This window comes from Hippoglossus hippoglossus, chromosome 8 (assembly GCF_009819705.1).
Source record: "Hippoglossus hippoglossus isolate fHipHip1 chromosome 8, fHipHip1.pri, whole genome shotgun sequence".
NCBI classification, from domain to species: domain Eukaryota; kingdom Metazoa; phylum Chordata; class Actinopteri; order Pleuronectiformes; family Pleuronectidae; genus Hippoglossus; species Hippoglossus hippoglossus.
Genome location: NC_047158.1, coordinates 18,523,147 through 18,667,325, shown reverse-complemented (window position 1 = coordinate 18,667,325; position 144,179 = coordinate 18,523,147). Strand labels below are relative to the sequence as shown.

At 42.4% G+C, this 144,179-nt stretch overlaps 8 protein-coding genes across 18 annotated transcripts in view; 4 read left to right on the top strand and 4 right to left on the bottom strand.

Moving 5' to 3' along the window:
* LOC117765891 (protein kinase C beta type-like) overlaps positions 1-29,441 on the bottom strand; it is a 72,454-nt gene extending 43,013 nt beyond the window's left edge. For all 3 annotated transcript variants that reach the window (XR_004614639.1, XM_034592478.1, XM_034592477.1), the window contains exons 1-3: positions 28,946-29,441; positions 26,973-27,004; positions 7,093-7,175 (exon numbers count right to left, since the gene is read on the bottom strand). Coding sequence is in view for 2 of the 3 variants with exons in the window: in XM_034592478.1 (XP_034448369.1) it covers positions 7,093-7,175; positions 26,973-27,004; positions 28,946-29,130 (300 nt within the window). In the remaining variant the exon portion in view is untranslated. The remainder of the gene's footprint in view (positions 1-7,092; positions 7,176-26,972; positions 27,005-28,945) is intronic.
* Positions 29,442-46,387: 16,946 nt separating this feature from the next.
* Positions 46,388-48,694, top strand: socs1a (suppressor of cytokine signaling 1a). The gene is made up of 2 exons (XM_034592488.1): positions 46,388-46,618; positions 47,585-48,694. Exon 2 carries the CDS (start codon positions 47,642-47,644, stop codon positions 48,341-48,343), a length of 702 nt encoding a protein of 233 aa, XP_034448379.1. The 5' UTR covers positions 46,388-46,618; positions 47,585-47,641; the 3' UTR covers positions 48,344-48,694.
* A 6,329-nt stretch (positions 48,695-55,023) lies between these two features.
* On the bottom strand, positions 55,024-79,410 carry clec16a (C-type lectin domain containing 16A). 5 transcript variants are annotated; one of them, XM_034592476.1, is made up of 24 exons: positions 79,109-79,410; positions 78,167-78,295; positions 76,950-77,083; positions 76,423-76,571; positions 74,263-74,368; positions 72,127-72,132; positions 70,772-70,895; positions 70,324-70,498; positions 69,715-69,765; positions 69,509-69,625; positions 66,005-66,311; positions 64,690-64,801; positions 64,484-64,584; positions 63,610-63,729; positions 63,411-63,520; positions 62,715-62,759; positions 61,702-61,752; positions 61,435-61,563; positions 60,892-61,012; positions 59,892-60,043; positions 59,201-59,405; positions 57,810-57,980; positions 57,282-57,419; positions 55,024-55,878 (listed from the first exon to the last, which is right to left on the bottom strand). In XM_034592476.1, the coding sequence occupies exons 1-24, from the start codon at positions 79,180-79,182 to the stop codon at positions 55,415-55,417; spliced, it is 3,291 nt and encodes a 1,096-aa protein (XP_034448367.1). In that variant the 5' UTR covers positions 79,183-79,410; the 3' UTR covers positions 55,024-55,414. The 5 variants fall into 5 exon arrangements, with proteins under 5 accessions (XP_034448367.1, XP_034448362.1, XP_034448364.1 ...); XM_034592471.1 differs by having other exon boundaries at positions 55,024-55,983; positions 79,109-79,409; XM_034592473.1 differs by having other exon boundaries at positions 55,024-55,983; positions 66,071-66,311; positions 79,109-79,407.
* Positions 79,411-79,543: 133 nt separating this feature from the next.
* On the top strand, positions 79,544-82,938 carry dexi (Dexi homolog (mouse)). 3 transcript variants are annotated; one of them, XM_034592493.1, is made up of 3 exons: positions 79,544-79,666; positions 79,878-80,431; positions 80,769-82,938. In XM_034592493.1, exon 2 carries the CDS (start codon positions 80,006-80,008, stop codon positions 80,273-80,275), a length of 270 nt encoding a protein of 89 aa, XP_034448384.1. In that variant the 5' UTR covers positions 79,544-79,666; positions 79,878-80,005; the 3' UTR covers positions 80,276-80,431; positions 80,769-82,938. The 3 variants fall into 3 exon arrangements, with proteins under 3 accessions (XP_034448384.1, XP_034448383.1, XP_034448381.1); XM_034592492.1 differs by having other exon boundaries at positions 79,557-79,941; positions 79,972-80,431; XM_034592490.1 differs by having other exon boundaries at positions 79,561-80,431.
* A 134-nt stretch (positions 82,939-83,072) lies between these two features.
* Positions 83,073-96,117, bottom strand: ciita (class II, major histocompatibility complex, transactivator). Its single transcript, XM_034592470.1, is given in 22 exon segments — positions 83,073-83,902; positions 84,020-84,103; positions 84,718-84,801; positions 84,897-84,980; positions 85,128-85,211; positions 85,304-85,384; positions 85,501-85,572; positions 85,655-85,834; positions 86,174-86,695; positions 86,806-88,123; positions 88,126-88,174; positions 88,312-88,529; positions 88,612-88,671; positions 88,765-88,872; positions 88,981-89,031; positions 89,331-89,537; positions 89,756-89,824; positions 89,930-90,034; positions 90,756-90,812; positions 90,897-90,935; positions 91,691-91,744; positions 95,520-96,117. Coding segments are annotated over 22 exon segments (4,164 nt in total). The 5' UTR covers positions 96,082-96,117; the 3' UTR covers positions 83,073-83,826.
* Positions 96,118-97,023: 906 nt separating this feature from the next.
* Positions 97,024-103,928, bottom strand: nubp1 (nucleotide binding protein 1 (MinD homolog, E. coli)). Its single transcript, XM_034592482.1, has 10 exons — positions 103,881-103,928; positions 102,609-102,713; positions 102,318-102,451; positions 102,024-102,092; positions 101,903-101,935; positions 101,335-101,425; positions 100,983-101,137; positions 99,309-99,419; positions 98,762-98,948; positions 97,024-98,207 (listed from the first exon to the last, which is right to left on the bottom strand). The coding sequence occupies exons 1-10, from the start codon at positions 103,909-103,911 to the stop codon at positions 98,155-98,157; spliced, it is 969 nt and encodes a 322-aa protein (XP_034448373.1). The 5' UTR covers positions 103,912-103,928; the 3' UTR covers positions 97,024-98,154.
* Positions 103,929-117,128: 13,200 nt separating this feature from the next.
* emp2 (epithelial membrane protein 2) lies at positions 117,129-131,131 on the top strand. Its single transcript, XM_034592489.1, has 5 exons — positions 117,129-117,316; positions 127,130-127,363; positions 127,445-127,553; positions 127,643-127,783; positions 128,118-131,131. The coding sequence occupies exons 2-5, from the start codon at positions 127,286-127,288 to the stop codon at positions 128,285-128,287; spliced, it is 498 nt and encodes a 165-aa protein (XP_034448380.1). The 5' UTR covers positions 117,129-117,316; positions 127,130-127,285; the 3' UTR covers positions 128,288-131,131.
* A 490-nt stretch (positions 131,132-131,621) lies between these two features.
* On the top strand, positions 131,622-136,970 carry atf7ip2 (activating transcription factor 7 interacting protein 2). Of its 3 annotated transcripts, none has more exons than XM_034592481.1 (13): positions 131,622-131,705; positions 132,733-132,974; positions 133,355-133,427; positions 133,534-133,665; positions 134,035-134,103; positions 134,204-134,241; positions 134,332-134,372; positions 134,466-134,515; positions 134,806-134,851; positions 134,934-134,986; positions 135,192-135,320; positions 135,408-135,595; positions 136,308-136,970. In XM_034592481.1, the coding sequence occupies exons 2-13, from the start codon at positions 132,739-132,741 to the stop codon at positions 136,516-136,518; spliced, it is 1,266 nt and encodes a 421-aa protein (XP_034448372.1). In that variant the 5' UTR covers positions 131,622-131,705; positions 132,733-132,738; the 3' UTR covers positions 136,519-136,970. The 3 variants fall into 3 exon arrangements, with proteins under 3 accessions (XP_034448372.1, XP_034448371.1, XP_034448370.1); XM_034592480.1 differs by lacking the exon at positions 131,622-131,705 and adding an exon at positions 132,565-132,672 and having other exon boundaries at positions 132,718-132,974; XM_034592479.1 differs by lacking the exon at positions 131,622-131,705 and having other exon boundaries at positions 132,706-132,974.
* Positions 136,971-144,179: the final 7,209 nt, after the last annotated feature.

Below are 144,179 nucleotides of genomic sequence, written 5' to 3'. Positions count from 1 at the left end.
GTGTGTGCATCTGCGTTTGTTTGTTTCTCTGCTGGTTATCGTCTTTTTCAAGGACAGGACCGCCTCCTGCTCGTTTTACTGCTCCTCTTAAAAACAAGGGAACATTTTGCTACTGAAGCTCCGGCGATGAGCAACAGCAGGGAGGGCCGACGAGAACACTAATAATTAAATACGTCCGCCTTGAAAACTCAAAGATCGATCAGGAACGAAAACCTTGACTTTTACTGCTTCCTCTTCTCTGTGACGGTTGCTCGATCAAATCACAAGAAAGATAATCAATTAAAAGTATCACAAATAGGCCGGAAGGTTTAAAATAATTCAATAATTTACTATAAAATCTGCGGGTCCAGTTTGAACCGTTTTCCAACCAATCAACTTGTCCAGGAACAAAGATTAAAAGTTTGTTTTTAATCGATAACAAAAATCCATTTTGAAGCCGCTTCACTGACTGTAATTATTTCCCAGACATACAAACCGTCACACTCTTGTTTTTCTTTAACTCCACTCACTGAGAGCCCACACGCAGATGAATGTTGTTGTATGTTAAGTCTCCTGCGCTGCGTATGTCATGTTGTCTCAACTGAAAACCCACAGCTAACATCGGCACAGGACGCCAGAACAATGAGTGCCCATTAGTCAGCGCTGTTGTGACTGTTTTCTTGTCACCGTGCTTTGTCTCACTCTCTGCTCGTCTTTTGTTGTGGTTTAAAACCCTGTTGTCCATTATTTACCACGCCAACGTCTTCAGTCAAGTCCCCACGCACAAAGACACACGCATGCCGTCGTGTCGGTCATCACACTGCGTGACAGACTCCGTTCTTCTGCCGCACAGAAACAAGGCGTCGGAAATCCACTGCGTCTCAAGTCCCCACCAGACAGTTGTGGTCTGGATTGTTTGTATTTTTCCTTCTTATTTCAACCTCAGTTCTCATATTCAAATATTTCTAGGGCTATAACCAAAGCTTATATCAAAATAAACATTTTCATATCAATCTATACTGATTGGGGCGGCTGTGGCTGACGGATAGAGCGGTCGTCCACCAACCTGAAGGTCGGCAGTTCGATCCCAGTCTTCCACATCTACATGCCAAAGTGTCCTTGGGCAAGATGCTGAACCCCGAATGGCCCCCCCCATAGGAAAAAGTGCTGCCCATAGATGCAATGTATGAATGTGTGTGTGAAAGGGTGAATGGCAAACTGTGCTGTCGGGCACTTTGAGTGGTCATCAATATATAAATACAGACCAATAACCATTTATCAATAATTATCATGATAAATGTCACATTATCATATCTTTTAAGTTTAAAGAGTGATATTTTCTCCTGGGTGAAAGTTTTAATTTTGAACAATTCTTTCTGAACAAAACATGACAAACACTTGATTGCAAATGAGGTAGATACATTTTGTGTGCCTCCTCACTGTGTTCAAACAATACATAAGAAATGTATGTATATAATATAATCATTAGTGTGATAACAGACAAACTTATTTGTGTGATTTGTGCACTTTTGGCTTTTCAGTGTGGTCCACTGACATGGAGGAGGCAGAGTTTATGACCTAAATTGCAGCCACCAGGTGGCGATAGAGGTGCTTTGGCTTCACTTTGGGGAGCAGACATGTCGTCCATCTTTATAAAAAGTCTATCGTCTAATTTCAACACACTTTAACATCCAAACAGCACAAGTGTGAAAGATATAAATATATTTCCAGGCTACAATAAAAAATCAAGTTGCAGAGAAGCCAAGAACCAAACAGCTGTATTCCTCTTCCTTTCCTACAATTACAGGGTCAAAGTCTTAAAACCCTTCTGGCAGGTTAACCCTTTCACTGACTAAACCTTGAGCAATAACAGATTTAAATATTCAAATGTATATTTAGTTTACGTGATGATTATGTGATACAAGCAGCACATCAGCAGACTAGATAATGGATGCTGATAACTCACAATCACGCTCTTCACATTGAAGTTATAAAAAGTCAGTGTGTTTCCTTAAAGTAAACCGAGCAAACGTTATTTCCCAGTTATATTTAACGTGTTCTCCTCCCACACTGATTCAATAACAGACTGCACACTCACTTTCCTACAGGAGAGACTGCAGCTGCTGCTTTTTTTGTCCTCATCAATAAAACAAATGCAGTGCCATTGTGTTTATCCCCCTCAGGCTCACAATCCCTCCTCTGGGAGTGTTTAAGTGTTTGTGAGCCAGAGACTGTTTGAAGCGTTTCTTGTTGATTGAAGGAGCCATGCAGAGCAATCGCTTTTGGATAAAGGAGAGGAGCACAGAGGAATGAAAGAGGGATAAAAATAGGAGGGAAGAACCGAGTGAAGAAGAGAGAGGGTGACTCCCTCTTCACACCCTGAGAGGAATCCCTCTCCTTCTCCCCTCCCTCCATATGCTGATCACCATGTCGTCAAAGGTTGCCTTGTGGTTTTAGTGCCGTTCTTTAACCATCTGGTCAAAACACTTTTGGGCGACTTCATCTTCACACCCTGAGAGAAATTCCTCTCTTTCTTCCCTCCCTGAAAATATATATTTGCTCATATTTATGTTCTGTGTTGAGCTGTGTTGCTTCTGTCTGGAAAAAGACACATGCAGTCCAACCATTTCACCTTCATGAAAGAATAAGCTGTCGTTCTTCATCTGTTATCAGAATACGATTTTTTTAATCGTACAACGGAGTAAAAAGGCCACTCTGACATTTCGAGAAATACATCAAATCATAATATGACCAAAATAAAGTTGTTAAATGAGAACAATTTGAAAAAAAGGAAATGAGCAGCAAGAATAACCCGTGTTTCCTGGAGTTATTTGTGAAACTTCTACTGAAGCTTAACTTATCAAGATGTTCCACATCCGTCATTGTAACGTAGGCGACAGGCTGAGCTTCTGTTATTCCCCCTCTAAAAATACACTTAACCTAAAGTATGACTTTATTCTCATAATATTATGACTATATTCTAGAAATCTACTTATGACTGATTTGTTTCAATGAAAGATTCCCCAAAATGTTGAAGAAAATGAAAAAAGTCCTTGATGTGCACCCTTAATTGAAATTTAAAATACATGACATTGATGTATAAATAAACTTCCTTTTTAATATTATTTGTTAAATTAGTTGGGGAGCAGTGCCATCCTCCTTCATGTGCACAAACACATTGGACACACAAACACACAGTGGATTCTATAGCATCACTGGGCCTGAAATGTAGGTTTCATTAGAGGATCTCATCCCTCGACCTCTCCCACAGGGAACTCATTCTATTAACCCAGATCTATAATTGACTTCTTCTTTTAAACATACACAGCTGACAGAGAGAGGAGGGGCGCGGGGGGGCAGGAGGGAGGTGGAATGGGAGTGGTGGGTTGATTTATACAGACAGTTACACAATATTACTGATTGTAAAGAAGTTAAATGTCTTTCTGTTCACTCCTCCCTCCTCTGAAGTTTGACCTTATCCTCTGCTGCTCTGCTGCTGCTTCACCCACAGAGAAATCACAAACGTAATTTCATCCATGTTATTTTATCCTCGCATAGGAATAAGATAAAATAGACTTTATCAATCCCGAAGGAACATTTTGTGCCAGGTTACTCATACAATAGAATAAAACAATAGATTATTAAGAGAAAAAGCAGAGCCAATGCCTCATAGAAATAACAATTTACATGAGAAATTAAATTATACTTAAGTGGCAGTAAAAAGTAGTAATGGCACTGATAATAGGATTAAGTAATATGGAGGTAATATTCCACATGTTATGAAATAGTAATAATCTACAATATACGAGCTCTGAGATTTGGGTGCAACTACAAGATCATTAATTTGTCTGCTTCTTATTGTCTCATTGCTTTGTCAATTATTTTTTCATTTTTAAATAAATTGCAATTCATTACTTGGTCTACAAAATGTAATTAAGCAACACAGAAGCAGAAATGGTTTATTCATAAAATGAAGCCGCAACCTTTAAAAAAAAAAAGAAGTTATTTAATCATTGCTGTTGCTGATTCTATTTTAAGATTGACACGATTGGCTCCAGGAATCCTTTGAGTCTGTAAATATCTGGTCTCTATATTAGCAGAACATTACACCTGATCCATCCATCCACCTATCATCCATACCAGCACGGGTTACAGGGGAGGGTGGAGCTGGAGCCAATCACAGCTGACATTGGGCGAGGTCGCCACCACATCACAGGGCCAACACACAGACACAAACATCACACTCACACCGACTGACAGTTGAGAGTCTTCAGTTAACTTAACCACAATCTGTGTTTGTGTTTGGACTGTGGGAGGAAGAAGGAGAAAAGCCACAGAGACACGGGGAGAACATGAAATCTCCACACAGAACAACCACTGTCATGAGATTCAAACCAAGAACCTCCCTGCTGAGAGGTGACAGGGCAAAAGTGAAAATGTCTGACAAAGATGATTTGGGAAGATTTTGATAATATGTGATTCTGCTGCACCACTCGTTGTTGCACCAATCTGTCCCTGGCCCCTGAATGTGTTGCATGATCAAGCTGAAAATAACTGAACTCAGAGCTGATGACTGCTCGAAGTGCATCGCTCTCCGCGTTTCATGCTCAAAAAGCCACTTCAGTGCAGGCGTGTGTGGGAGAAAACAACGTGTCGAGCTGAACCCTACAAACCTGACAGCGCTATTAGCAAATCTTCATCCAGGTGTTCCACAGTGTTTCACGACAAAGACCGAGCACCTCTATGATCAAATAAGGACATTTAATCTGGATTTAAAAAGAGGCAAATATATAAATACCCGTGTTTAGTCCTGAGAATCAATGAGATTTCTGTCCTTGATATGTACATATTACATCATCACATGACTTTGAAACCCCTGGTGTTATAAACCTGTGCATTGAGACCTTCCTCCTCTTCTTTTCGTTCCTTGTATAATCATCTTGATGAGGCTACCTGTCTTCCCGTCTCCTATATTTAAATGCGAAGCCCGTTTGGAGCAGAGCTAGCCTACATTCCCACTGTGCAGGAACCAAGGTTGTAAGGCCACGAACTCATTAAGGAGATGACATGGTGGGGGTGGCGAGGCCCCCGTAATTAAGAGCAGCGCCCCCCCTGGGTGGAGTGGCATTTAAATAGAGGATGTACAGAATAAGAGGTGGATGTGGAGGGAGGGAGGGAGGGAGGGAGGGAGGGATGGTGGAGAGAGAGAGAGAGAGACAGAGAGAGAGAGAGAGAGAGAGAGAGAGAGAGAGAGAGAGAGAGAGAGAGAGAGAGATAGTAGAGGATAGATTCAGGGAGGGGAGAAACCGTGAAGAAATTCTAAAGCATATTTAATTGTCATGTTTATCAAAGCAAAAACATCTGAAAGTTCAAATGTGCAGCGAAGGAAAGGGACAGAAATCTGTTCCGGCTTTTGAAACCGAATCTGGTTGTAAAACACAATGAGAACAACCAGATCTTAGTTCTCTTTTTAATGACTTCTACCGTATTCACATCGATAAACATGCGCCTGTGGTTTGTTTTACCATTATCAACTCCAAGGCCGAATTTTTGTCTGAGGTTTTTATGTGCCCTTGTTTTGTTTGAGCATGTAGGCGATAAAACAGACACTTCTGCTGCCAACAAAGCAAAACATTTCTAACAACCTGCAGATATAAGAGGAGGACAAACTAATACAAATTATGATCCAGAAACCCCACCGTAGAAGCTATTTGTGAGAAAACAAGAAGGAAGCAGTCGGGGCAGGAGAAGATAAAAATTGAGAAAGATGTTTAAGTCGGCAGAAAAAGAATAAGATGAGCGTAGAGACTTTTCAGTTCTACAGAATACGCCTCAGGAAGACAAAGGACAAACACTGGGTTTCCTCTAGAGGCGGCTCTCTCCGTGCACTTGTCAGAGAGTAAGGGCACTCCAGAGGGAGGTAATGACGTAGCAAAGGAACTTAAAGACCCCGGGGTTTTTGAGAGGATGAAGGTAGAGTCCCGAGAGTGCTCTTAAAGGACAGATTAGAGAAAAAAGCTTGAATTTTAAGAATGTAAATCAACGATATTCTTCTCAGCTCCTCAAGAGGGTGGATACGATTGTCATCATTATTAGAGTAGCACTTAAAGGCACTTTATGTTGTCGGAGCAGGCGAGGAGATGAAAAGAACATTTAAAGAGTGTTAATAAAATAAGGTCAGGCACCTCAGAATGTGTGTAATAATGTGCATAGGGGGTGCAGAATATAAATGAAGCACTGCAACATGCAGCCATATAGAATACATGATTCTGGTGTGGTTGGAAGCATGATAATTAAAGATACTGAAGAGGAAATGAGGAGAACATCAGAGTTCAAGTCAGTGACAGGATTTAACCTGTGAGTGGGGAAATGAAAGTTGAGTTGTTTTCAGACACAAACTGTGAGAAAAGGTCCAGATGTTTTCCAGAGTTTGTTTTTTACATATGAAGAACGCTGAAGGAGATTTCCTGGGTCAGACATATACACAACAGGAGAATGTCGGGAACACGCAGGTGAGGGGTGTCGCAGCATTCAGGACATTACGTATTGAATATCGTTGTCTGTCCAAGTTGACATTTTCATGAGTCTTCTGGGCTTACTCCGACATTTTGTGGACTGGCAAGACAAGATCTGACTCAGACATTTGTGTTCTCACATACGACCTGTCCAGAAAATGTAAGGATAACTTCTGGGCTTCAATGCATTCAGCAGCCAGCCACCAGGGGGTGATCAAGACACCTGGCTTCACAGTCATGCTGTTCATCTTCATAAACAATCTTTAATCAAAGCTCAAAACACCTTAACTGATATTCTTCCATTCTCCGTCAACATGTGAGTTTCCCTGGTTGTTTTTAATTGTATTTGGCAGCGTCGTGTGTTTAAAATCTACGATATTGAGTCGATCAAAAGTAAATATCAGAGACTTTCTCGTGTGTGAAGATGAAATGTTACTGTCAAGACAAGAAAAGGAGAATGAGACGACAGATAAAAGATGGAGGCTGCTCAACCACAACACTGGTGGTGGTGGTGATAGATGAACTCTTGTTTCACCCGTCTCGTTCTCGCCGTCACACACAGCGTAAGAGTTAAAATGATGAATTCATTTGTACTCACATCTGAGTCAGGTCCTTTATCAGCTCCTGGACAGGAGAAGGTGACAAACTCATGGCAGCGCTTGTGGACCACGAAACAACACACTGTGGAGACAGGAGAGAGAATCAATCAACAGGTGCTTCAGTAAAAGAACAACACAAAATACAGTCTGTTGAATATAATCATCACCTCGGCCCAGTGACATGTATATAAGGGATTTGAGGTATTGCTTTGTGCATTCAACAGGAGGAGGCCTTAATCCTGACCTCGTTAGACTCAATCAACGATGTACTTGTGTCTGACCAAGTCCGTTGACCAGTCTGTCTTTATTCGCTGCGGCTCAATTACTGCAGGTCAAACACGCAGGTTTAGAATGGGCGCTGCACTAGTAAAGTGTAAATCAAATAGTGTAAATTAAATTTTTGCTAGCATTAGCCTTTCAATTAACTTTGCTCAACCACTCAGAGACTTCCCCCACCCCCTCTCTCGCTCTCTCTCTCTCTCTCTCTCACTAGCACTGCCTTGGCAACCTTGTGGCTTCGGGCATAACTGTGGTTGAAGCCAACGTCTCGAACTGATGTGGCTGGGGACCACCATGGTTCTCCACCACACTAATCATGCAGTGGGTGGAGTTGGGCTCAGGACCTCGGGATGAAGTTACACTTTAAGTAGAAGCAAAATTACAGATGGTTTTGAGGCCGAGTTATTCAACAGCCTCCTTAGACGCATGCATTTAATTGACCTATGAAAGGATTTAAAAGGTGGTAATTGTGCATAGGAATGCTGTGCTTCTCTCTTAAAACACCCACACACTCTTATTGTCGTTCCTGCAGCGTTGACTCACAGCGTTGAGCTGTTTCCAAATGTCTACAATCATGTAATGTAAAATGTAGCCTCATATATACAGTATGAACAAAAATCACTTCTTATTAACAGGATTTTGTGCATTTACAAAGTTCCTCAGGCACAGATTTGTTGAAAATAACAAATTTACACATCAGCGCGCGACAGATCGTACAAAACATATTCAGTCAGAATCTAAATGAGATGAAAAGCGTAACACGGCTCCACTTTCCAGGTTGGTAACAATCAGCGGTGCAGAAACATGTGGAAGCTCTGGTGCATGGTGGGCCTGTCATCTCCCTCCTGATCAATGTCAGCTCCACTGACAGGCGAGATGAGCAGAGGAGGCTAAAAATATCTCTCACACACACACACACACAAACAGTCCTTATGATTGTGCCCCTGAGTGTATTTACATAGTGTGTATGTCTGAGTGAGCGATGGAGAGGAGAGCTGTAAAAAGCACCAAACAACAGAGACGTTGATGAGAGCAGCAGCCGATACAGTTTATAGAACCACGACTGAAACTAGTGAAGCATATTTGAATCATCCATCTTCACTATGTATCGATACCGTGAATCCATTAAAGGAGAAAGGTACGGTGGCCCTGCAGTGCCAATCACCACAAATCACTTTACACTTTAATGGAAAATGTAGGTACCTGCTATCGGCAAGGCTCATCACTGATTGGATGGACACGCTGTCCATGTGTTTTGTGATTTGTTATCGTGTTTTCTTTTTTGCCGCTTCATTTCTGAGAAAACCAATTTCTTTTAAGTCATTTATCAAGGAAACAAATCGAACTCATGGTTCTTTTATGTAATGATTAGCTGGATTTTGGACAAAACAAGCAATTCAAAGACGTCATCTTAGACATTTTAATTTCTTCTGATATTTTATTGACCGACAAGTTTCTTTTATCACAATCTGCAGATCAAACAATGAGGAAAACCACCATATTTTGAAGTGTGATAACTGCACATGACGCCAAAGTGACAGTAAATACTGACCCACTGTCGGGCTCTGAAAATCATTTTAAGTTGGAATTGTGCCCACTGACCGAAACCTCGTCTCAGTTCAGTGCTCGGCCCGTTTATCACTTTATACTTTTCCTCCACAACATATCAGAGAGAAATACTGAACTTTAAACTCCACAAGTTAAATGAACGTTCTAACTATTTTGATGCCGAGGAGACCCTGTAATTTACAGCTGCCTAAATAATAAGTGTTTTAATAACTTAAGGAAAGTAAGGTCATATGACAGACTAGTTCCATAATAAGCATGTCGACACAGAATCCTCATATTGGATCATAAAATCAAACATTTACATGTTAGAACATCCAAAAACGTTAACATGGTATTTTCACTATTGGCGGCCTCATGCCCATATTTGAAGAAAAAGATATTCTATCATGTTCTGTTTAATTCTATTCTGCACTGTCAGAGGGGTTGTAACCAACACACACACAGACACACAAAAATCATGTGCACCTCAATGGTACTTCACTCCCACGCAATATCCTCTCTTTGGTCACACCACCCACTCACTGTGATGATATCACACACACACACACACACAAACACAAAGAGCACCCACGCATTCCAATGATATCACAGATTGAATTCAGAGTGAGGGTGGAGGGATGGAGGTATAGGGAAAGAAATGTTGAGATCTGTGTGCACATATTGCTTCAAGGCAACTGCTCTTTTGGAGTACTGCTACAGCCAAATCCCCAATCACACCACACACACACACACACAGATCTGTCTTTAAAATAAAATTATATGGTCTCTGACGATATGACCCTCGGGCCAAAACAATCAAAACCTTTGCACAAAAATGTACCTCCACAGAAATGAAGTGTGTCCTCCCTTTCTCTCTTTAAGCAAAGCACCACCACAGTTCCCACTTCTCCCTTTATACCTCCGTACATGGCGGCGATTCAAAAAGACAGAAGACATTATCTGAAGCCAGATCAACTCATCGAGATCATAGAGGACTGAGGAAGACCTGCTGCTGAATACCTGAGTTTGATTGGCAGCTGGATTAAAAAGGAGCGGCCTTGAGGAGGAGGCAGCTCAGGTTCCTTTTCTAGTCGAGCAGAGAAACATTTTACCAACGATTTTACACCGAAAGGTAAAAAAAAGATTGTTAAACTTTCCATGATGATTCTATACAGTACATAACAGTAGTGAGATCATAAATGATTTAACGATTTGACATGCTGTACAGCCCCAGTAGATGTTCAGCCTGAATCCTGGATCCTTTACAAATGTTGTTTGGTGCTTGCTGTTGACGTGGGTGGACAAATAAATTGCATATTTTACAGTTTACAGTGTTGTGTTGAATGTATTCAGATCCTGCAAAAGTAACATTAAGAAGTATTTTCAGTAAAATTTCAAATGCAAAATACTCTTGGCCTGTTGGTGTTTAGTTACTCTAATATCATGATGTTGTGTTTCAGTGGCATTTGGGCAAATGTACAAATACTGTAATTGTAACGTATAACCCCCCCTTTTATGTACAAGATACATTTGCATGACTACTATTAACTTAACAAAAAACACAAATTAGACGATATATATCGCAAGTTTGGGTCCTTTATTTAAAATCATACTTATGAAAGCAAAACCAAATTAGTACTAAATATGATTTTAACTATATGGGCCTTGAAGAATCATTGAAATGACAGATGTGACCTGTCATTTCAAAAAGTGAATTTCAATTTAGTCACATGAATGTAGTGGAGGACAAATTATATATTCCTCTGATATGCAGTGTCACTATTAGGTGGTAAAAAATAGAAACGCTTAAGTGAAGAGGAAGTGCCTCAAAATAAATAAACGGTACATTTAACATTCCACCACTGAGAAAGAAAATGTAGAGTTTCTGCTTCAGCAAAAAAAAAAAATGTTTTCATCGATCACCTCTGACATCCTGAGTGCGTTTGACCACCAGATCTTTTCAACAGAGATAATAAGTGATAATGAGCAGGACCACATCTCAAACACTTATCTATACACAGCTTCCTGGCTGCCAAGCATGCCTCTTTCTTTCTTTCTTTCTCTCTCTGTTGAACATGGTGCCCTCTGCGTACTGATCTCAATCTGACTTTAGCACAGCTGGCACTCTGCCTATGTGCCTTCATTATTTATTGTGCACGGAGAACACATACACACAGTTTAATAGAGGCTGCCACACATACACTGGTTTTTCAACATCTGTCACATTTCTCCCTTTTCATGTCTCTTCTCGTCTCGGTCTCTTCCTTGTGTGCGTGCGGCATCTACCTGTGACACCGGCTGAGCATGTTACCAGTAACACTACTGGCACCAGTGCTACAGCTAATCAAGCATTAACATGTTTGCCTGTTTTGACCAAATGCCCAAATGCAAATGTGCTCCATCAGCCTTTTTCCCCAGGAGAGGGCTTGTCCCTGCATGTCACTTCAGTTAATACTGTGAGATTAGTACTAAGTCGCTCAACTGACGGAAGTTTAAAATCGCAGCTACTGTGACAATCGTCGTATAATTTCTTGTGTTATGCAAAGATGTCTGGTTTTAGACTTTTCAATGTGAACATTTGCTGATTGTTTTCGAGAACCAGTGGAAGCTGGAAAATATCAATAAAATATAACGGCCGAATTTAAAGGCCAAACGGTTGTGTTGGATATTGAATTTAAAAGATTAAAGTGTCATGTGGTATTACACAAATATCAAAAACCTGTGATTTATGTAATCAATGTCAGGTGCAGTGGAGTCATTATACTTGTATTTGCATGTGGCTTCCATCTTAAAAATCACCACACTTCACTAGCACTAGATTACACACACACACACACACACACACACACACACACACACACACACACACACACACACACACACACACACACACACACACACACACACACACACACACACACACACACACACACACACACACACACACACACACACACACCTCGCTCTTTGAAGTGTCCCATGCTGCCTCGATCACTTCCCCAACAGTCACATGACATCATTATGTAAGAACTGGCTGTCAATCAATACCCCCCCCCCCCACCATCAGGCTCTCTGTGCATCAACACAGTGAGAAGAGAGGGACTCAAACTACCAAACGATCACATTACAGTTTAAATAGTTCTTATACTTGAAAGAAATGAAAATATTCAAAAAGCGATGAACTTCAAACGACTTCATCTTATTGTTTTACTAAATATTAGCTCGTGAACAAGGAGGATGGAGCAACGGTTTTCTGAAAATCTTTCATTCCATAATCCTTATTTCTCCCCCCCCTTTTTTTTTTCTCTCCTCACTTCAGTACATTCTTTTTATGAGATGTTGGCAGAACACTGATGTTGTACACAGCCTTTTCCTCTAATGAGCTGCCAGTGTGTGTGTGTGTGTGTGCAGGCGAGACGCAGTGACATGCTCTACACTGATGTCCCAGATTCAGCGGCCAGGTTCAATGCCACAACACTTGTTAGTCATATTTATTTATCTACGGTTGTCACTGCACATCACCTATAGGTGTAGTATCTCTCTCTCACACACACACACACACACACACACACACACACACACACACACACACACACACACACACACACACACACACACACACACACACACACACACACACACACACACACACACACACACACACACACACACACACACACACACACACACACACCAGGGTTTCCACTAAAGGCCAGGTGGTAAAACAACAACCTACAAACGGCAAAAAAAACCCGCAAAACTGCGAGCAAAACACTTCACTCATTAAAAACAATTAGAGAAATATTTCAGAGCATGAAAATAAGCCGTGTAACCTACGATCTTTGCAAAATGGAACATGATGAACACAGTGAGCGTGATGCTGCACTTTAACTTACTTGGCTCAGAGGAACACTTCTGCATGGCATCATAAAATGGAAATTTCCATATCAGTTGGCTGCCAGTAAAAGCGCCGCAGAAGAAGCCAAGGCAACAAGGTGACGTAATGAAACAGCTCGACTCATAACATCCAACAGTGGAAAACAATGTTTGGAAACGTTGTGTAAACACGGCACTTGTATTTGTTGGGGCAAGTAGTTTGACTCGTGAACCAGCTGAGGGCGCTCACTCTCAGCTTGACCTATTGCATGCCCTCTTGACCAGTCGTTGATTTGACGTTGCTTTGCTAAAAAAATGGAGGACGCCACCATGCAAAGCTTTCCTGAGCGGACAATCACACAACACCAAAGTATCTCAGAAGCAGTGTGTGGAAGTAGTTTTCCTTCTACATCATGGATGGCTAAATAACAAATAATCTGATTTTCACATTTACTTCTAGACATACATACTGACTGTCAGATTGATTGATTGATTGACGGGTTCACAGACTTGACTATAGCAATTCTCCCTGACTGGGGCCTATAGCAGACCTGGCACAGTGTTTAAACAACATGGAGAGAGGCCTGGGCGAGCCAGACTACTGATGTTGCTTCTATTTCTTGCTCTTCCTACTGCCCGAGTGAAGAGGAGATATCCTGATGAGCGAGGTGGAAGACACAGAGAAGATGCTGATGAAACGGGAGGAGCGCAAGAAGAAAAAGAGTAAGATGATAAAGGAGAAGAAGAAAGTCAATAATCTGAACAAAACACGGCATTCTCCTTGGGCACTTCCCCTTGCGTGTGCGTGTGTGAGTGTGTGTGTGTGAGTGTGTATACAAGGGCTTATATAAAGGGGCTGAACAGCCTACGCCAAAGTATAAATACCCACGATGCCACCAGTGAAGCAGGGAGAAGGGTCAGAGTGAGTCAGCACACCCATATCACTCCTCCTTCTCTCTCTCTCTCTCACTTCCATCAATCCATCCTTCTTTCAATTCTCCTCCTCTGTCTCTAAATCTATCGTTTACACTTTGCCCTTTCGTGGAAAAAACAGAGGATTTCACTTGGCAGGCAAACTGTGACCTCCGCTTGGTGATGATTGTAAGACCAGGAAACACTGTCAACAGCCCAAAACAATAGATTACACTTTCACTTGTCATATGAAGATGCTGCCAAACAGTTTCAGACACGTTCATTTATCAGTGGACAGTGTGTTGTCCCTTCCAATGATCAGATCTTCTATAAAAAAATAAAATTCTGTCTTGGGGGGGGGAGACAACAGTCTGGCTGGCTTCACTTTCAGTTTGATTTCAGTTTCAACTCTGTGCCAACACTGTGGAAAAAAGAAATCCTGGCACGAGATGATTTTACGTGGTCCAGCTAACACCTCCACCCTTTTTCCTCTCATTCACTCCATCGCTCTCATTCACTGCATACCTCTGACCGTCTTTCATTCACTCTGTCTTCTCCTCTCAATGTCTGTCCATCACATCGCTGCTGTCTCCCTGTCTTCTTCCTTCCCGAAACAAATCAATTTGAAGACGCGTCCTTTAGACCTCTTGACGTCTGGCTAGATGCAAAGGTTATAAATCATGATGTAACACATGAGAAGGATTTACATCCGACCTCCGCTCTACTGTTTGTCCTCTGGTAATCACCAACCACAATGTCAAGAGGTCTTAAGGTGGCATCTTCAACTTGAATTGTTTTGTCTGATCAACAAGGTGATGGACCCAAAAATAGTCAGCAGTCATTTGCTTTAAGAGCCAAAATGGCCCCTAACTCCAGGCCCTAATGCTAATCACACGATAAACAGTTGGATTACATTCTAGAAAGACAGATCTGGCTTCTCTGCTCGCAAGTTAAAAAAATCTTATTTGAACTTGACTGATACCAGACCTGACCTCTCTGGAATTAAATCGACAGAAATCCTTTGAAGTGATGGAGCGCTTTAATCGCCGGGTAGATTCAATTTACAGTGACTTATTTGAATATTTGCAATTGAATCTCTGTGTCCTCTCTTTTATTTCTCTGTGTGTGGGTACTTGTACTTATATACTTGTGAGGACCATTTGGAGCATAGTCCTCACAGAGTGACGCCATTTTTGGAAAGTGAGGACATTTTGGCCGGTCCTCACGTTTTCAAAAGCTTGTTCGAGGGTGAAGACTTAGGTTTAGGTTCGGGTTATTCATTTAGTTGAGGTGGTTAAGGTTATGGTTGAGGCGCTGGCAAATGCATTATGCCAATGAGTGTCCTCTCTAAGATTGTGTGTGTGTGTGTGTGTGTGTGTGTGTGTGTGTGTGTGTGTGTGTGTGTGTGTGTGTCTCAGGCAGAAGTACATCTACCTCCACAAGATGACCTGAGCAAGCAACTGCTGAACATGTACAGCCAACACACACAAACACAAACACACACAGTCATTTCCTCTTTCTGTACCAACTCCCCCGCAAACACTACCTGCTGTTTTGGGCCAGACGGCATGAAACTAACTGTGGGTGTAAGTATACGTTGAAGAAATATGAAAATTGAGCGTCTGTATTGTGTACATGAGCGTTGGCTGTTTGCTAAACTGCTGAAGAGCGGAGTCATCGTGCTCAATATGCACTTTTATCTAATCTAGTGATTTACTCATGAATCCGGAGAGAGGTGGCGTGAAGAGGATGAGAGTGTGGGAGAACGAGGACAGAGGGGTGAGAGTGGAGAGCTGCAGATATTAACAAGAGAGCGGATGAGATGAACAGGTTTCAAATAATGAATTAAATACGAGTTGTAAAGTTGCAGGGATCTGTTGCATGATGAGAAATCAGTGTTAGTACAATACTACACGACGAATTTCTATAACAGTGATAAAGCAGTTTAGTCCCAAAGTCAACGATATTCTATTTATAAACTGAGAAATACAAAGGAAACTAATGGGCAGTAAGTGTGTTAAGTGGAAGAGAGATGGAGAGGAGGAGGCGACAGATGGAAAAGCAAGAGGGGGAACGACACAAATGGAGAAAGTCAAATAAAGAAAGTCAAAAAGATGGAGAGAGAGAGACAGAAAAAAAAAAAAAGAGGTCTAAGATGACTGCACTCCTCTCGGCTTGTGTCCCTGTTGCTAGGTTACCATCTACGGAGGAATGGGTTAAAGGATCTCAGGAGCAACAGTGACATAGTTAGCTGGCGCACACACACACACACACACACACACACACACACACACACACACACACACACACACACACACACACACACACACACACACACACACACACACACACACACACACACACACACACACACACACACACACACACACACACACACACACACACACAACCATGTTTTCAAAGCATTTTGATTTTGTTGTTGAAGTAGGAAGATGTGCACAAAGACAGACACACACACACAGTAGATAAACATACCACCAGAGTCCGACAGTTTTTATTGATGTGAATTATAGGAGGTGCCCTTGTTTTAACCATTCATGCTTAATGAAACATCTGCACATGTGCATAGAGGTGTGCTGTTCATTACTGTCATTGTGTGCATGAAGCTTATTATTAACCATAGTTGAATTGTTAGTTGAACTCTAGTGGCCGTAGTAATTATGACGGGAGTGAAGGAAGAAGGTAGGTGACGTAGTGTAAAGAGGGACAATGTTAGGAGTAAGGTGGGCTTCTGAACGCTGTACTTTAAAGAGTACAGACCGAAGTACGTGGATACTGCCGAGTACCAATTTACATGAAATCAAACATTGCCCTAATTTCCATACTCTGAGAGAAATAGTAAAATAACATAGAGAGTGGGGGGGATTAATGTTGACCCCAGTAAAGCCACATGTGTGGTTAAACTTTTCAACGGTCAACCCAGATAACGCCCGCTTAAATATTTGTATTGCGATATGCAAACATATCCAGTGCAACATGAGGAAACACAGAAGCCACAGCGAACATTTGCATGTCAGCAGTCGATACCAAAGAAATGACACCATTAATTGGAGCACTGACAGCTTCAACAACTTCAGTAATGAGCTTGTTGAGTTACGTTTTTGTCTGACAGAGCCCTCTTGGCAAACAGTAGCAGTGATTTAATAAACTTGTCTGAATCCCAAATTCCTTGAAGCGTGATTGAACACAACAACATCACAGAAAGTGTTAAACTATAAGCTGTGGTTCAACCACAGGAACTGTCCTCTGGAACTAGGAACCAGTATAGTTAGGATGATCCAGTATCGTTATTCAGCCACCATTTAAAAAAAAATAGTTGTTTCTTTGCAACCGAAAAGCTATTTTGAGTAAAAAAAGATTTCTGGTCAAACAGTTCCAGTTGCAGCGGTTTTCAAAGAACTCTTTCAAACCCACAGCAGCAGCAGCATCTCTGCCCCAGCAGTTAGTAATCCAGGTGAGCCATCCCACCTACACACCATGATTCACATTTTTCGACATTTAGTTCATCTCATCGTCAATTTGCCCTGACAGCATCAGTTCAAACTGTAGATCCCCTTCATTACAAACAACAAATACAGAGCAGGGCAGAGGTCCAGTGGCAGCGAACATGGAGGAGACGAGTGCTGTGAAAGTGAAAGTGAATAATTAAAGGATGTTAGCGTGTGGAGAGCACTTCTGCCTTTGTTGCGAAAAAAAAGTTAGAAACACAACCTCTGACATTACTGAGACTGATTTACACAAACCCAGTGCCCTCTACTGCAGAGCTGATCTGCATTTAGATGATAAAATGCTAAATAATGCTCAATAATGCAAAGTAGCAGTATCACAATAAGGATCCTAAGATAAACGCACATTTCGATGGTGCAGCATTTGTCTAATAACTCATCTGTACAAAGCAAAGTGGCAATTTCTTAACAGAAGTTTGAAAAAAAGAAAGTTGTATTTAACCATGAACTTCACTTTCAGTTGACTTATCTTAATCTTGGCTATATTAAAAGTGATAAACCCTTATTTTGCTCATGTTAGTATGTTCACTAAAAACTAAGATGTGTTGAAAAGCTTTATACCAACCACTGGTCACCATCTAGTTCCATTAAATATTTACACATGCAACTCACACTGCAGCAAATTATATATAGTGTAAATATCAAGTATTAGCTCCCAGTAGAAGTCCTTGTTTTAATTAAACAGATTATTTTATCAGACCATTATGTATAATCACAGTAACTTTATTGAGTTATTGATACAACTCTCTGATTAAACACCAAATAAAGAAAAAACAGAATATTACTGGGTAAACTTTTACATCCTCCTGCTAACGAGCATTAATGATGTTTCCATTACCTGCCAGAGCAGCTGGTAGAGGTCACCAGTCTGCAGCCACAGGCTCATTGAACCACATCCGCTCTGCGCTGCAGGAAAGCAGCTATTGACACCGTTAAGTGTAGCCAATGACACTTGCTGGCACTGACACACATTCACAATGAGTTACCCCCAATTAACATGTTACAACCGGTGGTGTGCGATCATGCCAATAGCCGATATGATTGATAAAACTACAACTACTACTACTATTATGACTATTACTACTACTAAAACTAATACGAATACTTTTAGTAATTCATAATCTAATATATTAATGGGTAAATGAGAGGGCCGGTGCGGTGGTTAGTACTCTCACCTCCTAGGAAGAAGGTTTTTGGTTTAAATCTTGGTTCAGTCGGGGCCTTTTAGTGTAATGTTCTCCTTGTATTTACATAGTTTCTCTTCCAGGTTTCCTACCATGTGATAAATAAATCAGATAAATTTAGCGTATTTGTGAAAGTGAGAGTGAAGGGTTGGTTTGTTTCTGTATACAGACTCTGCAATACACTGGTGACTTGTATGCAGAGAGTGCACAGGGTGTGAGCCACCTTTTACCAGGGATTGGCTCCAGCAACTCCCTGCATCCCTTACAGAATAAGTGGATGGATCTTTTTTGTGAATCTGAGTTACCGGTATCTGGTGCCCAGGCATTTTATCTGTGTGTGTGTGTGTGGGCTGCGATGTCAAACGAGCTTGACCCACATTGGCTGTTTGATCCGTCCCGATATGTCTCCAAAGTGTCACCGTGGCAACGGGTGTACTGTTGGTGAAAATGGCAGCGGCAAGGACAACCAAGCCCTGAAGGAGATAGTCTGTCAGTGGCTGAAAGTGAGTACGAGCACGCGGACAAACAAACGACACCATCAGTGATCAGAGTCTTCAGATGTGTGAAAGTAGATCAGAGCGAAAGGAGCTGCTGGTCCTCACTGACAAGTAAAATTAGACCATCACACACACACACACTGAGCGACAAATACACACACATCAGCTAGCCCACCACTGATGTGCTGATAAACAGAGGTAGCGAGAAAGTGTATTTTAAAGTGTTTTAACATTGGTTGTTCTATATTCTCTAATGAGGTAAAGACCAAAATTAGACACACTTGTAAACATGTTCACACACACACACACACACACACACACACACACACACACACACACACACACACACACACACACACACACACACACACACACACACACACACACACACACACACACACACACACACACACACACACACACACCTCTTTTAACACCGACCACATTAAAGTGAGAAGAGGAAGCAGTTGGGGGAGGAAACACACACTGGGTGTTACTGTACAGCAACTGTCAGAGAAACCTACGACTGGAACCAAAGTCATAACAGAGTCTCAGTTTACAGGCTTGTTTACTTAAAATGAAGATCAGATAAAACCTAAAGAGCAACCTGTCGAATCTCGCATCATTATTCCTTCGAATTTCCACATTACTTCGGTGGCCGACTTCCCTGGTGTAATTTGATCAGCTTGTTTCGTTTCTTTTGTATTCTTCGGTTTGTTTCATCATCACTTGCAGATATTTTAACTCTGGTTGCGCTAATTAAACTCTACGCAACTCTGATGAATTCAATTTGGCATCACTGACTCTTACAGGTAATGATGTGAGCCTTCAAGAATCAGCTCATGCTCTAAACTGGAGATTCTAAGCGGGAGAAGGAAATTCAAAACCCATTTCAAAGAAACACTTGCAACGTCTCCTTCTCTAGTAATAATCAGAAGGAGCCGCCCCACTTTAAACATGGGATTCCCATTATGCTGTTGTGTGCCATGAGCACAAGTTTGTTGTGTCTGAAAAACAAGGGAAAAATCAATGCACTATAATGCTGCAATATTTTTGGCTCCATCAATAAGCCAAATGAGGATGTTGTTTTATGCACAACAGTATCCGGCATCAAAGACTTCACAATGCTGTTACATAACATGAAGTGTTGAAAATGCTGAAAATAAAGTTGTTTTCAGCAAAGTCACTTGCATTACTGACAGAAATTGTGGGACGGACTTAGAGAACTCACACAAAGCATAAAGGAATTTCTGCTACAGTGCAGATGATACACAAAGACAATGCTGAAACTGGGCCCCTTATGTGACCCAGATCCGATTGCTTAATGACCAGCACAAATCACATGGAAAATCTGATCTTTTTCAAATCAGGTTTGCGTCACTTTCATATTTGGTTCTAAATCAGATACAGACCAGTTTTGTTCTCTTTTGGAGAGGTGCTGACAGATGTGAAGGTGGCCCCTTCACATCCTGAAAGATTTACATGAAATCTGTTTCATTGAAGCCATTAACGTCACAATCATGGTTCCGACTCCACACACACACACCTGTGCAGAAGTAGCAGCTCCACAAAAATAATTACACTTTGATCTTCCTTTTCATCCATTTATCTTGCCCATCTCATTCTCTACCCGGACACCACACCACTCCGGATTTACTGGACACTATAAAAATCCGGCCTATGTGTTCCTGTGATTAACTACAGACCCTAAAGAGGCAGATGCGAAATGCTCAGCCCGGATTTTCACCTGCGGAAAAATGCTTCCAGAAATATTGAGAAATTGAGAAAGCAGAAAGTGCTTTTCTGACTTTATAATTTAAAAGCATATCCAAGTTGTTTTGTCATAAATTTGAAATTTTAATGTTGTCGTCTACGTTGTCGTGTAGTCCGAACCCACAGTTCCACATCTTTATTCTCCGATCATTGCCGTCTGATATCTCAATGCAGACATGTCGCATTATAATCCTTGCTTTTTTTCCTGATGCTTTCCAATGTTCTTCACACCTACACACTCTCCCTCCACTTGCATTCCCCACTCCAATCCCCCATCCATCTATCCATCCATCCCATTTGGTGCTACTCTCAGTGGAACACTTAGGCTATTTATAAAAGCATCAAAGCCCACAGTTTCCACCACAGAGACACTGGAGAGAAAGAGGGGCAGATTGAGCGAGAGATAGAGGGAGAGGTAGGAAGCTGAAGGAAACGCTGAAGGAGAGACAGGGAACAAGGAGGAGGGAGAGAAACAGACGGAGAAACGCAGAGGAGAGAGAGAGAGAGAATTCGGAAGGGAGAGAGGAGGGCATAGCGGGAAGAGAAAGCTGGAGAGGACAGAAAGAGAAAAACAGAAAAGAGAGAGAGAGCATGGGATAGACAGGCAGGTCAAAAGAAATTGGGAAAACAAACAGAACACAGAGCAAGTGGAAAAACAAAAGACTGGATGACAGAGACAGATATGTTTGTGTCCATGATTCTTTGCTCCAGGATCTCAATGATACACCTCAACACTGAGTGCGCTTTTATTTGAGTAATCTGTGTGTGTGTGTGTGTGTGTGTGTGTGTGTGTGTGTGTGTGTGTGTGTGTGTGTGTGTGTGTGTGTGTGTGTGTGTGTGTGTGTGTGTGTGTGTGTGTGTGTGTGTGTGTGTGTGTGTGTGTGTGTGTGAATAAGTGTGCTTGTGTGTGTAGGAGGCGGGTTTTTGGATCCGGAGACCTCTCGCCCACACAGGTTGCTGTTGCAGAGGCACCTGAGCTGCGTTCGGCACTGCCAACAGACTCCCGTGTTTGCAAATATTCACTAACTCATTTAGACCTGAATACGCTCCTGAAAAGGCGGAAAACGTATCGTATGAAATCCAGAGGAATGCAGGCACCGTGCCCAAGTGCATGCTTGACGGCTGCAGGTGAAAGAGAGAGATGACGCCCGATTGATGCCAAACACAAAAGATGCCATCAGTCAAAGAGAGGATTGAATGGCACTTTAAAAAAAATATATATAAATACAATTTTCTATCGGAAAAGGTGCCAATAGCTGCAGCAAGCAACTCATCTATGGCTCGTTTTAAGTGCAATCAACAGTGCGTGCCTACATCCATTTCATCTCTCTGGCTCTTCTTCTTCCTCCCTGTCCATTATCTCCTCTGCCCATGCAGGAAAAATCTCCCTCACCACCTCTCAGCTGGAGTGTCAGTCCTCTGCATACCTTTCTTACTCATTTTCAACCATCTGCCTGCTGGATTTTTTATTATTAGATTATAGAGGATGCTTTTAGAGCAGAGCACTCGATTTGCATACAATCCTCTGGATTCCAGAACTTAATTAAAATGGTTTGAATTTTACACAACATAAGCGGTTTGGTTTCGATGGCATCATCTGCAAAAGCATAACATGTTGCATTGTGCACAAGACATCGCATACGCTATAAAAGGATTTTATTTATGAGGCTAAACAGAGAATGGTAGATAGAATAAATTATGGAGAATTGTAGCATGCCTCTATTTCTGCCCTATATCCTTCCTCAATGTTCATCATTTATATCCTAGTATCTCTTCTCCATTTTCTCTACTGTACAGTATGTTCTCTACATGCTCACATTAAATTATTAGCATTGAAAGAGACTGCGGGGAACACTGCACTGTTTTTCTTATTGCCCCCGAAGACATGTAACACATCCTTCATCCCTCTGTTCATCCCTGTTCTGGCTGTGAGCTATTTTCATAGGAATTTTTTAGGGACATCACATGTAATCTTCGTCTCCTTCCTACTCACCTTCCCCTCTTTTCCTCTCCTCCCATCTCCTCCATGAATACCACCCCCTCTTTTCTACCTTCCTCTGCCTCCTCCACCCTTATCTCGCCATCCATCTTTTCCATCTCTTCTCAGTCTCCCGCTGCTATTTATGAATTTTCTTACACTCCCTGTCACCCAGCGCCACCCACCCTCCTCCTCCTCCTCCCCGAACCCTTTTCAAGCTCGCTAAAGGGATAATTTGTCCATTAAGTCTGGGAGCAGACAGTGGAGGACACAGAATAGCCTGTTACACGCTGAAACCCAACTCATTATTAACAAACTCATTTAGGAACGCGCGCACGCACGCGCACGCGCACACGCACACGCACACACACACACACACACACAAAACCAATCACGTGGAAGCTGCAGAGCACACATAGTTCTGCACAAGCAGCCATTAAGGAAATAAGCACTCACTGGGTCATTAAATGGAACACAGATCACGTGTTCGCTTAACTCCCGACATCAAGAAACAGGAAATATGTTCAAAACGCACTCTCTCACACACACACACTCTTCTTAGAAACACCACATTACATCATTCAGGCTGCTGCAAACTCTCTCTAAGGTTTGGGAACCTGAACAGCAGGATCCCACAGAGGCATTGCAGGTTATTGTTTATAGCAACGACACCGCGGTGGCAATGAGCCGCCCAAAATGTATATTACACAACATGCAAAACACAACCAACCTCGAGGCTGGAACAAGCCACCATTCAAACAGCCGGGTGTGTCCTTACTTTCTTTTTAGTCACTTGCAGTATGCTATAATTTTCGGATGGGCAGGTACATATTAGTGAGGGACGGCAATTTTCATACTTTTTCTCACACGTAAAAACAACAACTTTTTTTTTATCCAACAAACCTATAATCTATAAGCGGTTATTGAATCTACTTGAATCTAAGAGGACTTTTGGGCCTTGGCAGAGGAATACGCTCATGAAATGTGAGCAAAGCCAGTAGCGAAAAGTTCTAGACTGCAATAGCTCATATAAAAAAAAAAAAAGCAAAGACAATTGACAACTGATTATCTGATTTAATTACCAGAACTTAATCTAACTTCCCTTTGGCACTCATGACGAGGCAGAATGAAAACCAACAGGGAACAAATGTCAGTGTCAAATGCAGCAAATGAATCTCGGCTTCGTTGAAACCTATCTACAGCCACTGAGACGAGCAGCAGCAATAAGCCGGCGGTTATATTAATTACAGCTGTGGTTTAACAAGATGCCAAAGACAATCAACCTATTCTGGATCAGCGACGGTTAAAGCCAACTACACACTGAGGTCGAAGATCAGAGCTGCAGAACTCGAGGAGCAGTGAGAGGAAGAAGAAGGAGAAAATAATCCCACCGCAGTGTGATCGTGAAACAAGACGAGGGGGACACGACCTGATTCAGGTAATGAGAATACAATCAATCCACAAGACACCGTGTAAGACATTGATTAGTAGAGTCAGGTCTCAGAGTGCGACATCATGAATAATAATGAGAGCAAACAGCAGAGTAAACCCTCCTGCAGACACACGAACGCTCTGCATTTAGTTGTGAGACGACTGTGACACACGACTATCACACCCAAACTGTGTGTGTGTGTGTGTGTGTGTGTGTGTGTGTGTGTGTGTGTCAGAGAGACCTTGCCGAGGACTTCCCTTTCTCCCTGAGCTCTAGGGAAGTGACACCCTGCTCCCGATTTGACAAATGCGTCAAAGAGCCTCTCAGGACACGCAAACACACACCTGATAAACAAGGGTGAGTGTAATTGTTGCTAAGTGCCACTTATTCACACATGTACAAACTCAAATACACGTATTAGGCATTCGAGTTATTTTTGAGCATCAGCAGCAAGAGAGAGAGATCTGAAATCTTTGCGGTAAATCGCTTTTAGTCCTCAGTGCTCTGCCCTGTTATCAGAGTGTACAAGTGCCCTCACACACACACACACACACACACACACACACACACACACACACACACACACACACACACACACACACACACACACACACACACACACACACACACACACACACACACACACACACACACACACACACACACACACACACACACCTTCCTCTACAGAGGCGTGGGCGCCCCTATGGTGCAGCGGATGCATCTGTTAAAGGACACTATTGACATATTACATATCCACATCAGCTAATTACCAGCTAACCCACTGCTGTATTGAACAGCTCCTCTTTCCGTCCATCGGCATACAGACAATTGCATCTGAATGTTTCACTGTTGCTAGGAGACGTGAAAATCCTTGGACACATCGAGTCGGCTGTTCATAAAATTGAAAAAAAAAAAGAAAAAAAAAAAAAGAACACCACTGACTTCATGCAAATTGAAAACAGCAGAAAAACTCAGAGCAGCTCCACATTATTGTCGGCAACATATGTTTATTATCTGATAGTTTATGTTTGCAGTAGCTGTTTCTCAGTATCTGTCTCTACTGTAGGATGAAGCTCAAAATACAGCATAAGGATGGAATCTTTACCTCCCCTGATTTAACATTATTTGAGATTATCTCACAGCCACATAGTCTTTAATATATTTATATAATGCTATGGAGTTACATCATGCATTTTGAGTTTGAACAGGACATAAGTTTCAGCATACGATGCAAGACAATGCAAATGTCTCCGCGATTAGACCACCGAGAACCACTGAACTGATCTAATCTGATCAATTATGACATTTATCCTCCATTTCACCTCCAGCGTATTGAGCTTCATGACAGAACATTACTTGTTGTGTATACACAACAGGCCTTTTTCGCAGCACATATTTTGACGTGCCATTTGGCTGAATTCCAGTTAGCTGCCTCACTTTCGGAGTCCTTACCCTGCGTCACCCTGTAACGATTCACTGCGACCTGCACTGCACTCAACTATAGACATCTTTTCCGGTGGGGCTGTATGTGAAACTGCAAATGTGGTATGAGCCCATGTGAGGATACAGCACAAAAATTCACAGCGAGCGAAAGGTGGTGTTGATGACAGACGAGAAATAAGAAGAGAAAAGACGAGCCGTATACGTAGAAAACTCAGAAACATGTCAACTTGGAAAGACGACGACATTGGAGAGTTTTCAATAAGGGCAGACTCTTCCATTTACACATCATGTCCTGCCTCTTATATGCTCTGGCCAGATGCCACCCCTCATCTGAATGTTATGGACTTTTTCCTGTGGTTGTGCACATGTCTGACTTCATATTTGACAGACAAACTCCTGACAATGTTCAGAATCCAGAGTTTATATTTAAAAATGGCTTAACAGACTCCTGTTGTTAATATTAATGGAAACTGTCTTTTACCTTTGACAACACGAAATATCTAAAAAAAAAAAAGGTCTGAACATTATAAACCATTTACAAAATATATAAATGTTTGATGCTGAAGCTGAAAGTGTTTAATGCTCAGTCAATGAATCGACTGTGTAGGCAAAACAAATGGGATATTTATTTCCCGAGGCCCGGTCACCTTCCTACGATCTAAAACTAAACCAACACCCACAGAAAGCTTTATTTTTTGAGTCAAGCTCCAAAGTCCTGCCTCCACTTCCAGACTTGACTGCGTTGACCTGTAACGTTTCCCACTGATCTTTAAAGAAAGCTGAGCCATACAGTTGTATTGGTTTCACTCTATTTGTAGGAAACACTAAATTCACAGCTTCAACGCCTTCATCTCGAACAAAGATACAGAATAATTTATGGCCTTTTAATGATAGACCTGTCAAACATATGACGGCCCAATCTTTATTACCTGTCTGGAGTAAGGGTGAACATGTTGTGGTTATTTGTTCCAATCAAATCCTGAAATCTAAACTGTCTAATATAGAGTTTAAAGCATATCGCAGGTCCTGTGTTATTGAGAAATATGTTTATTAATTGGGGACGTTTGAATCAGAGACAAAGGCTCAGAACCTCAGTGTTCACTTGAGCACTCTGAAGAAAAGTAAGACGCGAGATGAAAGGAAGAAGATGAAAGCGAGATTGATAAGGTGAGTTAAAAAAGAAAAGACGAAAGTAAAGTGACAAAAGGTGAAGAAGAGAGCAGATAAAAAAAATCTAGAAAGCGAGCGACGAGGTATAACATTGATCTTGGAATCTGAACCTGAAAACCAAAGAAATGGGAAATGACAGCTCTCGTAATTAAGAGTGTGGAAAAACAAAAACAGAGAACAGTGAAAGAAAGTAGGCAATGGAGCATAAGTGTGTGTGACTGTGTGTATATTTGTGTGTGTGTGTCTTATCCACGTACCCTGACACTGGAATCCCTGCTTGCCAAACCCCCTGTGGAGAGAACATAAACACAAAACATGTTGAATATTGAACATTGTAAAGGCACAGACATGTGTACAGTACACACACACACACACACACACACACACAAACAAACACACGGAGGCAAATGTCAAACACTGTCTGCCATTTTTGTGCAGCTCTACAGATTTCAATCTAGAGAGCACAAATTAAACACACACACACAGATACACAATCAGTGTGGACATTTAATTATGTATGAAGAGTATAGTGTGTGTAGTGAGGGCCAATTAGATGCACACACACTGGCAATCACACACTCTCAAGACTGTTGTGTTTGGCAGGCTATACCCCAAGGCAAGAAGGTCAACCACACCTATTCAAAGATATGCTGGGATGCCTGAAGGGGCACGCACATGCACGCACACACATTCATACACATTCAGAAACACACTCAGCCCTCCTCATGCTCATAGTGTGGCTTCAAATAGATAATCTCACGGGGTGTGAAATCACTCAGCGCTCTCATTGTTCTTTTTCATTAGTCTTATTGACCTAGATGGAAAGATAGAAAGATAGACAGACAGATAGATAGAAAGATAGAAAGATGGATAGATAGATAGATAGATAGAAAGATAGAAAGATAGACAGATAGACAGACAGACAGACAATCGCATTAGATTCCCCTGAACACACGTACACAACCTTCTAGGTCAAACCATTTAGCCATTCACAAATTAAAAAGCCCGTCACAGGACTTAAACGATGGTTGTATTGGGAGTAGCGCAAAGCACCGATAATAATAAACGGGACAAATTAGGCCAACCTGGAGCCGGAAACTCATTTTATAACCCGACCACTGGGCCGTATCACTGTCTTGTAAACCCCCCCCCCCCCCAGTGGGCTGCAGGAAGACATGTCTGTACAGGTGATTGAGAGGAGAAAATGCAGAGGAAAAGAAGGAGGGGACCAGGCGGGAGGAGGTGGAAGTTGTGGGAGCAGCTGTGTCAGTGTTTGACCCGTGACAAACATGTTCATTATTCCCTCTGACTCTTCTTTTGCATGACATCTTTAATGTTATCGCACACCTGACACACACACAGCATCGACAACAAGAAGAATGAGGCTGCAGCTGATGTTTGAGAGAACTGTGCAATCCGTGTTGTTCCTGCTAGAAACTTCAGGATGTATAATACCATCAAACACTGAAGGCGAGAGCCATTCTGTCATCTCTATCTCAGGGTGGGCTGCACAGTGACTTGTCTGTACGTGTGATTAAGAAGTTTGGTGAGCAGCCACTTTGATATTATCGCACACTAGTCTGCCGCTGCTGGTTTTTGCTGGAGCTGCCCACATATCTCCCCGTGATCTGCTCTACCTGACACACACAGCATCGACAACAAGAAGAAGAAGGAGGCTGCAGCTGATGTTTGACAGAACTGTGCAATCAGCGGCAGTCCTCCCACTTCTACCTGTTCCCTGATAGAACTTAATGACATATACCTGGGGTAGGCTGCCCAGTGGCATGTCTGTACAGGTGATTGAGAGGAGATCATGTGGAGGAGGGGTTGGGGGGGGACAAGCAGAGGGAGGAAAAAGTTGTGTGAGCTGTTGTGTCAGTGTTTGACCCGTTTACATCAGAATTCTGCTGCTCGGTTATTCCTGCTGGATGCAGCCGTTATCAAACACCAGTCTGCCCACACATCTCCCTGCAGGTCTCTACCTGACACATTGATTGTTTTGAGGAGAAAATCAGTGCAGCCCCCCCACTTCTCCCTCATCCCTGCTACAACTTAATGATCCTATCAACACATGCAGGAGTCTACAGCCATTTTGTCAGGGTATCTTCTCCTTTCCCCTCACACACTTATTTATGCATCTACATCCAACATGTGACTGCCTCTCTGTGGCCTGTGGAGTGACGCGCATCAGTGCAGACATGACAGCGGGTGACCCGAGTGCGTCCCTCACCAGATGAAGTCCGTGCAGTGGCTGCAGAACGTGGGCTGCTTGAAGAAGCGCGCGATGAATTTGTGGTCCTTCACCTCGTGCACGTTCTTCTGGCGGAGGGCTCCCTGGCGCGCGAAGCCCCGCGGCTGCTGGGGTCCGTCCTCCCCGTCGCTGTTGGCCGCCGCCGCCGCCGCCGAGTCCGCCATCCTCCCGCTGACACCTGCCGGGCACCGGGCTGTGGTTCCTCTTCACTTTCAGCGAGCGACCGAGCGACCGACAGCAGGTGTCCGAGCCCGAGCCTTCGCGTGTCGTTGCTGTTGCTGCTCGCGCTGCTGCTCGTGCTGCTGTGGCTCGAGTGGAGCAGCTCAGAGTTCCGTGGGGTTTCTGCTTGTTTAGTTTCTCGGTGACTTCTCGTCGTGTTGCTCTTCCGCCGAGTGCACGAGCTGCTGCTGCTGCCGCTGCACTGCACTGCTCTCTCTCTCTCTGTGTCTCTCTCTCTCTCTGTGTCTCTCTCTTTGCCGCTTCCTCCTTTTCGCCACAGCGAGAGAGAGGGTGGGGGTGTGTCTGAGGAGAGAGAGATTGGTTTCTGAGTGAGAGAGAGAGAGAGAGAGAGAGAGAGGGGGTCAAAGTGAAAGAGTCAGAGAGAGAGAGAGAGAGAGAGAGAGAGAGAGAGAGAGAGAGAATCAAAGTGAGAGAGAGGGTCAAAGTGAAAGAGTCAGAGTGAGAGAGAGAGAGAGAGAGAGTGAGAGAGATAATCAGAGTGAGAGAGAGTCAAAGTGAGAAAGTCAGAGAGAGAGTCAGGAGGGAGTCAGAGTCAGAGAGAAAGAGTTAATTTGATTCTTTGTGCTTTGCCAACACATCACACGTCATAATGCCAATAAGCGCATTGAATTAAGAGAGAGAGAGAGAGAAAGAGAGAGAGCGAGAGAGAAAGAGAGAGAGCGAGAGAGAAAGAGAGAGAGAGAGAAAGAGAGAGAGCGAGAGAGAGAGAGAGAGAAAGAGAGAGAGCGAGAGAGATTTTCCTTGACATTTAAGTTATTTTGAGTCTGAACTGTAAAAGCTCTGATAATAAAGTGCAGTTTAATGAGTTGATCAAATGTGACTCCCATGCGACATCGATACAGTCACAGAGCTGATGGCTGCTTTGGCCTGTTGAATATTTTAGGAGGATTGTTGCAGGAATTTTTTTTTTTAATAACCTTTCCTAAAGAAATATCAACGTTGGGGGAAAGAAAGAAAACAAAAACACAGACGCTCATCACTTACAGTCTGAGAGCAAACTGAGTTACTGAGCTCTGACTCATCTTAAGATTCTTGCTCTCAAATGGATTTTGGAGAATCACCATCTGCAATTGTTGAATGAATTTTCATGTCATTAATTTTACCAGGATACATTTACGGTGTGAATGTAATGCCTGTGAAGCAGATTGTATATGTGCAGGTGTGAGTGACTGGACATCAACATAGGTCATACATCCTGGCTCCTCCATGTTAGTGGACGGGACATGGACCAAAATAACAAGTCACAGTAGACGTCACATACATTTTTCTCAAAGATGGTTTCTGTCATTTTTATCACACTGATGTACGTCTGATAAGTTTGGTTATAATCAGTTATTTGACGCTATAGAAACAGGGGGGGAATGTCTTGTTTGACAGCTGGGACTGACTCACGATTGGTCTCGTGCGTGTTGCTCGTGTGTATTGCTGAATTTCCAAGATGGCGGTGCTCGTATCTGAGTTATTTTGGCTTCATTACTGGACGGTGTGAGGAAGATGAGACACTGCGTCCCTCTTTTAAACTTTAAAGAAATGTCTAATGTGCGTCTGTGGCGCAAAGCAGGACATCAGTGCTCAGAACAATATTTATTCAAAACCGATATAGCAGTAGAATTGCTCTCCCCTCTGCTTTAAGGCCACAGAATCTAATTTTTCGTACAGTGACAACCATAGTCCCAACTGCCACACACACACACACACACAGGGGCTGTCAGCTGGCAGCCAATGACCTAGATGAGATTGATTTAGCCTGGAGACACGTAACCGTCTGTGCGGTTCACGCTGGTCTCATCAATCCTGGTTTGCTGTAGCCTCAGCCCACCAGCCTACGTTGACCTCATCCGTCTCTATTACCCTGCCCCTGACCTGCAGGGGCTCTCATACCTGCATCGCTACATAATCTGGCAGACTGTAAAATCATAAGAACACAATTTGCGACGGTAGCAGACATCAGGAGACGGTGGCAGTGATGCAAGCAGACCCTGTGTGTGTACCTGAATGGGCCTGTGTTTATGTATAGACTGTGACACAGTGACTCATCACTTGGTAAAGAAGACAAACCTCTTTCATTTTCCTCAATACACAGGATCTGAGAGTCGATGTGGACGTCCAATAAAATGTGGATTAGAGCGTTAGCATCACTAAAATCTTTTCAGTAACTGTCGCACCGATGAACACAGAGTAGGGGGGAGTTTATTGCAGACAGCCACCAGGGGGCAATCAAGACACTCTGGCTTCACTTTTGGGGAGCTATCTTGTTGTCGAACATAACTATGCAACTTTCAACATTCACCACTTTTCATTAACTTACTGCGATATTTGTCAATTCTAGAAACAGGTGAGGATCCAAATACAGATGCCACACGAGGAAAGTTCAGGTCAAGTTATTTGGACTTGCAGGTGTGGTGCACAGAGTCACACAGAGTCAAGGTCGAAAAACAAAACCTGGGAAAACTTGGAAAATGCTTGAACTCTGACAGAGAACCTGACGAGGCAAACTGAGGTGAAACGAGTTGGCACAGGTCAGGTTATCAAGGAAAGAGGGAAGTCTAGAGAGACACTCAAGGAAAGAAGTCTGAAAGGTAAACAGGAGATGATGAACTCGAGGTGCAGGTCGAAGACAAATCAGTTTCTTAAAAAGTAAGACACAGGGACAGAATCATGACAATATTACTGAAGGTAGAGCTCATTAGACTGACATGGCCTGCCATTGTTAAGTTCATTTGTTACCTTCCCTGCTGGGAGAAAGTTACATGGGAAATATTTGTACTCTACCGCTGTCCTCAATGAACCGCAATGCAATTTAGCCTGAAGACATATATGAAAGGTGGGGCCCACATGCTGTTCCAGGAAAAAGCACCTTTGTTTTGTATAGCGTGAAAATTCTCAAGTAATTCACAATTAATCACCTAATGCAGACAAACAGGCCTGTGCACTTCCAGGTACCTGGAATTGGCAAACCTAAGTGTCAATGCTTTTCAGTTATTACATAAACCTATCAATCAAATTTGGGTCATGACAACAATCTGACTTCATGCCTGGTTTCTGAAAAGCAATGTGGGAAATGTAGCGCAGGATGTTTAACAGCGAGGGTGGGGTTTTCTGTTATTCAACTAAATTTTGATCTGTAATAATATTGATATAATATTGAATGTGCATCCTTCCTTCCTCCTCTCTCATCAACATCCCTCTTTCACCTCTTTCCATCTGCTCATTTTCTGATCTTCCTGTCCAATCCCACGATCCCGTCTTCTCACCCTTTCTTTCAAAAAGGGGGAGGGAGTTGTTACATAAACCTGTTGCTTTCTTTGTCATTCACTGACCACAGAACAGTGCAGGAACCCTCACACGCTAAACATACTGTTTTAGGCTCATTATTGAGTTCACAGCAATCCTAAAATAATAATAAAAGAGATGGTAAAACACTTGTGAATATTATCACATGACATTGTTGTTTGTAAAGTACATTTTCATTAGCTGTGACTCGAGCTGGGTGTGAAATGAAGGTCTATTTGTAAGTGTAGAGACTTTTTCAAGTTGTGTTCACACCAGGTCTGCCCACTGCCTCCAGGAAATAGCCATATGCTCGCACCACGGACACAGTATCTCACTCTCTCCCACATACTAGGCTTTATTAATATGTCACCACAGCATCCGCGACCTTAGTTTATGTTTTACAGCACAATGTTGTGGATGAACTTGCCATTGGAAAGAGAAAGTGTTTTATTTAATACATTTCTCAGTGAAATGCACTGAATGAAGCTGATCTCTGTCACCGTATGTAAAAATACTATCAACCGAGCTGTGGTTAAATGCAGCTCAGGCATCATTGATCCGAAACCACAGAGAGCTCATTCTTCTGCTTTCACAGCTCATTTGCATAACTGCACTTTACCCCCTCTCTCTCACACACACTCACACAAACACACACACACACACACACACACACACACACACACACACACACACACACACACACACACACACACACACACACACACACACACACACACACACACACACTCTCTCGTCCTCCTCTTTGGCTGTGTGCTCGAGTGTGTATCCGTGTGCAGTTGCGTGAGTGTCTTTATTTTGCATGACGGTCCACATGTTTCTAGCTATGCGATTTTGTCTATGTCCGCAAGTTTTTGGACATCTAAAGAAGCCCAGGGACGGGTGGTGGTGGTGTGTGTGTGTGTGTGTGTGTGTGTGTGTGTGTGTGTTTGTATATGTTGTGGTCTGTGTAATCATGTAAAAGGCTGCAGTGGAACCGATTTTTTCCTGGATGTGACTTTGCAGCATCTTTCAGCCCCTTATTCTAAACCACAACTAGAAGCCTAATCCCTGAAAGCTAACCAAGTTCTAATCTTGAACCTAAAACCAAGTACTAACAGTTTGTCAGAAAGTGAAAGTGAAATGCTCAAACCTGAAGGACAAGGTATATATTTTTCACTTATCTTGTGTTTTAGCCACTGAAACATGCAAACTGAATGAAAGTGACTGTTATCAATTAAAGTGAGCAGGTTTGGCTTGTTGAAGTCATGAGTCATCATAAGAACTCTGCTTATACAACAGTTGTTTTTCTGAGGGTGAGATCGGCTGCTTTCAGCCGAACTGAGGGATCAATCTCAGGAGGGTAGTTTGTGTTTTAAAGTCCACAAAAAGGACTTTTTGTTAATTAAATCTATTTTAACTATAATTTACTTTTATTACAATAAGTACATTTCCAAGTATATAATATGTTACATACCATCAGTCAACAAAAATCTGATTCATCAAGACAGATACACAAATTCAGAAAGTTGAAATTTTCTGTCTGGAACAAGATGGCAATGGAGATTTTACAAGCTATACATGAAAAATAACATAATCAAATAAAATCATCAATAATTCAATCCGTGTGTATGTGTGGAGGTTCATGTATCCGCACACCTGGTGAAGCTAGAAGCACGCAACACTGTGTTTTGCTGGAGGATATCTCACATTTATTATTGTATTTTTCTGCATGTTTTTTCCCTTTTTTCTCCCCCACACTGGAGCTGCCAGTTCCCCTGCTCACTCCCACTGTCGGCCCGCGGAGGGTGTAAACAGTGTTCCTCCTCGGATGCACGTGGACTTCAGCCAACTGCTTTGTTTCACCTGTCGGAGAGAAGCTTCACCAGCAGGAAGAATTACCTGCACATATGGTTTCAGACGAACCCCCTCACAGCACAGGTTCTCCAACCACGGAGTAGGAGTTGTAAGAGGTCTGAGTGCAAAGACAAGAACATGATCCCTCACTAGCTTCCCACCTCCAACACTTCAAGTGGTGTTTGTTGGGATACTGACCTTTTCCCAGTAGGTAGATTATCAGGGTCTGTGATGACCCTGATCTGAACCATTCATCTGAAATACTATCACGTGGTGCACCACACATCCAGCAGAGTCCACCTAAAGCCTGTGGAAGACGAGATGGCACTTCTGTTCCTTTCCTTGTAGTTGGATCCAGTGATATAGACGTTTGGTGGTGACACAGTCCAAAATAACTTAAATTTAGTCTATGTTCAGTTCCTTTGCCCAATGAAAACGTTTTTTGGGACCGTTCAGACTTTCTGACCGATAGCAGGGAGGATTAAACAGTAGATGGGGAGAAAGAAGGAGAAGTGGCTCACAGTCTTCACCACAGAGGATATAAAGATTGAGCAGTGAGGATGTTCATTTGCTTTATTTGAATAAATGATGTGTGCTGCGGTTGATTTGACAGTGGCAGCCAACTTAATGAACCAGTGTATTCACATTTCATTCAAACCGAAAGTTGTCCAACAAATTGATGACGCAATTAGCCACAACCTACAAAGGGGTGATGACAGGACATTCTTTGGTGCATTCCTTCAATTGTAACGTGAAACCAACACTAACTGATCAAATGTAAACAACGAAAAACAAGGAAGCAAACTCTGGTTCGGACCTTGGTTTGGATTTTCATGTTTGTTATCTGCAAACAAAGCTTTTACAGTATCAACTCGATACGAAGCGACTTCTCTGCAGAGGTTAGTTAAACACGAGCTGCTCATTTTGCAGCTCGTATAGGACGAGGTTCGTGTGCAGGAGCAGAAAGCTAAAAGATCTTCCGTTGCATGCTCTGCCCACTCAAGAATATACATGTGCACGCTAACAATAATTGCTACACTGAAGAAATCCTTGATCCCTGCACATCAAACAGGCGATGAAAGACCTGGAAAGAAAAAGACTCATTACACGGCGTACAGCAGTGCTATTTATATGTGAGAGACTGGATCTCATGGGAGACAAGGGAGGGAGAGAGAAGTGTATGGGGGGGAGATACAGTGAGAGAAGGGGGGGGGGGGAAGCACTGGGAGAAAAGAGTGAGAAAATAGACTTTCTACCTCCAGCCTGGTGGCGATCTCCATCTCCCATCGAGCAAAACACACCCACACACCAGCACCTCATGGTGACCTCTGTGAGGCGCACTGGGAGTGAACCAAAGTGACAAGATGGCGCCCTCTAGTGGCTGCCAGTTGTAGTTCTTTTGTGGATTCGACCATGTATCTCAAAAACCTTAACTCTTTCTCTGGCACATTTTTACACTTTTGCTTTTCGATTTTATTTTCCAGTTTTTGTTTTTCATCTTTTATGCGTTATAACCGACAGATGGACACTCTTCTCCCTATCCCACTGTCTAAGTGCCCCTGAGCAAGGCACCTTACTCCCCTCTAACATCTGCTCCCCGGGCGCTTTTCCAATATATAGCTGCCCACTGCTCCGTTTGGTTGAATGTCCAAATTGCAAGCAGCACGATTGTGTGTGCAAGATTAATGTGCGACGACAGTAAAGGAAATCTTAGTGTTTTATCTTTTTGAGTGTTTTTAGGGGCAGGTGCAATATTCTACTCACTTTTATTCTGCACTATTATTCTGGGTCTTACACAATGTGTCCTTGTGGACTGTGTTTTGTGGTTTTGTTGCACAATGTACTGTTCTGCTGCTGCTGCAGCACTTCGGCCCAAGGGGACAATAAATCATATTGGGTTTGATTTATTATTTGAAAGGTGTCTAAATTCTTTTCAGCCACTAGAGGGAGGCAGATCTACGTTTTTATCCTTGACGGAGAACGATCACTGTCTGTGTAGCCGATCTGTTGAGTTGAATTTTCTCAGCCTTGAATCTGGAGCGTCACAGCTGTAATACATAATAAGCAGACTGGGTTAGAGGTGATGTGAAAGACTGGCATGTAGATATACATCTTTTTAATAACATGTTTTTACTGTTTCATTCCCATCTGGTGCGTGACAGCATGACAGCTCCATAAATGCAAGAGTACCAGACAAATCACCATGAGGTCACGAAATAATAAAATCTTAAATGAGTAATTTAATATTGACTGATTTTATGTTGTTGTCTATGTGATTAATTGCTACTTCAAAATAAGATCATTCAACGTCAGCATACGTTTACCAGTTTAAACAACTACACATCTTGTTTGAATGTCAGTGGTTTTTCCTGCTTCTCTATACCCAGAATCATATCTTATCTGCAACACCAGCAAAAACCCACATGCTTTCCAAACAGCTGCTCTGGTTCGTGAGTTATGATTTCCAATCTTTCAACCCTGAGTTCTCTGATGTGACTGATAGGAACAGGCGACACTCCCTCCAGGCTTGCGTGTTACTTTGAAACACCCAAATAAATACTGTTAAACCAGATCTGATTCTGTCGAAATAGGCCGATGTTTGTCTCTTCCTATTGTTTAAAATTGGGACGTCCAGCATTTCTCAGGAGTTCAGATTACACAAAGAAGAGATGTTTTGTTTATTATGGGTGTCACTGGGTGGATATGGTTTCCTTCAAACAACCAGAGCTTCTCACTGTGACTCACTGCAAGGGAGCAACTGTATTTATTGTCCTGGTGTTACTTGATGATGTTATAGGACATTTAACAATATTAAAGCAAATCCTGCTTCATATTTGGTCGAGTGTATTTGTACATGAAAGTCTTTTTAGTCCGGTTTCCAGCATGTTCACAGCAGCACAGTGTGTAAGGACAGTCTTGTACTGGACTCAAGTCCTGGACTCGGACCTGAGCCACTGGTCCTGACAACAGAATGGATAATTCCAGTGTAGAACTGGCTCAGCGGCTCCAGAAGCAGAAAGTACAGGAAGAACACCCTCTGCATCAGGGTTACTAGTAATTGAGGTCCTGTGATGGAGAGTTTCCTTGGAACTGGGATGGATTGTGGAGCATTCAAAACAAGAGGAGGATTCACATGAAGGGTGACGCACCATCCGGGTCTGGTGTCTTCCTTATTTTCCGATGCACATTTAACTTTGCAGCTCTGGCTTATAGGAAGTCTGTGGGGAGGGGTGATGATTGCAGGAGGTGCAGTTGGTTGTGTGATGTCCGAGATGGAGGGTGAGGGCTGTCATGGGTGTAGTTCTATCCAACTGATGGTAAAACCCATTTAAGTTATCAGCCCGTTGATGGGGGGTTCACGGTTCATGTGAAACACTTTGTGACTTGGTTTGGAAAATTTAAAATCTTTTTTACATTATTCTGTATCAAACCAATCCAGATTCCGATCTCTTGCAAAAAGGCCACCAGTGATTAATGAACTTCTCTGTCATCACGCTGTCTTTGCTTTTATCAAACTGGAATTTTTTATCAACTCAAAACCAAAACTACAAGCAAAACTGGACAAAAGCCTTCTTAGGAATTACTATCTCTAAGTTCCTGGTGTTTGTGTGTTTGTGTCGTACTTACTGTAAATTGTTTACATAGATCCTCTTCTTCTGAAATTCTTAATTGTTATAGAGAAGTCCCATTTCCTTCTTTTCGTGGCTTCATCGACCAACACAAGCTCAAACACACGTACGAACCAGCCTCACACCTCAAAGAGTCTCTGTTTTAGTAACTGAAACACTCCACATTCCCTTTTTTTTGGGGTTAAATGACCATCACCGTAATGCTAACTTCACTTTTCCTGAGTTACTGGGTAAATGAGATACCAGGAGGTCCCATTACTTCATAGAACTAGAAGTAGAGCAGTTCGTTGTTGTATGTGTGTGAGGATGTTGAGACACTGCACAGCTGCGTCAGCAACATGTCTCGGTCTACATGTTCATCCCCCCTGTACAGATACCATTTACTTTATTCTTTATCTGAAACGGGACAGAGAAGCAGCCAGCCGAGTTAGTTCCCTTTTCCAGATGTTGATTGGCAGCCTGCAGTGATAAAACTAGTACTACTACTACTACTAATAATAGTAATAATAATAATAATAATAATAGTAATTAGGCAGATTATTAAAAAAACCTTCTTAAAAGTAATATACAACCCATACAAATTCAACAAATACATGATATAAAATGTAAAAAAAAGAAAAGAATGAAAAACGTTTTTGATTATCATTCGTATTTATTGGTTATTTCTTTTCCTTTATTTTTTCCCAGCAGCAGTTGAAGGCTGCATGGAGAAAAGGAGCCAATCAGAAAGAAGCTGGTTTCATCATCTGTTTCCTAGCACCATGGCAGTTTTCACTTTCGTATTCCAAGAAAGAGAGAACTCAGACTCAGGGCATCATTTGTCGGTACCAGAGTGAGCTGCAGCCTTTTATACGTCACTTGGACAAACATTTATCCTTCAGCTATCAAATTAAAACATGTTTATGTTGTTAATAGTCATAGTTCACTGCTCTTCTCTGACCCAACCACTGTCTCTCACTACGTAAACTAGTTTTCCCAGGCAGTGGAGGGAGAACAGGAAACTACAACTGAACTCCGAGTCAATTCCTTATCCACAGAATAAAGAACCGTCATCCAAGAACTAGCCGGGTGGATATTTCAGTTTCATTCTGACAACATTGTCCTCTGTCACGCACCCTCCCCAACGCAACCTGTTCTTCTAAATTATAGTGTTTTTTTGTAGAGCAGCCAGTAATGCATTCTGGGTACTTGATGTTCTAATGTCTTTATCCTCATTGAACCCGTGGAATGTCTGCCTGACAGATTTGTAGCTGCCAAATAAGAATCTAGCGCTGTACATTTTCATCTAATGGTAAACGGGCTTGAGGCCCAACCCTCCTGAACCAAACTGCACACACTCATAAATATCAGTCCCCTAAACATGGGTGACTATTTCATCAAGATGAATTACATTGTGAGATAATCCATCAGGTAGGTTTTGCGTAATTCTGCTAACTAACCTACAGACAAAGAAACGTAAACCTCCTTGTTCTTCAGACGAGGATTAAGCGGATAAACTGAATCTGCAGGAAACTTCCCGGAGCGGTAAACTGTACCCGAGCATTATAAGATACTTTAAGATGTTTTGTCATCTGATAAACCTTCAAATTAACGGATTTGTGACCCAACCTGAAGCAACAGGCCCGGAGCCTGTCCCTTTTTCTTTAATAAAACACAGTTTTGGGGGTTTAATGACTGGTAATCATGACGGGAAATCACTGAAGCCGCGACTCAACCACACACCAATCCAATTATATCTTTACTGCAAAAGCACGAAGGCAGATCAGAGTGAAGAGAAAACGTTCATCGAATTGTGGAGATAATCCGTGGGTGCGGTTTTCACTTCCTTCAAGATTCATCATGGTTTTACACATGAAGATATACATTTTATACATATACACTCACAAGTGAGTCAAAGGTCAGAGCAGATATCATATCTTTAGTAGTAGCATGACGCAATATAAAAAAATGTGATGAGTCATCATGATTCTGAGGTGTATTTTATGATCACATCAGGATATCTCACACACACACACACACACACACACAGAGTACATATCAGTCATCCCTGAGAATGTGTGTCACCTCAGATCATTTCTTGGTACTTAACATTAAGACTCATGTACCATTTTCTGGTAGTTTATCTGAGGGTTTCTACTTTATATTACTTTACTTGTACTCTATTACATTTCAGAGGTACATATTGAACTTTTACTCGACTACATTGTATAAACTATAGTTGATATTCTTTTCTGAGGAATATATGACGAGCTTTTTGTTAAAGACATTTAATGCCAAATACGTTCAGAGGTTTTCTGTGGGATTTCTCGTGAATGATGACTACGCTCAATAATTCTCCAGAACAAACCCAGGGAAGTTCACTTGGCTTTGGTCAGCAAACACAGCCACAACAATGAATTTCCTATATTAACCAACTAACCAAACCTTTAACCAGCACGGTATGTTCAGCATGTTAATGAGAAATGAACGTCAAACAGTGACTGACTGGTTCCGCAAAAGCTGTTGATTCAGAAGCTTCATATCGTGAAGAGAAAGCGTTGGTTTTATTACTGCTGTCCGACTGGTTTCACACGTCCACTCTGGGTTTTTTTTTTGAGTAAACCTATTGTTTCACTTGCGCTTTTACTCTTATTCGCCTGTTGAATGACCTTTGTGTCCCAACAGAAGAGCCATCCCCAGCAACTCTGATTTTACTGTGTTAAAAATGCAGGAGTGAATTGATCGTTAGGGAGAAATTGTGGTTTTATGACTGAGCAGCAGGCGTACGGACGAGCCTCGGGAAGGACAAAGAAATTCTGACATGAGCGTAGAACAATAAAACAGTTTTCTGAGCACAAAGGACCATTCAGTGCCTGGAGTGAGGGACAAACAGTAGGATGAACAAGTCAGAGGCCTGTGATGAATTCTATATATAAGTATTTCTTAGTTAATTTCTCAAAAATAAGAAGAAATCACAAAAATTGGTAGAAAATAAGTTACAAAGCAAAGTGAATACGCCTCTTCTACATCTACCTACTAATTCCACAAACGTCTTTCTGTCTGCATGTGCCAGTGGTATCTCCCAAACCACTCATTTCATCGGCTTCTCACTTGGCAGGTGTATTTTAATTTGCCCCAGGAAGAGCAGTTTCTGAGTTTGTACTCTCGATATGTTCAGACTGATCAAATTTGTCATTGTGTCTTTAATCTGTGGATTTACGACTTGGGGTAAACTACAGCAGTTATCAGCAACTGGGTTAAACCAATAATTAAGCTTTTATTTTGAAAAGTTGTGAACTCTTCAAGGGTGTAAAGATTGTGTCGATGTTTCTCCTCTGAAATAGCTGAAATGTAATGTTTGAAAAAAATAACAGCAGTTCTGTAAAACATTTAAACTTATATAATAGCCACACACGTGAACAGTAATGAAAGCTAATTCTGTTTCATTTTATGAGAAACACTGACTATAAAATCTTCACTGCAGATAAACCAGGTCGGATGAACACATGGTTTGATAACTTCCCTCTGCTCCATAGAACGTTTTTAAAAAGCCCTGCACACAATAAAAAAAAGTGACTTTATACTGTAAAACTGTTTTACAGGAGGACTCACTAATGACAAGGAATAAATCTGAAGTAGCTCCAGAGCATCAACACAGGACAAGCAAAGTGTAGAACGGGCAAAGCTTGATCCCCGACTGGAGCCATCTGGTTTCACACAGACCTCGGAGAGATATTCTGAACCTCCTCACGTTTACAAGTTCTTCCCATAAACATCAGGAGTTCATGGAAGACACTTGTACTTTCACATTTGGCCAAACTGCCTCTCATGCAGAGCTCCTTTAAAAGCCTCAATCTGGTTTGTGCAAGAGATGTTTATTTGATTGTGTATTCCATCTACTAACACGGGAAGTAATTAAACATCCCTACGAATTTCTAGATCTTCCTTATAATAAGTGATAAAGATTCCCTGAAACACAGCTTCTCATTTCACCGCACTTTCACTTTCACTGCAGCAGAATTATGACCTGACAGTGGATTACAGTAAAGTCAGGATCCACTGAACCTGGATTAAACCTCAGACAGACAACTCCTCTGATCATGTCTTACATTCAGAAAAGGAGACAAAAGAAAGAGACCCCCTGGCTGAGGTTATTATAGAGGTGTTTCGGCTTCACGTCAGGAAAGCTTTCATGGTGAATTATCTCACCCTCCTTGATAAGGAGGGTGAGATAAAATGCCAAAATGAAAAATTATTAACTTCTCAGGCCTCCACTGTGGTTAATTGGTGCAAACAGAAGCCGGATATGGAGTTAGATTGACTTACGGGAAACAGCAACAAAAGCAGTGACGCTTCCCCCTGTAATTTTCAACAGAAATAAAAAGGTACACATCATAACCTCTCTACCAAACTGCCTGGTCCGGTCTTGTTTCTTAAGAATCTTTTCAATGGGCGAATGAATTATTTATTGCCGATACAGGATTCGCACTTTGGCATGTTGCTGCCATCCAGGCCTCATCCCTGCCATATTCAGCAGCAGAGTCCACAACCATATCACCGAGTACACAGCAGTCTACAATAAATCACGCCACAAACTGAAAGTGAAGACACACGCGGGTGTATAATAAAATAATTTTTACTTCCATCTATCATTGTTTTCAGAAGGACATCATATTGAAAGTAAATTCTGTTATGGAGCAACAGATCTGGCTCTTACTGTAACACCAGCGTTTGCAAGAAGCTAAGGAATGACAATAGGAAGCTAGACACTGCCTAGACACTTACTCTAACCGTTGCAATAACAACTTGCCCAACCCTAACTTTAAAGGGATGGTTCACCCAAAAATGAAAATTCACTCGTTATCTACTCACCACTGTGCCGATGGAGAAGTGTTTGAGTCCACAAAACACTTTTTGGAGTTTCAGGAGCAAACAGTGTTGCAGCCAAATCAAATGCAATTGAAGTAAATAGTGACCACTCCTTCAAACGTACTAAAAAAAGAACATAAAATGCCTCCATGTTGCTGCTGTGGTGTCATTCAAAGTGACTGTGAGCCTCGACATTCAAATTCAGATTCAAATGCAGTTACTAGGAGGAGGATAACAGCAGAGGTAAGAAATGGATTCTAGAGTTTGAGTTTCTATTTTTCAGACTGGGAGGTGCAGGGAATTCTTTGCTGGAACGACACAGGGCGCCAGAAATAACCAAACGCCTCAGAGACGGAAAAAAGTTTCAATGTACCTGACACAGAACCACACATGATGACACACCCACAGACACACAGGCCCCATCCATCATCATCATCATCATGGCATCTGTCTGTCGATGCAGTTTCAAGCTGCGACAGGAAGAAACTAAGTGAAACACCATCTGATATTTTGACAGCTGAAAATTGCAGGTCTTCAGTACAACTTCCAGAAGTTACATTTGTCAAGAAAACCACAGCATCGCAGCCTTAGCTCACTCCTGCAGGAACCTCCTGAGAAAGAGTGCATGTGCCACGACATGTTCAGGAGATTTAATCTGTTTATAGTTCAGATTATAATGAGTAGTCTTGTCTCATATCTGCAATAGTAAAAAAAAAAAAGAGTCCAGCTAAGCTCGTATGGTTTACAACAAATGTTCCTGCAGGACAACAAGGAGCAGACATGGATTTCCCCTGCTCTGCCTCTTCCCTACATCTGTAATCCATTGATGAACCCTGCCACACAACAGTAAACAACAGTTCTGTGCGGCCACTGCAAGAACAAGTAACGTTTCATGAATAAAACTGATCCTGCAGCTTTGTGCATGTCTACTTTTTTACTGCTCATGCATGCATTCAACATATCTTCTGTCCCGATTCACGCATGAACCGCTGCATCCACACATATTCTCAGGATCTGCAATCGGACACATGCACTCCATTGTGTGGAGCTGGCTATGTTTCAGTTTTCTTGTCTCTCTCCCTGTTTCACAGAAATGAAACTTATGGGATATGTGCACACGTGAGCTGAGTGCATAACAACATGCACGCAAAAGCAATGTTAACATATATCGTATATTTGCAATGCATGCAAGAAGTACCAGACAGAGGAGGACCAGTGGCAGTATTAGTGTGCATTTCTGATCAAGCTCAATCGCCTCACTACCATGAAAACAGAGACTTCTACAGCAGCACAGCCCCCCCCCCCTCCCTCCATCGCCTCACTTTCATCTGGCAACACTGATCTGACTGCAGTGTGGTCCAACTATGCATTTTAAACATAGCTTTTCACATTCCAGTGACTTTTAAAATAGATACGATTACATTTCAGCCCTCTGGGATTATTCTCAAAGCTGCCGACCGGAAGAGTACTTTCTGATACAAGCTATAAACCAGCGTTTATTTATAAAGTGAAGTTAGGTCTTTATAAGGATATCCTCGAAAGTAAAAAGTGATTTAGTAAAGCTATAAAAATGAAAAGTTGTTTCACAGAGAGATGTGAGATCAGCGCCTGAAAGTAAGTAGACACGTTCACCTCTGTGAATCCCTGCATGTTTTTATGTTATTACTTAAGGACACACTTCCAAGTTAGGATTCACGTGCACACAACAATAACAGACCCACACCAGTGCAGGGGACACAGCAGGGGTTGTAAGTGTCTGCAGAGGCTCCATGAGGGAGTCCAGGTGCACATAAGTGGCACCATCAGATACACAGAGTGGAACTAGTTGAGTCAGGCCTGAAGAAATGAAACTAACGTCCCACTCGTCTCACCTGTCTGTCTGACTGTTCCTCTTTTAGCCCAGCCAGCTGACCACGGGGCTTTAACTTTCTATTCATCCCTCTCTCGATTTACTCAAACTGGGATGCTGTTGACACTGTTCGTCATTTTCATTTCTCCTTTTTTCTTGTAAGAAAGCTGCACGTGACGAGAGTGTAATGCAACCAAGATGCTGCTGGAGAACAAAAGAGCCTTATTGTTAACTAGTTTACTGCTATTTACCAAACCCATGAAACGTTTGGCAGGAGACACCGATGAAGTCATTTACACTGGTTTGCTGGCCACACTGCAAGCAGATGTACTTTATGGATTATGCACACATGCAGTATTCAAACACTGGAGAAGGTCTGGAAAGATGAGCCTAAATGAAATCAGATGCTTTGTCAGTTTCCCTTTGCATCACATGCCGACTCTGTCAGACAGATGTAGTTTTTAAAAAAAGAAAGAAGCTGAAGTGAGATTTGAAACATTTCCATCATGACTGTTTTCTTTTTTTTTTTTTTTTACGTGACATAATTAGAAATCACCTAAAATAGTCGTATGACAGCAGAGCGGTTCAGCTTTACGTGAAACAGTGTCAGAGCAGAGCAGACGAGAGTAACCACCGTCCACGTAAAGAGGAATAAGAAAAACACTATGATGTGTCATCTGAGGAAACTTCATCAATTCTTGAAAATATATCCTCAAAATGGGATTCACAGTGGGAAATGGGTCCAAGTGGTAAAATCCAAAATAGTGAAATGATCTGATGGGATGACGCAACAGTGAGAGTTAATCATTTATAATAATTGAGTTGTTCCCGCTTGTAGATAAGGGTCAACTGAAGAACCACGTGTCCTCGTGCTTTATTAATCACATTTTAGCCTTTTGTAACTCACTTCCCTTTAGTCTTGTACTTCTCTTCGTGTTTTTATATTATTTGTACAAGATAATGGTGCAAAAAGTGGAGCCTCTAACAGGAACATGTTAGCATACGACACACTGACTTTACGCCAACGAGTACAAGTAGAAACGTGAGAACATGGGGGACGAAAATATGGAAAACCGTGCAACCAGAATGTCACGTAACCTGAGGAGTACAGCAGGACAAAGACGAGAGGCGAAAGCAGGAGGGTGCAGGAACTCAAACACATTGTCTATGGAGGCTTAAACATGGTGGTTGAGCAAAGGTGAAATTGTTTTTGCAGATCCTTCATCTGAACTGCAAATCTGCAACAGACTGACGCCAAGGGCTGACATGTGAGACCTTTAACTTGATCTGTCACCTGATATCAACACCCACCCCGAGCACAACCTGTGCTTCTGTCTACACCACCGACTGACGTGTTTAACCACTTATTTATCAATTCAAGGATCTTTTCTGTCGCTGCTCGCACGGGACCCCCCCCCCACCTCTCTGGGACGAACGGGTAAAAATAGATCCCCCGACTTCGGACTCACGTTTAAATAAATGAATCCCAAACCTGTCACTCGTCTCGCCGTCACGTGGCGTTTTCTATGGTTTTCTCGAGTTCTTATAATAACAACAGCGCAAAACGAAATGAAAGAGACGCGGGAGTGTGCTCTCAGTTTGGTTTCACTTTCTATTTAGAGTAAATCAGCAGCTGAAGTGGCTGTTCGAGGAACCGACGGGGGTGGGGGTGTGGGTGGGGGGTGGAGCTTAGACAGTATAAAACCTCGTGAGATGTTTACCTTCCCTGACACAGACACACGCACACGCACACGGAGCAGACTGAGAACCGACAACCAGCTGCTCGGTCAGTTGTACCTCCTCCGAGCTGTCACAAAGAAAAGTGCCCGTGTGCGGTCCGCGCTGCGTCACGGATTGCCCTTGCGGGATTTTTCAACGCAGCCTTCACGCAGCTTTCACGGGATTTACTGGGGACACGTAAAGGCGTCTTTAAAACGCAGCTGATGTTGCAACACAACGGTGAGTTGATCTATTTCGTAATGCACGGGGGGGGGTTTGTGTTGCAGGTAAAAAAAAAAACATGGGCCTTGTGCAACGATGCAAACCTCAGTGATCAGTCCACAGTGCAGGGAGTCTGTTTCTGCAAAAATGCATTAAAGAATCAAAAATTCAACATAGAAATGATACACACTTGAAATTGATCTCTTTATACTTTATTCATCGTGAATATAATGCATCCATCTCCGTGACTGGGATCACTGGCCCCACAGGAAATCATCTGTTAATCATTACCTGATTTTGGGGAATCACTTGAACTTTTCCTTGAACTTAAAACAACTCGCAGTGATTGGTTGTTCACATTCAACTGCACAGGAGAAAGTCATTCATTACTATATTATTATTATATAATTCTATATGAATAATTATTGTATTTGTCAAAATAGGAGCGTAAACATTTGATTAAAACCTGATTTATCAGTCACTGTGGTAGGAGGCAGTCTTTTGTGTGTGTGTGTGTGTGTGTGTGTGTGTGTGTGTGTGTGTATACAGTAAATTGACTGTGGCTGACATCAGTGCTTTATTCTTAGACAAACCACAGATTCCAGTCATAGCCAAAGTTCCGCTCAGTGGAAACCAGAATGAATTTCTAATCTACACTCAGACATTCACTGAATTATGCATGCGCACACGCACACACATACGCACACTCAGACACACATTAATCTATATAAAAGACTTTATGACTCCTGCCACGACTGATCAATCAGGAAATCGTTCTTCTTCTTGAGCCACGTGACCTAACAGGGTCCTTTTCTGACACTTGGCTTTAAACTTGTGTGTTAACTTGAATCTTCATTAGTCAAGACATAATGACTCTTCACTGACTTTGACTCTGCTCAAGCTGCTGTGAAAGTAAAGCCCGTAGTTTGATGATGGTTGGATTGAAGATACTAACTTTTGTCTCCTCTTCTGTGTCTCTCTCAGGATGACAGTGGGGTGGGTAGAGATGGGAGAGGGTCTGGGGCCTCTCTCCCCTGTAGGATGGTAGCCGACAGCACAGTGGAAGGCCACGACAAGACTCATTCGTCAAGCTCATCGTCGGCGTCGTCGTCGTCGTCCTCCTCCTCCTCCTCATCTTCGTCATCATCCTTTTCCTCATCGTCCTCCTTGTCTTCGTCATCATCACTTCGCACAGAGCATCTTCAGCATCAGGCCGCTCCAGAGCCAATCCCGAAACCAGTGTCCGTCCCCTCCGTGTATCTGACCCACTTCCGTACTTTCTCCTGCAAGGAGGACTGCAAGATCATCACAGAGACCGCAGCCAAGCTCGAGCGCAGCGGCTTCTACTGGGGCCCCCTGGGAGTGGAGGACGCCCACCGCATGCTGCGGGACGCGCCGCTGGGCAGCTTCCTCATCCGCGACAGTCGGCAGAAAGACATCTTCTTCACTCTGTCCTACCACGCCAAGAGCGGGCCGGTCAGCGTGCGCATCTCCTACAAGCAGAAAAAGTTCTCATTGGCAGGCAACGAGCGCTCGTTCCCGACGCTCTTCGCCCTGTTGGAGCATTACATCAACTCCCCCAAAAAGAGCCTGAGCGTCCCGTACAGGAAATGGGAGCCAACTTTGCAGGAACTGTGCAGGAAGCGCATCATGGAGCTGTGCGATGGGGGAAGTCTGGTGCCAGAGCTGCCAGTCACACATGTGGTCCAAGACTTCCTGTTGGAGTTCCCTTTCAAACTATGAGCAGCTTGTCGTGTAACATTGTCACTGTACTGTTTTTAATCTCAAAACGGATGCTCTTACCAAGCACCAGTAAACTGGAGGTGATGGAAGAGCCTGTCCATGGTGTGTTGACGGGTAGAACTGCATTTCCATGGCTACACATGAAATCATCTCCCTGTTCTGAGCTGAAAACCTGCAAAATGTCTTCTAAGAGACGTCACCACAGGCCAGGGGAGGCGGCCTCCAGCTGGACAGGGCCCATGCATGACATTTCAACATACGTTACCTGTGGAGAATCAACTTGCACATGGACAGAGCAACTTCTGGACTTGAGGACACATGGAAAGTTGGAAAAAACTGCATTAAGGGAAACCATCGGACGAAATAGAGTCGTTACGGAGATGAAAGAACTGCTGGGCTCAACTGTGACTCTCCTACTGGACAGTGTAACGTCTGCTGTTGCACGTTGGTGGCCACCAAAAGTTCCCGATCCCCAAGTGGATGGCGTGACGACATTAAGAGCATCGACAACGTGGACTTGTAGAAATGCTTTGTCATATTTGAGGGTACGATTGAAACTGTCACGGCGGTGATAGGATTTATTCTTGTAGCAGATTCAAGCACTCTAATGTTATTGAACGTTTACATCGCACATGAATGTTTGCCAGCCCTGAGGTCTGGTGTCAAGTTGTACTGTATGTGGAGGCGTCTCACCTCCTGTTCAATCCTCTCTGCCGAGCAGATAAACACAAGTCTTTACAGAGTCGTATATATATCTATTGTTCATCCTAGAGTTTTACATTGATATATATTTTTTCATTTAACATATTTAAAAATAAAATGACTGACTTTAAACCTGACTTTTGTTTTTCGGTCACTTTGTAAATGTTTCTGCTTCCACATCATGTCATGTGGAGGAGTGGCGAGAGAGGGAGGGACAGACAGACAGGCAGACAGTCAGGAAGCATCAGGGGGTTGAGTACAGTATCGTCACCACAGTGATTCATCTCTGTAGGTAAAGTGACAGGGGGGTGTGGCTACTTTGGTTGTAAATGAAGTGTTACGCTGAGAAACACACACACTTACCAGAAACAGGGGCAGAGGTGACGCATAATGAAGCGTGCGATTGTGTGTGTGTGTGCGTGTGTGTGCGCGTGTGTGTGTGTGTGATTGTGTGATTGTGTGTAGCATTCTTAATGAGGACCCAGCACACATAAAAATTTCCTGAAGAGGAAGTGGGAATTTTTCAGGGGGTTGGTGGTTTTTCGATGAAAGTCAGGGTTCGAGTCACAGATCACATTTTACTGTAGAGTTATAAATAATAAAACCTCATGTAGGCAGCACATGAAACAAATAAAAGTAATAACTCATTGAAAAGCTCTAAATAAGATATTAAATATCTGGACAGCCAGCGTGGAGTGTACACTGACTGAAATATGAAATTACTCACTAACAGGAACAAGGAACCAGATGTGTGTGTTTTAAAACACACTGTACACACAATGGAGTCTATTCTGAGAAACACACACACGCACGCACAGATTTCAAGAAGCACATTAATAATAATAAATCACAAGGTATTTGACAGAGAGCAAATCATAGACAAGCCAGATCAGCAATGTGATAAAACTAAAACAGGTAAAAGACGAACATTAAAAACAATAAAATAAAAATATAAAAACTATACTAGTCTTATTTTCAGCGCACAGCTTTTACATATCCTTACTCTCAGCCATCGTATACATTCAAGCTGGTAAAATGTCGAAGAAGAAATCCTCCATCGTGACTATGCGTCGCAGTGATGGCTGAGTGAAGCCTGTGGAACACCAGGAGCCTCCAGCTTGGGAAAGCATCATGAGAGTTGAGAAGCATTACCAGACTGGTAAGTAAACGACCACGATGAGACTTCCTGGTTTCTTTTCCCGACAACTTGAGATTATTCTGGGCGAAAAATGTGGAAAAAGCAAACGCTGCTTATTTACACTTTAGCTTTCACTCTGATCCAGTGAGTGTGATTTAGGTGAAAAGGGGAATATATTGGAAATAATGTATAAACAAAATACTTGTGTGTTTCATCTAAATTGTAAAAATTGTCGTTTTCTATACCCTAGAATGGGCCTTTATATTTAAATACTTTATATTTACATCAGAGCGGGTCCTCTCTACGGAGGCTACCACATTTTACCGTAGTAGTAGTAGTAGTAGAGTGTGGGAGGGGGGGGGGGGCAAGAGCTGTGGCTCCAACTAACTCTCTCGTATACAAGTACAGTTTACATACATTTATCATCTGAGGTTGTAACCTGAACAATGAACAAGCCTCCAGCAGTTTCCTCTCAGCCGGCCTAACCAGAACGCCAACACTCAAACCAAACCCTACCAAAAGGTTCGTCATCTATTCGGGGACTTTTCTCTTTATGGCCTAATTATACCACTACATGCATGCACACGCACACACACACACACACACACACACACACACACACACACACACACACACACACACACAGTGGAAGATGAGTCATTGATATCGACATGATTGCAAGATCTTAGCTTTTCTGAGATCAATCCTCATTGTATTTTAAGCTTTACCTAGAAATCACTCTGAGCTTTCGGCACATCTGTGTTCTGTGTAGCTGGAGGAAGCTGGGGACTGAACAACGTAACAGTTTCATTCACAGCTTCTCAGTTTTGAGGACATTCCTGACCTTTTTGAGAAGTGAAAAGTGAAGTGAGGTGTTTTGGTAGGCAGCTGATTTTTCTGGAATCCGCCACCGGGAGTTTTCTGATATTTAAACACACTTCTGTGGAAAACAATCAAATTAAAAGGTAAGTGACACCAACAGGGAAACACACAAAAGGTCTCAGGACTAAATGATGTGTTGACTAAATGTCAAATTACACATGACACTACTTCTGTGGTGGCAGATATTAGGTTCAACAGATTATCAGCCGGCAGAAGAACTAGTTGGTTGGGTTTTTTCCTGGAGAAGCTTTTCCTTTGACCAGACACGGGTTCTTGTAAACCGGGTTCTCGTTGAGAGTTTTTTTTTAGAAACACAACTTCCCTGAATCCCACCGTTAGTCACCACTTTGCTTTTGTTTCTACCAGTTCCTTCATTTTCACACCCATTCTTTTTGGTGGAGTTTCTCAGAATGAACAAAGTGATAACTGATTCACAGGAAACTTTAGTCACCATGTCAGATAATGAGTTTTGATAGTGACTTGGCTTGTTGTCATAGTGAAACAGTGTTTCCCCTTCAGCAGAAAGTAGGTTCCCCCCAGGGAGGGGGGGGGGGGGACTTCGTACAGCTGCTACATCACGGCGCCAAATTCTTTTTCTTAAAAGGTTCTCAAATCAGCAGTAATGGGAATAATTAGAGGAAGTAATTTGACATTTTTTAGGGAATTTTTTTACTTGCTTTCCGTAGAATTAGATGAGAAGATTGGATGACGCGAGTGCTCCCGGCTGCAGTAGAGGTCCTAAATCCCGCCTCCACCATGTTAGTGTTAGGGTCATGTCAGAGGACGGGACACAGAAAAGTTATTTCTTATTTCAACGATTTTCTTTATGTTTGAGGTGGAGGGAGGGAAACGTCAGCATGTGGCAAACAAATCCACCAACCAGCACCTTTAAAAAAAACTGTAAATTGTTGTGTGGAATTTATTTAAACTATACAAAAACAAAAGAAGAAACACGACACTTTGCCATTTCATAGTTAGACAGTTGTGCTGGAACATTCCTTTGATGTTATTAGATTCTCACCTCTGGTCGCCACGTAAATATCCGGCACAAAACGCTAGTAACACAAGCATGTGGCTGTAAATAGGTCAAAAGTAAGATGTTCACAGTGTGAACTTATGTTGTGTACATGTTTTTAATTGTTCGGTTCTAAATAATCTTCATCCGTGACTGTGACTTTAACAGCACGACTGCTTCAATCTTTACATCAGTCTGAACTTCAGTTTGATGCTGTGACTGCTGTGATGTGGCGCACACTCGCACAAGAACACCATGTCAGTATTGTTGCAGTACCAGGAACTCATTCAGGTTTACGCACACAACACCCAGACTTCCCTGAAGTGAGGAACCGCGATAAAAGCAACACGTACAGACCACAAGGTGACTGAGGGCAGCATCAGCAGCAGCAGCAGCCACAGAGGCACAACACAAATGTAGAAAGTGTAACAGCAACGTCATGATCCTCAGGCCTTCACAGCGTCTGACACACACTCTCACACATTCTGAATTCAGGCCAGAAGCAAATACGTGCATCATGAACTCCTGACTCCTGAGTGTCGAGCTGCAGAGCAGAAGGTTGAACATTCGTTGTGTGCTGCAGTTTGAAGCTGTGCTTGTTCACGTGAGGCTTCTCAGTGTAGGTCACCGACCTTCAGCTTTCTGCTACATGTGACTGTGTTTTCGACTCAGCTTTTTTCAGCACCACAGATATGTGTGAGGTTGATTATGTAGAAATCCAAATATTTTACAACCGACTTCTATTTAAGAGCAACATCAGTTCCCCTAAAAACGTCCTCTGACAGCTTGTGCTCAGTGCTGTAGAAGACGAGGGGGTGGGCGACGGTTTTCTAATATTTCCTGTGGTTTTCTTGCTCAAACTCTGAGGAGAACCTCCTCTGCTCTTACTACTGCTGTGCAGTTCTGAGAAGAATGGAGTAGAAAAATAACACAACAACAACACTCATGCAGTGCGCGCACTGTTTTTTAAGTAGAATAATTTATTGCAATTCTTTATTTATTCCTCTGTTTTAGTTCATTAACAATAATTACAGGTTTAAAAGCCAAAAGCATTTACAGAGCATACAAACAAATTGCATACACACACACTACAATCAGAGACTCGATTACAGATGCTTCTCACGGCACGTTTCGGTCGCCAGTGGTTACGGGCGACGCGTCGGCCGATGCACGTTCCTCTGAACCATCTGCTCTGCAAACTGTGCCAAACTAAGCCTCTTCAGCAGGTCAGCGCAGCCTTATCACCACTGTCATTCTTCTGCTATTTACAAAAAGCCAAATGGAAATACGAGGAGACGGACTCAAAATAAAGAGAGTATTGCTCTGAGTTTCTCATTTATAAACTTGTTGATGACTGTACAAAGTTAAAAAAACAAGAGTGATCGAGCGTTAAGACTTCAGCTGTGTGGCGATGGCACCGGAAAGAAGAGGGCGAGTTGGAGAGCGAAGGAGAAAAGGAGAAGGAGAAAAGCAGCGTGGGTAAAAGGATGGAAAAAGATGAGGACACGCCCAGAAAATATATTTTAAACAAATGAAGTCGTGAATTAAAGTTTAAAGTTGATCTAGAGGTTGAACACTGATGATTGAGAGATATAAGTTGTTACATTCATGTCTCCCCAGCACTGGTTACTTCTTCAGATTATTGCAGTAGTTAAGCTTTGTTCAGATGATTGAAGGAACGATAATTCCAGGATTTAAACATGGCTCATGAAAATAGGATCCAAACTTTTGTTCAGGGGGGGGGAAATCAACCACATACTATTTCTCTTGTGTTATTAACATTTATCTATTTAAAGCCATCCCTACATACATGCAGAGTAAAACTGAGCTCAGGTCAGCGCCTGAGGGGGGGAAACCAGCAGGTACATTCAACACGTGCAGACCCAAAGACACGGCTGTTACTTCAAATAGTTTCCTCATGACACCACAGATCCATATTATACTACATCACTATGCGGCTGAAAGAAATTTAAGAAAAAATTAAAATTTGTATCTACTTTTCTTAGGTCATCAAACAATCTGAAACAACTTTGTAAATCAGCGTTTTTGTGTTTGAGGACATTTGTGTTGCCACAGGCTGAATAAAATGAATCGATGCATGACTGAAACAATACTCACTTACTACTTCTCCGCATTATATATTATTCAGTTCCACTTATTCAGCAGCCTATGCTCCATTCAGATCTTTCAGGCTGCTGACGGGTGAACGCACTTCAGGATGTTAAAAAAAAAAAATCAGGTGGCGATTTGAAATGGAAGTTGGAATAAAAGCAAGAGTGAGATCAAAGTTAATCGATTGTTGTTGCATACGTGAATTGCTGGAAACCGACTGTGCTGGTTAATCACAAGTAAAAAGCAGCGTTCACACACCTCATGTCGCATTCCCACAGGAATTTATCCAAATATTTACCAGCAGGGCACAAGACGACCACTTTTAAAAGAGCTTCGGTTAACATCGAATGAATGTGGAGAGTCTCAGAGAAGTGCTGCCTGATTGGTCGAGATGATTTGATATATATATATATATATTCTATAATAGACACCAATCAGGAAGTGGCAAATGAATGGATCGTTACTTTACATGTGGAAGAATGAGAATCAAACCGAAAGCGGAACACGCGCACACCGACCCACTGGCACTTCTGGGTGGCAGTAACTGCAAATGGGTGCGACATGCAAAGGTTAAAAGGCAAGTGCAGCTGACTCAGTGTGGACCGTATGTATTGTGTGTGTGTGTGTGTGTGTGTGTGTGTGTGTGTGTGTGTGTGTGTGTGTGTGTGTGTGTGTGTGTGTGTGTGTGTGTGTGTGTGTGTGTATTAGCATAGTAGTGACCGCCACCACAAAACAATAGACTGTGAAAATGTGAATGTTAGACACAAAAATAGGGGGAGTGTGTGTGTGTGTGTGTGTGTGTGTGTGTGTGTGTGTGTGTGTGTGTGTGTGTGTGTGTGTGTGTGTGTCTTTGAGCTGACAATCGATCAGAATGAGTAAAAAACTTTGCTGGTTGTGTGCATCGGCACACGCGTGCTAAAAACACTCGCGCACGCACGACTGAACACACTCGAGTGCACAAAAAGCCAAATGTGCTTTGAGCCTTCCTTGAGTCCGACCAGGGTCTGGACTTGTCTTCTGTCTGTGCATAAAAAGAGTCTTTCTTCATGTGCAAACACAAAGGCTTCAAAAGCCTCCTGATTTATCCACATCACACAATTCCAACAAGTCGCAACGTGAAAATATACTGTAGCCCCCACCGGATAGTTTCCCTATCACACTCTCCTGTCCTCTGTGTGTGTGAGATGACGTTAAGTGCATGAACAGGAGTTTGTGTGTTGTTTTAATCCAGTTCAGGTGAGTCTGCATCTTCTGTGTTCTCCACAGAGTCGTCTCTTTTTAGCGGCTCTGCAGCAGAAAGCTCCGCCTCTAGATGTGTGTCCTCACCTTCTGGCTCGTCTCCTCCCTCTGGTGCATCCTCAGTGGGTGTGGCGGTGTCCTCTTTGACCGTCGCATCCATCGGCGATCCCTCCTCCTCTTGCATCTCCTCCACGTCTCTTTGCCTTCCTTTCCTGTCTCCTTCTGTCTCCTCCTCATCCTCCTCCTCCTCTGCGATGGAGGCATCTGGTCTCTGGAGGGAGTGCATTGCGGGAACGTGGCTGGCGCATGGGTGCAGGTGCGGCGAGTCGGAAGGGGGCAGTAGCGTGAGCGACTCCACGCTGAGTGTGTCGGCGTTGTTGTCGGTGAGGAGGGAGATGTTGGGCTGGGAGGCCGGGGTGAGGCTCGGGGCCAGGGTGGGAGCGGGGACTGGGGTTGAAGGAGTAGAGGAGAGTAGAGTTACTTCCCCCCCTCCCCCTTCCCCTTCTCCACCTGAGGAGGAGGGCGGAGTGTGCTCCAAAAATGTGCCGTCATCTAGTGGAGAGGAGAGGAGGCACAGATTTATATAGATTTTGTAGAGTGAGAACATGCCGACAGTTTCACTTAACCCAAAGCAGGGAACTATCGAGATTTACGTAGGTAAGAAGTGAGGGACGTGTTTTCTACAGGCAAAGGCAGAATGACATTGAGTTCACCAAGTACCTCCTTATATTTTCATTGTGTAAAGAACAAACAGTTTCCTTCTGACAAGGTTGAGCTTGTTTCAAATGTGTCAACGAAGCAGAAAAGCTTCCAAGAAGAAAAAAAACAGAGGTAGAGGGTGAACACTTGCTAACAAACTACCACAGTAACAATACTACGACTACTATCGAATAACTAGTTTGTAAGCATACTTACATTGTGAGAGTGTTAGGTTGCATATGAAAGATATAACAAAAGTGTTTCACAATAACATTCTTAAATCTAGAAAAATCTGAACAAACCCCTTAACAGTTTTATATGTAGGTGTGTAACTATGTGTGTCTCGTGCAGTTTAAGTCATTTTGAGGTTAAGAAGATAAAAAGTGCAAAAAGTAAACAAAACAATTTATGTGATAAGAAAGATTCAATGGTGGAACAGTGGCTGCAGTTATGAAGCCACTCAGATACGAGTCATTGTATGAAACACTCACTGTATAAAAATATATTCATTGAAACAACAGATTCAACACCTGAAACGAGACACTACTCTTGGATCAGATTGAGTTTCTCGTGTCACGACCTCACGGAGCACCTATCCAGTTTCATCAGCTGCACTCAAACCTTACACAACTCTCCTGGCTCTCGGTAGAGTCACACCTTAAACACTTCACATCAATTAAGGTGACTAACTGCTCCAAACTAAGCTTTCTGTACAATCATCTATCGGAGGAACCTACTGAGGTATGGCGTTCTTCCACAGCCAGTTGAACAGGTCCTCCTGTTTGCATGTAAAGAAACTGCACGTTAACACCCATATGAGTGCAGCCATCGCCCTGTTCATACCTGCCACTCTCATGCATCTTGGTTGATCTGAGCACAGCGGGCAGTAGAGTGGGTCTTGAGCGACCACTTGAGAAAGGATCTAACTTCCCCTGCTCTATATGCAAATGAAGAGTACAGTAAAGACCCGCTCTATATGAAAAGGGCCCTGATTTGACCTATTACCATTTGACTCACTTGACATCAGTGCAAGCAACTGTGTTGTTTGAGGTATGTGCAGTTGTACTATAGGTAAAACCACAACTCTGCATCTGTAAAGCAGGCACGTGCGAGTGTGTGTGTGAGTGTGTGCGTGCGTGTGTGTGCGCTACCTGTCGGGCTTTGAGCTGATATAGTACTTGCAGTCACTGAGTCACATCTCCCTGTGCTGCCACTCCCACTGGAGGGAGGCGAGGGCGAGGAGAGGGGCGAGGTACTGTGCTGCGACACACAGTGAGCCACCGCAAAACCTGGAGGTGCACACGTGCACATAAACACACACACACACACACAAACACACACACACACCAATTAAAACTATGGTTTATCTTGAACCTTATGTCACTGTAATTTACCCAAAACATACAGAGAAAAGATAAATCTATTATAGAAGCGTTTCTTATGGAAAACACATTAACTTTTAATGTGGCTACAAATACATTTCTATTACTATTGACTCATAAAAACTCAATATAAACATTTAGCATAAACACGAGCTGAAACCTGGGCTAAAAAACTTTCTCATTAATCAGTTGTTTTTCCAGGGGTCTGACTTTGCTGTCATTCCTTCATGATATTCAGATTTGGGTGATATGTGTTCTATGATTCATCTTTTAGATGCTTCTAGATCTGTATGTTACCTGGAACTTTATCCACGGAGCCAAAGACTGCTCTAGCTGCTGTGGGGTCGTTGGGGGCCCGTCTCGACTGTTCGTAGAATCGGAAAGGGAGGCCGCTGGGTGAAGCGTTGGCTGTCTGACCAAAACCCAGAACCTCGGTGGCACTGGGCTGCACTGGCAGGTCCAACAGAGCTGCATACACAGGAAGCACAGGGATCAAAACAACGCTTCTGCAGTGTACTTAGCGTTGGATATTAAACATGATATGGCAGAGAGAGGCTTCTGCCTTATGTCAGAGAAAGGGACTCAATTTAGATTTCCCAGAGAGTGAGTGTAATGGGAAGTGAAGTGTAGACTCATGTATTTGGCTCTACTGTGACTGGATTCCATGTAACTAGGAAATGCTTTTGAGTGTGTGTCGAAAACAGGGTTTGTCATCACAGGTTTTTTTTTTGTTTGCATCCTTATTCACTTTGCTGCATTGGCAAGATTTCAAATGCCATATAATACTTGTTACTAATAACTTCTGAAGAATCAGACCATTGAGAGGGGAAGTGCTGATGAGTCACTTGATCTGAATTTACATTATGAAATAATCCTCTGATAATTGTTCGCGTCTATGTACAAACACGTACACCTGGCAACAGGAGGATCACACATGCATGGGTACACAACAGATTTGAGACTTGGATTCTGTACACTATTAGGAGAATAGTGCCCGTCTAATTCCACACATAGTCCCTTCTCTCCCAGCAACACCCAAGGTCAGGTTATAGATAAAGGGCCAACCAGCAGTATGTTGTAGTGTCTACGCTGAAGGACTTTCTTATCAAGTTCAGATGCCCCAGACAGACAGGCACCAACTCCAACCCTCCGACTTAAGGACTCAATGTGATTTAGGAATGATTACTTTAGACTTATCTGTCCAATAGGATGCCAACACTTACATGTAACAAAGATAGTGACAGCAATTCTAGCCATTCATGGATGTGCAGTTAGAGTGGGTGACGCAAGTAGAGGGAGATACACTGGGGAGGCTGTGGGAGACATCTTCAGACTTGGTCTCATTGATTCATCAAGTCCACATTAAACTCTTCTGCATGAGACATCAGCTGCTGCCTGAGTTCTCCTTTCACCAGCTTCCAGAAAACCTCCATAACAATTACGATTACACTTTCTGGGGCTGATTTATCCCTTCATGTCTTAATCATCTAATATTTATGAATCGAAATTGGCGAGATCCAGTGGTGTAGTATGATAAGGAAGAGCGACTGGGCAGGTGAGCAGAAACCCACCATATATGGGGGTGAGCTGACCAGGAGGCGTCACCAGATGTTGCATACTGGTGTCATGAACAAAAACATGGCTGCCTAACACGACTCGCTTGCACTCCCGGCTTCCTATTTACCCACCGGCGATCCTTTGCATCTTCATGCGTCGGGCCTGGATGCGACCCTTGGCCAGCCGCTGCTTGGCGATGATGCAGCGGATGTGGTCAGCGAAGATGAAGTTGGCCTGGAGGATGGGCAGGGGCTTGGCGTGGGGGTTGGAGATGGGCTTATGGATGATTATGTTCAACGCTCTGCTGTCGTCCTCAACACCAGACACCTGCATGTCCTGTGGAGAGAGGGGGGGTGAGAGATGAGGAGAGGAAGACAGGGTTTGTGAGTTTGAGTAGGAAAGTAGCAGAATTGGATGAAAGATACAAATTGAGTTAAGATGTGATTCATAAAACAGACAAAAGAAGGAAACATTAGATTTTTTACAACAGCTTTAAAATGCTTTGTAAAAATGTCACAATATCAGTTTCTAAAGAGCAAACAGTCATTTTTGTTAAAATGCAGTCACTTGAACTTCTCTGGGGTCATGTTGACATTACAGAATACACTGGAAATGGTTCAGCATGACTAAATACACTTCGAAGAAGTACATCATATGATGTGTGTCACACAGTTTATCATGCTTTTTCTGTGAAGTGAAAAGAAGTGAAAAGAAAACAAGAAATCAGAATCTGGAGGATGAACTGAGGACGAGGAGAAAAGGGGAGAAAGGACACATTTGTGGCAATTTAAAACAAAGGTATACAAACAGCTTCTCTCTTACCTGCAGGAGTCCAGCGAACTTGACTACACCCCATCCGAGGCGTTTGGTTTCTGGCTCGACCAAACTCATCTGGTACACATCTACAGCGAGGAACCTCTGGGCCTGGCCGCCATCTTTACTGACCACCATACAGGCGATTAGGTCACTGTTGTCTGAAACAGACGACAGGCATGAAGGATTTTTTATTTTTTTATTGAAATTATTTTCTCGATCAAACTTCTCCAGTGGGGAGAAAATATATATATATATATATATAGTTTTCCCAGGATATAATTCATGGGTCTTGATGAAAACTAAATCAGGCACATTTAGGGGTTTAATACTTATAAGTATGGGAAATTAGATGCAGCTTGATTGAATGTAAGGGCACAGTTGGGCCTTGGAGGAGTTATGAACTTGAGTGACATCCTAATTAAGAGTCATTAGCCATTAAGTAAATGCCTCGAATGTTGTTGTTATTTAAGTTCTTACAACCCGACAACCTATCTAAAGAAAGACAGCCCTGTTTCAACTACAGCCAGGCATGTTGTGAGGCAACATTGCAGGGAGCAGTCACTAGTATGCACTCGACACTCCCTGTCACCTAATGTATGCACCAAAGCTATCAAGTGTCCCAAAGCAACCTGCCGCCCTGAAACAACCTCACTAGTGGTAGACAATGGAGTCACTGTAACTGGTCACAAGTTCATTGGGGATCTGAAAGGTCAAATTCATCAAAACAAATAAAACAATTTGTCACTTTCACCTTCCAACTAAACAAACATGAAAGTCGCGAGGAGCTGTTATTATATTTTATAGCTCAGGTACAATGAGTTTTATTGTGTTATAAATCATTTCTAAAACAATAATCTCCCCATGTGTTTGCAACAGAGAAAACGTAGCCTTGCTTCAGAGCACTTTCACAATTGAGGAAATCCTCCCACTGATGGGAACACAACAAAACCTTCCCATTGAAAGAACACCTCTGCTCTGACACAACGCCTGTGTGTGTGTGTCTTACTGAGGTCCAAGACATCATCTGTTTTGATAAGGTCTTCAGGTCTGGTCAGAGGCAGCTGGGTCTCAGGTTCTCTCTGCAGCTGAAGCGACAGCGACCGCAGCATGAAGAACACCCGGATCGCCTGTGCAGAGGACACACACACACACACACACACACACACACACACACACACACACACACACACACACACACACACACACACACACACACACACACACACACACACACACACACACACACACACACACACACACACACACACACACACACACACACACACAAAAATAGAAGTGCTCCACAAAAAAAAAAGACGTGTGAGAAAACAAGAGGTGAGAATATAGTAGAAATTAGATTTGATCTTTCATGAGAGCTTTCATGTGCTTTGAGTGTGTAATGTAATAGTGTAATTATAGTGGGACAGTGTAATTAAATGGGTATGTCAAAATGTTAAGTATTAGCGATTTCATGTCCTCAAAGGCCTCAAGAACAAACTCAAGATAGATTTTGGACATGAACTGAGTTTGAGTGCGAGAGTGGACGCACCCTGCGAGTCTTCTCCACGTCTCCACACGGGAGTCTCTTGACAAAGTCGATGCCAGTCAAAGGTGTGCCCGTGGGTGGCAGCAGCACCGAGGCATCCATCATTAGATACTCCACGTTGAGAGGTTTACTCTGCAACATACACACAACGCAAGCATGAGTACAGACAAACAAGCAGGAACAACATAATGTACTTGGTCGTGTTTTGTTTTTAGAATGGGGACAGAAGAGAGAGAAACACATACACACATGAAATCAGGATAAACTCACCGTCATGCTTCGGTATTCATCCTCAAACATGTCCAGAAAGATCTCCTCTCCCTGTGATAACGGATTAAAATGAAAAAAAGAAGCATTAAGTCCCACCTCATCATTCATAAATGAAATACATAAAATATCAGAGTGTGTGCATGTTTGTATAATCCACGTATATTGACTCCCAGACTTTTGGATGTTTACATGCAGATGTTCATGCACGTGTCCCTACTCCTCTACTGGTTTCCATTATACTGAAATACAGCTACAGAAACACTAATGCCACATCACAGTATTTTACAAACGCACTTATTTTCAGAGAATAATCTTTTGAGTGCTTTGCTATTGGTCACATCACAAGTTACCGTGTCCTGTAATGATTTTTTACAGGCCCCTTCTCCCTCAGTCAAAGTTTTCCCTTGTCATAAACTACAATGAAACACTAATGGCTCCCTGTGAGTGCTGAGTGTAAACACAGTATACGGACGTAGACACACTCACAACACTTTGAGATAGGTTTCGTTTTCTGTGGGGACAACATTCAAGACCTTTTCCTTCTTTGTGCTCATTGTCTCTTTGTGGACTGACGCAGGTTCCCAGAGTTACCACATACCTCTCAGCTGCACGCACTACACCAGAGATTTGCTGAGCAAGGACAGTTTCTTCAAGATAGCGAATTAACTGCGGTACAAATGCTGAAAGAGTACGTCAGCTGCAAACCATGTCATTTAAATCATTAAACGTCAGCCAAAAATAACTCCCATTAGTGATTCCAAAACTGATAAGACACTCAAATAGAAAAAGAAAGCAAGAACTGAACTCTGAGCTGTAATTATGATGAATTACTTTCAGTTTTACCATTACAACTTCAGGGAAATGCCTTGAATTATAGTCAGTGGCACAAATATACGATATTATATTCTCATCTCCAGGGGATCTGGATATCACTTTCAACTGATACCAACTTTTTCTGTGGCAAAGACACTTGAGAAGATCTCGTCATTATACATGTTACCGTTTACACTCACCTTGTAAAACCTCCGCAATAAATGCAGACTTTCTTCTCTGGCACCCTTGAAGTGCAAACATGGAGAGAAAAGAAAAGGAAAATACACTATGAACCAACATTCATGTGACACACACAGAAATAAACACATCCTCCTCCCTATTAAATGTATATATTCAAATAATGAGTAGGTAAAGAAAAACATTGTTCCTAAATAGTTTCTTATTATGTTTGAATCATTATGAATTATTAATGTTGTATTCTGTGTGACCATATTCTTTAACCAACAGTCCACTGACTAAGAGTTTTCACTTACAGTTAATAAGAAAGTTATTGTGATAGAATTACAATCTTAATGTAGCGGCCTTATAAGGTTACACAAAGCAATTAGGGTCTATTCTTATGTAGCAAAGGACAAAGTGTCCGTTAGAAATAAATTAAGTCTTTCTTACTCAGCTTCCTCATTCTAATAAAGTGAGGTCTTGCTCATAACTAATTCACTAGCAGTTTGGCACTTACTCACTCACCCCCCACAGGTTCCTTATTCTAAAGCTGCCTCCTCTTCACACTTCAAACCACAGCAATTAACAGACCCTGTTTTGTTTAATGATGGGTTATTTCTTGAAAAAAGGATCGTTTCTGGAACTATTGAGTCTGTGTGTGTGATATGCTAACATCATGTATGAGTCAAGCGTGTGTGTGTGTGTGTGTGTCTTACCTCCAGACAGGCCAGATGGACATCTTTGATTATACAGAGGTTTCCAGACAGCACCGACTGCTTCAACAAAAGGCAGCTCAGCTCCAGTGTAGCTAGACGCACTTTACCGTCTATGTAAATGTCAAGAGATAGAGACGAGTAAGTGCTGAGGATAACTTACAATGGTTCCTTACGGCCTTTGTTTTTGTTTGTGCGTTACCTGGTTGTGCTGCCTGGCTCATGACTCTGATTAGTCTCTCTGCCAGCACCAGGCTGTAGCAGCTCTTCTCCTGGTCAGGAACTGGCAGCTGCAGCCGCTCCAGAAGATCACGGTTTATACCTACAGACCAGATATGGAAGACGTGACATTACATACGTGAACACTCTGATGATGTAGGTTTGAATGTCTTTAGTCTGTCTACCTGAAAATGATCGAAAGTGTTCATGTCAGGTTCCCTGGACTCCCAAGAGCCTCTTAGCGAGCTGGCTAATTTAACAAATCAATGTTTCATGTTGCAGTTCCTTAGAAAGTTGTAGTTTACAGATATAATATTACTGCTATCTTTCACAAATTATATTTACTTCCAAAAACAATGTAGGAAACACAATAAGAATACCCCTCTATCATAAGCAGCCTTCATGGTCCCCCAACATGGCTGCCAGAGAGCAAGTAACTGGCCTTAAGGCTTCTGGTTTATTACCTCCACAAAGGAGGATATGTTTTCATTGCTGTTTGTCTGTCTGGGATTACACAAAAACTTCTGAAACTATTTTATTAAAACTTGGTGGAAGGTCGTGGGCCGAGGAAGAACCCATTACATTTTGATGCAGATCGGGACAACAGGGCAGGTCAGGGACATTTATTATTACGTTCTTTAACATTGGAAAACAGGGCTTTTTTTTGACATTTTCACAGAAGATAATTCCTGGATCTTGATCGAAAGATATCTGGAATATTTTGTGACGCATGATAGAATTCAAGGGGACAGTTGCGCCTTGGTGGAGGTGTGTGCCCTACTGAGTCCAATCCAGTTGTATATGTAGCTCACAGGTCAGGTAACTGCATTCACCAGGTATCTAGAACAAGTTATTACCTTTGCTGTGTGAGACAGCATAAAGCAGGCAGAGGACAAACAGCGCGTGGTAGTCATCGTTGCCGCAATCAAGGGCACTGTACACCATGTCTAAAAACGGTCTGTACAGAGAGAAAGGTTATGAACAACACACGTAATTATATTTCATTCAGTCTTCACATTTCTACGTCAATCTGTTCAGTGTTCAGATATGCGAGTACATGTACCTGCTTCTCTGTGCACATGTGCGGGTGGCTGCAGCCGTCTTCTCCTCATCAGTGATGTTCTGCTCAGTCAGCTCAGACACCTTACACTTCTCCATCACCACCATTTCTATCTCTGTACACACACACACACACACACACACACACACACACACACACACACACACACACACACACACACACACACACACACACACACACACACACACACACACACACACACACACACACTCTTTTTGTAGTCACTAGCATAAGTGTCAATACATGTGAATTGTGTTTTTGTTTTTTTTATAATACAGGCTTTTCACATTCACATCACACTTTCAACAAAAACACATCAGTGCCATGAATAAAAAAATATATTTTCACCAGTGATAATGAATGCACGTCTGAAGTGCTTCCTTCTTGACCTTCACTGGTTTAAAAAGGTAATGAAATAAGAAAGAAAGATCACGGAGTCAGTGTCTGCTTACAGTTGATCAGAGAACAAAAACTTTATTTTCTAATGCATGAAATTTAGTATTTGTCCGCATTAAAATGTAGAGGAACAATTAGTGCAGTTTCAACTAGCGGCATTAGAACTTATCATCTGTCCTTCAAAATGTTTTTTTCTTTATTTATCACTTTTCAAATCAATCCGTTAGAATTGGTTGGCCACATTTTTCCGGCCCCGAATGGCCCTGGACTCATTTTGAAACTGTGTTCCTCAGCAGCCCATGATGCAATCTGTGCGTTTGAGCCTTCAGACGATCGTGAAGATTGTGTCACCCTCGGTTAATATTCTCAGCAAAGAGTCTTTTCAGTCAAAGTAAAGAAGGAATCATTTCAGATGAGTTAAATGGCCAGAGTTTTACTTGATACACACAAACACACACACACACACAGGACGAGAGTGAGAGACAGGAGGAGAGGTGAGGAGCACAGGATGGATGGTGTGTCACCGTGGAAGAGGTCAGTCAGCTGCCACAGGGATTGTGTTGGACATGTGATCCGTGGTAGCCATGGTAACCATGAGGGAAAATAAAAGTGAAAAAAGGGTGATCTCATCTCAAAACTAGATAAAGAGGAATTTCAAATTAAAGTTTCTTTTCGTTTATGCCGTTTTTCAGGGATTTTTTTAAAAACACTCTTTTGGTGAAATGATTCTGTCTTTTTAACAGTTAGTCTCACTCTTTTCTGTTTGGAGACGAGGGCAGCTGCTGTGATGGCTGCTGGGTAACCAGGATGCATCATGGGAGACTGTGTCTGATTGATGGTAGTAAGGAAACACTCACAAACACAGTCCTGTACTGCTGTGTCCAAGGAGACACACACTCACCTTCCGCTGTCTCCCCACTTGCTCTGCTTCCCTTAGAACTCCCACCTCCTCCTCCTCCCTCTGTACCTTTTCCCTTCTCCCGGCCTCCATCCCTGTCTCCTTTGCCATTGTCATCCCAGGTCTCCTCTCCTCCAAGTCCTCCGCTTCCTCCCCCTCCGCCGGGCCTTTCCTCATCCTCTTCCTCGCCCAGGTTCTTGTAGTTTGGCCTCTTTTGGGTTCTCTTGCGGCCACGGTGGCGGGACAGCTCCAGGGAGCGCTCCAGAGACTCTGAGGGCTTGGCGAACCGACGCAGGCCCCCTGCAATGGCCTGGGAGGTTGGAGAAGGACAGAAAGGAATCAGAGGCGAGAGTGAGAGACGTGAAAACCTTACGTATCTGGAAATGAGTTTGAGTATGAGTATTTTAGCAGCTTATCACAAAATCATCAAAGTGTTTTGTTATCGTGCTCTTTCTAAGATAAACTTGGCAAGAAGAAAGCAGTGGCAGCTCTGTTTGCCGCATGATTTTTATCTAAGGGGACATTACAGAGGTAACACAGTATGGTGGCGGTTCATAGTTTAAAATAAATGAGAAAAAGAGAGAATGGAAGGGATGTATTTTCTCAGATAATGATACCCTGTAGAAAATACCAGTTTCCAGAAAGCAAAATCACTACAACCTTTTACTGGTAGATGTTCATGCAGAAAACAGACACACATGAGCACACACGAGATCCACTTGCACTCTCGTGTTAATCAACACACACACACACACACACACACAGTGCTGATCAGTGGCTTTGAGGTCTTATCTGTGAGGCCATACTGGAAATAGACACATTTCTCGCATTCAGAACTCAGAGTTGAAGAACATATGCAGATGCACAGGAAACAGCTGGTAAAGGATAAGACGCTGAGCAAAGATTTTAGCACTGACTTACAGTAAAACTGACTAATAGTAACGGTGATATTTTGAACTACGACTAACATTTCTAATAATAAAATTGCATCACTTCTTCAGATTAAAGTGTCTGTTTCGAGTAAAAACATTTTTTCTTTTTAAATGACAAAACAAGCCCCCGTCAAAGTCAGGTTGTAAAAGGATTTACAATTAGCGAAATGACAAAAGATAACAAAACTAAAAACTGGTTAATTAAAGCTATTCTCTCAAGATACACACACGATTTTTGTACACCACCACAAAGGATCTTTGATAGAGCCATTACAGATTCTCGTCGAACTGAATAATCAGTGATTTTACCGAAGAACTTGACATGAAACTGCTCCTGTGGTTGTAATTCATATAAAAGTATTGAACCTTGTTACAAAAGACAAAGAGGAAGAGGTTCAAGTAATGTAACTCAAACTGAAACTAGGTGGCCCGATTTCAATTGATTTCTTACACTGACGCAAACCACACATATGCATGTGAACACGTAGCTACATAGATAAACGCATATACACCTGACGTACAGAGTCAGGGGCTATAGACGGATCCTGGATATTCAAATCTTTGGCACGAACAGCCTCAGTTGAAGTTTCTGAGCATCTCCAATTACTGGAAGTAAGTGGGGATTGTTATGTGTTATGTTTAAGTCATTATTTTCTGGCTAAAGAATGTATTGCTTAAAGATTGTGAAAGCTAAAGATTGTGTTTCTACATCTTCCATCATTCCCTTTTCTTCCTCTTTGACTTGTGAGGAACAAACACAAAAAAAAACTATTTCTCAGCTATACAGTCATCACTCTTTTTTTAGAAAAATAACCTGAAGCCTAACAAAGTTCAAAGCATCAGCTTCCCAATTTCCCAAAATAATTTGGTCTTTTTTAACCTTCCTTCCTTCCGTGTCATCGCTCTGTGACACAGGGTAAGTCACCGCAAAGACTGCACTACATCTGCTGCTGAAAACACTGTGTTTACGCTGTCAGGCATAAACCACAGACTAGTATCAGTGTCTGTGTTGCACCTGTTAGCTGACTATGTTCTGGTAAACCGCTCACACTCCGAGCCGATGCTGAGAAATTAATGGAGGTCAGGGAGCATGTGAGACAAACCTACATATGCGTGCACATGGTGGTGCACATGCGGGCACACATACACGCAACCACACACGATATCTGATGTACAAAATGAACACAACTAAAACAACTACATGTGATTTAGGAGAAAGAACAGATGCTGCGGATGCATAAAAAAAAGGAAGAAAAACATAGGTATAAAAAGACAAGGGAGCGAGAAAGAGCGAGAGAGCAAGAGAGAGAGAGAGAACACACATCTTCCAGGAAAGAGATCCGGGTTAGGTGAGCCAGCTCAGTGTTCCATCATGTGACCTAATTTCCTGCCACATCACAGACAAACAGGAAGTGCCTTTTGACCACCTGTGTCGAAAAAGCACCCATACCTCATCCATTTAATCTGCAATGAATCAAACAATAATAGAGGAGCAGTTCTATCTGATGTGGCAGCCACCTGCCAGTATGCACGCAGAGAATCAAACAAATACTTCTGTACAACCACTGAAAAATGAAAACATTTAGCAGAAATGCAAATGAACTTGGTGCCTGCAGAATGAGCAATCTGTGCACATGCAAGCAATACACATGAACACAGAGACAGAAGAAAATATCCCCATCTGAACTAGTAACAACATTTCAAGGGAACTTTGATTATAAAGTAGCAAAAAAATAAAACAACGAATGTGTGAAACGTCTATTTCAAAACCGTTGGACCATATCAGTGACTTCTTTATGAACTTCTCTTCTAATGTTTTGAAATGTTCTAACCTAATGTTACAGAGTCAATGTGGCGCCATCCCCAAAGGAAAATCTCAGCTGAATGAGTAGTTCACACAAACTAGTTTTGTCTCGCTGCCTCCTGATTGTAGGCAAACATCACACTTCCACTCATATTCACTGGAAAGTAGGCTACTTCTTACAACAGCGTTAGGTGTAACACACACACACAGACACACACAATTACCACAGGGTTTCTCAGAAACGCTCACTACCTCAGCACACCCACATGGCTTTACAAACAGTCAAAAAAATAATCAGAAGTGGGGGAAGGGCAATGAGGGAAGAGAAACTGAATCATGGGAGAGATAAAATTAGAGAATGAGAGGTGAGGGGACTCAGATGGGGAAGATTTGGGGAGAAACGAGGGAGATTAAAAGGGGACGGTGAAGTACAATGACAAGCACAATCAGAGAAGTCATGAGACATTGTTTGAAAAAAGGAAAGACGAAAAAACAATGAAGGTAATTTGCACCATGCTGCCTTGATGTGGGTGAATGCTGAAGAAAAGCATGACCCTGTGATCTTAGAACCACCCACGTGCACATCTGAAGCTCCATTGTGTTTGTGTTTGTGTAAATACCCGTGCATGTATGTACCCATGTGGTTGCCTGTGTGTTTGTGTGCTGTATCATAACGTGCGTGTGTGTGTGTGTGTGTTGTATCATAACGTGCGTGTGTGTGTGTGTGTGTGTGTGTGTGTGTGTGTGTGTGTGTGTGTGTGTGTGTGTTACCGTGCTCTTTTGTGTGCTGTGTATGTCTGTCTGTGGGGTGAAGACAGACAGGTCCCCATTGAGGATAACGTCGGCCAGGGAGTCGACCAGTGGCCGATAGTGGATGATCAGAAACACCTGGAAAGACACATTCTCATTCATTTAAGAGCCGTTACTTAAAAATGATTAAAGAAGAAGACATTTCCTGAGTGATGTGTGTTGCTTACTTGGGACAGAAGGTACAAGGACACCTGAGGGTTGATTTTTCGCTCCTCAGACTAAAAAACATAGAAAAATAAAAGGTCAGCTGAGAGTGGAGAGATACAGCATAGAGCTGGAACAACCATATTGTTTGATAATAATTTAATAGTTGAATGGACCAGACCTCTGGTTTGGTATGTTACACAAATAGGTGCTTAGTGCTTATTCCTTTGTTTAATGCTGTTACTCTGTGACTTCTGTGCAGTTCATACACATTATATAAAGATGGACGACATGATAACTCAACAGCTTTTGTAATGTTTTGTATATTTATTTATTATTTCAGTAGGATTGATTAAAATGTCAAAATGTAACGTTCAGGCGATCCACAGACCATAATATGTTGTGCTTAGTTCATCTAAACACACATCTACAATTTAAATTCTTCATTTACTTATTATTGTCAGTCTAATTTCAACAGGGCACTTACTTCCGTTAAACATAAAATTAGCAATTGGGATTTGACAGACGAATTCAGTGTTACTATGTTTTAGAAACCGAAGCCTTGACACTTCAGAAGCTTTCTGCGTTTAACCTCTTAACGTTATTACCAGCTGCACATAAGGGTACCGTACCGTCTCAGGGATGACCAATGAGTACACATAGAGGGGCAGGAACAGGCGGTTGAGGAGGTGGTCCGTCAGCACCTCATTTAGAAATTCACAGTTGATGATGAGGATGTCGTTGAGGTAGTGGAGGTGGTCGAGGTGCTCCGCTACCAGGTCACTTAACTTTCCCCGGTTCTTATGTCTGAGACACAAAAAAAGAAGAGAAATAGAAAGACGCTTAGATATTATCATTGAAATCGCACATGTGACAGTGCAGCTGTGACACAAAGGTCAAGATGTACAGAAAACTGAAACAACGCTGATAAAACTATATCTGAACTATATCATGCAATTTAAAAGTACAGCAATTTGCTTAACGAGCACCAGGATAATGTTTTAAAAACCCTGACAATAAAACAGCCCTGACTTCTAGAGGCCACAGAGAGAATTACACTGAGAAAGAGACAGCACTCACTCTTCATCTGTCTGCACACACTTGTCCAATTCGAGGACATGGCTGCCAATAAACCACACCAGGTTGCTGAAATATGGGACCGCCGTCTTATCTCGGATGTAGTGCAGCATGTGCTGGTTGTCCACTGAGGAGAGGGGGGGGGGGGTCAGGAAGACAAGTTGTGACTGGCGCTGCACATGGTGTCTCTCATTCACATACAATTTGTAATCCCAGAAAATTACCCAAATGTGACCGGTACATACAAAACCAAGCAAAAAAAAGTAAAATCGTGACAAATTCTGAAAAATAAACCCACCACATGAAGTCAAATTAAGTCCAAGAATTGATTCAGCCATTTGGATTTTGTAAAATGCGAAATAAAGAGAAATCCAGTGGAGAAGAGGAAACCCAGTCTGGTTTTAAATTGAGGCGACAGCGTGACCAGCATGAGTTGGGTTTCACGTGGTGTAATTGGACAAATAGACAAACTGCTTTTCCAACCTTTTCTTTCTGCTTTGTTAACAAGAGCCTTCTTTAGACCAGGAGAAAGATCTGAGCCAGATTAGATCCAACATAAATTGTAGTTAGAATTTCACTAGTAGTGTTGTAATTCACAAGATTTATCATAGTACAATGTAAAAAAAAAACGCTAAAATTCAATGCTGCTTGAAGGTCTACTATATAAAAAGCCCTAATATGAAGTTTGGCATTACGTTAGATTTGTTACCAAGTAGGCTAATGCTTAGATTACTGTTTGTCTCTTTGTCTGTGTGTTAACAGGATTACAAGAAAATTACTAAAGTGAAAGGGAGGGTTAAATAAAACTGGTTGTAATTTCACAATGCCAATCCACACTGGTCAAACTGAGACCAGTAACGAATGAGCAAATCAAATTCACGAATTACGTAATAGCAGAAAACAAATGTACAAATCAGAGTTCCCCTGTCATTGCAGCATTGTGTATAAGTGGATGAACTGAGGATTAATGGAGAGTAAGATTCTGGCTCAATAACCGCAAAAACTGTCAAACCCGCCGTGAGCAACATGTGGCCCTCAGCTGAAATTAAGCCTGAGGAACGATTAACCCGAGAAAAACCAAATAAAAAAAGGCATGCAGGTGTTTTTCGTAATGTATGCATGTAGGTAGGTGATACAGAATGATATTCATACCAGTACATTTACAACAAATACACCATCAGGTATAAATAGGGCTGGGTATCGCTAAACACACATGTAATACCTCATAACAAAACACACATTTCGTAATAACTGGTTTACCAATAACAATTGGTAAACGTGTAAAGAAACTAACACCAAGACATGTTTCTACAATACCCAGCCCTGAGTTAAAGTCTAGATGAATGGAACCAACTTACATGAAACTGGAGTTAGGCAGATGGGGCGCGTAGAGGGAGGGGAGGGGGGGGGGGGGGGGGGGGGGGGGGGGGGGGGGGGGGGGGGGGGGGGGGGGGGGGGGGGGGGGGGGGGGGGGGGGGGGGGGAGGGGGGGGGGTGGGGGGGGGGGGGGGGGGGGGGGGAGACAAGGAGAGGAAGAGTGGTTGTTGAAGAGGAGGAGGGAGAGGGGAGGGGAAACAGACACAGGGTTAATGTGAGTAAAGGGGTGGCTGTGGGGGGGTCGGGGAGGTGGCAAGGACCCTGCAGTTATCTTCACAAATAAAACTACAAACAATGACAGACCTTGAAAAGAAACATTTACGTCACCAGGACACTGCACTTTTCTTTTGTGTCATTATTCAAGCGACAAGACAAAGCTGGAGTTGCAACATAACTGGAATAAAAATATATTTGACGCTAGTAATTATTATCCATGTTATGTTTTGCGGTGTCTCCAGGAATCAGTACGAAGCATCAAACAGTGACATGTTCATTTATGATTCATTACCATGATGATGAAAACCCCCAAAATATGCCTTGTTTAACTTTTGTGATCATAGACTGTATATTAGGATGGACGACACGTCTCCACTTCCTGCCACTATCCAGAAATTTAGCCAAAACATCCCTGATACGATCGGGGGATGGAGCGGCGGTAGCGAGGTCGGGTCAATACAGGCAGCTCAGCTGTTAATTCTGATGTTCAACCCTGTTTTAATAGCATCAAATAGCATAGAACAATTTGCAGTTGAACATACACCAATGTGATTAGAACTACCTCAAATGACAGAAAGTTCATGACCTGTACTGCAGCCACCAGGAGGTGATCAAGACGCTTTTGCTTCACTTTTGGGGAAACCCTCCTGTCGTCCATCTTTATATACAGAGCTATAGTGAGACATCTAAATAATAGAGTTCATTTAAAAAAAGCTGAATTATATTCATTTAATTATTTTAAAAAAACTTCAAATTGTGATATTTGTTTAAAAGTTCTACACAGACTATTTACACTATATAAAATGCATATCTGCATCATAGCAGAGAAGTATCCTGCACCAGTTACAGTTATGTCAGTGAGTTAATGCTTCACTCTTAAACAGATTCATTACAATAACATTACAACCCCGGGCCAACCCAGAAAGTCAACACATGTATTTCCACAATGGTTGCTTATACTACAGGTGTTACAGAGTCAAGACTTCATGGGCGGTGTCAGAAAAGTCAGGTTGCACAAGTGTTATATGCAGAACAAGACATACTACAAATAAAGAGACAGACAGGAAGCCGTAGATGTGCCGCAGTGGCTCTATAAAGAGGCGAGGTGACGTTACGTCATGTATAGTGAAGAGAAGTGTGATGTAAAAGAAAATCCGCCCCAAAGCACCAACGGCCGCCAAGAAAGGCGGCAGCAGGGAGAAGCAGAGGCTGACGCAGCACAGTGCACGAGACTGAGCTCATTTATAAACAGTGAATATGTGAATGAGATCAGTGAAGCAGAGAGGCTGCACCTTGTGGTAACACAACCCTAACAAAAGACCGACAGGTTGATAACCTGCTGATTAATGCGTTGCTGGATCATCTCCAACATCTCTATTAATTTATATTTTTTTATCTTATTTGAAAATACTGCTCATTATGACTGCAGCAGAAGTTAACTGTGAAAGAGTAGAAAATGACAAGACAATAAATGGAATGCAGCGGATTTGTGACAGAAATGAACTGTGTGTGTGTTATTCTAGGCATATTTAATGATGGCTGAATATCCTCAGGTTCAGGACTTTTTGAAAACTTCAAAAAATGTATTATATAATACCTTAAAAATAATTGTTTGCACTAGGGGAGCCACTGTTTTGTTAGATTGATGTTTTATCACTCGGTTGTAGAAGGCAACAAAAGATATTGGGCCCAAAATTCTGCAAAACGTGTATTTGTGTTACCTGTTAGTCATGTTCATGCACCAGAAGCAGCAGCAGCAGCAAGAAGAAGAAGAGAAGAGGCGGTAGGCAGTCCCAGCATCCCATGAGTGTGTGAGTGTGTGTGTGAGTGAGTCAGCGTGTGTGTTTGCGTTCTGCATGTGTGCATAACTAGCATGAGCACATGCGTGTTCCTGGCACTCACCTTTGTAGACGTTGAGTGTGATGGTGCGGACTGCGATGCGGACCATGCTTTCAGGGTGGTTGAAAAACTTAATGGCCTCGGTGTACAGGGCAAAGTCATTAGTGTGCTGTGTGTGGGAGACAGAGAGGGGGGGCGCCGGTGAGCAAGGCACGGCATTGCACCGCCGGGCTTTGGCCACAAATGACCACAGAGAGAGAGAAAAAGCAGCTTGTATAAAAAAAGAAATGATAAACACTGGGCCTGACATTTTGGTAGAGAAATACAGGCTGGGCAAAAACACAAAAAATATAATTTAGTGTTTAATCTAATTGTTCAAGACTTGGTGTGAAACTGTATAATAATAAAGTGTCCTTATCTTGTGGACCAACTCAAACCCTAAAGAATTCATGATGAATATCTTTAAAAATGGATGTATTGACTTGTCCATCCAATATGTAAAAAAAATTACATTTATATAAAGTAAAAGACGATCGGATTTTGATTTACATCTTGTCGTACATTTCATTTCATGACCGCGCAAAAGCTCTGTATCTTCCAGTCTCTCTCTGTGCCAGTGACTGATCCTCTACTCGAGCATTCCTCATTCGCTGAGACCTCCAACCAATCACAGTTGAGGCTCGGTGAGCAAAGGGTCACGGGGAGGTCACAGCAAATGAAGAAATCTGACCCTGAAACTGAACCCAAACCCAGAGTTTGAACTCTAGTTGTAGAGATGTGTAGATCTGAAAGCAACAGAAGAGACCAACGGCTATCCAACGGCGCCCCCTGGAGGGCAACACACTATAAATCGCCAAACTTTGAAATTACCAAATCATAAATGAATTAGAGTAAAGGAAGAGAGAGATTCATTATACATATGACGTCCAAAGAGTTGCTATTGAAAATTGAGAACAAAAGAAGCTTGTGATGACATTTCAAAATAGATTTGAATTCAGATTAACAAAATGTCTGAAGTTTCCTATAGGATAAGTTCAGAATTATACACGTCTGCCTTTAAACAACAATCAGACGCTCATATGTACACTGAAGCAGTTTCAGCTTGCTGTATTCTTCCTGTTCACTCTGGCTACATGGAACTCCCTTTTTAATCTGCTTCAAATTAAAGTGATGGTCGTTAAAATCCAAAGTCTTTGTTCTGAGTAAAAACAGGTTATAAAGATTATCTGAAGCGTATATGAGGCTTTAACAGTCTGAGATAAACTAATCAAGAATGGATCATAGTTAAGTTAGTCTCTAAATTAGTCTCTGTCCTCTATTCCTTCCACTGATGGTGTAAGGGACTACAAACAAGAAGGATGATAACAGTAAGACCAGAGTATTTCAGACATTACAGACTTAACCTCACCTATAAGACTATATCCAGAAATGTCATCAATTTCATTCCAAAGAAGACGATTTTTCTTTTTTATTATTGATGAATAACATTAAGTAAATAATCAACATAAACTAAATCTGCTATAAGGTTGATATATTTTGAAACTACATAAACGCTCATATCTACACGCTGGGTCTGGCTTTCGTTTCAGGGGTAAAGCTACCATCAACAGTACACCAATAACTTTCCCCAGCACACACAGGCCAACTGAAGGACTACAAATACTGCTGTTACAAAGAAGGGCAACAACATCATCAGAGATTATTCAGATATGCAGTAGTCTTTGATATTACCATCCATTACCACACACCTACACACAAACACTTAGAAAAAGATTAAATGAAGGTGATATCAGCACTCAGAGTCTTTGTACCAGCCAGTGCAGAGAAAAATGTCTGTTGCTAAATCAACCAATCTAGACAGGAAGCTGACGTTTTCGACATAGTGTGTAGAATCGCAGATCGCAGTCGCCTGATAAGTACAAATAAAAGTCAACTTGCACAAAATGCAAGTGGCAACAAAGCCTCTGCACATTTTTTTTTAATTGAATCGCTGTAGATTTTTTAAAGATGTGTGTATTGAAGTTGCTCAGACACAGCCACCTCCTCGTTTGTTTTACTGATCCATTTCAACACTAACTCCCTTCACTCGCAGCCTCTCCTCTTTTGTCCCTTCCGTCTTCTTTAACTGTCCTCGAGAGTTCACGAGAAGGGCTCTGGTCACAAAGTGATAGATTCTCACACTTGTTTCAATACTTCTCTTACCCCATTTTTCTGTGGCCTCACCTCATTGTAGAAGAAGTGCACGGTGTGGTTGTTGAGTTTGAGTGACAGGGTCTTGAGAAAGGAGATGTAGTAGGCCATGATCTCCTCGTCTGAGAAGTCAAACTTGTGGACAATGATGGAGTTCACGTGGTTGTTCGACAAGAGGTAATCTAAGGGTGGAGAGAAGAGAAGATTAACGATCAACCTAATCACACTTGTTCATATGGAATACGTTTTAGCAGAGGAAGACATCTTTTAGGAGGAAACACTTAGGATCTCTCAGCGTCTTTTAGTCCATCCACTAACTAATGCAATTTGATAACACCATAAACCACAAATGAAAAAATATTCTATTCTAATAGATAATAGAAACATCTTAGAAGATAATTAGATTTAAAAGTCATCCCAACTTTGCCGCAGCCTAAAAAAAACACATCATATATCCAGACAAAGCCTCAGTCTCAAAACTGTTTTCTGTCGGGTCTATTTTACTGAAATGCAATACATCATGCATGTGTTCATTTTTCAGTCAATCAGTGAAAACTTGCATAAAGACGTCTCATGGCTTATGTTCTCAAACAGTATGTTGAGGGTCTGGAGGAGCTGGACGCAGACGTAGCGTCCGGATTTCTGACGCAGGATGTTGAGGAAGAAGGCAAACATGTTCTTCTCCAGAAAGAAGCTGAAAACAGACAGGAGAATAAAAACATACAGGATTCACCATGAATTCATATTGAAATGATAACTATTATAGATATTTTTTAATAATGAACAGTGTTTCTCGTTCACAGCATTATTGTGGAGTATTGGTTAAGATAGACAAATATTTATTGCTGCCATATGGTCAGCCTGCCAGACTGTTTGCTGCATCTCATTACCAAACTTCTTTACCTACATTTCTTGTCTGTCTCCACTGTGGCAAATAAAATAAAGCATAAAAATGCTCAGAATATATATATATATATATATATATACACATACACACACACTCTTCATAGGACTACATCTCAGAGTCACTGACTCTAGTTAATTTACAGTAAACTTTAAATTTAGTGAGGCCAGAGCTTTGTGTTTCGTACCATAGAAATAAATAGTTTTCTTTTCACTTAAGGACTATTATCATATTGACCCAAACGTGACTGCATCTCAGTTCAACTCCTACATTCATATTAGTGGTTTAAAAGTTTCAGCACCAATACAACAAATTATTAAACAGCCAATAGCTTAGAAATATGTGAGTGACCATTAATTTCTACTCTTTCAACGTCCTCTGTGGCTTCTCTGCTCTCCAAAGCCATTTCCTGTTTCAAATGATAAAGCAAGAGGTTTCACGAGTTTGAATCCCTAATGACTGAAATGCTTCAGTGGGCTGAAGAGAAATCACGAGTGTTAAGAGGCATGATGAAAATAATTAGTCACATTTATGAGACTGATATCTATGAGTGAGTGTGATTCGGTGCAGTTTGATTGAATTTAAGGGGAATGTTGGGCCTTGATGGTGGTATGCACTCTACTGACATTCTTGTTTAATCATGTTAAAGTCCACTAAAGTACTGCTGTTGCTTCTTTGTTCTTTGAATCAGCGTGCCAAGAAGTAAAATAGGGAGTTCGCACACACACACAGTGGGTTTTGAAAGAATGTGCACGATTGGGAAACCTTGCTGACCGATTCAGATACCGATTCCACCGCAAGTAAATACATGCTTGAACTTTGAACCACATGCACATCACACCTATAATTGAGTGGACATTGACTGGAACTTACTCGAACACAGAGCTGTCATTCTGGTCGCCCCAGATGAGGATCTCTGTGATGGACCGGATGGTCTCCACGAGGAGGTTTCGATTGTTGTCGGTCACTGTTGTGTTCTTGGTCAGGACGTGGTACATATACCTGATGGAGAGAAATGGAGATAAGGTGGTGAACGCACGGTTCCACAACAATTCATGTTTCCATCGATAGTGATCGAGAGACATATCTGGAAGCTGAAGATCAGAGGAACCTGATGGTACATAACTTGTCTCTCTCTACTCCCCCTTCCCTTCTCTCTCTCTCTCCCCTCTTTTCCACCTCTCCTCCCCATTTTTCCCTGCTCATCCAAACCGGTCGAGGCAGACGGCCGCCCACATTGAGTCTGGTTCTGCTGGAGGTTTCTTCTTCAAGTTAACGAGGGAGCTCTTTCTCTCCACAGTCGCCAAAGTGCTGCTCATTGTGAGAACTGTCTGGTTTCACTGTGACTTTTAAGGTCTTGACCTTCTATGTAAAGTACCTTGAGATAATATATATTATAATGAGTACAATCCGTTGCATGAATCACTGGTCTATATGAAATTTATCTGTCAAGAAAATGTCAAATGTTGAGTCGACTGCTCATCTCCAAATAGTGTAATGACTGACACACACACACACAGTATTGGTTACAGTTTTAGCTGTAACCAATACAGTTCCACCCAGATAGAGTTACACCTGTTGGGACACACTGCAGCTCAGCTCCACAGTGGGGATGCTAACGTGCACAAGCTAGCTCACTCATCTCCCCGTTAGCAGGGTGAATGGAGGCACGAGGCCCCCCCCCCCAGCTGCAGTGCACTGCAACACGTTAATAACCTGCTGCAGTTGGAGTCGCTAGCACCTGGGCTCGTGCTAATGACGCTTGACAGCTTATCACCCAGGCTAACGTTAGCTCGTCTCATGCTAGCCACTCACTTCAGATGGTCCAGGGAGTGGATGTTTTTCGCCCTCCCCTGTCCTCCAACCCAGCTCCGCGAGCGGCCGAACATGGCTGTGCTTTGTTTTTTTCCCACCGGGGGCTCGATGCTGCAGCCAGACGCGTAATTTCTCTCGGTTTTAGCGTCCGCGGGTGTCCATTACACCCACTTTCTCCTGGTGGTAGCCACTTAGCAAACAGAAGGTGAGAGGCGGCGGAGGAGGCTGCGCTTGAAGGGGCATTTCCTCTCAGCCTCGGTTGGGGGCGGCTTCCCCGGGAGTTGTAGTTCTTCCCCCCCGCGGGAGACGGTTGAAAACACAGAAGAGCGAGGTGGGGAGAAAACTACAACGTTCACTTCCGGTGTTCAGCGGTGACGGTTAAAGCCCGCGACACGCCCCGAGTGTTGATTGACACTCGCACGGGCCAATGACAGGGGAGCGGTGTGAGCGCTGGGCCAATCGGCGGCCGAGGCTTCAGGTGTCGGGGGGAATGTTTTGACAGAAATGTCGGAAAAGGACGTTCAGGCTGTGTTTCCACAGGTTTTTCCCACAGCGCAGGTTAGTGAAGAAGAAGAAGAACAGCAGCTCGAACACGCAACGCACAGAAGTGTCCGCGTTTGTTTATGCTAGCTCCACATGCTTCTGTTTTTAGCCGTTAGCCAAGCTAGCAAAGAATGCGTTGAGCTAGCTAACGTGGTGGTGATCTGAGACTGGTTGTTGTTATGAGCTATGGACGTGTTCCTTGCTGTTTTCCTCTGGACCCCTACAGATGAGATAGCTGCCAAAATGGACGCCCCCAGCCCCATCAGCCCCTCAGACTGATTTCCCAGCAACCCGGAATCCACCTCCTCCCCCCCAAGCAAGACGAACCCAAACCAGTGGCTGCCTTTCTCTTCTATGACAAACCAAATTTATGCCCAGCTAGATTCAGTGGAATCGCTCCTGGACGATCTCCCCTATATGTTTTATCTGGGCCTGTTCTTCGTGAACGTGCTGATCCTGTACTATGCCTTCCTGATGGAGTACATCGTCCTGAACGTGGGGATAGTGTTCCTGCCCGAGGACATGGACCAGGCGCTGGTGGACCTCGGGGTGCTGTCCGACCCGGCCTCCGTCCCCTACGACACGGACACGGAGCTGGATGTGTTCGAGGGCTACCTGGAGTGACGGGCTGGTCCCGAAGGAGGTCATCACCACCATCATCATCATCATCGTGGTGGTGGTGATGAAGAGGTCCAGGCTGAACTCTTCCTGCTCAGTGATGCGGGGAACAAATCTGATGCTGCCGTTGCCTTTGTCTCACACAGACACATCAGTTAAGAAGTAAGCAAAGCAGAGCAGAAGTTACACGTTTCATGATGTGAACGCAACACTGAGATATAACAAAGGGATTAACATACTTGGGGAAACAGCAACAACTTTGAAATGCGACTAGTTTCAAGTTTTATTTGTCATATGCAAGTTAACACAGGGTCAGTGGCACAATGAAAAGTGCTGGACAAGGACAGGTCAGCGCAGCGATGCAACAACAGCAATGTCATAGATATAGAAAGAGAGAAGAACATTTAAACAAAGAATCAAACACAATAGTCTGTACATTATATATCTAATTTCGCCTTTTTCAGTGCATATTTTTGAAATTGTGCGTCCATGTCTCCAGGTTGTCTCGGCTCAAAAGAAGGTAGCCCGAGGAAGAGCTAAAGCACCGCCGGCCGTGTCATGACTGCCCCGAGGAATCTGCACCGGATCAGCTGCCAGTCAGTCTGCGACCATTCTAAAAAAACAATCGACATTGAGTCGGACATCAGGGAGTTCACGTTGGAATCTGTGTCCATCGCTGGGGACACAGTGAAAGAGGACACGCTAGCAGAATGTGCTGCAAAACTGAATGTTATCTGACATGTGGAGCATGTTTCAGGTTGGCTGCGTCGCTGCCAGTCCAGATCCAGCAACCTGGCATTTACACCCATCACTTATCCAGGCTGTGCAAGATCCGGTGGCTGACTGCAGAAGGAAATGATTATATTCACTTGCCACCAAAAGCCACAGTGTGACGTGCTTCACAGTAAGAAATCTCAGAGGAAGTGGCAACGTGCAGAAAACGATGTGCACTGTACATCTGTCGCATACTTAATCACTCGCAGAACGACTTGCTTTACCCTTTTGTCCTTTTACATTGTCAGAAAACATGTTGCTGCTTTGCAGGCTCACTCATCCTTGAAGAATAATTTAAAATGTGTTGTTTGAGGCCAATCATACTGTATGTGTGCTTCAGGGATGTGCACACTCTCAGGAGCACAGTTAGGAACTCTGGGCACACTGACACTCACAGTGACACAGGCTGTGCAACTATAGGTTGTATCTGTTGGAGAGCTCTTAACTCTTTAAGCTCACTTATAAATCAGGATCACGGCCCTGCACGTGTCACAGTCTTCACTGTTATGAAGAAAAGCATCTCAGTAGGTCTTGTGTTAACCTATGGTACATTAAATTATTGTGGCAAATTTAATTGACCAGAAAACAATTAACTGTAATAGATTAGTTATGACAAATGGCCAAACACGCCAAAATGATATCAGTATGATTGTCAAGGACTGAAACCTCCAACTTAAAAGAAGTGTTTCAGATATTTGACATGTTCATATAATGTTACAGATTCGTTAGACACACGAGACTCAGAAGGATGACATTGGTTGTGTTGTTTATTTTAGTTGTCAAATTCAGTTTTATCGCACTTTCTTTGTTACGAATATAGAATCCAGTTCATAAAATGTATATTCTCGGCAGCAATAATAAACTGGATTCAAGCAACGGGGGAGTTTAATAGTTAAACATATGAGATAACGTACAGAATCAGGTAGTTACTCCATCTATCAGCTGGATTTCATTGTGGAGGGGAAGAAGAAAACCACCTTGGGGCAGTAAACCCCAGAGAATTAACACAAGTACAGTGCAACCAGTGTTTTCTGGCAAAATACTGTCCAGAATAAACAAATTGTGTATAATCATCATGGCGCTAGTGTGAGCTGACCATTTCAGACCTTTTCAAAATAAGTGCACATGCAGATAATACTCCAACAGATCAACTGGTACGAATCAGTGATGGCTAATAACCAAATTATTATAATCTTTTGGACTATGGCTGCCGTTAAGCAATTTATAATGTATCGTTACATTTGCATTTTTATTTGTCCGTCCATCAGTTTGTCCATATGAACTCTATTTTTTTGATAAAAGATAAAAAATCTTCAGAAACCCGACACTAAGGCTCAGGATACCAATATTCTTTGAATAATACAAACCCATGTTAATGGAAACTGCTCAGATAGAATCCGGTAAGGGCTTCCTGTCGATTAATAGTGAATATTTAACTCAAGAAAGTATTTAATCAATCTCCATCATGCTGGAAATGGGCGACATTAACAGGCCAATAATGATAATATATTTTTGTTAAACTAATGCGTATTGTCAATAGATGAGTGAGTTGAATCTTGATGTCACTCCCTCTACTGGGGAATCAGCAAGTGAAGATGGGAAGGAGTCTTGTTTTGTGTGGAAAGTGTTTCTTAATCACAGGTGAAAGACGGTTCGTGCCATGATACCAGGCTGTGTTGTTCAGGCTCTGATCAACACATCTGCTCAGTGTTTAACGTATCAATCAGGACTGTGACAGGTCAGTTTGTCGGATGCCGTCATCATCATCATCCAAACACAACCAGTGCTTGTTCCCTCCCTCACATCTGCAGACCTGCGCACGTTATAATAAGCAATGGATCATAGCAGGGTCAAATTTTGCCACGGTGTCTGTTTAATAAACTGAGCGAATGCCAGCTTCTTGCCTCCTTCATTCTTTTTAGATGAGTGTGTTTAGATGCTCCTGCGTCAGAGGAAGGGATTCGAACTGGATTTGTTTACCTCAAAACTGGTGATTGGTAGCCACGTGCTGTGTTGTTGTCCTGTCACCGTTTGTCCAGCAGAGGACACCAGAGAGCAACATCAGCTTGTTAATGGAAAAACCTCAGTCACACAGGATAATGTTAAGATGTTTTTTTTAGATTTGTATGAAGAAGATGCTCTTTATTAAATGTCTGTGATTGACAACTGACACCTGATATGATATATAACTATTTACAGATGCGAGTCATGTAGCGATGTTTGTATTTTACCTTTGTATTAATGGAAATTGCAGTCATTTACACATGAAACAAGCTTCATAATCAGACTGAATTTCCATTTTAGTTTATTCATTCATTAATTTAGTCAAACTCTGGAAGGGCTGCTGTCGAAAAAATTGTATCCAAGGTTTGAAATGAAAACACAATTGACAAAATGTACATTCAAGTGTCAGATGATTGTGAAGCTATTTATATTTTACAGCCACAGAAAGAGTATCAACAAATATATAATTTACACAAAAACACAAATAGAAAAAAACTCTTTACAACATTTAGGCAACGACATCAGAAGAAAAACATACAGTAACTGATGTAAAAAACTAGACAAACATCAAGGTGCAAATGTATTTCTGGAATTTCTCCATAGCTGCAGCACTTTCCATCTAAGACCTAACGTCATCTTATAAAGGACTTGCATTTCTTAATAAAGCAGCAAAGAATCCTCTCTCCATTGTCTCTTAAGCATTCATGCTTTAGAAACGTGTGTATCGTGATGCATGACAGAAAACTCACAGCCGTGTCACAAAGAGGTTTCATGTTGTTTTAATGCCAGAGGATGCGACCGTCTTGCTGCTGAAGACGCTCAAACACTCCGTATGGAATACACTGGTTCCACATCCTGAGGTGAGGAGTGGAAGAAATAAGGTGAGAAAAAAGAAAAACGATATATTTATTATGAGCAACAGGAAATGATAGGGACAGAAATGAGGAAACAACTCAAACAGGGACTTCTCACCTTAAAGTCTTTATTTTTTGACAGTTTCTCAGACTGGCTCCGAGGCATTGCGCTCCGACGTCTGTCAGCTTGTTGTACTTCACACTGTCCAACAAAGCAAATGTAGATTTTAATGGTCACTTCTAAAATCCCCCCTCTGATCTCTCTGCAGACCACTTCATTCATCAAATCATATTCCAGCAGGTCCTCGTTTTCTGCTGCACTGAATGTTTGACGAAACTCACATAACAAATACAAAACACACAGCGCAGTTTCTATTTTCTCACCAATTAAATAATAGCTACTCCTTGTTTGTATGAGACACCCACAGTTGGAGATACATATGAGCTGAGTCTGTATTCAGCCTTCACAGTCTATGTGGCAGTGGTACACGACCAGAAAACTGGAACTTCCCTTGGTTCTTTAAGATGTGTACGATTAGCTGTTCAGTTTAAAAGTGTAAGCATCGGAAGTTTTGGCCCCATCGCTTGCCGCTGACATTATCTCTTTGAAAAACAGTTTGACACCCAAGCGCAATGAATCCTGGGAAAGGTAAACCCAGAGAAAGATCCACTCCTACGAGCCTTTGTTGCTCGGGAATGAAAGGATTCATTTGTTGGCTGCATTTGAAGGAGCCTTTGAAATGTGAATTCAGCCTCCGTATGAATACACACAGTTTCTGTAAATGTCTAAAGAAAACACGAGGCGGGGGGACTTACTCAAGGTCAGTGAGAGACGCCATGTGTGGGAGGATAGCTGCTAAACCCTCTGCCCCTTCGTCAGAAATCACGTTACTGTAGAGACTGGAAAAAAAGAGGGTGGAGGAAGGAAGTGAAAGTCTGTGTGTGTCAGTGTGGTTATTGTTGTGCAGATGCAGCAGGTCAATGTGGGTGTTTACCTCAAACAGTGCAGTTTGGGCAGATACCCGAGGGTGGTTGCCAGTTTCTTCAGCCCGTGGTCTCCGATGCAATTCTGAGACACACTAGAAACCAGTGGGAGAGAGAATAAGCTCAGTTTCACACACACACATAAAGATCTTACTGTATTCAAATGTTTAAATATTGAGCTTTTTATATCCCCTCAGCCGGATGAAAACTGGAGGGAAAAGGGGCTGAGAAGTTGTACTTACTTCAGAATCTCCAGGGAACAGAGTGACTCTAAAGCATCAGCCAACCTCTCGGATCCCTCGTCCCCGATCTTACTGTTCTCCAGACTGACGGAGGAAAGAGAGAGAGTCAGACACCACAAACAGACACACAAACACAAAGAGGTGGAGGCACAGAGGGAGTGAGGGTGTGTATTTACTCTAAGTGCTGTAGGTTACGTAGAGCTGGCAGGAGCTCCCACAGCTTGGAGAGACCCAGGGGACCTCTGTCTGGGCCAAGCCTAGAGGGACACGCATCATCATCATCATTATCATCATCATCATCATCATCATCATCATCATCATCGTCATCATCATCATCGTCATCATCATCATGCACTCAAATGTCATGTCTTACTCAAACTCCAGCTTGTGTAGCTCTCGGACAGCTGGTACTCCGTCTGCCAAGATGGAGTCTGAATCGGTGCAACTACACAAAAAACCACACAGACGTCAGGGGAAGTACAATTGGGTGCATCTGTGTGTGTGTGTGTGTGGGGGGGGGGAACTACCTGCTCGACAGCCTCCTGTGCACATGTATGTTCACCAGCTGTGCCAGGTGGTCCACATGACGCAGCTGTGTGATTTTCAGAGGGTGGATCTTGAACTTGGACACCGCCCCTCGCAGGAGCCCCTCCTCCCCACTCCGCTCCAGCTGCTCCCATAGGGCGATAACATCAGCAATGCACGCCCTGTGGGTGGGTGGGTGGTGGGGGGGTCAGTTTCAAAGGGTTTGACATTTGTATTGATGGAACATTAACTACAGCCCCTTTCCACAGGTCAAAAACCCACTAACATCTGGCTTTTGTCTGCAATGGGAATAAAACAACCAGGTGTCACTAACAGGTTGACTGACTCTGCAGCAGACACAGGTTTTTATCAGCTTTGTTGATGACTTTTTACCCCATGCCCAACAATTTGAATGCACAGAAATCCACAGCTAAACCCATCTTATTAGGATTTTTGTTCTGCAATGACTGGACAATGAAAAACTCCTAGCAGATCTTTGACATGTGGACTGTAATCAGTACCTGTACGAGTTGACGTTGTTGAGCCCCACCAGCGCTCTCAGTCCAGAAACCCCAATCCCAGAATCCCCCAGATCCAAGCTGAAACCTCCACCTCCTTCAAGTATGTTCTGCACAGTGAACACGTCCGGAGGGTTGAGTCGAACTCCGTGAAATGACAAGACCTCTGGAAGACTCGCTGCCAGGTGAGCGACCAACCGTGCGTTGCCTCTGCTCCCATCACCAAATGATGTGAAACTTGCTTCATATACATAGTGACACGCCTCCAGGACCTGGGCGGGACTCAGGTCACCGTGAGAAAGACTTTTGAGGTGCTTTGTCACTAGAGCCTGTCTGTTGACCACCATATCCCTGAAGGCTGCCTTTGTGTGTGAGTGGAGGCTCTGCAGCTCTGCGCTGTTGTGGAAGAGGAGGCCGACGGCAAATCGCTGAGTCAGCTGGAATTCCTCTCTTTGAGGGCGGCGACGTCCCTTCGGACCTGAGTGGAAAGGAAGGTTCTGGAGGAAAGTGCGCTCTGATACAGTCCTGTGGAAACATACAGTGAGTCAGGCTGAGTCAGGCTAGAACAATGAATGTCAAGGAGAGTTGAGGAAATGAGCGGAAAGGGACATAAAATTGGTTAAGTTTGTTTTTACCTGGAAAAAGAAAGGTGGACTCCTGCCAAGTAGCTCTGAAGGAAGGGACTGGCCCACAACAGGATGTGGCCGTCATCAACGTTTTCAATTTCTGTTTTCCCTCCGTCTCTGTTTCCGTCTGGTTTCTCTCCTCCTCCCATGTCTTTTGGGTCCTCTCCTCCTCCTCCCCCCTCATCACTTGAGAAACCCAGCTGCTTCCTCAGGGGATGACAGAGGAGGAGTCCTGTCCCGAGGCCAAAAGCCTTGTGTCGGGCAGATAAGGTCCGCCCCTTGGGAAGGATGGACGAGTTGGCTTTGACCCCCTCCCACGCCAAAGAGCTCAGCTGGGACAGCAGCTCTCTCTCCTCTGTTCTATCCACCTCCCTTCCCACACTCTCCATCTCCTCCTCGTCCACTTCACTCCCCTCTGTCACCTGCTTTTTTGCCCGCCTCGCTCTTTGGTTGCTCGAGCGAGTACAAGTGTAAACTCGTGCTCTGGACTTACGGACTGGAGTGTTTTTGTGACACACGTTCAATTGATTATTACCTGAGATTTGTGTTTGTGTTTCTTCTTCAGATTGCAGGGGTGTTTGTGTTTTAACGTCAGGCTGTGAGTTTGTGGCCTTACAGTGCTTTTCCATTTTCAAACGAAGCACTTGATGGCAGAGCCCGGTTAAAGTTCTCGGTAGGAGGTCCAAAGTTTTGGACTGTTCCAACACCAGGCACACCAACCGACATAGTCCGGGATTCCAGCAGAGGAGATGTAGATAGCTGCAGTTTTTTAAGTAGTCCAAAGCAGTGGCTCTGAGGGCCGGGTCAGTGAAGTACTGGGACAAGTATGCTTCTACATCGGTGGGAGTAAAGCCACATACCTCCAGAAAGCTGTCTGCCCGACGGAGGAGCTGGTTGGCCGAGCCCCTCGGTCGTGTACTGAGCAGAAGAGTGCATCCTGGAAGAAGGACCCTCTGAAGGATGGCAGAGAATAGCTGTCTTACAGTGTAGGCCTCCGCTTTACTGTCTTTCTGCAGAGATGTTATCACGTCTTTCTCTTGAGTCTGGAGTAGAACTTCGTAGTCTCGCAGCTCGTCAAAGCCGTCGAAAATGATGAGCACGCGCTTGGAGGCCGCAAGGATTTGCGCGTACACTTCCTCGGGTTTCGTGCAAGAAGTGGCAAAGGAGGAGAGGTTTAATAAAAGGGTCTGAAGGCTGTAGATGGGGGTTTTCAAAGCGAGAGTTTTGCCATCTAATAAGAAGACAAAGTCAAACTGTGGGATGCAGTCTGTGGACCAGTCAAGGCACAGCTCCTGATCAGGGTGGTTTTTCCCCATGCCCGCATTGCAAGCAGCACTATGTATCGTTTGAGGTTATGTCCATTTGAGTCTCCGAAGATCTGAGAGGAGAAAGATCCACATGAAGTGAGCTGCAACCTGTGATTTCAGCTAAATCTTAAAATGTTTTTTTCAGCTACATAAAAGCATGTGACTAGATGATGACCATGCATCTGCGAGCTAAAAGTGATCCTCTTACCTGACTATGCCCCAACAAGCTGTTTTGTCGATCCGTATCTCCCGTGATGATGAGCTCCTTGTCCAGGACTCTGTTCGCGTTCTTTCCCAAGCGAAAGGTCTCTCTCTGGCTCACTTGCACATCCACGTAATGAGAGGTCAGACTAACACCCTCCTCTATAGCTGGGCATGTTAGACTCATGTGGGCTTTGACTTTCTGAATGTAGTCTTTTACACTCTCTGAAAAACAAGAACAACTGTGAATGCCAAGCTGCAGCTCCATCAATGAAGGAGAGAGGATTAAAACCCTGTGGGAATTTACCTGGAATATCAAGGACAGTGGAAGACTGAGGAGGAGGTGATTCGTTAGATGAGGAAGTGTCTGAAATATACAAAAAGTCACAATATTTACAATTGAAATACTTCTGCAGCGTTGAGCACACATGAGGAAATTGAAACAGGTACCGGTACACACTTCTGGAGGAGATCGAGGTATGAGGGGGAGACATTGCTCTGCTAGCGGTGTCCGACAGGGATCCTGGTGGTGACGAGCTCATTTGGACAGGCACCACTGCAGCATCCACTGCAAACACAACATAACACAGTGGTTAGCAAAGAGTGGCTGCTACATTAAGATATAAATGTGGAACCACAACAATGACACTGACTCTTTTAGAGTTTTTTGACTCACCCGGGGAGAGCGGCTGCAATTGGGGTTTGCAGGGTGTTGAGGCAGAAGGAACTATATTAGAAACAGGGATTAGAACATATAATATCAGCACATGTGCATTAAATTCAGACAATCATGAGACTCCCAGTCTCTACTGCTACATCCTCAAATGCATCATTAAAATTGAAAAGTCCTAGGACAGAATTTCTTTCGGGAAAAATGTATGTATATAAATTAAGAAAAGTAATATTAGACAACTTTATTTTAATTATTAAACATTTTAAAAGATTGTTACAGGGTTAATACATACACAATGTCAACAAATACGCTAGAGGGATTTAGACTCAAGTGTGTGTGAATATTTAACTCACCTAATATGTATGTGGGTGTAGCGGCTGCACTGGGGAGTCGAAGTCTAATAACCGGAGGGGAGAGCCTCACATTCGGGATGAGCTGATATCCTTTAGAGTCTGGGATGGTGATGAAATGAATGGGGGGTTGGAGGTGAAGGAATCTTGTGGGAGTGGTGGTTGGGTTCGCTGCCTCTGCAGGACTGAGCTTTGCCTCCACGTCGGCGCCTGGAAAAACAATCACAAGCAACATTCTGATAATGTCCAAACCTGGTTTTTTGTTCACCTTGTGCTCACCAAAATAAGAGGTTTAACAAAAACAAGGAAATAATAAATGATTTAGAGTCAAAGATTTTAAACCAGATATCTCAGATAAAGTTTACTTTTATTTTTTGAGGCCTAAATGTGATAAATACTTTAAAAACCAAACAGTCTGGGGAGGTCACCTGCTGCTCTGTGTCTTTTTGGTGTGGACGGTGGTTTCTTCTCATCAGTGCACCGCTGTGACCGAGGAACTGGACATGGGAACAAGATTTTGTAATTCAGACTTGAGGATGTTTGTGGCTGCAATCCCAGAAGACACTGAGTTGCAGTGTAGGTTCTAGTGACTCTTTATCTACCTCTCTGTCTTTTTCTCCTTTTGTTTTGTATGCCGGTGAATTGGTCCGTCTGCCCCTGCTGGTGGCCGCCGGAGCACGGCTGCTCTGGCGGAACAGCGACATCATCTGAGGTGCACGAGGGAGGAAGTCAAAGATTCAGTGAAGCAGACACGATAACTAGAAATGGTTGTTTTTCTAATTTCAGTACTGATCTTTTAAAAAAACCATGACGGTGAATCTATAAATGTCTCGAAAGACTGGGAAGCGGAAGTGAAAATTTAGAGCTAATGTGACATCACTGAGAAAGATTGTTTCTCAACTCTTTTGTTTTAATTCCTCATTGCTGAACAGAACATTTTCTCCTGATATGTATTTACACTTACACACACACACAAACACACACACACACATATTTGTTCTTCTTCTGAGCTTTTTAGGAGCCTAAACCCAAGTAATTGACGTTTGAAACATGTAATGAAAGGGTTCTGGAGAGATCAACACTACATCACATATCTTCTTAATATGTGATGTAGTGTTGATCTCTCCATTAGGGGATCTGTGTTTTTATTGTGTCTACATGTAAAGACCCTGCAGTAGCTGATATGTGTGACTTCCCCTTTAGACGTGGCTTCAACACCTTTTGAGGATTTAGATTCTTTGATGATATATAGAAAACTGTCAGTTAGAACGCGCACTTCTTCATCTACAGTTTTCAATGTGTGGATGTAAAATACCCTAACCCTATCTACCGTGACGATGTTTGGGCCTTTCTTTTTCTCCTTATTGTCAGTCATTGTCTTCAACCATGTATCAGTAGTCGGAAAATGAATAGAGAAGAGATTCTTACTGAAGTTGGTGAGTTCCTCAGGATTAAACCACGGATCACCAAAGAAAACGTCTGTGCCTGTTGGTAAGAAAACGCATTAAAGGGAATCGGACACTAGATCTTCTTTAAATTCATACTTGATTTGCATTGTTTGCAACTTACCCAATAGGTATTCATCGTCGAGGAATTCAGATAAATCATCTAAAACACAAAGAATCAGAATCAGATATGAGTCATATATCGTTTCAATTTCACAAACCTTTGAAGTTGTGTGATTTTTTTGTCTGGTGGTGTTCTCTCTCTTACTTATAATGGTTTTAAGTTGTTCTAGATCACTGTCCCATTGTTCCTCAGTATGGTACCAGGCCTGAATGACCAGGAGGAGACCAGGAGGTGCAGAACAAACTTTAGGTTGCTACTCTAAGCTTGTTGAGGCCTCCAGTGTCCTGGTACCTGTGCTGCTTCTCTGTTAATCTGCACCTGACCCGGTTGTGGCGCTACCAGGACGAATAGATGTAATAAAAAGGGCACGGCTGCACACTTGGTGCCTGTGAGGTTCTTCCTCGTTCCTCATCAACATCCATGATTTGACTGTGATGCAATTTTATGTTGCAATGTATGCAACCATCAGATCTACAGTTTGGATTTGAAATGCTGTCGTATTTGTATTCAGATTGGTCTGATTGTTGCTGGTGGAAAGATGTAATGTTAAAACTATTACTGTTAAAAGTATCTTGCAAGTTTGCATCATTTATTAGAAGCTAAAGTGATTAATGACACCATCATATAATGGATTAAGCAAGGAAAAAGCTGCAGGAGCGTCTCGTATTTCTAATATCTCCGATCTTTTATGGCTTCTTAAAGGCCCTTAAATAGTTCATGTATTTGTGACGCTCCAGTCGTTTTATGAGGGAAACTGCTTTCAGACTGGTAGTTAAAAGTCAAACAAGACCAACCTGGTAGATCTCCAAAGTCATGTGGGTCCTGATCTACTTCAAGCATCTTGGCACCTGATGACACACAGACAGAGATCGCTCAGTACAGACACCAACTGCGAAACCTTTGAACTCACATCTCTACTTAGCTTTGCTCTTTGTTAATCTACAAAGTTGATAACTAACTTCAGCTAACTGTTGATAGATAACTTCATAAAACAAAGAACGTGCACCAGGTGCTTGTGTTATTTTGACCTTCACGCTTGATAACACACAAAACAAAAAGCCTCAGTGATGAGGAACTTGCAAACTTAAAAACAACACCACATGTTTTTGGTTCTGTCGCTAATACAGTAATATTTGTTGCCCACTTCTGTTAAAAATACAGATGCTTCCTCTCAACCATTACCTCGGTGGTGTTAGATGTTAGTTCTGCTAACACTTTCCAGTGAGTCTCTCAGGTAATAATCATTAGTCCTACAAATTTTGCTCACTTCATAATAAATTCCTTTCCTTGACCAAAAAACGTTTGGCACTCAGCAAGAAACCTCAATGAAAAAAAGAAAAGTGAACACATCCCCCCCCCCCGAAAACTTGTCAATTTGCACTTATTGCCTGTAACATTGATTTAAAAATTCTACTTAATCACTTTTAAAGTAATAAATGATAAGAACAGCCACTTGAATCAGTGAATGGAGTTCTGCTTATTCCCAGTTCCCATCTGGTGACTGGGCCGTTGTTATTAGAGTAAAAGTTTTCCTGAAACATTTATTATTGCAAAGCTTCAATGAATGTTGTGTGTTTTATTTAATTATTTAATTATTATGTTATTTTTGGTGTGCGACTGTATTTCCTTCCCCTTCCCTCCATTCTTTCTTTCTGTTTGGCACTTTGCTACTTTGTTAAGAAAAGTGTTTATTACATATTGTTATAACTCACAAGCAAACACAAACACCCATGAGCACATGCTGGCGGCCAGCGAGAGAAAAGTTGCAGGAGCGCAATAGAAAAGTCTTAAAAAACAAAACCCTCATCGTCAAGGAGAGAATTGTGGCGATGTTCACACACGTTTACGCACATGGAAGAAGTCGGCAGCCAGAGCAGACTTACTTTTAGTCTCCTGGAAGTCCCCCAAAATACAATGTCTCTAACTTCCCCTGGCAACAGCCCCCTCGTCTCAGTCACAGCTCACGCAACATTTTACACATTAAGCCAAGTTAAACACGCGCGTAATGGAGATCACGCACGCGTAAATTCACACAATGATATTATAGTTATAGGACATAGACTAAAACTCATTTGTAGTTTTCGTCATTAGTAGAACTAATGAAAGGGATTTTTTTTTTTTTGAAGATTTCCTTTTGTTATTGCTCATCACCTAATTATGCAGGCAATAAACAACACCTCCTATTATTATGTGTATGCATAATTAAATGAAATAACTTATAATAATCACAAGATGACTCACAAACATCAAATAAATGTGGTTGCAGGAGAAACCACCGACATCTTTTTCCTACCCACACGTGCGCACTTTGGATAAACATGCCCAAGATGGTGCACCGGAGCCCGGATAACTCCTACCTACCGGGGCAGCCTCCCTGGAAGATGCTCAGATCCGCGGAACTCCTGCTGAGGATCCAATGTGTGATAAACTCCCGGGACATCAACCACTTCGCACTGTATGTCCTCACATGACCCGTCCACTTCCACAGCAAGTGCGCACAACCTGCTCTGTCTGCCAGTGATCTTTTACTTTCACTTCGTCTGAGTGCGCCATCAGGGACGCTTAGCTGAGGCTGCTGTGAGAGATGTGTTGGCAAAACGTTGCCGGAGCAAACTGCAGTTTTCATTTAGATTAAAAGTCACGAAAACCTCCATCCTCACGCCCTCTGTGAGCAAACAGCACAACGTGCACAGAGGGGTAACGCATTACTGATGTGGGAGATCAAAGGCAATAATAAAACATAAACAACTTCACATTATCACATTGACCACATGCTCAAAATAGAGGATTTGACAATTGTGTTGTTAACTTCAATTTCAAAAGTCAGTTTCTCCAGCCCTCGAATCCTTGTGTACTGGAATTTATTTTTACTTGGTTGGTCCTCTATAGGATTTGTGTGGCTAAAGTATGCCTCTAATAAAGTCTATATACCAACCTACCAAAAGCACGAGAACTAATAGAACTAAAACCTCAAGCAACATCCCTTTGAATACTATTACAATGTATTATATTTATAAAGCCCCTTTTAATGATGCTCACAGATGGAAAGTTCGGTGTGAATCTGGATCAAGGAGCGGATCCAGAATATGTTTTGCACTTTCAAACTTTTTGTGAATTTCTAAAGACGTAATACAGAGATCTTGATGAAAATAATCAGGCACCTTTAGAGTACTGATATCTATGAGTGTGTGTAAAGCTTGGAGGGATTTAATGGGACTGTTGGGCCATGGCACTGGCTCTGGGTAGAGCATATTCCTCATGCTCTACCCATTCTAGGTGTTTTTCCCTTTGCTTCCTGGATAAAAGTACTCCGCTCTACCGACAGTATCTGCATGCCACAGTCTTTGATACACGGATACTATGTTATTTTTATTTGAATATGTTGCAGATAGTGTTTCTAATGAGTAACTAGGTAAATGACGTTTGATATTGGTCGCACTTTGGTATTATTGTCCTCAGTCATCAGTCAGCTCTCGGCGTGGACAAGGACATTTGGGCATTTTGGTTAGATACCGGAAAGTACTGGCTGCACCTGTGCCAAGTAATGACATCATCACACTCATTCCAGGGCAAGCCAGTTTCGCCACATGCACAGTGGCAAAACAAATTCTTTCACTTTACTTTAAAACAAAAACACAAGGTTGCAGGTCGGTCCAGTGAAAACAAGCAGCCGATTGTGCTGTTAATTGAAGAGCAAGTGCAATAAATGTTATGGTTGCAGATAAATCACTTTTCACTGATCGCATCTTTGTGTATGGAAGCTTCACCCTTTTAAAACACCTCTGATTTCCTGATCCGAGCTCTGACGCCGGCCTCAGGCAACACGCTCGGTTTCGGATAGATGACGTCATTATGGCCTCCTTCATACCATATGATCATAGATTCATTTTCTAAATATATATATATATATATATATATATATATAAACTGCAGGTCCTGTCTTTTGTCCTGCGGGATGCAGAGATACCTTGAAAAATGCACTTTTTTAACTATATATGATGTCATTTTCTGACTTCTTTGTTTTTATAATTTATCATATAAAATCTTATAAAGGGAAATAATATTGTAATCAGCTTTAAATTGTCTCTGTATTATCTGTGGAGATGTCCTTGTTGACTTTGATCTATCAAGTTCTATGAGGTCAATTGTTAATCATCGGTGTATCGTCTGTCTAGCCAGTGTTTGTCTTCAGGGGTGGATGTTTGTCGGCTCCACATCCCTGCAGCTTTGCCTCCACTCAAAGTGAAAGTGAAGGTAATGTGCACCCTAACCACCAAACCCAGCCCTGGCACAATTAGAATACTGATTTGTCTGCTGTAGTTATTAAAGCCACAACGTATCTCATAGAAGAGATGGAGCTGATGTCGCAAGCAAGTGAAAGATGTCGGAAAGCACCTTAAAATCCTGGGCAGCAAAAAGCTTTTCTCCGAGCACAGTGGTGCCCGAATGCAAGTAGACTCAAGGCTTTGATGGTATTTCTACAACCTCCGATATTTTATGTAAATGGGAGGTTATGGAAGTGAGCAGGAGGAAGAAGAAAATCAATTTACATAAAAAAGTGTATGAAGCAAAGCAGGATTAAAATAGGCGACTTGATCAGAGGCCTACAGAGTACAAACTTACCCCAGTGTGAACCCACTCTCCCCTCATCCTCATCCTCCTCGTAGAAATCTGTCCTTAAGATTTGTTCTAAGTTGTCTAACGTCATGCTCTGATCCATTTCTGAGTAAGATGAGTAATCCTGTGCTTTAGTAGGAGAGTCTTTTGCAGAACAGGTTAAAAACAAATGTGCCACATCTGCAAATCCAGCATCCGTGCCCCACTGTGCGTCTCCACTCACACACATCAGGTCGTCTGTTGTGTGTGTTGTCCCGTCAGCGACACAACGGACACAGAGGTGGTCCTCCAGACAGGTGGCTGTGATGTTGTCTGCGCAGGCCTCAACAGGTGAAGCATTTCCTGCCGCTCCAGAGACACTGAAGGGCTCCATGTTCACTCCAGTCGTCGTTATGCTGTCGGATGCAGAATAACAGAGGCCTTTCATTGAGTCAGCGGCTCCCCGTGTATCCAGTGTCAAGCTTGAGTCCGTATTCTCCAAGTTGTACAAATCCAGCGTCCTGCACGCAACTCTAAGCTCTGTTTTCACTTCCAACTTCGCATCAGGGCATCGTGCTTGTGTTTTCATGTGCTGCACAGCCACTCAGTCATAAAAGGAACTAGAACATCCCCCATTGTCTGTCCCAGCGCTGCCTCTTCTACTTTCTCTAACCACACCTTCTCCTCTGAAATCCCCTCATCGATTCTTTTATCATCCCTTGTTGGATTCGGCAATTCTCTCCTCCACCAAACCCTCCTGCAGGTCTTGGATCTCAGCACAGGTGAAGGCCACGTCAGAGCTCCGTCCAGAGCCTCCTCGGCCAGAACTGGGTCATGGGAACGATGTCCTGGAGATTGAGGTCCAGCAAGAGAGACAGCTACTGACAGAGATTCCCGAGGCTTTCACATTGAAGGATTGAGGTGTTTGTGTGGTTGATACACGTCTGGACAGTTTTTTGTTGATGTTGAATGTGAAAGAGACTTTTACATTGTGATGTCATTATTACTAAGACGTGAGGTGACATGCTCACTCAAAGAGAAATGATCAGTTTCACACTTTCATCATCTTATAAAATCCCTACAGTTGTTTATTTGGCATTAATCATGTCTGATGGTATTAATGGCCACTTGGCTCCGTCACCATGTTACATTTCCTTTCACATTTACTTGTTTGCAGTCACGAACATATAAGACACCAATTCACATTCACCTTGGTCCCACGGGGAGTGAATCAATCTGAACTGTCTGCATCTACCTGATCTGTCAGTTCCCGGAACTGGTTTATCCAGAAATCACGTGCCTCAGCTCTAACCAGTATTCACCACGCTTTGTTTGACTTCCGCAAAACCACACCTGTACCACACAGTGAATAAAGGTGAGCTGCTAGTGACGGACAGGTGGAATAGTAACAACTCCACAGTTCTCACTATTAACATGGTTTTCTCAACGAGTCCTACATTTCTAAACAGGTAAAATAAATAAACCTGCAGTAAAGGTTCAGTAAATTTAACAGAGAAATCACTAAAGGCCATTTCATGTTTGGTCATTTATTTTGGAAATCAGTTAACACGTGTACAGACATCACACAAAAAGCATTTTTGACAAATCATCATAGTAATCACACAATAATTCAAAAGAAGGAATCACATGATGTGCATGTGTATATTTACTTTAAATGAGGAACAGCAGATTGTGAGTGAATGTGATGTCAACTGAAGAAGGTGCTGGTTAAAAACAAAACCAACAATCACTGAGGAAGCAAAGTCAAATGAGTGGCTTCAATTTGAACCTGACGATTCTGTGCTCGGTATTTAGAAGATTTGGTCGACTGGTAAACTACATGTGACCAAATCACTGTGTCATGATTTAACTCTCTCTTCCTGCTTACTATGGCTTCACTGAAACCAGGGACAGTGAGAACCAGTGGACCCACAAACAAAGCAAAATGTTCTCACGGTTAAATGTCAAAATGGCTCCAATTAAAACACAATCAAAAGGTTTAACTTCCCCAAACACAGTCACGAGTTTTTATCTTTTCATCTTGTAAAAAGTGTTCACATGCGATTGTACCAGAACTGGCCTCAGGCACTGCACAGTTCCCCCGCCTGCACTTTAATTCACTTAAGGATAAATGTGGCGATATTCCACTTTTTTTTTTTTTATGTCAAAAAAATCTCATGAAATGATCAAAATCAATCAAGCTTCAATCCATTTTATTCCTCTATTACAAATGTGTATATTAACCCACATAGTTGCACTGAGTGACATGTTCCTCTAATAGTATCATTTAGCACTGTAGGTTATTTCGAGTCAAACCTATAAACACTATTCCGCTGCAGTAAATACCCACTCGAGTAATTTATAGCTGAATAAATAAACTGTTAGAGTAATGTTCAGTAATAAACTACAATGCCCAGCTGTTGTAGGAAATTATTTAGCCGATTGTATTCATGACCTGTTTTTGTTTTTAATAGAGTTTTACCTCTATAGTAGGAACGACTTGTAATTCAAGAATCAATATTCAAAATCGGGCCTAAGTGCTTCTTTGAGCCGCTCACCAAACTAATATCAAAGCTGCCGACTGTCGTGAATTACAAAGACGTTGATGATGACACCGGGACGAGCTTTGATCTTCTAGGCTTCCCTTTAGCACAGCGAGTCTTCAGGTGGCGCCCGGCTCCTCTGTCACATGACTGGAGCAGTAGTCCTGGATACCTGGCGGAGCAGAGGCGAGAGGAGCGTGAGGATGACGAAGTGCTAATATTGATGAAGATTTCCAAGGACACAAATATTTCTCAGTGTGCGTGAGTCCCGAGTGAGTAAGCTGTTACACAAACCACATTTGATTCTTCACATTTAATCTCATGCTTCAAGTAGTTTGTAAAAGTTATACAACTTTGATACAAACATCTTTCTTCCCGTTTATTCGACTGGTTCCCATTTTTTGACGAGAGCACTTCTTCTTTCATTACATTTAATCTGGAATTGGCCATCAAGTAAACCACCCAGTCATCAAAAAAGTGAGACTTCACTGGAAGCTAAAATATGTTGGTGCGTCTGTTTGTGCGTCTTGACTTCCTTTCTGAGGAATCGATCCAAATGTCCACAATATGATGAAAGAGGTGGAAAAATGGACATGGGACATATATATGTGTGTGTGTGTGTGTGTGTGTGTGTGTGTGTGTGTGTGTGTGTGTGTGTGTGTGTGTGTGTGTGTGTGTGTGTGTGTGTGTGTGTGTGTGTGTGTGAGAGATCCTGAAAACACTCACTCTGCACAATGCTCTGTAAGACTTTAGCAGCAGGAGAGTCAGGTACTTCGCTGAGGAAAGATTTGCCCTCGTCGCAGCTCCGTGCTATCCTCGGGTCTAGAGGGACCTTTCCCAACAGAGGTAGATTTAGATCCGCACACATTTGCTCAGCACCTCCACTTGTGGGAGGGAAGATTTGTGACGTGTTCTGCAAGAGACACGACACAGAGAAATCAAAGTTAACGGATGTATTTTCAGATTCTAAAGAGACTCAACGACATCAGCACACCTACATGCTCCCGTTAAAGGATTTGATACGCTCGTCATTATTATACAAATAATTAAAACAGGTGTTCAGGTGTTGTTTAAATGCTCTAAACACTCTTTACAGCCTCCAAGCTTTTTCCACAATTCTGACTTCAAAGCACCTGGACACACCAAAATCAGAGCAATGACTTCACAACTCAGGAACGGGACCTTCCGAGGAGCACGTGAATGCACTGGTACTGTGTATCGTATTCAGTTGGATTGCTCGTGTGTGGAGCTGTTACATGCAGCCGTCAGTGACCTTGCATTTAGGACAGACGAAGCCGCTCATGTTCTCCACCACTCCGATGATCGGAAGCTTGACCTTCTGACAAAATCTGATCTCCTTCCGCACATCCTGCAACGACACCTCCTAGAGCGTGGGACAGAAGAGAGGAGGGTGAGGGAGAGGAGGGTGAGGGAGAGGAGGGACGCGGCAGTAGACCGTAGAGATAAGCAGATGCTGCTGAACACTGGTGAAAGTTCGTTTAAACTGTTTTCCTTCCCCCACCCCAGCTATCAGTGAAACTATGAGAAAAGGTGTTTGATTAACTCCCAAATTTAAATGTGTTGGAATGTTTAACTTTAAAAAAAAACAAGAACTCTTTTATATCAAGAGATTAAAGGTCTGTAAACAGACGGATTTCTTTCCTCGGGTACTTCCCAGATCTGAACTGGTTAGTCGTGGTTCAAAGAGAGCAGAAGGAATGAGGAAATGATTCTACTGCTTTTTGCCCAGCTTCTTTAACCATCAGAAAAAGGTGGGGGTCTGAACCAAGAGCAGAAGCAGCATCAACAAACAGTGTAAAGGGATGAGGTATTTAGATCTATTGAAAGATTTGTTTTGAAATTCCTTTTCTTTAGCCCGAACTCTTGTGACAGTTGGAAATTAGTTTTAGTATCTTCATGTTACAGGCCCTTTTGTGCGGGAGACGCAGATACAAAAGAATCTGGCTGTGTTCGGTGTGCACACCCTTAACAGAGGTTGGTAACGTAGAGAGAGAGAGAGAGAGAGACTGGTGGCAGTGGTCGGGGAGTGAGGTGATTTCCAGTAGAGATAAAATAAGATCACGGCCTACAACACACACAACTTCACTAGATAACGAACTTTCAAAATTAGTCCTCTCTCCTTCTGCAACTGTGCTTTTCCTCTGTTGTGATTGATGGATATATTCTTTTGTATTTACAGACATTACAACTAAACCTAAGTAGTATTACAGTAGAATAATAAAATAGAAATACAATCATCACACTTTACAAATCCACAAGGATTAAGACACATACAGACAATCTTTGAGTAAATGAATGGACACATAAATCTATCATGTTTAGTAGAGAGGTTAAATCCTAATGCAAATGTAGCACACACTGTGAATTCCACTGTCAGATGTCATTTGTTGCCGGTTAATCTCATTATAGTTTTTAATTTCACTTTCTATCATTAGTCATATTAAAACCAACGGCTAAACTGACAGCTCCAGGTGGTTGAGATTCATTCAGTTGGAAATCAAGTTAAAGAAGAAGATAACTGAGAAAGCAGCGTTTCTCTGAGACCTCTTTGAGACCTGTTGGTATTCAAACCTGCTTTCATGTGCCACACTTCCCTCTCATGCACAACACAGCCTGAGCGACAGGTCCACAGAGTGTTAAAGAGAGAAGTGCCCCTCACAAGAACGAGCACAGCCAATGGAGAGGGGGAGGAAGAGGCGCCGGGGGAGCGAACAATGTCTGGTTTCCACACAGTTTTGTTTTGTGTCTGTAATTCTGTTTCATGTACGGACTCCGAACCCCAGCGTTCAACTAATGGAAAGCATTTCTTTTATAGATGGAAAGAATTAAGCCATGGAAGAATAAATAATGAATTAAATAATTAAAAAGAAATCAGTTTATCAGTAAGTGTGAGCCTGTGTGAGTCCTGGTATGTTTGAGTGCGTACCTGTGGTGTGGTGATGATGACGGCCCCATCGACGTGGGTGGAGCTGAGGTACTGGACTATTGACAGGTGCTCATCAGAGGTGCCGGGGGGTGTGTCCACGATGAGGTAATCCAACTCCCCCCAGTCAACGTCCCTCAAAAACTGCTTGATCATCCCTGATGGACACAGACACAGGTTACAGTGGAGCGACATGTTGGGAAACTCAAACTAATTCTCACACACACACACACACACACACACACACACACACACACACACACACACACACACACACACACACACACACACACACACACACACACACACACACACACACACACACACACACACACACACACACACACACACACACCATTCTTCTTGGGTCCTCTCCAGATCACAGCATCATCAGGGCTACTGAGCAGGAAGCCGATAGACATGACCGCCAGGTTGTCGTCCACATACTGAAACAGACCCAGTCGACATAAAAAAAAATATCCACGGAAAGTTTTTACTTTAGCAGCAAAAAGGAAACAACACAACAAAACTGTTTTATCCAACATGACAGCACATCACTGCTGTGATCAGTATCCTGTGTGTGTTGTCGTGTTCAGGTTTGACTTTTAAAAAGTGTGGACCCTGAATACCAATAGAAAATAGGGAGAAATAGAAAGTGCTGTGAAGTTTGTAGATCAAACAGGTAAGTTGACAGAGTGTCAGACTTCAGCCTCGTCCACACACACACACACACACACACACACACACACACACACACACACACACACACACACACACACACACACACACACACACACACACACACACACACACACACACACACACACACACACACACACACACACAGTATTTACAATGTGCATAATGATTCTGAATCAAACACAAGCAGCCTGAAGTGAATTGAATTGTTTGAACAGACTCACCACAGGAGACCAGCCTGAGCCGCTCTGGTGAACCTGCGCACAAAACAAGATTTACACACACTCTGCACTGATTTGTGATTATTATATTTAATAATAATATTTATTATTGACCTCCACTTACTTGTTCTCCCTCCAAGCCCATCATCCTTGGAATGGATGGACCACAGATATCTACATCCAGCAGGGCGACCTATTAAAAACACAAGGAGGAGAGAGAACAAACCAATATTTGTGACTTTCTTCATGCAGGTGTGTCTTGTAAATGTAATGTTAAAGAATCATCTTAATAAGACTATAAATGGTGGGAGGTAACTTTACAGAAATCAATAATGTGATTTGAAACCCTTAGATTGTATATGGTTAAACCGTGTCTGCAGTGACCTCTAGTGGCACTGAGAGGATTTCTAAATCTTACCTCCTTTGCGCTGTCGCTGGCCAGAGCGTGGGCCAGGTGGGCGCTGAACGTGCTCTTCCCCACTCCTCCTTTCCCGGACAAAACCAGGATCTTGTGTTTGACCGTCGACATCTTCAACCCTATCTCTGCTATGGCTGAGAGACGGGAGGAGGGTGAGCTGGTTATTTTTTAATCAGAGATGACCATGAGTCCCTAGAATTAAAATCCACCACTAATCCGATATGTTGGACTGACTAACCCCTAATATATATGACAAGTTACCATAATACCAAGAGGTGATAAGAGTCTTACCGGGGTCTGGGGCCTTGGTGGCTCCTGAAGCGCACAGACTCTGGTTGGGGCAGCCCTCACATGACGAAGACTTTCCTGCCTGCTCACTTGATGTGCCTGGGCAATCTGAAAGAAATGAACGATAAACATAAAAGAGTATTTATCAAATAATTATAAACTAATCAGACACGTATGTAAAGAGCATTTGTAACTCGTAGCGTCAGATTCGTCCATGACTTCACATTCTTTCTTACTGGTGCGTGAATGTGTTTTTTCCAACACATCTGCTGCAGCACTGGTTGCAAACCATTAGCAGGAGTTCGTTAATTTGTGACCTGTTGTGAGGAGTTTGAGAAGGTGTAGCTGTTGTGTTGTTTGAGTTCGCAACCACTACCTTTTACTCTGCGACTCCAAATTCAACTACAAATTCCTTTCTACAGGTGCAAAGTCCATTTTCATTCACAGGTGCCGAGCTGTTTTGCACCAATTATAAGTCCACGTGCAGCAGTTTCTCTACCAATCACACAGCTGTCAGGGACAACTTGGGGTTCAGGATGTTTTTAAGGACACTTCTGTGTGCAGAATGGAGGAGACTGGGATTGAACCGCTGACCCTCTGGTGAGTGAACCTCCTGAGGCCCAAGGGTATAGGGTAAAGTCTGCGGTTTAACTACTTCTCTTGGACCTCTCGTGACAAATTCTGGGGGAACGTGAATAAAACGTGGCACAAGTCACAGATGAATGAGATGACTTTAACAACCCTGATTTAAAAGAGAAGAAACCAGATAACTGATGGATGAAATGTGCTGAGTCACAGAGAAACGTGGTCTTCATCCACATGGACTCTGGACTCTGACGGTTGTGTGACTCAGCAAAAAAAATGTCCCTGTGACGTTTCATTACGAATACACAATAATCCAGAGCTGCTAACTTCTCAAATGAGCAATTTATTCACCGGGTTTAATCCATTGACGTTTATTGAATTACTGGCTGTAAGAAAAAAACACTAAAAAGTGCGTCACTGAACTTCATCATTAAACAAACGATTTATTATTCATTTTCTAAATGAAACAGATCAGCCCGGCACTTCCGGGTGTGAGAATCATGAAGTAAACAAACATGAATATTTAGTTCGTGTTGTTGACAGTAACACAGAGAGGTTTTAAAAACACAATCACATGAATGTTTCAAACCGCTTCATTGTAAAGTGATTCAAACACGTTGGATGTAAACAAGTCTTGATCAGTTTAAATCTGATTTACATTTAATATAAATGTAACTTTTAAGAACTCACGTTCAGGAGCATTATCTGGTACGTCTGCCATCTTTACACCGGTGTCCCACCGTTAATGTCTTCCCCCTTCTATGGTTCCGGGAGCGCGCAGCACGAGACTCCCCGAGAGGAGCCGAACCTCTGGAAACAATAATAGACTTTAAATAAATATTAACAAACATAACTGTGAGGAAATATACAGACTTATATCTGAAATTTGACAGTTTTTTGGCGCCATATTGAATTAATTCTTACAATAGAAGTATGAATTACTGTGAGGCCTTTTGTTTTTTATTGTTTGTGTGTTTTGTGTGTTTTGTATATATGTATTTGTTCGTGTTTATTTCAAAATAACAACAAAACACAACAAAAATTAAGATAAAATAGGTGTTTTCAGTCTGTTCATATTTGTCAAATTATCAAGTTGACATAATAAGAACACTGAATAAAATCTGTGAACAACATACATGAACAATATATTACAATACATTTGGATTATATTGAAAATTATTATTAACTATATTTATAGTTCAAAAACCTTGGGCAATTACTTGAGATGAAAACGACTGTTGCCACTGGGGGACGCTGTTGATTCAGTTATTCCAGAAACAATCAGACATGGGAATGCAAATGCAATGGAAAGTAGCCTGCGTTTGTGTGACTGTGTGTGTATGTGACGTTTTATCTCTACACACACACACGCACACACACACACACACACACACACACACACACACACACACACACACACACACACACACACACACACACACACGAGTAACACCTTGCTATCAGTAAACCTTTTGCAGAGGCAACAGTTTGAAAATTATGCTTTAATTAAAAAAACAACAACACATTTTATCAGTGACACTTGTGTGTGTGTGTGTGTGTGTGTGTTGAATATCATCTGATGTGGGTCTCCGCAGGCCACAGTTGTGTCTATTCAAACACTTTTACACTTTGTGAACAAGCTGTTCTATTGGCTCTCTGCCACGTTAGGAAGATGTGATTGGTCAGAGGAGAATAATTTGTCCGGCTTTGCGATCAGAGAACAAAAGAGAACATTTACATGTGCATGTACGTGCATGCGTGTGTCTCCTGCGTGTGCACCTGCACTTTGTGTATGTGAGTAAAAATCTCTCTCCCCACCAAAGGCATGTGCATATGAGCCTTTTATGCACTGTAAAGAATTGACTGTAGAATTAACAGTAAATACCTGGCAAAAAAGTTGCCAATAAAGTACTGTAAAATTACTGTAAAAAGAATTACAGTATATTACAGGATACGTTTTACAGTTTTTTGTTGTATATAAATTACAGCAATTTCTTGTTTGTTTTTTTTACAGAAAACCACAATTACCTGTAATCTAGTTTACAACATTACCTTGTATTCTATTCAGATTACAGAAGTTACCTGGCAACTAAAGTTGCCAATAAATAGCTGTTAATACTTCACAATACAATATGATGTTGTATAATTGTTTTAGTTATTTTTTATTTTTTTACATTAGCAGTTTTGCAAATTATGCATACTGTGAGGTATTTTGAATGAGACCAGGCATACTGTTTATCCAAAATTCATCTACATTGCACTAAAGTCTTTTCACCTGTTAAATAAAAACGGAGCCAGAGCTGCAACAAAATAAAACTTTTATTGACACTCAATACAGTTTCACAACGTTTTAAGTACATGGTGTCCTTTTTTTCAGAAAAGCTCTTAAACGTAAATTATACATCTTTGGACACCGGCCACCCAGTGGAATTCACATTGACCAGAGTTTCAACATAGTCAAACATTATTAAAACTGACAACATACTCGGCTTAAAGGCCCAATCTGAAACCAGGACCTGAGGTAGAAATGTATTAAGAAGAAGGTCACATAATTTTTGGTATAATTTAACTTTTAGCTAACTAGCTAAAAAAGATGACCTTTTTTCAGTGTGTTTGGAAATCTTAATATATCAGCAAAAGATGTAAATACTAATAAAATGTTAAGAGAAGAACAATGTCCAGTCACATAGTGAGGAGGAGAACAGTCCTCATTCTTTATGTTTGACTTACACTCAAAGCCATTCAAAGTCCATTAATCTCTTGAGGAGAGAAGAGACGTGAGGACTGACAGAGTTGTTCTTGTTTTCACGCACCTTCCCACCTCTTTGGCCGACCAGCTTTGCCGTCTTGGTACCTTTGGTTGGATTGATTCCAACGAAACATCTGAAATCACAAAATCACACGAAAAGAAACTTCATGAAAAATTGGCGCGGCAGATCCTTTAAAAGAGGGAGCCGAATCCATCAGGTTGTTCAAGACAAGATAATCATTTGCCCATTTAATATGAAAAGCAAAACTTCACAAGATTGCATGAGCTGACCAGCAGTGATATAGTTGCATCAACATAACCTCAGGCAGCAGGTCCTCTGGTTGGAGATTTCCTGATTTCCTGAAGTTATACCTGCTAGAACAAAACAAAAAAACGGTATTGCAGTGTATCAGCCGATTTGGCTCACAGATGATCAGTGATCTGCGGGAAAAAACAGCAGGTCATCCCTACTACAAACAATGAAAACCAAAACCTTCAGTAAAATAATATGTTGTGCATTCATTAGCCTACATAAATTAGCAAATTAACATGCATAGTGGATCACAATATACAGCTTTTAATTTTATGAAATGAGCTTTTCTGTTTTAAGTGCTTTATAAACATTAATCTAAGACATACCTTCGGTTTGCCAAGCGCTGAGAAGCCTCCACACTGGACAGGTGTGATGTTGGCAGGGAGATCCTCCTCTTTGATGAACTGCAGGTCAGATCTGGATGCCACTCCAATGCTTGGGACTGTAGTTTGTCCTCTGGTAGGCTGGGTAATACCACCAACACAGCTTGTCTGATGTCCTCCCCCAGTACTGACATGTCAGTATATATCTGGGAGGGAGTGGTGAAATATAATCACTGATGTGCCATTCAGCTTGTACACATTAATGGACAATAATCAAGGAGAGCTTCTTGCTTAACACACATGTAGTTTGAGCCCTGGACTACCTCTGTTAAACTGTGAATACCCAAATCAGCAAGTTCCACAGTCAACTGCCTCCCCACAATAAAGTAGACAAGATGAATGCCAAATGTCTCTATGTTCAAAACACGATTTAGCTACTATAATGGGAAACTGCAGTTTCAATTTAGGCCCAATCCCATTTCACCCAGCTAGCGCGCTAGCATGCTAGCTTTAGCGCGCTAGCGTTAGCATGCTAGTTTTAGCTCGATGTTACTGAGCTTAACTGCTCCTCTCATAACAAAGCATCCTGGCAGGGTTGCATACTGCTTTTCAATTTCAAATGCCATTGATTCACTTTAAGTCATTCACTTTAGTAAGTTGTCACTTTAGTAACTGCAAACAATAGCATTGGTTTAATTAAGATCTCAACAATGTTATTACAATGACATCCCAACAAAGTTGAAGCCCATATTAATTTTGTAGGGAATTAACATTCAACTTACGTATTACGTAGTGGCTGGACACGGCTGTTGCTCCTCTGCTCCTCTGCTCCCATGCTCTCATGTCAAGGTCGTCTTTCAAACCGCCTCGTGCAACGCAATCGATATCAACAGTATTTAACTGTAACATGCACCATCTACAGTCAGAATACAACTTGCCTGTAATTTTACAATGTGTTGCTGTGGAAAAATGCTGTTAGCTACTGTAATTATATTTGTCCCATGATGCATTGCGATATACAGGTAAACATCGTAAAACGACAGAACAAGAAGTTACTGTAAAATTTTACTGTAGAAACTACAGCAATTTGTTACAGTGTGTGTATACAAGTGTATCAAAGCGGCTGTGTGAGTGTGTTAGTGTGTGTCTGAGTGTGTATGTGTGTGTGCCTTCTCCTACCCCAACTGTTTGCCCTGTCAAGAGTGTGTAACGTGATATTTTCTTTGTGTCGGCCAATCCATCACTAACTGGCAATCCTATACTCACACGAGCCATTAACGAACTTTATTTCCCGCTCAGCACAGCTTTCACACTCATGGTTGGTTGTTGAACGTCAGGTGACTGAAACACAGTGTATTAAAACTAGATTGTGTTATTGTGATGTGTCTGGACACTGATACGTGGCCACAGATCATTTTACAAGAACACAGGTTGGTTAAAATTTGCGTGGGCTTGTCCTGGATGTGTAGCTGCAGATGAAGCTGTCCTTGAGTGAGAGGTGGGGACAGACTGAGACAGACACATACAAAGACACAAGCAGAGTGAGCACAGGCTGCAGGACAGAGACGCAGAGAGAGAAGGTGGGAGGTGTCGTCAGGTGTGTGACTCACCCCTCGAGGCGACATGTAAAGTCTGAGCAGGCACAAACAACAGTGCAGCTGGAGACTGTATTTTGCAGGAGTCATTTGAGACCTGCATGATTTCCTTCCTCTTTCCCTTTTGCTATTCCTCCCCAGCCTCCCCACACCCTTCAATGGAGAAAGCTGGGAAAAGATTGATTGAGCTCTTTGAATAGAGAGAGAGAGAGAGAGCGACTCCCGAGGCTGAGGTTGTTTATTGTACAACGTTCTGATAATTTTCCAGACGGCAGGAATACAAACTGAAATTTGCATCTGTGGAATTTATTTGACTCCTCACGTGTGCATATTCAGAACATGCACATTTATTATAGGTGCACATATATAGAATACAAAGTTGGTAAATCCAAACAGACTGTGGTTGAAAAGTTATGAATCTGTTTACTGAGGTGTAAAGAAGTGAGTAAGAAACTTTCGGGAAATAAGTTTATTTGCTTTCAGGCGCAAAGTGAGATGAGAAGACCGATACCAACCCTGTAACAATATGGTAAAAATATACAATATATAAAAGGCTTGGAACCTGGGGGAGACAGAATCCATCTTTGCAGCACAGGTGAACCTCACTAATTAACACACTGATGATGAAGAGTCACAGGAAGTCTTTACTCATCAGCTGAGGATCATCAGTGTCTAAACTCAATCGCACGGCCGTCAATCTATTATTGAGGTTTTTAATCTTTGCCGGGGAAATTAAGTTTTCATCCCTGTCTGTTATGACGCAAAAAACAACTACTCTACCTATTTCCGTGGTGTTTTGTGGAGGAGTGAGGCTTCACCAAAGGAAGAATCAATTAAAATTAGGTGAGAATACAGATGAGGGGACGAATGAATCCAGGGAGTTTATCTAACATTACTAGATACAGCGTTTTTTAAAGATTTTTGGGAGACTTTAAAGGACTGATATTTATGAGTTTGGTGCAGATCCAAATAAAATATCAGATCTAGTGATTTAATATGTGGTTTCTTACGGGGACTGTTGGTGGAGGTTTGTGCTCTGAGTGTCTTTCTGGCTCAGTCCTGAACTATGTGGCAGAGATATTGACCAACAAGGCTGTAGCTAAAAATAAGTAATGTTTATTTTATCATTATTCCCAAATCAAGCTGCTGTCGTTTCCGCCTACGAAGCAAGAACATCACTTGTCACACAAACACACATTCACATACACACACACACACACACACACACACACACACACACACACACACACACACACACACCCCTGCACATACTTACAACCACACAGAGCGTTCAGTTGACTAGATAGCCCAACATGAAGTCAGACACATCCTGTCCATTCAGCAAGTGGTCTACACCCACCCACCCACACACACACACACCCACGCACACACACACACACACACATATTAATGGTCTCAGGTCAGATTTTGGTCACATAGTTACTCAGCACAAAAGTTAAGCCTTGGCTGCACAAGCAATCCTCACACTGGGAACAATGACACACACACACACACACACACACACCAGCTTTAACTCACACTTTTTCTATAAGGATTAACAGAAGGGGTTTTGTGTGTATGTGTGTGTGTTGTCGTGTGGCAGTGCAGAGATTCAGTCACACAACTGAAAAGGAAAAGGGGGGAGTTAAGTCATTCATGGAAAAATTATGCGTGTGATCTGCTGCTAATGAGCTGCATGTGAAAATATGATGAACAGTAGGAAACAATGTGGATTTCATTAGATTCCATAAAGCGTTTACTTTCCTCTCTGTCTCTCATTAAGGGATCATAAGGAGAAAATGAAACGATGTAAAAACAGAGAAAATATTTTAAGCTGCTGTCACATTTCAGAAATGTGGTGAAACAAATGCCTGCGTGTCTTAAGTCAGTACTTGGCCTCAGTAATACTCCTATCAGTTATACAGGCTTGGTTCACCACCTGTCACTCAGATATGTGGAGAAATTTCATCATAAAAATTCTATTAAAACATTAGTTGTTGCAGCAAGAGTCCAAATCATTTGTTAATGCTCAGTTGATGAAGTCCTCCAGTGAGCGTCTCTTGTAGCCATGACAACAATTGTTCCTCAACTGCTGTTACCATGACGCCAATGGCCTCCCTTTCCCTTTTCGCTCCCTAACCCCGAACCTTGAGCATCGCATTATGAGATCGCAACCAACAAATCGTCTCCTCATTCTGACAGAGGCATCGAGTCCGAACACGTGGTGTCGATCTGAAAGGGCAGTTATGAACAATGTATTCTTGGTCTCACTGAAAGGCCTCGTAGTTAGAGACAGAATGACAGAATCTGACAAATTGACTTCTGTTATCGTCAGTGTGGTTCTGGTTCCTCCCTCGTTATTCTTCATCACCCACCGTCTCAGACCCCCCCCCCCTCCGTTATGAAATTCTCAGCTGTTGCGTGTCACGTCGGGCCATCCCCTCAGAGACTGTTTTAACCCTTTCATTATTTTACTGCAGCCGGTCGGCCTGCAGACCGGTGTCTGATCGCACAGTGCGTAGAGACTGAGAGACTTCAGCACTTGTGTTAATGTAAAAGAGACCAGGAGCAGTTCACGTGTCATTTTGTCTTTGCCTGAAGTTCTTTCTGCCCCCGAGAAACAGGAATGTTTGTTTTGTCCACACCTCACAAAAATGCAAAGTTACACACTCCCACAAGCATAAACACGGGCCATGCAAAAGCCTTGCTCACCATCATAAATGCACAATGTGTACATGCATGCACTTTTATTCATGCTTGTGTGTGTGTGTGTGTGTGCGTGGACACTCATTGTGTATGAATGATAACACGTGCAATTAATTTGTATTAATCAGCAAACTAGATCATAGCAAAGTCTCATCACTTGACCGCTGACGACAGGGAGAGAAACACAACTCTGTCTTTTCAACGCTCAATAAAAACTGAATAATGTAGACATGTAGGTGAAAGGTTTAATTTGCTTCAGGGCAACAACATGATTGGTTTGGTGTGTTTGTCGTTCAGCTGTGGGAATCTGCCTCAGACATCACAGAGTCTGCAACGTGAAAACACAGAGGAATCAGAGGAAGTGGTCAAAATAATACATCACACATATTCATCTGTGGTAAACGAGTGACAGAAAGAAGAAGAAGAAGAAGAAGAAGAAGAAGAAGAAGAAGAAGAAGAAGAAAATACACATATTTCAGACTCTGTGTTGTCAAGGACTTTAATGCATTTTTAAGTTTGCAAAAAAAGTGAATTAGGCACTGATTAATGACAATTTATATATCTTTCATCATAAACTCACACACACACACACACACAGACACAGAAAAACACACACGCAAGTGTAAAAGGAATTTCAGATGCTTCTTGCAGTTATTCTGGTCAGGCGGCAGCCAAAGGAATCTCAGCCATCCGAACTCTATCTTTGTGCCTCCGTTACCCAGCCTCCATTTCACCAGCCCGCCTCTCGCCTGCTGACTAATTATCTTTATTCCAGAGCTTGGTCTTTCATTTTGAGAGAATTATTTATTTATTTCACATTTTGCTTCCCCTCAAAACTCTGTTCACCACCTATTGTCTGTTCTCTGATATTCTGTTCCTGCACAAACATCCTTTACTTCACTTAGAGTCCCACTCTCACGAAACTTATGATCTCTCGCTGCTCCCTTTCTGAGAAATTACAAATACCCCCGAGGATACAATTAGTTAATTAATTAAAACATCACTGCCTCATTGTGATACACAGCAAGTGCACATTTACAATATTTCTTACAGTGTCCCTTACTGTCTCTTACTGGTTAACCCTCAATGTTCCCAGTTAGGACCAAACCATCTGGTGCGGACATGACAACAAGATATCAGTAAGTGGTGTTTTTGAGAAGCACCAACTTTGATGTTGTCTTATAGTCGGGGACAGTTTGTGTGTGTGAACATGAGATGGTTGAGTGTCGGGGATAACACCCCTACTTGGTCCCTTGATGAGCGACAACCCCTTATACTCTCAAGTGCAGGGAAGCACACACACACACACACACACACACACACACACACACACACACACACACACACACAATCTGGAGAGGTCAGGGGTCATGAGAGGGGAGAGGTTATGTGTTGGCTGATGAGACCTCTCAGCTGTTCTGACTCGCTGCCTGAACAGAATCACCCCAGAATAACTATTGTTATCTGTGTGTGTGTGTGTGTGTGTGTGTGTGTGTGTGTGTGTGTGTGTGTGTGTGTGTGTGTGTGTGTGTGTGTGTCCGAACTCAATAGTTGGGGGCAGTTGTGACGACAATGAAAATATCTTGTGTGTGTGTGTGTGTGTGTGTGTGTTTTCTCACGTCTATGTTTATGTAAAGGAAGGAAGATTATCTGGGCTTGAAGCCTATTCCTGGTCACGCAGTGTAAGATGGAAATGTTTTACTCTGCATCTCGTGCACACGTACCTCGTGGATTTAAACACTGAAGACCTGCGCCTCACTTCCTGCCATAGAAATGTAACATGCAATATCTGCTGTGGAGTGACTATTAATAAACATGATCACAAACAGGAGCTGGTGTTTGTGGGGCTAAAGAAATAATATATTTATCTCATTTTACATTTATAATAGACACTTCTCCAAACCTTAACTTCTCTGTGTAGGAGCATCTCATGTTCGAATCAATAACTGACGAATACATTTTTGCTGTAAATTATTATTTAAGGCAAGAAAAGTAATTTCATCTTAAACCAAATTTATGAAGCTATTCATAAACTATAAAACAGTAAAAAAAAGAATATACCGATTACAATAACAATACAACGTACGCACACACGCCTGGATCTGGATCTGTGTGTGTTTTTTCTGGGTTCTCCTGTTTTTGTGTGTTCATCAGCTCGGAGTGAAAGTGCTCACACACAAGACGACTGTGTACATTATAGATCCTTAATGGCGACCTTCTTATCAGTCTTGTTCTTGTGCCAGTAGTCATTTCCTTGTTGACTCGTGGGGTTTGGGTGGCTCTGCCCTCCTTGTTTATAAGTGTGTTCATCGGAAAAGGACCAACCCCTGATATTGTCGTGCACATGACTTAAATCTCCCAGTCTCTCCCAGTTACTTTACTAATTTTTATATTCCCCCAGCATGCAACATTTCCTGCTTTGGCCACATGTTTAAGCAAATGAATGAAAATATGGGAATGCAAATGCAATGGAAAGTAGCCTGCGTTTGTGTGACTGCTTGTGTATGTGACGTTTTATCTCCACACACACACACACACACACACACACACACTGAGGTAGAGAAAGACTGGTGGAAGCAAAAGTGTGTGAGAAGTGTTGAGCTTCCTTCTCTTTGCTCTCTCTCTCTCTCTCTCTCTCTCTCTCCTTGTGTCTCCCTCCCTCCGGCTGTTGATGCAAGCACATAACTTTCCAGTCAACTTACTTCCAGTTAAACAAGACAACCGTAGATTCAACTTTCTTTTTGTGTCTGAAAACAGGATCCTCCCTGAACTCCCTTCAGGGCCATTGTTCCTCTTTTCATTTAACCACCAAAACTGGAAGTGGATGCAAATATTGTGAGTTGTCAGGTGCAGAGGAAACTGGAGTATCTATGACCCTCTGCAAGTTTTTGACACACAAACCATGTTGCCACAACAGTTCCTCCGTATTTCTTGCATCCTGCATGCTTGTGATGATCAATTTTTAAAAAAATTTGATTTAATATGTGGATTCCTCACAGTTACAGTGGAAAACCTGTATAAAATGTCCCAGCACCAGCAGAGGAGAGGAACGCAGGGAGGACAGTGGTGAAGAAAACATTTTCACCGCCAGCATTGTTCCATAATCACATCTTTCTCACTATCTCTCTCTGTGTAATTGTCTGTATCTGGTAATAACGCTCCTGTTCACCACTTCGCTCTATCTCATGTCTTTGTCCCTTTTTTTTTCTCCGTGTGCTGTTCAATCTGCCTCCTGCCGATTGGCCTCGGTCGCAGGCCTCGAGCGGACGCACATTCACGCTGTGAGAAACAGGAACAGGGGAGGCGGGGGGTGCTTCCTGTCTGTAGATCTGTGTGTGTGCGTGTGTTGTCGTGTGTGTGTGTTTCTGGCACTCGTCCATGCGGTACAAACACTGGAGGAACCACTGCAGATGAAAGAGGCAGCGCAGCCGCCTCCCGTCTGTTAAATTAGTTTGAAAACTTTGGAAACTCCAGAGAAATAAAGACTGTGAATTGTCTTCTAGGTGAAAAATATATAGAATAACACGGGGTGGCCATGATCTGTTTCTGCCCCAGGTGACAAAATACAGGGTTACTGTACACCTTGTGGTTTCCTTCTATAGGTCCACAACAATAGCAGGTAACTGATACGTGTTGACAGTGAGGTGCAGGGTAGTGTTTGTGTATTTGTGTGAGTGGATCTAGTGTTTGCTGTGTGTTTACCTGTGAGCTGGACACCTGAGACTTGACACCTGGCAGAGAGGTTAAACCTGTTCCCACCTCTCCTTTGTGCATGAAAGAGCATTTGGGCGAGAAGTGGCAGCAGGAGCTGAGGATGATGGGATTGATTTGTGTTTAAACAGGCCCTGGCTGTGGGTCTCACGTGTGTGTGTTGTTATGTGTGGCAATGCGATGTTGAAACGAACAACACACGGGGGACATGCAAAATAAAACACACACACACAGGATACATCTTGTTTTGTGGTGCTGTTCTTAAAAAGACCAATATCACCTCCCCAGAGAGAAAATCAGACACTTTCTACTCACTGGCTGCAGGAAATAAAACCTATAGATAAAATGTTGTTGCTGTAGATGTTGAGACAGAAAACAAATGATGGGAGACAAGCAGAGCAAAAGAGAGAGAGAGAGAATCCACGGTAATTACATCATCGAAATCAACAGCTCAACGGACAGATTCCATCCATTCCTGTCCCGCCTGCTGGACTCAAAATGTCTGAGTACGCATATATTACGTGATTCCTCTGTCCACTCTGCATGTGCACAAACATGAACCTGTGCAAACAGCAGACCATGGTAACCTGCAGTTCATACACGGCAACACAAGCCTCGTGGAAAGAATCCCATAACCTTCCCTCCTGCTTTCTGCTTTATGTGCATCTATAGATTTGTTGAGAAGAAAAAGATGGATTTTTAAAAACCTCAAATTCTAAAAAAATACACGGAAACAGGACGTCAAGGCCAGTGTCAAGTTTGGCCATTTATTTACGTGAGAAGATATCAAACGCCGTTCTCGCTTCACTTCGAAACTAGATTTCGGACTTTTTCAGCGAAACCCTTCACGCTCCCTCTCAGCAGAAGTCCCGTGTTGTGGCTGCCACGGAAACGCAAAGAGTTGTGTGTTGCACGAGCCCTGACAATGCCCTCTTCATTGCCTCATGCCAGTTGTAACTAACCATTTCCATATGACCACACTAAATAATCTCACGCTGTCCCAGCGGAAGCCTCGGACCATCGAGCACAAGGGACAAAGAGCCTGCGGGTCACAGCCTAAACTCACAGCAAACTTTTGCATGTTTCCTTATTGTTGTAGTGTTGATTTTACAGTTGTAATTTATTTGCAAACTGGCAAGCCCTGCTGGGAGATGGGAGATAATTTGTCGACTCAGCCTCGGAGCTGATATGCCTTTTAGAGTTGGGTGTGGCCTTGTATCAACAAAGGCTTGTTTCACCCTCGGTGGGAAATTCATACGTGAAATCATGCAGCGACATTGGAAACGGTAAAAACATCAGAGACTTCCTCAGTGACCCTGTGAAAAGAAACCATTCTCCTATATGCACCATTTATCAATTTCCTGCCAGATCTCCATCTATAGATCTAGTGTTTTATTGACACTGCCTGTTCTCACTTAGACGGACACACAAGTTAAATGAATAGTAATTTATAACATTTTGATGACTTAAATTTTTTTTGTAAGAGTTAGCTTGGACAATTTTAAAGGGGTTTTCTCTATTAGTACTTTTTCTGTATTAGTTATAGTTTTTTCTTGTTGACTCGTGTCTTAACTTTTGTAATTTTATGATGTTTTTTTCTTGTTAAATTACAACTTTTTCCCTTGTGAAGTCTGGAGCACAGTTCAGAGCAGCAGCTGTTGAGGACAGGGGGCAGAGAAGCAGGGAGATGGAAGAGCAGCATCTTCTTCAAATGCTCTTTTAGTGAATTTCAATGAATGACATCCAAGCGGTGTAGGAGTATGTGAAACCACTGACATGTCTCATTGACTGGGAGGTGAAGTGCTGTTTAAAGAGTCAAGGGTTGCACAAATACAGGAAGGTCACTGTGCCAACAAAAATATGTGCAAGCCTGCTAATATATACTCTTGCTCATTTTCACCTCTGCAATTCTCTCTCATCCAGACTTGCTCCATCGCTCCTCTCCTCCCGTCCCCATTTCCAGCCTGTCTTCCATTCCTCATGCCTCCCTCTCCTCGCCTCCTCATCCCCTTTTATCTCTTTAATTTCCCTTTTGTCTCCCACTCCGTCTGACCTCTGTCGTCTGTTTTCCTTTCTCCTTTTCCAGCCCGTCTGCCATGGAAGGAAACTTACAAAAAATAACTCCTCTCTGACTATAATGACCTTTTTTTTATAGGCACTTTTCCCGCAGAGCTTTAAACCGTCATGTGTCACCTTTGCACACACACACACACACACACACACACACACACACACACACACACACACACACACACACACACACACACACACACACGGTCATGTCTCCATGACTTCAGAGGACATATATTGACTTACATTGATTTCCTGAAAACTTACTCTAACCTAAACCTAAATATGAACATAGACCTGAACCTAAACCCAGACACACACACACACACACACACACACACACACACACACACACACACACACACACACACACACACACACACACTCTCTTCCCAGTATATTAAATCCCATAACCACACCCAGCTCCAGCCCTCTAGCCCTCCCACGCGCGCTCACGACAGTGGGGGGAGCCGGGAACGTGCGCATCCAACTTTTTATTTGGGCTCCTCCGGTGACAAGTTCTCCAGCTGCTGCTTCGTCACGTTTGGAGGAAAACAAACTTTTAATTCTACAATTGATTCACAATTGACTGAATCAGCTTCCCCACGGAGACGCACGGTCACATCTGGACGCAGCTTCCTCCTCCTGGTGCAAACCTGGTGAGTACACACAGTATTTATAGTTTGCATACTGTTTGAATGCTGCACGGACCTTATGGGAACTATTTATGCACCATTCAAACACAGAGAGTCTGTGAAATACCTCTTTAATATAACTTACACTCTTATATTGACCTCAAGCTGAGTTTTCTCTCCTTATTTACTGATGTGCAGCTTTAAATATTCCAAATATTTGGATAATTCTAATTCCAGCAGGGCCAGGACATATTTAAAAGTCAGCATATGTTTATTTTATTTGATAATAATATAATCACATCACAGAGTGGTTTACAGGAGCTGGTGCTGTTTTCCTCCTGTGGGTATTTTTACACGGATCATAACTCACTCAGCTTCTTGCTCCAACTTTTGGACGTTGGAAATGAAAGGGGCGTTGTCAGTCACCAGTGTGTGTGTGCGTGTGTGCGTGTGTGTGTGTGTGTGTGTGTGTTGCATGTATCTGTACACTGAATGGAGGTTTTGTGCGTCAGGAGGGGAGATGGTTATTATTTTCTATTTTTCATCAGAAGCTCAGTGAAGGTTTCCGTGTCTGCTGTGTTTCTCATTAGACTTTCCACTGCAGCTTCAGTTGGCCTGCTTTGCATCTGTAAACCTGCCCATATGCTGACACTGAATCCTGTGTGTCTCCTTTCCTTTGCTTATTGTTGCTGCTATTAAACATTAAATTAGTTTATATCTCTGTCCCTGCAGCTTCTTTTGCTTTATATCGCTGCTGTCTGTTTTACTTTTGGAGTCATTTCCCTGCAGGATTATAGGACGAGTGTGACTGAACAGAATCAGATCATCATCGGTTCAAATTGTTCTTGTCTCGTTTAAGTTTTTCTTCTTTGCACTATACTGTCGGTCACCTTTGTTCCATTTCTGCATTAATGATTGAGTTTTGATGAGGCAGTGGATTGAGGTTGGCAGTCTCCCTTCTGTGTGGCGCCCCCTTGTGGTTCATGAGGCCGGGCTGCAGGCTGTCCGCCTCTGTCTCTCTATGATACTTGTATGCACAACATCAGAGGGATGTCCTGATGAGGCACCATTACACCTCAATGATCCCTCTCTCTCTTTCACACTTGTATTTACAACCACCAGGAGCGTTCCTAAATACTCTGGGGGCCCAGGCGAGAAGCCCACTTGCTTTATCATCAAATTAAACTGATAAAGTGCACACACATAAATAATGGTGAAGTCGTACATTTCAAGTTCAAACCCCCCCATCACCAGCCCAGGCAAATCATACACACATATTAAGAAACTCTGGTCTTTAAGGGGTTTTCAACCTTTGTGTCATTGTGTCACCTCTACAAAGCCAAACATAGAATTTATTGCGGTTCTCAAGAAATTCTCGTCGCTGTGGACTTAAATAACCAGCCATTCTCAGGGGCCGACCCCCCCCCCCCCCCCAGCTCAGGGCCTCAGCAAATTGCCTGCTTGGCCTTCCCTCTTGCAGCGCCCCTGACAACCACCAAGTGAAACCCCTCAACTTCAAAAAAGCTTTTAAATCAGTTCTATGAGCTCCAGAGACAAATATGTAAAGTTTTAAGCAACCACAAAGGCAGCTGAGGAATGGATGAAGAGTTGAGTGAATGAACCAATCGATGAATGAGTTTAAACTTGCAGCATGTTAGCTAGAAGCCGATGGACACTGTTGTCCATTCAAATACTGACAGGAAAAGGTCTGTGGGGGTGCAGCTGACGGCAAGTTACTCGTCCTGAGAAAGTAAACGTGGTGTTCGTCTGAGTCCCAACAGACTCAGGCAACAAGTAACAAAGCTGCCGAAGTATTTGTGCAGTGCTGACGTTCTGCTTTCATTGCTCTCTCGCTCTTACTGCTCTGATGAGATGTGACAGGCGGCCGAGAGAGCGCCAGTGCTAATTTGAAAGTATTTACAGTTCTAGCAAATGCAGCAGGAGGTGAGAGGTGTGTGATATTCTATCGGAGCAGGATTAGTTGTGTGGTTAGTGTGGGAAGCTCCTGACGGATGAAAACGTGACAAGTGGCTGTCGGTAGAATAGAGGAAGTGAAGGGAACGGGAACTTCTTTACCTCTGGATCAAGTGTTCACCTTCCTCTCCTTCTGCCATGTGGGAAACAACGCTGTCACATTAGGAATGTGTGTGAAAATGCGCGTACACACACACACACACACACACACACACACACACACACACACACACACACACACACACAAAATACATGTTAGTATCCAACATGAAAGAATTCCTGTGTCGGAGGGAAGCCTTTAAACCCAGCAGGAAAACAGTTGATGAGTGTGACGCAAGCACGTGCATTTTCAAGGGTCCTGATCAAGGCATTTAGTACACACACACACACACACACACACACACACACACACACGCTCGTTTTTATTCAAGACATTTAAAAGTACAAGTCTAAAGAGGGGATTTTATGACACTGCTTTAATTATTGATTCTGCCAGAGTCTTTATTTATTCCCTTAACAGTTAAATAGGCCTACACAGGTTTTCAGCATCAGAGCAGCTATTTAATAATATCTCTGAGTTTGCCTGAAGTCAGGCTGAGAGCAAGCTGTTTGTCTTTCATCGTATGAAACAGGAGAATATTTGTAACGCCTGAATTATCGTTAAAGTTTTAGAGACTTTACTGTAATGAAAGATTCTGCCCTGTGGGTTATAATTTGCTCTTTGTGACGTTGGTAAACAGCAGCACTCGTGTTTACAGTTTCAAATACATGGCATTCCTGAAATTGGAGCTCAGGCATCAGGGTGAAGACACTCAGGTCAGGGAACAAGTCTGATTCTCCATCTCAATTTCTTCGTCTCCATTGCTCTGTTTTCCTGTTTTCCTGATTTCCAGGATTGATGAATAGTCTCACTCTGGTTACTAATCAGAAGTCATTTCAACTCGGCTGGCTTTGGCTTGCATTTGTTCGCCCGCACCTGAAGACACTGAAGACGCCGTTTGGCCTCCTCTCGCTGCTCTGAATAAAACCAAACTAGATTTAACTGCCATCATATTTTCTCCACATAGTTTGGGCTCGGCAGTACTTGACAATGTGGCCTGACTCCGATATTTCTCTGGCTAAGTGGTTAATAAACCAGGCTGAGCAGCAGCAGGTACGGCTCATTGTGGCCTGAGTGAGGAGACAGACAGACCATTCTAATAGAAACTATGACTATGACCCACTTGGAGAAGCACTGGTTTAGACTCCGCTGTGTGGCCTCTCCACATTTCTCCTGGTATTCAATTAAACCCAACATAGCTCAAATATTTCATTCTTCAACGCAGCCATTGTTTTACAACCTCATACGGACAAAGCTGATGCACTCATAGATTTATGGGTTATGGTCAAAGATATAGTAGATGTTGAGGTATGAGGTTTGTGGAATAAGAGTCACATGACTATTAAACTCTGTCTGGAAAATAAAAACAGTGTTAACCAATTGTGCAAATTGAAGCATGATAACCATAATAAAATTAGAATTAAGATATGATGAGCCATTATACAGCAAAATCTGAAAAGCAAAGATGAAAAGAAATAGAAGAAATGTCTTTATTGTCCTTTGTGATAAAAAAAAAATGTGAGAAGATGAAAAAAGAGATCAATATTTATTTTTGCTGAACCTTGGAAAGAAATGTACTGAAGCTGAAAAGATGAGATGTTCCAAGAAGTTACTGTATTGAAGATAAACTCTTGGTATAAACAGATGTGTCTCAGTTCTTGGGCTGGAGACCCGTCCCCACATGTGACGGTTCAGGCCTCACACACACCAACACACTGTGCATCAGCGAGTGTGTAGGCAGCTACTTCCTGTTTATAAAAGGCCTAACATCCATAACATAGACGATTTTAGCTCTTTCATTGGACAATCTGGTCAAATATAATATATTTATAACTCTGCGTTTCCTCTGCACGACTTCGCCAAGTCAGATCGACGCTCGGATGTTTTTTTTTTCTTTCTGTGTGTTCTTCTTAAACAAAGGTTTGTTTAGTCACTGGCGTCATTCCAGGGAAGATGTGCCTTTTGTGTTTTCTCTAAAAATAAACCGAAGCTTGGCTACTGGTGTTGTGTACACACACACATTTGCAAACATCATAATTGCAGCTGCGATACTGTAAAGGCCATTCCTGGGAAAACCAACAGAAAAGATGGGGATGAGGGTTTGCTCTTGATCGTGGACACTCACAGGCGTCATTCAGTTTTCATGAATATATAAGTGTCAACTCAGAACAAAACCTTTAAACTACTAGTGTAAAACCTTTAAAAGGGACGGATTGGGCACTTTTATGAGCTGCTACTTCAAATTGTAGCTTTTTATTTTGGTTCTTTATAGAGAAGTTATTTTTTATATGAACATAATTTTTCAAAGTGAAAGTTGAGGATCAGTGGAAATGTTGCATTTCAGTCTGAACTGCGCGACCTCCTCGGTGGAAGCCGTCTTGCCTTCGCTCCTCCGCAGTCAGTTTTTCCACATGGGCCAAGGACGGAGAGAGAGAGAGAGAGAGAGAGAGAGAGAGAGAGAGAGAGAGAGAGAGAGAGAGAGAGAGAGAGAGAGAGAGAGAGAGAGAGAGAGAGAGAGAGACGGGGGGATGAGATGCAGAGGCCCAGTTAAGTCTGTGGCTTTGTGTTTTATGAAAAGAGTTTTTAAAAAAAAAGGATGTTAAAAGTCAGCATTTTCCACCGGGCGAGGGAATCCGTCAGTCAGCAGACACACACACACACACACACACACACACACACACACACACACACACACACACACACACACACACACACAGGCACAAACGCAGCCATTCCTCTTCTCCACTCAGCCTTATAATAGGAGGATGGGGGACTCGGTGTGTGTGTGTGTGCGTGTGCGTGTGCGTGTGTGTGAGTGTGTCAGTGGACGAGGCTGAAGTCTGACACTCTGTCAACTTACCTGTTTGATCTACAAACTTCACAGCACTTTCTATTTCTCCCTATTTTCTATTGGTATTCAGGAGCCACACTTTTTAAAAGTCAAACCTGAACACGACAACACACACAGGATACTGATCACAGCAGTGATGTGCTGTCATGTTGGATAAAACAGTTTTGTTGTGTTGTTTCCTTTTTGCTGCTAAAGTAAAAACTTTCCGTGGATATTTTTTTTTATGTCGACTGGGTTTCATGAACGTAAAAACCCCTGAAACCAGATATAAATCCTCTGTGTATCTAATCCTATAGCGTGCAAAACTTCTTTCTCGTCTCTTCCACTATGACGACAACAGATTTGTCCTCTGCATTTTATCAGTGATTATAATGAGTGATGAATGGTGACTACAGCAGGATAAGGACTTGTATTGAGGAGACATGTCACCACAGCTGAGGGAAACATCCCTTTGTGTTGACATGTGTCACTTGTGATGGTAATAGACATGAAGATCTGTGAAATATCAATGTTATGAATACTAGACCAGCGCGGGCTAATGTATACAGCATCTAAGAGCATACGTGTGTGTGTGTGTGTGTGTGTGTGTGTGTGTGTGTGTGTGTGTGTGTGTGTGTGTGTGTGTGTGTGTGTGTGTGTCTGCAGCTGTTGCCGGCTGTCAGAGGTGCGTATCAGTGCTTTCACACTTTAGTCCCAGCGCTGACTGAATCCTCTGTAAGGTAACACCGTTCCCAAGGATCCCCGGGGATCTCGGGGCTGCACATGTAGGTTAACGTGTCTCTGGGTTTATCTGTTCACTGAAGGAGTGTTGACAGCAAGAGAGAGATAAAGAGATCAACAGGAAGTTGTGTATTTATACAAATTCCTCCTAAAGCTCTGATCAGATCAACTTCAAATTCGGTGAGTGTCATCTTGACTACTTGGAGATTAAAACTAACTCAAATTGTTTTTGTCACATGGTGTGACTGTGGCGTGGCGTCAAATATTAATGAATCACCATCAAAACACGACGAGGTTGTTGTATCTCGGACATATATGGTCCAATTGACTCGGTGTTCCGTAGTGAATACGGCATGAAAAGCATCACCTTCTGCGAAAAAGAGTTAAGCCTTGTTTCAAAACTTCAATTCGATTAACATTAACTTTTCACTGTGTGGTCTACACTAGATGGCGTGGACCGTAATGCGTGATTAGTGGGCGTGGTCCAGCGCCACGTGACAGATGCAGGAAGTGACGTGTTTATCCGTCCCATGATGCACAAAACGCACGCAACACGGACCCGTTTTGCCCGGTCCCTGTTCGCCCTCCCCATGGCTGCATCAGGTCCCAAGATCGCAAGCGCTCAGGCCGGCACAGTGCTGCTCGCAGCCCTAGTTATTATATTGTGTTTGGTCCATAAAATGGAAAATACACAAAATCATCACTTGATAGAGGGACAATAAGCATATGGTTGCAGTTTTGGGATAATTACCCACATATATGAAGTTGGGACAAACAACATAATGAATCTTTTTACAACACGTGCGTGCGTGCGTGCGTGCGTGCGTGCGTGTGTGCGTGCGTGCGTGCGTGTTCGCTTCCCTCCAATGAGGTTTCCTTCCTATACTCTCCGTCTCCTTCCTTCCTCGCTCCTCCACCTTTTCTTCCTCTCTCTCTCTCTCTCTCTCTCTCTCTCTCTCTCTCTCTCTCTCTCTCTCTCTCTCTCCCCTCCACCATCGTTTTACAAGGTCAAAGCTGAAGTCTGATTGGCCGCCACAGAGACAGAGGGATGATGATTTACTGTATTATAACCGGCTGAATTTCTGGGAACTCATCGAGGCCTAAGGCTGCAAGAGCCAGACCTCTTACAATATACAATAAGTAGAACGGCACTCAGTAGAGCACATACCTCGACCAAGGCCAAACAGACAGTCCCCTGAAATTCAATCAAGCTGCAACAAAGCATCTAAACGTGCAAAACCAAGATCCATGAATTACTCCTTGGGGGGAAAAGAAGCATAATCCTGCAATGTTAAAGAAATTGAAAACAAATCATGGATTTAATAGTTTCTTCCCGAACCCATATCACAAACAAACAAATAAATAAACAGACAAACAAACAAACCAACAAATGTCTTTGGCCGAGGTAACTATATATCCTGTAAATAATAATAACTACTTTTGTCATCAACACAAGTGTCATGTTATAGCATATGAAGTACTCAACTACTACATTATAAGAACCATCTAATGTATATGTTGTCTATAGCCTGGCTTTGCTGCTCGCTCTTTATGTAGAACACATATTTCAAATGCGGGCTTACATGTGAGGTTCTCGAGCTTTATTCTCGGACCATTATGAATATGGTCCGAAAATCTGTTGCTGTTTACCTTCCCGTCCAAACCCTGAAAGCCGTGTCTAATGAATCAAAGTGTGTAGCTTACTCTCGATGCCGTCCCCCCCCCCCTTCCTCAGACTCAGACAGGGAGGGCTTATCCTCTGGCGCACCCCGCAGCCACATGCTCCCTCACAAAAACTGTGGCCTGCTTCCTGTCGGGGGAGAGAGGCTGTTTTTACTGTGACTCCATTTTGGCAGAGAGGGCTAATTCCTCTGGTGTCTGGCTTCGCATTTGCATGTGTGTGTGTGTGTGTGTGTGTGCACTCACATGTGCTTTGAAACATGTCTGTGTCTCTGCCTGTTTACTCTCAGAAGCGTTGGTGGTATTTTTTGCTGGTTCCAGCAATCAAAATCGTATGTGTGCACACGTGTAGTTTTATGTGCATTATCCCCATGAGTTTGATGTGTTTAGGGTAAACAGTGTGCAGACGGTAGTTTGGTGGTATCAGGAATGTGTTCTTATAGCTGAGCTGTCATTAAGTTGTAAAACAGTTCTGTTAAAGTCGTTGTTGCAGAGAAATGACAGATTCAGAAGCTTGTCTTGTGTTATTGTTTGTAGCAGTTACGAATGTTGAACGGGACGATGCTGACGAAGCGTTTTACAAGATGAGCAAAACTATTTCCCTGATAAATAAACGAACCACATGGGTTTATTCATGTGTTTGCTATTTAATAAAATTTTTCCCTTGAGACAAAGTCGAAGAAGAGGACAAACCGACATGGAGCCACTGTTCAGAAACAGAAACACAAACGAATTCTAGGTCTCAACAGATGGTCGCCTCTCAGGCGGTTATGACTGTCAACAGTCTGTACATTGAGTTTTAACTTTAGTTTGTTTTCTTGCTCAGGTCACGTTGCTCAAAACAAAGTGATAAGCTGGTACCTGAGCCACCGCACTCGTCTTAAATGTCTCTTTAGCAGTGAAAACACAATACGCTCATTTACAGCATCAAAACTTAATGGAAACGTCTTCATGATAAAGTGTCTTAGTTTGAATGTCCTATTATTTCCCCCTGTGGAACCAGGGATCCTTGGTAATGTTGCTCTGCTCTTATAACTCTGTTCATCCTAACAGAGCACATACTGCTCAGCTGAAGGTGTAAACACTTCACCCGTTGGTACTATCAACAAGTCGTAGTCAGGATTAAGGCCTTAAATCACCGCAGAATAAACAGCACACTCCCACATACTGGGACTGTGCATATACACACCCACACACACACACACACACACACACACACACACACACACACACACACACACACACACACTGTTTGTTATACAGAGAACACACACACACACACACACACACACACACTGTTTGTTATACATGGAACACAATGTACACATTTTGTCTCGTATCTCAGGAGCGTTTTCTGTAATTTGAGGCCACAGATATTTCTCTGGCTGTTTCATCAAACCTGCAGTTTTCACAGTTGTTTGGAAGTGTTGTGTATTTTGGTAACTGGTTGCAGATGTAACAGTTGCTGTGAAGTCTACTTCGATTATTACCTTTTCATTTTTATAATATTCCTTGATTTTGAATTTTACACAATTTCTTAAAATCTGGTACAAACATCAGTTGGACCCAAGGATGAATTGAATAGATATTGGTTTAGGGTCAAAGGTCACGGTGACCTCATGCTCTTGAGAATGTGACCTTACAAACCCCCTTTTTTTACCTTGTGAACATGTTATCGTTAGAACACCTTGAGAGAATCTTTTAAAAAATTGGCACAAATGTTCACAGAGACTAAGTGGTTAACTGATTACATTTGGGTAGTCAAAGGTCAAAGGTCACGGTGGCCTAATCGAGGCCTAAGGCTGCAAGAGCCAGACCTCTTACAATATACAATAAGTAGAACGGCACTCAGTAGAGCACATACCTCGGCCAAGGCCAAACAGACAGTCCCCTGAAATTCAATCAAGCTGCAACAAAGCATCTAAACGTGCAAAACCAAGATCCATGAATTACTCCTTGGGGGGAAAAGAAGCATAATCCTGCAATGTTAATGAAATTGAAAACAAATCATGGATTTAATAGTTTCTTCCCGAACCCATATCACAAACAAACAAATAAATAAACAGACAAACAAACAAACCAACAAATGTCTTTGGCCGAGGTAACTATATATCCTGTAAATAATAATAACTACTTTTGTCATCAACACAAGTGTCATGTTATAGCATATGAAGTACTCAACTACTACATTATAAGAACCATCTAATGTAAAACAGGAGTTTGGCCCTTTGAACATGATATCTCTGCCTCCAGGGAATTTCTTTAAAGTTTGACCAGTTGTCACTTGGACTCAAAGATGAACTGATTAGAGTGCAGGGGTCAAAGGTCACGATGACCTCATATGAATCTGGAAACAAATGTATGTAGACTGAAACTGCACTGGTTGATGGAGGCATACAACCACATTTTACTTCAGAAATACTTCCATAGAAATGTAAACTCTGCATTTTAATAATAAATTGTGTGTTTCGTGTGTACTATTAAATATTATATTGCGTGTTTCTTCCAACAGACTCCGTTCATGCTAGAGACCTCGGTTCACCCCTGACCGTCTCACAACCTGCGTAAACACACAGAGGTCACACACACAACTGACGCAGCCAGACATTTAACTGGCCTGAGCAACGGGCAAGAAGCAGCAGCAGACAAGTTCGCAGAAGGGGCCGCCATGTTGATCATCTTAGCCTTCATCATCCTCTTCCACCTGGCGGCAGCCGTCCTGGTCTTTGTCGCAACCATTCACAATGTGAGTATAAACCAGGAGTGATATAAGTGCACAGACTACACCGGACGTTTTCATCATATCAAAACGTTTTACTCGTTGAAGGCGTGGTGGGTGGTGTCGCCAGCTGGACGAGACGTCATCTACACTGACCTGTGGTACTCCTGCAACGCCACCTGCTTCCCCGTGGAGAACAGCCACACGACTGATGCAGGTAAAGACAGAGCACAACTCCGTGAAGACTGTGTGTGTCTGTGTGTGTGTGTGTCTGTGTGTTTCACCGTTTCTCCTCCTTCTCCTCAGCCTACCTGCAGGCCGTCCAGGCCACCATGATCCTGGCCACCATTTTATGTTGCGTCAGCTTCTTCGTCTTCATCCTTCAGCTCTTCAGGATCCAACAGGGCGAGAGATTCATCTTCACAGCTGTTATCCAACTTCTGGCCTGTGAGTGACACACACATATTTTACTTTTCAGTGAGTTGGGCGGACATTCTCCGAAGTCTATGTCTGAAAGCTGCTATAAAGACAAGCCTGAGGATGAATAAGGGACAAACCACACATAAGAGATCAGGGGAAAAGGGAAGTAGGAGCAAAGAGTCTCACCCACTACCAGTTTCAATATATTATAAACTATTTACCTAAATGTCAAACTATTCCTTCATTGTGCTTCAACTTGCTCCAAGAGACAAGCACGTGGATGTGTCAGAGTTTGAATGATATTCACTGAACTCTCCAGTGAAACGTCTGTTCTCTTCCTCCTCCATCCTCCTTCTCTCAGCTCTATGTGTGATGATCGCCGCGTCCATCTACACGGCTCAGAAAAAGACCTTCCACGTGCCAAGTCTTCAGGACGGCTCTTACGGCTCGTCTTACATCCTGGCCTGGGTCAGCTTCCCCATGACCCTCATGAGCGGCGTCATGTACCTGGTGCTCAGGAAGCGCAAATAAGACGGGACGGGCCTGCACGCAGCGTCTCGACAATATTCAAATGTAGAAATAGGAACACTTGGACACAAATACTTAAAAGACATATACATTTCCTGAACCAACATACCTTCACACGCTCTTTGTCTAACCCGTAGATTTTCTTATAGCATTGGAGATAATGAAATGTGCCAGAAATGTCAGATCCATTTGAATTTACTGTAAAGTCTCAGGTTCAGAGCCAGATGTACTTCTGTCCACTTCACACACTCAAATCCCCGAATAGTCCCACACCCCCCTCCTCTCTGATGCTGCGTTGTTCTCACAGGATGTGGCAAAGATGCATCAGGACTCCCAGTGTGTGTATATATACACTGATCTGCCTTATTATCTGTATATCTCCTAACAAGTGCCTCAGAAGTTTGGCCGACAGTCGACAAACCTTCTGTCTTTGTTTCTGTGTCTTCATGCACGACAGCCGCCACAACATGTGCCTTTAAAACGTTGAAATCAAGACATATTCACATTGATTTTTAATGCATTAAGCTGAGGTCAAATCTGCTCGATGGAAATGCAACCACTCACTTACATGTCCACACACAGAGTAGATATACACGTGTCCTGCTGAGATTTTGGTCAGAATTAGAGCTATTTCTAGATTTCTAGTTAATTCTTTACACTCCACGTACCTGTAATCAGGTAAAACCATCGGGCTTCGGTCGGGTTTGGTCATAAAAACAGAAAGACTGTCAGTTAGTCTTCTCTCGGGCTCCGTCGGGTTCGGGCAGGAAATTGCGGCCCCAGCCACACTCCAGTGAGAACATACCTTGACTTCCCTCTTCCCTCTTTCCCCTTCAGCCAATACACACGAGATGAGCTCTGTTCCATCACGATGATTTGTCCCCCCTGTTGTCTCATCGTCTCCTGGTTCCCTCTCACATCATTCTATGTTTGAAATGTCTGATAATGAGCATATAGATTGAAGAAGAAGGAAAGTGGGGATGTTTCCTCAAAGGGACACAACCCCTGGACTTTCCAAAGGGTCCATGCTTTTTTTTCTCTTTGTGAAGCTATATATATAAGCTTTATTTTGTACATAATATGTTTTTGCTGTGTATGTATAGTTCAGGCAATTGCCAAAAATCTATTTCTGAGACTGAACTGTAGTCTGCGTATGTGTGTATTCTCGAGTGTAGTGACGCAGTAGTGGAGGTAGGATTTTAACCCTTTGTATGTAATCCTATGTTACTGACTTGTATTTTATTGGTGACAGAGGAGCCGATGATGTTGCTGTGATATTTGGGATTTAAAATGACAAAATAGAAAACGTGCAAACTTGAACCAAGTACGAACGTCTACTTGTTATTATCGTGCCTTTTGTTTCACAGCTCCACTTGAAGAGAGACAAACACTATTTATTGTTTAAAACCACTGTTTGATTTTTAGCATGTGACAGAGGACGTATGAAGATAGAACGTTTTCCCTCTCTGACCAATCTACTGTTTGTTTTTCGGTCCATTGCTTAAACATCTCCAGCATCAATATGGACGCTGTTCTCGTTATTATTTCTTGCTACGGTATTTTTGCAGTATAGGGATAACGTTGGATCCCACAGCGGTAACCTTGTAGCTGCTATAGGACCAGAATGATATCTAGGAAACAGACAAACAAACACAAAGGGTCAGTAGTGCACCGGGTTGTTGAAAGTTCCTGTTGGACGAGCTCTGGACCACGGAGCCTGGCAACATACCAGCTCAACCAAAAGACGAAGATTCAGGGAAGAGACACGGAAGTGAAGGATTTGCTCTGCCATCTCAAGATGCTACTTGAAATCGATCAAAACAACATCTTGGAGGCCGAGATCATGATTTTCATTGTTGTCCACTGCTTTTTCGTGTCATCTTAAAAGTGTTAAACTAAATCGTCAGCCTCCTGTTTGCATGCAAATCCCCTCTTTAACTTATACTGAGAAGTAAGTTGCTGTTGTTCCATAGGCTGAACATTTTTTTGTGAAATACAGTTTATCGTAGATGATGTAAAGTTTGCATCTATTTAGCTTTGATTTGATTTCATAACCGATCTAAATTATGAATAAACCGACAACTTGAGCCTAAATTCTGTGCGTTCGCTGTTGCTGATATTCAACAGAAACCACAGCAATCTGTCTTAAGAGGTTGATTCGTTAGAGCTACTATTGATTTAGAATTGGAAATGTTGTATGTGATGGTTGTGATACTTTTACTGTTGTGTGTTGAGTGTGTCAATGTAGATCAATGCAGATCTATACCAATAACTACAAGGGCCATACTGACACATAATCACATAACTTGTGGAAGTCAAAATTACATTCACGGGGATTTGTTTTTTTTAAACTTATGTTGCAGTTGAATTATTTCTATTGATTAATGAAGTATTGATTATCTATTGATCGAGTCTCGTGTTGTTTTATGATGGAGACGTGTTGGTCGACAGTTTTCCTCTTGGCAGCGGATTATTTTTGTCAGATGTGACACAGGTTTATTAAAGAATGTTAAATGTCAGTGAATCTGCTTGTGACAGTCGCTCCCTCTATCCCTCTTTCATTCTAATTCAATCACTATTTATTGTGGCCTCTATGGCAAGATCAGTGCTTAGATGCTGTTGACACCCAGTGGACCGACAGACAAACTACACCATATGTGTCGCTGCAGGCCACAGAATAGACAGAAAAGAACAAACTTGTCTCTGCTCGGTGAATAAACTGTCAACAGGTTCAGGGACAAAGATTAAATCTCCTCTGCAAGAGTTGAGAGGTGCTTTTATTTCCCCTCCTGTGTTTCCCCATCCAGCAGTCGTAGATCTCAATAAATGTGTTTTACAATAAATAAAATGTCTTTTGTTCGTGCTGAATCTGTCAGAGTCAGGCATCCATCTTCACTCATCACACACCCACTCTCATCCCATTACTCCCACTACTACTTTATTTTGGGGTACCTGCTCACGAGGGGTTAAAAGCTGATAAATTTGCAAAAGGTCTGCGTTTGAAAAAGAAACATCAGTGTCGGTTCCACTTGGCAAAGGAGAAGGAAAAGCAATAACCAAGAAGAGAGGAATGGAGTTATGTCAGAAAAGGTGGGAGGAGGACCAGAAGTGTGTTAAATTACATGATGTTACACCGTCTTGTACACTAGGTGGCAGTGTGCAGTTTAAGTTTGTTTGCGATCCGCCAGTAAACCGAGAGAAGAAGAAGAAGAAGAAGAAGAAGAAGAAGAAGAGGAAGAGGAGGAGGAAGAAGAAGAGAAAGAGGAGGAAGAAGAGGAAGAAGAAGAAGAAGATTTTCTTACATGAACTATCTTTAGTTTTATGATTTACTTATAATTTGTGGAAACTGGGCTTTTATTCTGAAGGGATCTGAACGGAAGTAAGTGGAGCCGACACACCACCGGTGGTCACCTTGTTGGAGGTACTTCTACTTTAAATTATACTCTACTCTCATACTTCTGAACGTATTATCTGTACTGTAGCTGCCTGTGTTGTTCGTACGCGTTAAAAACTTTACTTATCGAGTATTTGTTACCCAGAGGACCGTTGTTTTCTTAAAGCTCTAGCTAACAGCTAGCTAGGACCGTTAGCTCAGTGAGCTTGTTTGCGAACTAGCTTGTTTCTCTCTCTATTGTTCTCCTCGCTGTTGTCATTGCACGAGCTGGTTAAATATAATGATACAAGAAGAAGTTAAAGTAGTTAACGAAGTGCAAAGAAAACACGTTTATTGTGTGAATACTGGGTCAGTGCAGCTCTTATTGTGGAGGATGTAATAACAGAGTAAAACTGAGTAAATGTGATGTTTACTTTGAAAGTTCCTGTGACTCTACTCAGTTCATACATTGTTCTGTGTTTCTGTTGATACAGAAGTTTTCCAGGAATTCTAAAGAATTTGAGGACACAGCAAAGACCAGGGGAGAAGACACAGGTGGATTTCTAAGTCTCCAAAAGCCTTGAGACTGAGGTGTAAGTGAATCAGTCCTTTACTTCAGAGACTTAAACTCTGGTCAGTTTGTGACATTTTAATATTAGCAGACGTAATTGCCCCCCCCCCCCCCCCCCCAAAAAAATCCATATTGCTTAGGCTCAACTTTAACTCATTAGATTCCTCTGCAACTAAAAAAATCCTACTTCCTTTTAATACGTTTAAAACATATTTGATTCCTTCTGTCTGTGCATTCATTTCTAGGTCTTCTGTCCCACTGCTATAATTGACTGTCTTACATTATACCATTGATTGCCACGCCGGGTGGGGGATGATATTGTTTTGGCCAACATATTGTAATTATATCGTATAGAGTACTAAGGTCACCCAGTCCAGAGTCTGGTAATGGAGGAGTGAAGCACAATTAACAGTGGCTGTTGTTATTGCCAGGTTTCACGACAGCGTCAGCCCTCTGATGAAGTCTGCATTCAGCTGCTGTCTTAAGTGCATACTTCTGGTTTAGGTGAAAATGGCAGAGGTTCAAGGTCAAAACAAAGACTGCAGGGGCCTTAGAAAGTCACCTCGAGCCACAGCAGACCATTCCACCAAAGCCAAGAAATGCAGCCCTGCGTCTGACAGGCAAAAATACAGACGAGAGCAGAGAGCTCGGGTGAACATTGGAATGGCTATGGAAAGGTGGCGTGATGTGAAAGCAGCAAAAGGATTAAAAACTGATACGGAAGTGGCCCTGTGTCTCCTGGATAAGTGAGTTAACCCTCAACAGCTTCGCTACGCGGAACAGCTTCCTTAATGCTTCTCGCTTGACAGAGCTGCTTGCTGAATGAAATGCACACTTGCACAAGAGCTGTGAAACCTGTCAGGGGAAAAAGTGCCTGTTGAAAGAAACTTACAACTAACACAATGCATAGAAGGTACAGATATTTGCTGGTAGATGTAGTGGAGAAAAAATGAAAAGAAATGTACAACACAGAAACATGGAAAATGTACAGTATAGTAAAGAAGTAACCTGGTTACATCCCAACACTGTCCCTAGGTAATAAACGTGCACTTTGTTTAATGATGTATAAATTATCAACTCTTTACCTTTGCTGACATCTTGTGTATGTTTTTGTTTCTGCATGAAGAATGAAGCGATCGCCTTCCACTTCCACTTCCTCGGGAGACAGTGATAAAATGATAAAAATCTCAATGTCTGAGGTAAGAGACAACACTGACAACTGTGTGATTAGTACGTCTGAATGCAGCACTGTCGTATGCCTGTATGTGTGTTTTATATTGTGTGTTTGTATGTGTGTATCTACAGGTACAAGCTCTGATCAAGCAGGTGGTTCGCAGTGAAGCGAAAAGGAATGAAAACAAGCTGCAGGTTTTAATAGAGTCTGTTCAAAATCTGGATCAGGCAGTCGACTACGAAAAAACCATCCAGAAACTGGAGGTTGGTGGAAGTAGTGGTGCATCTTTTTTACATCTTTGTTTTGGTGATGGGACTCATTCACCAGCTGTATTTGTTCTTTTCTTTTGTTTCCTTCCTTCTTATTTGTCCGACTATATTTCTTTCTGTTCATCAATTTCATTAAACGGTTTTATATTCAGTCTCTCGTCTTTTTTTTTTTATTATCCTTTTCTCTGCCTTGTTCTTTCCTACATTTTACAGCCGCTGGTGAATCCACTCTTCATCTGTCAAGCTTCAGCCATTGTTCATGTTATTTCTTCCTCATTTCTTTCTCACTTTTATTTATTCTGTCAGAGTTGTACATTCAACTTTGTTATCTTGTAAAACAAAAAGTCGAACTCTCGTCCTCAGGCTCGAATCAACACGTTGACGAAGCGAACAGAAGCAGCTCTCGTCCACTTGACAAATACACACAAAAAGGTTTAGTGGAGACAAACACACACACGCATATGAATTCATGTGAATTGTTTATGGACATTTCACGTTCACACACGCTCTTCAAATGTTTGTTTTTTTTCAGAGTCCACAACGACCTACTGATAAAAAGGACGTGATCAGGTATTTAGAAGCAGGTTCGGTGAGAAACATTGCATTTATTTGTTTTTGTTAAGTTTCTGAGACACTTTGATTTGTTGTCCGACTCTTCAGGATCGATTCTGGGGATGAAGCGATGGAAACCATGTCACAGAGTAAGAGCCCAGCAAACACGTGGAGTGTGCGCACCAGTGGTCAAATGCATTGACTAGTTTTGTGTATTAATTTGGTGCAATTTTATTTTTCAGCGGATGTAAGGGATTGCACCGACACCATTGGCGAGTTCTTTCATGAGATGGTACATTTTCAAAATTTTAATTTGAATCACTTTTTAATTTAGAGGAATATTAAATTACCATCTTAAGGGCTAAATGAAATATATTTAATTATTCAAAACTAATTAATTTTCATAAATTATTTCTCCTTAGCACAAAGATCAGCGTTAATTGTAATTCGGACTATAATTATTTACTTGAGTTGAGGCTTTGGGGTCAAGACTTTTTTAATATACACAGGAACTTATAAAGTCAATTTATCTATCGACTTGCACTGTTTTGAGAAAGTTAAAAAGTTCCCTGTTCTTTCTAGAAATCCACTGAAAAGGCCTTGAAGAAGATGCGTTCAGATAATGAAGGTACGATGATTTCAAAAAAGCAAATGTTTGAGTATTTCCACTTTAGACAAGGTTAAATATTTTATTATGTATCTGTGTTAAGATATGAAGGCTGCCATGGCAACTCCTCGCGCTGTCACTGCTCATGAGTCTCAGGTAGGATGGGGTCATTATTGGATTTACTTACTCATCATTATGTTAAGTGTAACTAACGACAAACTAATCAAGCAATTAAAAAAAAAAAAAGTGTTATAAAATAAATCATCCACATTTTACAGTCGTTTCTGTTTTTCGTTGTTTGTGGCAATTCAGTGTCGTCTCTGTTATTTACTCATCTTTCTTTTTGGTCTGTAATATTCAGGGGAATGTCAAGTTCATAAAGAAAAGGCCAGAAGCTGAGGAGCAAAGAGAAAAGAAGACTGACTGTCCCAAGAAGACTGAAGAATGTATCTCCCTGAACAACAGTAACATTCCCAAGGACTCGGAGCAGGTGAAAGACACACCCACACTAACCATCCTCAGTACTTTGACTGTTTGCTCACATGACCTCATTCCCCCCTCCTCTTCTCACCCCAAGGACAAGTTCTCGTATCCTCCTCTCCCCCCCGCTCCGTTCCCCTCCACCCTGAACATAGCAGCGGCCTCGTACAACATTCCCCAGAGACTAGACGTGCATCTGGCCCTCATCAGGGAGCCTCAGGGCCTCTCTGTGCTCTGGAAGGTGGCGGTAGAAGACCCTGTTGCGCCGCCCATGGATAGTTACAGGTGAGGATCAGCACAGAGCGAGTGATGGTCTGTCTCTCTCTGTCCTCCGTTAGATGGCATGGAAAGACAAGACTGTCCCTCTTGTCCTTTTTAGGCTTTGTACAAACAACAAATTGTGGTTTTTCCTTAGTAGCTCGAGTTGGATTTTTTTTGAAGTTATTCATTTCAGTTGGTATTAAAAAGGTCTTGTTAATAGCTGTAGACACACTTCTTTAAAAGGGATGAGCTGATTATTTTTTTGGAATAATCATTTGGTCTGAGAAATGTAAAATGTTATTCACTGGCAGCATTCACCAAAAATGACTGATAAGTTTAATTGATAATCGAAAGTGTTGCTGATAGTCCTTCTGTCTATTGACTGATCTTTTTTTTTTTTCAACTCATGTTAAATTATTTTGAGAAATTAACACGTCTACATGCCAGCAGTTTGCCAGATGGCGACAACATCTGGCACCGGAACAGTTTTACTTTAAATTTAAAATCAATTTCCCATCATAAATCCTTAAGTATTTGAGTTGTTGATGAGAATTAGATTAATACGTTGCCATCGTTCCCCCACTTCTGAGACACATAGCTTCTCTCAGGTTGATCACAGCCCGATGCCTTTTCACACATCTGCCTGAAGAACATTACTTCACAGCTTCTGTCAACTCGTGACCACCAGATGGAAGCAGAGCTCACTCTTCCTGTGTTTCTCTCCCTCCTCCCACAGCGTCTACATGGCTGTAGAGAGGGTGAAGGGCAGCAGCTACTTCCCAAAGTGGATTTTGCTCGGTGAACTGAAGGCCATCCAACTGCCCATGTGCGTGATGATCAAAAAGTACAAGCCCGGCCACAAGGTGTGTGTCACTGTGGTGGGCAAAGACACGTTTGGCCGGTACGGCTCCTACAGTGAAGTGGTGACCGCAGCAATACCTGAATAGTCAGGAGGAGGATGTGGTTCCAGGAAAGAGCCAGTAAAACCCGGATTTAGTCACATTGTTGTTTTGTCAGTGTTCATTTGTTCACTTAAGTTTGAGCAGTTTTATTTGTGATAAATCTTTTGTAATTGCACCAAAATTTGAATGTGAATGTTTACTTTGTCTGTGGAGCCGCCAGCGACTGATGGAATCATGCAACACACATTGCAGCTGTTTAACACATTTCTGTGTCTGTTTGTTTGTTTACCTGAAACCCAGAAGAGTATTTATATTAGTTTTCTCTGTTTACCTCCACCCGCATCAAACCAGAGAGCAGTTTGATACGTGTTACTTTGGTAATGGCATTATTAAGATCAACGACTGTCCGTTAAGCCGTCACATAAACGGCTACATGTACTTTAAATATTGTTGAATGTTTGAATAAGCCAATAAAGTTTGTTTTTTCTTTCTAAAAATGTTGTCATTTATGAACTAACTATCACAAATCATGAAGAATCAAATTCTTAGTTTTATGGGCGGCTGTGGCTGAGGGGGCAGAGCGGTCATCCTCTCATTTCCTCACATAGAAAAAGTGCTGCTCATAGATGCTCTGTATGAATGTGGGTGACTGGAGATAAGCCGTACTATAAAGCACTAGGTGGTCATCAAGACTAGAAAAGTGCTATATAAATACACACCATTTGTCTGCTGGTAAGAATAAAGCCATATAACCAAAAAACCTACAAATTCCTATGGGGGACGTAAAGTTGTCTCTATATAAAATGTTTGTAAAATGAACTGAGTCTCAGACAAACACTTAAATTACTTCTTGGGCCTGATCTTGACGTATAAATCTGCCAGAGTGTGAACCATGTCCTCATTTGTCACACGTTTCAACACTCCTGACGTGTGATGAGTTCTCTTTCCTTTCAGTTTCATGTTTACTCTGAGCTACAGTTGTGCGCTGACTTGCTGCTCCAGATGTTTTCTTCACCTGTGTTCTAGAGACCTTGACTTCTTTCCAAGTGGCAGCTGTCATCGCTCATCTCTTCTCGCTCTTCCTCATGGTTCTCATCATCAGAACGTGTAAAGTAAAGACGACAGGATACATTCTCTGTTGGGCGGCACAGAGGCAAAGTCTTACAAGTAGGACGACTTGTGAAACATAACTGCCGACCTGACTTAACCTGAACGTGATCAGTTTACACAAAACACACAAAGCAAGTTCTTTTCTTTTAAATATCTTATGAATATTTATTTATTGACGTATTTGGTCCTTTAATTGTTTCCTCTAAAGGCTGAAACTCTCCTGGAGGATATTGCTGCTCATGGTAATACATTGATATTATTGCTGCTGTAACAGGCAGTTATTGAACATTTTATGTCCCCATCACACTGAATGGTGCAACTAGGATTTTGTCTGTGCTTTCAGATGGATTTTCTGGAAGCTAACTGTAAAACCTGAGTGGCAGTTATTGAGCGTGCGTTCTTAAGAGACGACAACACCGCTGTATTATGAAATGTGACATGGTGGTAACACAGAGCCTGTGAAGACGATCATCTTCGGCCATTTTCTGATCTACTTATGCATCATCTTGCTATAAAATTCCTTGTTCCCCCCCTCATCTATTGGCTGTTTTTATACACAAACAGTTTATGGCAGTCCACTGAATAACATTTTACACAGGTTATAATAAACAGTCTGGGAATCTATGTTAGCTTATATACATATTGAATAAGAAGCTTCTTAATATGTTGCATACGTATATATGTTCTGTTTTTGTGTACTTATATGTTCTGTCTAGTTATATGTTTACACCGGGGATCACAGAGAAACAGCATTTCAATCCCGTGTCCTGTACAAATGGCAGAATTGACAATAAAGTTGACTTTGACTTTCCAAACGCATCATTAGTGCATCTGACCATCACTTCCTGTAACACTGCAGGCCGGTGTATTGGTAAACTGGAGAAAGCAAGCTTTGTCATTATAGGCGAACAGTTCCAGGGTCTGCTCCAGTGCTTGTGCTGGGGCAGAGGGTTTGATATTCTGCTGTGTATGAAGGAGTGCAACTGTAAAGGGAATCATTATACCCACATTGAATTTCTGCCCCTAGCATCAGCAGTCGTGTAAGTGTGTGTGTGTGTGTGTGTGTGTCTCCCTTCGACCGGTGGGACACATGTAGGGAAGCACAACAGAGTGATGGGCCTCCTAAGACCACTTAAACTCACACAGCCCACATCCACCCTGACACACACACTTTGACTCATACAGTGGCCTAATTAGAGATGACAGCAGAGGAGAGAGAGAGAGCTTAAAAAAAAAAAACGACAAAGATGGTGCGGAGAAGCCGCATTGAAAAAAGCAGAGGTGGAGCGGAGAGTGATTAGATGGCAAATGTGTACTTTAAAGTTTGAAAGTGCTGGCAGAACGGTGGCCTGCTTCTTCCCCTCGCTTCCCCCCCCCCTGGAGAATAGATGTTTCATAAATGGTGCATGTGCTTGAAAACTCAGGTTGACTTAGCATCTGAACTTTGACTTTTACGATTGGACCTTTTTTGAACTTTTATTGCAGTGCCCATTCTAAACATGCCTGTGTTATTGTTAATGCTCGGAGGCTATTTGAGAATTATTCCTCATCATTCGCGAGTCCTCCTCAAACAGACCCACAACATACTGTCCCTTTTTTATTGATTGTGTGCTGGATGTTGTGTGCAGAGCTTTTTCATGCATATCCTATAATATACTATGATTATATCAGAATATGTTTTCTTGGCAGGAAGACTTAATAATGTTAGTCTCCCCAGGAAATGATTTGATAAAAGTGAAAACATAAATTCATTGCGTCGACCACACGCCGAACATGTTGTTTGCTTTCTGTCAGCCTGTGAAGTGACAGGAGACGGATGAGTCTCTCTGGCCTCTGACGTCTGATCACCGCGGCCTCGGGGATCCGGACCTGAGCTTTCATCATCCTGCAGATCGAGGAGTCGAGCGGCTGGATGAAATATGGAGGGATTGACACTGCAGTGTGGAGAAACTCAAGTTTTCTCCACCAGGCTTTTACATTTATATCATTGTTTCAAGAATAATTTGCAAGATTAACTTTAGTTGATTAAGATGTGAGATTTATTTTATTCTGTTTCCTGTTAGAACTGGAGTTTGACTTGAAGCCACTGAGGAAGCTGCTGTATCTCTGTTCATTAGGTAAGTCAGTGATTCCCAGCCAGGGGTGCGTGTTCCTTCAGGGGTTACGGCTGCAGTTGCCAGGGACAACGTGCAGAGACTGTGGAGCAGCTCAACTAATTTGACATAAATAGAAATGACAATTTGATTTAATATGCACAGTCAGTTGTAACACCTGAGTATTGTGTGTCGCAGCAAACACAAGGTCTGAAAAACAGTCACTAGTTGCATTTTACTTTCAGCCTCTCTGGTGGAGCCCAGAAACTATTATGGAGACATTTGCCCTGGCAAAGTTTTCAAGGCAGTCTTGAGGTTTTTTGACAGTGTATACTTTGAAATCCTTATAATGTGAGCATGGATAGAACTGCAAATATATTATAGAATATTTTATAGTTAAATATTTACATTCGCAAACAACAAATATATCCATAATTCTCAAAATGTCGACTCTGTAGTATCCCAGGTCGTCTTGGTTGTTTTTAAAAACAAATGCTCGGATTTAACCTTTATTTTGTTACTTTTTACTGAATTTATTACAAATCAATAACAATGTAACAATTAATCATTTTGGTTACAGCAATAGGAATGGAACCTTATGACCCTGATTCATACCTTAATAAATAATAAAGGTTCTATATTACGGTTATTATTTAATATAGATACAAACCAGTTTAGATTCTTTCTTCACAGTTTAATTCAGCTTCAGACTGGTGACGTGTCATTTATCTCACCTGATGAACCAATGGACAAACAGGAAGCCGGGAGGATGCAGCTGATCTCCCACGCTGCAGCATCACAGCCACTGCATTCTCATAGAGGAACACTAGAGGGAGCTGTCTGACAAGATATGGCGAAAACAGACCAGCTGATGGTGCAGGCACGTTGCTTCAGTGTGTGTGTAGATGTGTGTGTGCGCGCGCTTGTGTGTAGATGACGTTTTTCATATTTTGCATATTCGCACCTTGATTATGAGGAAACGTGCACGTGTGATGCCCTACTTCCATCCTCCCTTGAAATTCCAGCGGATGCTTCTGTGAAAGCGTCTCTGCAGCTTCCTGCTGAAGAAGAAGGACGCAGCCTATTCGACGTTTGATCCATTAAACAATAATATAAGAATAAAATTTGATTTGATAAATTAGACCAATGATGACGGTTGGTCTTTGTTATATTTTGCAATAGAACACAGGGACCTTAGAAGGTGGAAGCAGGCGGAGACACACACACACACACAGACACACGCACACACACCCAGACACACACACACACACCCAGACACACACACACACACCCAGACACACACACACACACCCAGACACACACACACACACACACACACTGTAGAAACACAGAAGCATTAAATGGACCTAAACTCCCTTTTAGAAACGACAGGACCAAATCCTTCACGCCTGAGTCACCTTTAGTTTGAGAGAATTTATGCATATTATTTATTCATATTCTTATCTGGACTCACACATATGCTGCAAAGGTTAGGGCGTCTCAGCAGTTTGAGAAGCTTGAAAAGTTAAAAGTTGAGGGAACATCACAGTCATTAAGGTGCTTTAGGGATCATGTTGTGCCACAGAGTATGATGGTCCAGTCACAGCGGAATCAAACTGGGCCCAGCACACCTCTTAAACTGGGCATTTCTCCACATGCCACAGTGGTGTGCACGGGGCTGTAGTAACCACAAACACAGGCCCAAAGTGGAACTGTGTCTTTGTTCACCACAGCGTTAACAAAATACAAGTTGGAACTACATTCACGACGAGCTCTTCCACTCCATGTCCCCACGTTATGAACAAGCAGATTACGACAGCTCAGTGGGGCTGCAGGTAACAATTCATTTCTCTGTTACCTCTGCCAGGGGGCTTATGTTTCCCCTCCTGTCAACTGTGTGTTTCATTCTTTCTTTGTTTCTTTGTCTGGCATCAGGGTTACACAGAAATGGCTTCTTTTTATTGGGGCATATTTTGTGTTATCACATCTAGTTCACTGTAGAAACAGCTGAGGAGTGTGTGTGTGTGTGTGTGTGTTTTTGCAAGTGAGAAGCACGTAATCTTGAGTGACAGGCTGACCATCTGAAATCCCAAATTAATTTTCACATTTTTTCACCTGCACACACAAACACGCACCGCGGCATCTCTTCACATTTCTTCGCCTTCCACGTCTTTTTGTCGTTTTTGAATTTGAACTCGTGAACATATTTTGTCAACACATCTTTTCTCATATCAACCAACACCCATCATTTAACTTCTGACTAAGTTAAGTCCAGGTAATCTTCTTGTTCCTTTCATGCCTCTGGAACATTTTAACACAGACGGATGCAAGTATTTAGAGAAATCATATCTGGTTCATATGTGGGGAAATATGTGTGTGTTTAAAACTAGTGATAGAGTGCACAGGGATTGTGTTCATGTCTAACACACGTGCAAAACAAAACAGATGTATGTAATAGTGTGTGCACGTGGGGAACATGCAACATTAGGCCTCTCCAATACATTTTACAGCCACCCAGTGAGACCAATGAGCCACTGTTACTGGATATTTGATTTCTATGCTGCAGTTAATCTATTGCTGCTGCATTAGGTTGTAATATTGAACATATTCACACTTAATAATGATGATTTTCACTCACACACATCAATCTGGAAATATCCCCATGTTTCCCTATTAGCCACTCCAGGCTTATATATATTGTATTTATCAGACTAGCTTGCAATATGCATCCATTTAGGATGGAACAAAAGAATCACTCACTCATCACACTCTCATATCACGTCTACAGAACTAAACACCATCGGATTTGTGTACTTAGTTTTGCAAATTTTTGGACCTTTATTATTTTTCTCTATCATCTATTCAGTCCAGAAAAGCATTTTTGAAATATAGCTCTTCAGACGCCACAGGCAGTAATTCAATAATTTGGTGGACCATTTTAAATGCGGCCGCACTCTACCTGCTCGGGAAAAAGTAAAACAGGCCCGGGGAAAAACAAAAGTGGGCAGCAGCTGACTGCAGCCGTGACTCTATTAAGAATGTTAATGCAGCATCCTTGTTTGACAAGATTCAGCATTAATATTTAAAAAAAAGAAAGCTTTCAAAAGTAGAAGGTTAAATGTAGAAGCCCATTTTCTTTCAGGTTCTCTGAGCAAAGAGACGTGAACGTAAAACGGTAAAGATGGGTTTCCTGACAGGTAATAAACAATTGAGAAACCAAGGATGGACTTCTGTAGTTTTGCCAAGAAAAACTAATTCACATTAATAAAAAATTCTAAACTTTCATCAGTGTCGTTTCATTTTTTTTAATAATGGAGGGACGAACATATTTTTAACTCACCTCACCTATAGGGCTTCAAATCCTGAGTTCCACACAGTAATATAAGCACATTTTTACTTCTGGTCTTTTTTACATTCCCTACCACGCCGTACGTGTGTGTGCACGTGCACCGTGACGCTGGGAGTAGGCTTGTAGAGTTTGATGTTTCCTTTCTTTGCTATCATGAATATTTGATTCAGTTCACCATCCCCAGAAGGTTCCATCCAAATGAAAGCTAAAATAACAGCATCAACAACAACTACAAGAGCAGCAGCAGCAGCAGCAGCAGCAGCACTATGGGAACATGCAGCCAATCACCTACAGCAGCTGACAGGGGTGATGTGTGTGTTCAGTACAGTAGATTCCATTGGTTTCCCCCTCGCTAGCGTGAGAAAATCCAGAATATAATTATTTAAAGGAATATGTTTTCAAAAGATGGAAACACATATGTCGACATATGAAGGAAAAAATAAAACCTGGAACATTGATCAGAGGACTGTGTTTTCATGTAGGTACACATAACCAACATGGAAATGGAGGAAAAGTGAGGTGAGTGAAGCAGAGGCTGAAAAAATGACATAGAAAGATGAAAGGGAGGAAGAGGAGAGCAACACGGTCATTAGGAGGCAGTGCTGCACTTCCCATTGTAGTGCATGAACTTGCACGCATGCACGGCTGCTGCTTGATGACGTGTAGGCGTGCATGTGAGTGTAAGAGACGCTGGGTTCAGTGTGTGGAGTCATTCTTGAACATGTACTGTGTTCACTTGGTTTTGGGTTAATTGGGTTTACAGATACATGGATCTCAATGGAGATAAGCCTGAAAAGCTCTGTGTCGCAAGTAAAGAGATCAGAGCAGTAGACAAATGCACAAATCAAGTGAAGGAGTGTATAATGGAGGGATGTACAGACTTGTAATGTTCACCTGCTAGAAAACCTGATATGATCAGCTGAAGTCGGGCGCCCGTTAAATTACAAAATGACCCTATGCAGTATTTACACTCAGCCGAGAACTATTTCCCAAAGAAACACACCTGCTCTATTTCCCCATGTGTCATGTGAAGTGTCTCATGCCCGAAATCTGATCAACACGTACATGTAAATTAAACCTCTGTAATGCACCTGCTGCTATCGTCCAGACCTTTGGACTTTAAAATAATATATTGTCGTTGCTATGGATCTTTC

Bases quoted from the DNA above. Each gene is read 5' to 3' on its own strand.
- socs1a (XM_034592488.1), top strand. From the start codon at position 47,642: ATGGTAGCCGACAGCACAGTGGAAGGCCACGACAAGACTCATTCGTCA.
- clec16a (XM_034592471.1), bottom strand. From the start codon at position 79,182: ATGTTCGGCCGCTCGCGGAGCTGGGTTGGAGGACAGGGGAGGGCGAAA. The intron at 66,312-69,508 runs GTAACACACACA...CCAACCTCCCAG, and splicing joins ACAGCACACAAAAGAGCACG to GCCATTGCAGGGGGCCTGCG. The intron at 64,802-66,004 runs GTGAGTGTGTGT...GTGTGTGTACAG, and splicing joins AAGTGGGGAGACAGCGGAAG to AGATAGAAATGGTGGTGATG.
- dexi (XM_034592493.1), top strand. From the start codon at position 80,006: ATGACAAACCAAATTTATGCCCAGCTAGATTCAGTGGAATCGCTCCTG.
- nubp1 (XM_034592482.1), bottom strand. From the start codon at position 103,911: ATGGCAGACGTACCAGATAATGCTCCTGAAC. The intron at 101,426-101,902 runs GTGAGTCTGTTC...GGTCTGTTTCAG, and splicing joins GCTCAGGCTGGTCTCCTGTG to TATGTGGACGACAACCTGGC. The intron at 101,138-101,334 runs GTGTGTGTGTGT...TGTGTCCATCAG, and splicing joins GAGAGGACCCAAGAAGAATG to GGATGATCAAGCAGTTTTTG.
- emp2 (XM_034592489.1), top strand. From the start codon at position 127,286: ATGTTGATCATCTTAGCCTTCATCATCCTCTTCCACCTGGCGGCAGCC. The intron at 127,364-127,444 runs GTGAGTATAAAC...TACTCGTTGAAG, and splicing joins TTGTCGCAACCATTCACAAT to GCGTGGTGGGTGGTGTCGCC. The intron at 127,784-128,117 runs GTGAGTGACACA...TCCTTCTCTCAG, and splicing joins TGTTATCCAACTTCTGGCCT to CTCTATGTGTGATGATCGCC.
- atf7ip2 (XM_034592481.1), top strand. From the start codon at position 132,739: ATGGCAGAGGTTCAAGGTCAAAACAAAGACTGCAGGGGCCTTAGAAAG. The intron at 134,242-134,331 runs GTATTTAGAAGC...CCGACTCTTCAG, and splicing joins GATAAAAAGGACGTGATCAG to GATCGATTCTGGGGATGAAG. The intron at 134,373-134,465 runs GTAAGAGCCCAG...TTTATTTTTCAG, and splicing joins GATGGAAACCATGTCACAGA to CGGATGTAAGGGATTGCACC.